Raw genomic sequence first — 136,825 nt, 5'->3', positions numbered from 1 at the left:
TATGTAATATGAGATATAGATGGTTTTACTACGTATATGACACTTTGTGTGCTAAATACTGAGTATTCGACGTTAATTCCAATGGTTCAATGGAATAGATGATGGTACGAGAATAGAAATGATGATATGAGTCAGTACAAGTATACTTGATATGCTTGACAAGTAAGTGATATTTGATAAATTCATATGATACGTAAGTGAAAGTTGATGAATTCATATTTGAAGTACCTAGTTGTTAATGCAATAAGAATTAAATTGGAAGGAGCTGAATTATATGTATTTATGTTGCTTTAAGTTGTCAATAAATTGTTAAATTATTTATAATACTGATAATCATACGGCTTACTAAGCTTATTAGCTTACTCTATTTATTTTTCGTATTTTTTTCAGTGATTTGAAAGCTCGCTCGGGTTGGAAGTCATTGAAGATTTCATCACACTATCCAGGAGTTGATTTGGTATTTTTTATCTCTTTGAAATTGGTAATATGGCATGTATAGGCTAGTTGATTATATGAGATGTAACGACCCAAAATCCGTGGGCACCGGAAAAGTATATTATCGGGCTTCCGTCTTAGTAAACTGAGTCATAAATAATTATTAGAAGTAATTATGAGTTTAGTTGAGTGCTTAATTAGGTGAATTTAGTCTAATTAAGAATAATTAGGAGAAAAGGATCAAATCGAATAAAGAGTGAAAGTCTAATTATAAATTAAAAGAAAGTAAAAAGGGCTAAAGTGGCAATTAAGCCACTTACATGGAAAGAGGCGGCATATATGCGTTAAATTCAAGACTTATTTAAGTTATATATAAATATTATATGTATATAATAATAATAATAATTATTATTATTTATTTAAATTGCAATTTATATTAATTGTATTATTTTATTATGGAATAAATTAAAATTAAGACAAATGTGTGGTGATAAGATGGTACAAGTGTAATAATGTATAAATATACACTTGTATTATAATTATTAATTACTTAAAATTTAAGTAAAAGATATTAATTAATTAATTAATTATATTATGAGATTTTATTTGGTAAACAAATTAAATAGTGACAATTGTATGGTGTTCATGGTGTACAAATGTGAATATATGATTGAATATTTAATAGATATTTAGAATAAATATATTATTATAGTATAAAGTAAATAAAATAAAAGGAAATAAAAACAAAGCAAAAGAAAAGAAACAGAATAGAAAGAATAAAGAAACAGAGAAAGAGATGAAACAGAGGAGAAACAGGGAGAAAGAAGAAAAGAAAGAAAAAGGAAAATAGAGTTTTTAAAGCTTGGAATTTAACTTGGTAAGTCAATCAAGTCCTTTTCTTTTAATTTAGATGTTTTAGAAGTTAGTTTTGTTGAAAATAAGTTGAGGTTTTGGAAGTTAATAGATTATTTTTAGTAGGGTTTATGTTGAATAATGATGGAATTGAGGGTTTATTTGATAAAAATTTTGATTGGAATTGAATAAAGGATTGAATTGTAAACTAAACTATAAGTTTTAATTTTAGGGATTAAATTGAAATAAATTCGAAATTATGAAAATATGATAAAATTAGATAGTTACATATAAGTTTGGCAAGAAATTGAGTAGCAAGAAGGTATGAATTGAGAAAGAAAATATATAGATTTAGTTAGGATTAAATTGAAATTAAAGTAAAAGTTAGATAAAAATTTCAGCAAGTAAATTGTGTTGTGCTAATGATTATGAAAATTATCTTAATTTCTTTTCGTAGCTAATATCGCACCCGAGGCATCCACGAGGAAAGGAAAAGAAAAAGTGGACGAGGAATAGACACGGGAATTACGGTTTGTATCATTATAATTCAAATTTTATTATTATTAAATGTTTAATTTGCTAATTATGTGTGGTAAGTATTTTAAGGTAAGTGTTTAATAAATGATAAATTTACAATGTGATAATGGAATTGAAACCGATATTGAATTAAATTATGGAATACTGGATATTGTTTGAGTACTGCGTGAATTGTGAAAATACTGAAAATTTGTTACGTATAATGTATTGAATTGTGAAATTACTGTAGTAGTGATTACTGCAATACTTTGAAACTGATTGAAATAAGGAATTTATAATTGATACTGAACTAAGATGAAAAATTGTACTAAAAGTGAATTAAATACCCTATTAACTAGTCGGGCTAGTCGGATATAGTTGGCATGCCATCGGATATGGAAGAGTACGGTGTATTTGCGAAACATCGATTAGGCACTTATGTGCCGACATCGTTATCTTGTTACCAATTCGGCACTTTGTGTGTCGAAATCGTTATCATATCATTATGATTCAACACTTTGTGTGTTGAATACGTTGTTACTTTTCACATCTTATTCACATCGATTCACATTTCTTGGTGTGTTTGGTTGGAATCCGTGTATCCATGAGTCCGAGCCAAGTTAATAGGGATAAATGAAATAAATTCTTGATAAAACTAATCTCGAATGATATATTATATGTGAAGAGTGAAATTTGAAATAAAGAAAGAAAAAAAGAATGATATTTATATATAATTAATTGCTAATATTAAAGATTGAATTGTTTATTAGTAGTGATAATTGTGATGAAAAGTATGTGTGTGATTTAATGCATTTAATTATAAATTGAATTATAGTGATACCATTGAGTATATGCGTATTTCAGCAGACGGTTGCTTAGTCTTGCAGTTGTAGAGGTCAATCATCGATCCAAAGATCCAAAACCAGACCCGACTTCAGCATACTTTTGGTGATGTTTATTTTATTTTGGTAATGTGGCATGTACATAGGATGTGTATAAAGGTTATTATGTTTTAGTATGAATGATTAAAAATGTTAGTAGTATAAGTTTATGAATTATAATGAAAGAAGTTTATTGATCTTTATTTAATTTATTACATTGTTAAATTTAAATTGATATTATGTTGATTAAGTTGATTAGAATGTATTTAGAATAGGAATTGAGAATGTGAAATGAATTGGTTGAATTGGTTGAGATTGGAAATACTATGGTTTTAATTGCAGGAGGTATTATGCAAAAATAAGCCGAAATGCTGCAGAAATTTTATAAAAAAAAATCTCGGAGTATTTGAACGAGTTTCATTTCACTTTTTCATTCATGTTTTGAACTTCAAAAGTTTATTATATGGATTTAGTTATACAATTATATTACAATTGTTATTTTATTATGAATTATTCGTAAACTGTTTGATATGTCTGGTAATGCCTCGTAACCCTGTTCCGGCGACGGTTTGGGGTTAGGGGGTGTTACATGAGATGTATAAGTTATTTTAGCTATTGAAGCTTATATGTGTTGATGTGTTTAAGCCATGTGATTTGGCTTAACTTGGGTAAATATTTGGTTATGTATATGTGTGCTAAATATGGTATGCTTGGCATTTTGATTGATGGAATTGATTATGCAAATGGTTTGAATATGTGATGGATATGTGAATCGAAATTGATTAAATGATAATTGGTATGTGGATGTTTATGAGGTTGAATTATTGAATAGATTATATGCATATTTTGGCTTATAAGTCTTGTTGGTTTGGTATGCATTTGATGACACAAATGGTATTGATTTGAGATGAGTTTTAATGTAAGAATGGCATGGATTTGAGAGGTGAAATGGATGTATATGAAATGGTGTAATATGTGTATTGAAAAATGATTAATTGGTTGCTTATTTGAATGTGGTTTTGGTACCATTGGTTGATTATATATGCATGTGTTTTGGGTAGAGGTGATCATGGGACGGGCCGGGTCTGGTTCAGGCCGGGCCTAGACAAAATTTTAGGCCCATTTTCTAAACCCGGGCCCGGCTCAGCCCAAAATATAGGCCTAAAAATTTGTCCAATCCCAGCTCGAAAGAAAATTACTAAGCCCGAGCTTGGCCCGGCCCGACCCATATTAAATATATAAAATATATACTTGATTAAAAATAAAAAATATATATTTAATATATAATTCAGGCTGGATTCGGGTTAAAAAAGTTTTACCCGAGGCCTGACCCGTTTTCTAAACGGGCCTAATTTTTTTGCCCAAACCCATATTTCGGGCCTATATTTTTACCTGAACCCTCTCATTTTTTGGGCAGGCTGTCGAGCCGGGCCGGGCAGCCCAACCCATGATCACCTATAGTTTTGGGTGAGGAAAATGGCTTAAAACAAGCCTAAATTTCGCCCCGCACGGTCGAGCACACGGGCGTGTGACTCGACCGTGTGTCCGTTGTAACTTAACTAATTATGTCAGTGGCATACGAGCTGGCACATGAGCATGTGGTCGGCCGTGTGACCTAAGTTAGTATGTATGCCCTATTTCCACATGACCTGTGACACGGGCGTGTCTGGTGGCCGTCTGAGGCACACGGGCGTGTGACCCTAGTACGAAAATTTTCTTAAGTTTTCCTAAAACTTTTATATGTTACTGATTTAGTCCTGAATGTATGTTCTAAGCTTTATATGTTCAATTTAAGCATGTTATGATATTAAATGAATGACAAATACTGAATTGAGTTGTTAATTGATAAATGTTTGTTCTGATTTGAGTTACGGGTCCGGTAATGCCTCTTAACCTATTCCGGTGACGGTTACGAGTTAGGAGTGTTATATTACCAAAAAAGAGGTGAAACATAAGCGACGTTGTGACGTGAAGACAAGAGACGTCATGACGAAAATCCAAACGAACGTGGCGACGACATCGTGACAAGCATGCACGGGACGCTACAACGATTTCACCAAGTTTCACAGTCGTGTTTTAGACTTCAAGCAGGACTTATTCTCCCAATTAGACTCTAATTAATCCAAGGATATTTTAGTATGATTAGAACTCTAATCTTACCTATTTAAAGGATCCACTGTATCATTGTTTTGTGATGCCAATCAACAATGGCTTTTCTTAAGGGCGACAAGATGTAGTCACATATGAGTTTCGATGAGAGTTTCATGGTAACTATGGAGAGAATTTTGTTCCCGAGTTAGGATTTTATTTTTGGGGTTTGAGATTGTATGTTTAGTAGTTTTATGTTTGTTTTCTCCATATTGTATTCTCATTTGTTTACTCATTTAGTGAAAAGTCAAAACCTCATTTGCTCGTGGTTTTTCCCTCTTTGAAGGTTTTCTACGTAAAATATTTTTATTCGTTCTTCTCCACTTTTACTATCTCGTTGTTTATACGGGTCGATCCCCAACAAAATGTGTTATTAGTTGTTTGAAAGATGTATGGCATATGGAAGTGATTTTAGGTGTTAGGGAGCAAAATGTACAGGTTTTAAGGCTGTAGGGTTAAGGTCGGAATGCTAGGTTGTTGAAGTCACGATATGAGTTATGTTATGTCGTGATGTGGGAGATCATGAAGTCTCGATGAGCTCCTGATGGTTTGGAACTTCACCCTTTGGTCCCGAATCGACCTTTGGCCACTTAGAAAGCTTTCGTAAGCTTGTGTGGCTCGGAGTAGTGCGTAAATATTATTTTAAATGTGTTATGAGTTTGATAACTTGAATAAAATGTTCAATTGATTTGTGTGAGATCATAGTTGCCTTGGCAACGAATGTAACATTCCAGTATCTTGACCCGGCAATCGAGTTAAGTAAGGGGTGTTATAATTTGAAATTAATATATAATTTTTTATGCCTTTTATTTGATGTATTTTTTTTATTTCCCAAGATATCCATTGGAACAAGCCTAGTGATTAGGCCATCGTGTTCTGTAAGCCCATTAAGGAGATAGACGCTAACCTCGAATTTTAAAGTTGCTCTATATCTAATGTGAGGATTGAACGCTCAACGACTTGTTAAGATAAGAAAGATTTTTAATATCTCAATTCTCACCTAAAACGTTTTCAAATCTAAAACTTTATGTTTATTTTAAGGCTGAAAACTTTATGTTAAAATAAACATTTTAATTACATTATGCTTGCTTTTGTTTATATTGAATTATTTTTATTATATTTTCAAGTATGAAATGTTTAATTTTTTGTAGAGATTTTATATAAAATTTATTCACATTTGAGATTTTTTATATACTTGAGTTAAAATAAAAATATATATATTGAAAATAATTATGTTAGTTATTTGTAATTTAAGATATTGGAATGGTATAATTATTCACTATATGTATGATTAGTTTTTGTTAAGCTTTTATTTTCATCTAAATACAATATTTTAATTTATATTGAAGGTTAATTATTTTGTAAATTTTATCGTATTTTATGTATTAAATATAAAAATAATAAAACTAGGTAAAGATAGAAAGGGCAGTTCTTAGCTCTATGTTCTCAATAATGACAACCTTTGGAAATCGTCATGTCTAGGAATTTTATAAACTTAATTAATAAATAATTATATGAGTACCGGTATGGTGTTTGTCTATAGTTTATTCAAATGGGTAAGCGTAGTATTTGATATGCAAGCTACTCTAAACAACCGCTGCTATTTTTTAATTCAACAATTTGAAATCCATCATTCATCTTTATTTTATAACATAAGTCGTCATTTATGATCAGTGTTAGAAAAAGACTAATAAATATATCTGTAAATGAGAATCTATCTTTTAAAATAAATGTGTGAGTAAATCGATTCAAGCTAAACTCCCACAATATCAATCGGATGATGAATATAAAATTATCAAATTCATATGGGATATCACTAAAACTAGTTGTCAGAGTTACGTTGCGGACGAGAACTTGACACTGCCCAAAACTTCCTCCTAGACTTAGGTTAAAAGCAGTGATGACGGTAAGATTGGATATTGTAACAGTAAGATTAATAACAACGGCGGGATGTACGGTGAGATAAAAATAAAATATTATATAATAAAAAAATTTAAATTGTTTTTATTTTATAAAATATTAATTTAAAAAATTAAAATCATCCTGTAAAATAAATATTAATTTATTAAAATATAGTAAAAGGCGAAAACAAAACAGGTTAAAATGGTAGAAGTCCAATGCACCACATCTTCTTTTCGTTTACTTAGTTTTGTCAGTGTTAGGCGGCGGCAAGTTTGGAACTGACCCAGTATTCTTTTGATCCACATAAGGAGTGCCGTTGAGGGCCGGGTGCTCAGAAATGCATAATTCTGGAAATTTTAAAATTTGGAGCATTAAGTTGAATATTATGGGTTTGAAATTTGACAAATTTGTGCTCTTCTTTTGTCGTCTTTCACATCACGAGTCTTGGTTCGAAAAATGCTTGCAAGTTTAGTCATGGAACGTGCAAAATATTGATAGGTAATATCATCCGGTTGATGCAAGTGCGTCCACAGAAGCTAACAAAAATGTACATAATTTAACTTTTTACTTTTCTGATTAAAGTTGTGAATTTTTAATTTTATTTTTCTGCATGTCCTGTCTAAAATGTTGCCATCACCATGGGACTACTGAAAAGATGATAATTACATGACTTTTCATATCTCTACTCCATCAATTGACGTAAACCATGAACTTCATTGCCATTGTGGCAAAACGGGAAATTCCAGGGAGCACTCCTAAGGTCAGCTTCAACTTCTGTTTAAGGCTAATGGAAAAAGAAAAAATAAAGGAAAATTATATCTTTTAAGTGTTTGAATTTTGTTCCATTTTTAAAATTGGTATTTAAGCTTTCTTTCTTTCTTTCTTTTTATAATAGAATTTGGTTTAGATTCATTTTCTTGATACCATAACAATAAGATGACAAGGAAATTAATATATAATAAACAAATTATAATTTATTTAATTTATAATTAAATATTATTTTAAGATTGGAACTTTATTTTGGTATATATTCAAATTTTGGTACATACAAAAATTTTAAGAATTTACAATAGTTATAAAAATTTCAAAGGGCTTTACTACAATTTCTAAAGCTTTAACAATATTTTTAAAATCCATACTTGATAAAACTGATCATTTTGTTGATGTACCAATATTTCCAAGGTATACAAATACTTCTAATGATTTACAATATATATATATATATATATATCAATATTTCTTTAGTGTCTCGTATTTGATATTTTGGTAATACTAAAATTTTAAGGATTCACCAAAATTCTAAGGAGTTACTAAAATTTCTAAAGATTTATCATAATATTTAAGGTTTTACCAAAATTTCTAAGAGCATGTTTGGGTGAGGGATTTGTAGAGGGATATCATAGTTTTCAAAATTCTAAAAATAAATTTACTTGCTTGGGTATACTAGAGGATTTCAATTTCGTGAGTAATTTTTGTTTAAACCATTTTTAATATTTAAAAAAACGGGGATCGACTTTGAAAATAAAATGGGAGTCGCCACCGATCTTTTAAAGAAGTGTGATCGGATCACCTTGAAAACAATTTTAGGTCTGCGAATTTTGAGAAAACAGGTTCGGGAGTCGGTTACGCACGATGAAGGATTAGCACCCCCGTGACGCCCAAAATTGGTACCGAATTGATTGTTTAATGTCGAAATTTTGAAAAGAATTTAAAATACGATCCTTTTATTTTGAATAAATGAATTGGATGATAAGGCTTGTCGAAACCATTTTTTTGAAAACAAAAATTTAGTTGCCGACTTTTAAAAAAATAAAACTGGAGTCGCCACCGATCCGTGATTTAGGTGTGATCGGCCCACCTTAAAAACAAATTTGGTCTACGAAATTTGAGAAAACGGGTTCGGGAGTCAGTTACGCACGAGGAAGGGTTAGCACCCTCGTAACGCCCAAAATCGGTACCGAATTTTATTATTTAATGTCTTGGTGTTGAAAATTAAAAAGATTTTGTTAAACTCAAATGTTGAAATCTGAAATGGATAATCAATTATTCAAGTCAGACGAAGAAATTGAGACCCAATACGTTAGGGTACAATTTCTCAAAATCCCCGAACTTTGAATATCACTTTTGCTTTATAAGTAAATCTTCATTTCGAGGAAGCAATTATATCATGACCAATACGTTAGGACATAACAAATTAAACTCCCCAAAAATGATTTTTACTTATACATTTTGAACAACGAATATTCTCGGTTATTTGGGAGTTAACAAAGAAAATCGAAACCCAATACGTTAGGACTCAATTTCCTCGAAAATCCCTAACTTTGAATATCGTTTTTATTTTAAAAGCCTTTGGATCATAAAAATGATTTTAATGTTTTGACAAAATCAAAATATATTTTCTTTAAAAAGTATAGTAAAATGCTAATGTATACATAAAACCAATACTTTAATTTTAAATTATATGTATATATGTATTTTCAAAATATAAGTATGATACATAAATAAATTTTGGAAACATGTATATGCATATATTAAAACAAGTACATATAAGTATACAAAAATAAAAAAATGAATGAAATATATAAAACAAAACAAAACTTATTATAATTTCTAAGAAAATATGTATGTATATATATGAAAATAAGATAAAATATAAAAGTATATATATGTGTATATATTTACAAAGAAAAACAAAATATATATAATATATAAATAAACTACAAAATATATATATGTATGTGAAAATATGTATGAATTTTAAAATGGAAAAATGTATATGTATTATAAAATGTAAATGTATATATATATATATATATATATATATATATATAAACTATATATAAAAACTAAGAAGATAATATAATAATAAAATATATAAAATATGTACATGTATTTTAAAAACATTTAAAATATATATATTTATTATAAAATACAAACATATGCGTGTATATATAATAATAATAATAATAATAATAATAATAATAATAATAACAATAACACCCCTTACCCGTATCCAACACCGGAATAGGGTACGAGACATTACCAAAACACATACACTTGTAGACGTATTTAACCGAGTTACAAAATTTCATCTAAATTAAAACTTTCAAAATTATTAACATGCTTTTATAATTCTTCATAATATATATAATGTAACATTTCCTGCCAACCACAATCTCAAATAATGAATTTATCCAATCTAGCTCAATATCAGATGTCAACTTATATTCTAACATTTAGCTTCAATTGTACTACAAATACTTGTCAAATTAAGGACCATCTTAAGGATTTGAGTACATCGTTTGCTTGGTGCCACGATTTGCTTGAATATTTCACATTGCTATAACTCAGTATGGTTTTCTTCACGGAATACCATGCCTACTTTTCACAACTCAGTATGGTTTTCTTTACCGAAATACCATACCTACTTTTCACAACTCAGTATGGTTTTCTTTACTGAAACATCATACCTACTTTTCACAACTCAGTATGGTTTTCTTTACCGAAACACCATACCTACTTTTAACAACTCAGTGTGGTTTTCTTTACCGAAACATCATACCTACTTTTCACAACTCAGTATGTTTTCTTCACTGAAATACCATACCTACGTTTCACACTTTGCCATGGATCCACCATGGACTTATTCGTCAATTCATCATCACTGGTTACTGAACGTATGTACTCAATCCTGCGTATCCCTTAATTTGAACTAACAATCTCATTTTATTCTTATTTTTACCATAATCATAATTCAACAACAATATACGAATTGATACATTATATCATTCCCACATTAACCATTAATCATAAAATTTCAGTCATATGAACTTACTTTTCATTATCTTTCCACACTCGTTTTCTATGCACATCACTCAAGATATAAACACATCATTCAACCATAGTCGCAAGCTAGTGTATTTAAACATAACTCTTTTTAGGGCTAACCACATAATAAACCATATCAATGCATAACTTATAAATTTAACGTGGCACAGTCTAGCCACTACTTGGCCAAAGCCTAAGCATGCATACCAAATATATTAGCCAAATACACATATAGCATAAGCATTATAAGCATGGATGAGCAAAACATTTATTCATGTATCAGGCTTACCAACATGTGTTAATTCATAAACCATTCATGACATTGTTTCATGCCAAATCATATATCGAATATACCATACACACATACTATGAAACTTTATTTTCACACATGGGCTTAAACCATATCCAATAATGCACAAATATAAGCATCATTTCTATTTCATCATCTATCAATTATAATCAAACATATGACCAATTATACACAAATCATTCATATATTTCCCAATTTTCCTCCTCCTCCTCTCCATTCCACATCCTTAATCTGTATACACACTTAAACAACATTAACTATAATTTCACTATTCACTCACATGTATATTCAAAGCTGTTTATCCGAGTCAGAGTCACTAAATTATTTTTCCCCGGAGCTACAGAACTCCAAATTAAGATCCGTAAATTTTTCCCGAAACTAGATTCATATATCTTCTTACCATAAAAATTTCAGAATTTTTGGTTTAGCCAACTAGTACAGTTTATTCTTTAAAATTTCCCCTGTTTCATTGCTCGACAGTTCTGACCTCTCTTCACTAAAAATTAATTATCTCATTGTACAAAATTCGGATGATGTTTCCGTTTGTTTCCTTTGAAAATAGACTCATTAAGGATTCTAAGAATATAAATTATAACTTATAATTATTATTGTACAATTTTTAACAATTTTCCAAATTCAAAACAGAGGAACTCGAAATCATTCTAACCTTGTCTCACAAAATTAATTATATCTCATGACAACTGTTTTAGTGTAAAATATTTATTACCAATTTGACCCTAAACTTTTAATACATGACAACTTCGTCCCTAGGCTCGAAAAATGAAATTCTTACAATATAATCCTTGATTCAAGACTAATAATTCTCATACATATCAATAACATCCCATGGATTCCATGAAATTTTAGAAGTTATCCACAATTTCAATACTTTTCAATTTAATCCTAAAACATGTTTTCATCCAAAATTCTTTAATAAAACACCTTTAAACATCCATTAACATCTCAATTTCATCATAAAATAACAAAAATCATATGAACTTATCATTGGTATCTTCCAAAACTTTCAAAAAAAATGAGAAACTAGTAGAATACCAAGTTGGACCTAATTGTAAAAGTCTAAAAATATAAAAATTTCAAGGAAAAAGTAAGAATTAAACTTACTTGAAGCCAAAATATGGAATACCAGCTCCAAACACTCTTCCATGGCTGTTTCCCACCGAAATTTCAAGATGAAATGGTCTTGAAATCCTTAAAATAAAATTTGGCCACATAAACTTTTTGTAATTCCAATTTTGTCCTTAAATACATAAAAATCCTAGATTTTTTTAACGGTATACCATCTCAGCCACTTAAATTGGTCCATTTTCTCTTTTAGCCCTTCCTTATTTAATTTTTATACTATTTACTCACTTTAGCAAGTTTTGCATCTTTTCAATTTAGTCCTTTTTAATTAATTAATCATTAAACATTAAAATTTTTCGATTGAAACTTTAACACTACCATATTGAAACTTTGTAAATATTTATAAAAATATTTACGGCTCGGTTTATAACATCGAGGTCTCGATACCTCTTTTCCTTAATTTCTTGACTTAATAAATTTTTATAAAACACAATTTACTAATTCAAAAATCTCTTAAAAATCATATTTGGCTCGTAATTATTAATAATGAAATTTACGAGCTTATTTTTTGAATTTGATGATCTCGTACCACTGTTTTTGACATTTTTGAAAATCGGGCTATTACAATAACAAAGACTTAATAACAATAACAATATTAACAAACTAATATATAATCTAATTTGTAAAAGCAAATACAATGGACTAAATTTGAATCAAAAGCAATTAAAAACACAAAATCAAATTAAAGCAGAGGATGAATTTGCAAAATGCGTGCAACATGGAGGCCAAAAGGAAATGAATCCCACCTTCCAAAACGTTATGCAAGATGGGATTAAAATAGAACCGATTTAATATGTCATGGAAAAATTTGAAAACGATAAAACAATGGTTTTGAAATGATGAAAAACATGAAAGGATTAAAAACGTAAATAACCCATCAATGCTTAAAACCTATTTCAAATCCTAATTAAAATCCCTATTCCATCTGCAACTTCAACAGCCATTTTCATCTTCTCCTCTGCTTTTCACGCCTAAATCCCTCCTTCAACTTTGATTCCGACAAAGCATAGCAAGGGCATCGACGGCGCGCCAACACTGGTAAGAACCTCTTCTCTTCCCTTCTTTATTTGCTTTTAGAAACAAGGAAAAATAAAAAGAAAAACAAATAAAGAAGCTGGGAAAAAGAAGAACCAAAATCGTCACCTTCAAAACTGTTTTTTTAATCCTGTTGTGTTTCTTCAATCTGTTAATACAATATTGTTTTTTTTCCAATCGATTTTACAATCAACTCTTTATATCCCAAAACAATAATAAAATAAATAATAAAAATCCAAAAAATTCCCCCTTCACCAAAAACAATCGGCCCTCTTTATAGCCAAATTTTTACAAGTCAAAAAAATAATCTTTTACAAGTTGTTGCTGTATATTCGGTCATTGCCTGTTCTTAGTTCATTTGTAGGACGAACGTGCATGGTGGACGCGAGGGATCGCTGAACGTGGGTGATTGCGACGTGGGGCGATAGGGTCGTTGCTGCAAATGGAGAACGTGCGACGCACCCTAGGGTTTCTGCTTCCATTGTTGCTGAAAACATGTTGTGGGCTAGGGTTAATTTAGGCCAATTGGGCCAAATGTATTGGGTTATTGTTTTATTTTTAGTATTTGATTTGGGTTGTGTAAATGGTTTTGGGCTTTAGGCTTAGTTGGGCCCAGGTAAAAATTTGGGTATTACAAGGCTCGCTGATTTCAAAGAAATAAATTGTCACACTCAGTAAGTTAGAGTGCAACATTTCAAATCCTCAGAATTAAGTTTATCTTTTGACTTTTAAAACCTAGGGTTAATTAAGTTAGAGTGCACCCTAGGGTTTCTGCTTCCATTGCTGCTGAAAACATGTTGTGGGCTAGGGTTAATTTTAGGCCAATTGGGCCAAATGTATTGGGTTATTGTTTTATTTTTAGTATTTGATTTGGGCTGTGTAAATGGTTTTGGGCTTTAGGCTTAGTTGGGCCCAGGTCAAAAATTGGGTATTACAAGGCTCGCTGATTTCAAAGAAATAAATTGTCACACTCAGTAAGTTAGAGTGCAACATTTCAAATCTTCAGAATTAAGTTTATCTTTTGACTTTTAAAACCTATGCATTTTGAGAAGGATATCTGATTATTTGGGTCAAATGAGAAAATCAAATCCCAGTAAGTTAGGGTTCGATTTCACAAAATTCCTAAATATCGAATATTGTCTTTATTTTTATTTTTTAGAAAAAATCCTCATCTCGAGAAAACAACATGTCATACCCAATGCGTTAGGACACAACGTATTTTATTCCCGAGAATGAGTTTTTTATTCGTATGCTTTGATTAAAGAATAATCTCGGTTATTTAGAATCGACGAGAAAAATTGGAACCCAATACGTTAGGGATCGATTCTTTCAAGGATCCCAAATACCGAACTTTGTGTTATCTTTGAAAAACTTTTTGAATAAAAATGCTCTTGATACTTGAGTGATATTAAACGTAATTTTTTAAACAAATAAAAACAATGGAATAATAACGTACAACGCGAGGCGATAATTCGTAAACCTATATGTTAATGAACACAAATAATCCATAAATACCAATAAACAAATACCATACACATAAATATCAACATTAGTATTTAAAACCTAATAATAATAATAATAAACTAAGAAACAAGCAAATTAACACAAACACCAACCCAATGTACAAGTTTTGAAATAACCAAAACATGAAAGAAAGGAAATTGTAAACCAATAAAGTGTAGGTATAAAATTTTAAAATAAATAATATGCAAGAAAATTTAAAATAGATAAAATGGAGTTGAAAATATATATATATATATATATATATATATATTATGTGAAACAGAAATATCTAAATGAATATTAAAGTAAATATTACAAATGAGGAAAATCCAAATAAGTAATATATAAAATAATAATATCCATATATATGTTAATCTAAATAAATAATGCATATATGATAATACATGTAAAAAGTTGAAATGGGTGAAATATAATAAAGTAGGTTTTTAAAAGAAATAAATTATATATATGAGAAGAAGTAAAAATAGAATAATTTGGGATAAATAATATATCATAAATGGTATATAAATAATATTAAATTTACATAAAAATATATAGAATAACATATAATAAAATTGAAGAATGATACATGAAAACTTAAAATAATTATATGATAAATTTAAAATAATAATATGTGATAAATTTAAACAACATTCATAAAGGATTTAAAATAATATTAAGCACAAATATAAAAATAAGGTTAGATTTAAAAATTAAATATATCAAAAAATAATGAAATATAAATACTTAAATAAATTAAAAAAGAGCAAATTAAAAAATAAAAACTATCCAACTATATTAAAGAGGGAAATCGTACTGCGGCCAACACAGACCCACCCACAATGAAAAGGTTCTGAAAACTTCTTACAATTAATTGAGGGAGTGACTTTTTTTTCTTATCCTTACGGGATTTTTATCAAAATATTATAAAAAAATACCAAAATATTATAAAATTTTTTTATTTACCAAAATAATACAAAAAAAGCTACGACAACGTGACAGCACATTGGTGGAGGGGCTGCCATAGGCGGCACTAGTTGTGCCAGTGGCAGAGGCGGCACCGATGGTCCCCCTGCCACAGGCGGCACTGCCCCTATAATGGGGACCATTCGGTTGGTGGGTGGGGGGAAGAGAATGAGAGGGAAAGGAGAAGAAAGAAAGAAAGAAAAAGAAAGAAAAGGAAAGGAGAGGAAAGAAAGAAAGAAAAAGAAGGAAAGAAAACGAAAGGAGAAGAAAAAAAACAAAAGAAGAAGAAGAGGGAAGAAAGGAAAAATAAAGAAAAAAATGTGATTTTTTTTTGTATTAATTTAATTTTTTATAATATTTGTGTAAAAATTATGTTATGTACATTGTATGTGTCTTGTAATTAGTTTTTTAGGAAAATAGCATTAAAAATAAAATGATAAAAAATAAGTTTAAGAAAACATAAAATACGAAAAGAAAAAAACGGAAATTTTATATTCACCGAAAGTAATAAAATCTGAAAAAATGGTATATTTAAAAACACACTAAATTAATAAATTTCAAACATAATGCACTAAAATAATGTAAAATAATAAAATTAGAAAATATAATATTTTTAAAGTAATAAAATGTGGAGAAAAAATACGAACAAAGGGTCAAGTAAGAGTTTTTACTAATTTTTTAAAAATTAAAAATAATTAATACAAATATTTCAAACAAAATGTACTGAAATAATATAAAATAATAAAATACGAAAATAATATATTTTATTGAAAGTAATAAAATTCGGAAAAATAATACGAGCAAAAAGGTGAATAAGATTTTTTAAAATTTATTTAAAACACACTAAATTAATAAAGTTCAAACATAATATACTGAAATAATGTAAAATAATAAAATTAGAAAATATAATATTTTTAAAGTAATAAAATGTGGAGAAAAAATACGAACAAAGGGTCAAGTAAGAGTTTTTACTAAATTTTTAAAAATTCAGAAATAATTAATACAAATATTTCAAACAAAATTTACTGAAATAATATAAAATAATAAAATACAAAATAATATATTTTTATTGAAAGTAATAAAATTCGGAAAATAATACGAGCAAAGGGCGTGAATAAGGGTTTTTTTTCAAATTTATTTAAAACACACTAAATTAATAAATTTCAAGCATAATGTACTGAAATAATGTAAAATAATAAAATTAGAAAATATGATATTTTTATTGAAAGTAATAAAATTCGGGAAAATAGTACGAATAAATGGCCGAAATAAGGGTTTTTTACTAATTTTTTTTTGAAATTGCAGGCATCGAAATGGCTTCATTGATTAATCCCGATACACACATATCTGATGCGGCTAATAATGCGGTATGATTTATTATTTGTTAATCATGAGTTCTATTTAAAAAGGATATACGTAATATATAGAAATAAATCATGTTATCCTAATACTTTTTTTTTCAGTAATTTAACACTATCAGGACTCGTACCGAGTAATAAGTGGCCAAGTGAATGGTTTAAAGAAAGCTCCGGATTCATGATTGAAAATATAAGGTTATCATTTACCCATTGCCACGACTTGTCTCTTCCAGTCTGCATTCTTATAATCTTTATGGAAGTTAGCCGCAATGTGACGGATGCAGTAAACGGATCTCCATGGCACACCGGAACGCCTAATTGCTACAATTAAACCTTTCCCTCTATCGGAGATGATGCAAATGTTATCGTTGCTAATAACATACCTCCGCAGGTTAGTGAGGAAGAATTCCCAAGACTCTAAGTTCTTTTTATCTACGATGACAAATGCTATCGGGAGCACGTTTCTATTGCCGTCTTGAGCAACCGCAAGAAGTAGGATATGTGTATATTTTTCATATAGCCAGGTCCCGTCCACCTGCACAAATGGCTTGCAATAGGGAAATGCCCGCACACAATGGATCAAACGTCCAGAACATCCGATGGAAAATCCTTTTTGCAGGCTGTAACTGGTCGTCCAGGCCGTAATAAGGCCTTGTCTGTAACTCAATCACAGTCCCTGGTATGTACTCCCGCATAGCAGCTATCCATCCTTGTAGCTCGTTATACGATGAATCGTAATCCCCATACAATTGCTCCACTGCCATCTGTTTAGCTATCCATGCCTTTCGATATGATACTCGATACTGGAATCGTTCTTGCATTTCGGAAATCAGTACCGAAACTTTAATGGTCGGCATGTCCTTCACCATTGACATGATACGCGTACAGATAGTTTTCGAATCAAGTTTTCCATGATCTTTTGTCTTACATGTTGATGTGCATGTATGAGGACCAACAAATTTTCGTATCTCCCACATTTGCGAACTTTTAATGAATGTAGCTCGTACCCGCCAATTGCAGCCTTCCGCTGCCTCCCAACACTCCCCAATATATATTGTTTGAGTAGACACTGCGACTTTATAATCCACTGATATGTTCATGTTATATCATTTAATAGCAAATACGCACTCTTCTTTACTTTCGAATCTCTGGCCTATGAATAACTCCTCATGATCAGAATTTACGGCCAGTCGGTGAGGATGAACTATTTCAGGGTGCTCCGGGAACTCAGCTACATACGCTGCGACGGGGTCTATGAGCGACATGTGTGGCCCAGGATTATTGTGCATCAAAATACATCGCATCTGGTCCTCAACCGAAGAAGCGTTAATGTTTCCATCGTTGTTGACATCTTCATCGTCAATATCATCAGGTACGTCATCCACATCGGGATCACCGTCACTATCGACCTCTTCATCCCAATTATCGCTACCACCTTCTTCTTCACCACCAACCACATCAATATCGGGTGTAATATTCAGATCGATACCGATCCTACCCATAGTCGATTCACTATCAACGTATGATATTGGAGCCACCATCCACGGTTCTTGAGCTCCGTGTTCTTCACCAGATGCATTGACATCTTCATTTTGCTCTATACCGACTAATTCAGCAAATAAGTGAATTGGTGATTCTTGTCACTCCCATTCCTACAGTAAAGAGCGGTCATTGTCTTCACGTCTTCGTCTTCTACAAGTTCCATTTCACTGAATTTGACCGGATTTATCGAAACTGGAAACTTGTAGAAAATTTTTGATATCCTTCTACCACAACGTCTAAGAATTTTTGCATTAATCATTGCCTTCATTTCATCCAACGAGATATTTCTATTAAATCTCATTGCTATTTATTGCCGACATTCAAATATACATCCAACACTTGTTGTCAAGATGACTCCATCGAAATAAACGCATACAAAAAACTTATCATCCATCTTCAATATTCAATTTGTCAAAAAATAAACAAAATCTCAAAAAAATTTAAGTAACATCTAAACCCTAAAAACATAATAATACTAACTAAAACTATCAATTTGAGTTTTTATTAATCTTAATAACTAACAATAATAACTAAAGTAACAACAAAAAATAATAAAAATTATACAAAAAAACATAACAACAAGATAATCAATTATTTTTAAAAAAATACTTTTTTTTCTCTTCTCTTTCTCTCTTTTTCTCTCTTTTTCTGGCAGCACCTCCTCTTTCTCTTCTTCTTCTTCTTATTTTTCTCCTTCAGCTGGACGGATCTTGGGTTTATAACACGAGTGGTGCCGCCTCTGGGAAAGGCACATTTGGTGCCGCCTCTGCCACAGGCACCTTTGGTGCAGCCTGTGGCATCTGATTTTCTACTGTTCTGTTTTTTTTTTGTATTATTTTGGTAAATAAAAAAAGTTTATAATATTTAGGTATTTTTTTATTTTTTTATAAAATTTTAGTAAAAATCCCTATCCTTACAGTTTCCACAAATAAATTTGTTGTATTTTTTTATTACAGTGGAAGACGGAAGCATTATTTAATTAATAAAATATAATAACAGAATCTTCAATTTCCCCCCGACTACACACCTCCCAGCTATATTTATATGTGTGAAAAGCAATTCATTCCCATCAACAACTTCTTCAGAAGATCTCTGCACTTTCCCATCAAAATAAGCAGAGATGGATCCTCTTTATCTCTCCACTTTTGGTTATGCAGTAGTCTTATGCATCACGCTACTCTTTCTGTACACCAAGCTCAAAAAGCCTAGCTCAGGAAGTGGCGGCAAAGCTCCACCTGTAGCTGCCGGTGCATGGCCAATAATCGGTCACCTTCCGCTGTTAGGCGGACCCAAGGCCCCTCATGAAGCGTTGGGAGACTTGGAAGAGAAATATGGACCTGCCTACATGATCCGGATCGGTGTTCATCCAGCCTTGGTGGTGAATTCGAGTGAGGTAGCCAAGGAAATCTTCACCGTCAATGATATGCATGTTTCCTCCCGTTCCGAATTTGCGGCCGCTGAACACTTGGGTTACAACTATGCCATGTTTGGGTTCTCTCCTTACGGACAATACTGGCGTGAAATGCGCAAAATAACAATGTTGGAGGTGCTATCTAATCACAGGATCGATCAGCTCAAGAAGGTTTTTGTCTCGGAAATAGAAGGCTCAATGAAACTATTATATAAAACTTGGGCCCAGAAAAAGGATGGCTCGGGTAAGGTGTTGGTTGAGATGAAAAAACACTTTTCGGACTTGACTTTGAACGTTATTATGAGGACGGTGGCTGGTAAGAGGTACAGTGTTGTTGCAGAGGAAGACCAGAAAGAGGTGTTGAGGTATCGAAAGGCTTTACGGGATTTCTTTCACTTGACAGGGATGTTTGTGTTGGGAGATGCAGTCCCTTTCCTTCGATGGTTGGATATTGGTGGTTATGAGAAGCGGATGAAGATAACTGCTAAAGAGTTGGATGAAATTTCCGGGGGATGGCTAGATGACCATAGGAAGGGTGGACGCTGGGATGAAAATAAAAAGGAGAAGGATTTCATGGATGTGATGAACTCCGTTCTTAAAGGTGCAAGTCTTGCCGGATATGATGCTGACACCATCAACAAAGCCACTTCCTTGGTATAACCTTTCACTTTTTCTTTTTTCAAATCTAATCTCTCCACTATTCAATTCTTAAGTTCTAAAATTATCAAAATTACGTATTGCAGAATATGATTTTAGCAGGCAGTGACACCACAACGGTTACCTTAATATGGGGTCTTTCCCTAATGTTGAACAAACCTCATATACTCAAAAAGGCTCAAGAAGAACTAGACACCCATATAGGCAAGGATAGGTTTGTGAATGAAACAGACATCGGCAAATTGGTGTACATTCAAGCCATAGTTAAAGAGACATTAAGATTGTATCCACCTGCACCTCTGTCAGCACCTCGTGAGCTCAGTGAAACTTGCTCCATTGGAGGCTACGACATCCCCAAAGGCACTCGGTTGATCATAAACCTTCACAAGATTCAAAGGGATCCTAAAAAATGGCCAGAACCATCGGAGTTTAAGCCCGAGAGGTTTCTCACTACCCACAAAGATGTGGATGTTAGGGGTCAACATTTTGAACTAATGCCCTTTGGCAGCGGTAGGAGGAGTTGTCCTGGAACCTCGTTTGCACTCCATATGTTGTTCTTGACCATGTCTAATTTTTTGCACGCCTTCGATTTCTCAACACCATCCAATGGTTTGATTGACTTGACCGGCACTGCTGGATTGACTAACATTAAATCTACACCGCTTGAAGCCTTGGTCTCACCTCGCCTTGCTCCTGAGCTTTATAATTAAAATTTAGATGAAGATAGCAATAATCAGGTGTGAAGAACAATAATGCTTAAGCATTTTGATTTTATTGTTGTATTATTATTTAATTTGAGTATGTCTGTATCTATTACACTCCTCACTCCTCACTCCTCCCTCTTCTTTTTTCTCTTTTTGGAATCAATAATGGTAAAATTAATAAATAAACAAATATTTGTTAGATAAAACATCTAGATTTAATATTGTTTATATGGTAAACATGAAAATTCTTTGCTCTCAAATTTAAGTTCAATATTTTTTTTTTCTGCTATGCGTTTCTACTGGTCGTGTCTAATATGCTAGCATCACCCTGCACGACTATGTTAAAGAGTTGGGAGTCAGCATTTTGAGATATGTGAATTTATGAAATTTTGGTTCAAGGTTTCAATATTACAAAAAATTTATCAAGGAAAAGTAAATAAGTTCAAAGGCATAGCATAAATATTCGCTATTCAAATAATGCTATTTTACATAACACAAATTTTATCATGCTTTTAATTAAACACATAAATATTAATTAATTCAACCATCATATATCTATAATAATTATTTATCTTTGTTAGATCTGATATTTTAAGTGTAGTATATTGGTTTGTAAATTTGTATTTTTTCAAATAGATTGGTTAATAAAATAATTTATGGATTACATTAATATACTTTGTACAATGTTCTAATTATGTGGTTTTTGCATGCAAAGCAAAATAGAAACAATTATTGGTTTCTTGGTTATCTAATGTTTAAACTAATACTAAGTGGTATTATGTGGTGGGATCATAATACGAAAGACAATTTATATTAGTAGGCTAATCTAACATTGTCTTTAGTCTAATCGAAAATAACTCGTTATTTTATAAGTTGTCTACTAATATTAGTTGTCTATCGTATTACCGTTTAGTATTATTTAAACATTAGATAACCATTGAGCTAATATTTGTTTAATGTGCAAAATCACGTGAGGACAATATACAAATGGTATTATTGTAATTCACGAATAATTTATTAACCAATTTATTTGAAAAATTACAATTGTATAAACGAATATACTACACTTAAGTCACCGAATCCAATATATACATGATAACATATTTCATTTATGAGTCCTGTAATAAATCAACATTCATATTTGCACCTGTACTATTTCATAATAATTAATATTCACATGACTTTTCAATTTAGTCCATTTTAAGTCATATGTGCCAAATTAACTAAATTCTAGCATATGGATAAATTCAAACATAATTAATATATACATAAAATAAAATACAGTGATAAGTTTCGTTTGAACTTATTTGTTCAAAATATGCAAAGTGGATACTTTAGGGGCTAATTCGCAATTTTAGTTTTTCCCTGATCAACTTCTCTTCAATCCGATTCTTGATTTAAACAATCATTTATATCATTAATCAATACCAAGTATCTCCATACTATTCTATGATATGCATGAACCTATACTCGGGATAGCCATAACTTCCAATTCTTAGCTTCGAATTAAAATCCAATTTCATATATTTTTATTTTGAACCTTTTACTTTCTATTTCTAACATAATTTCATGATAAATTTTATATCTATTTAATTTGGTTCCTAATATAACAAAATTAACAAATAAGCTAAATTAACTTTACAATCTAGTTCTTTTTATTTTTAAGCTTAAAATCTATCAATTTCAAGCCTAATTCGTCAAGAAATCAACAAATGCAACTTTCTAAAACTTTAACAGCTTTTATAAATTGGTACATAGACTAGCCAAATCAAGCTCCTATAACTCTAAATTCATAAAAATTTTAATAAAATGACTGGAATTTACCTTAAAATCAATGGCAGAATGTCTTTAGTATTTTTCATTAGGTTTTTCTTCCATGGACGACAAGAAGAGCAAATGAGGAAGATGACAAATTCTCCTCCACTAAATTTAACTTTTATACCTTAATTAAACATTAGTTAACCTAATCCTTAATTGGTTTACTTTAATTACAGTTGGAAAACAACATCATCATCTACTATCTTATATTACAAAATGATTTATTTATCAATTTGGTCATTGATTAATTGTCATTTAAATCTTCAATCAATTAAAATTTATAACGATTGAAATTTTACAATTTAGTCTCTAAACCTTAATTAACTATATAATTAACAAAATTGTTAGGCTAATCTTAAATATATTTTATATATTCTCTTAAATTTTAATATTTATTATTTATTAATCTGATTTATAGAAATACAATTCTAAAATCATATTTTTTATACCACTAAAAATTCAACTATTATAAACCGTTGGAAAAAATATATATTTTAGGGTATTGGCGAAGGCTGCATTATTATCATCATCCAACAGCTCAAACTCATCGTGATCAAGTAAAACAGTCTCCTCCAACCATGAGAGTCCTCCATCACCTGATCCCTAGGATCCAGCTCATTATTGTCTTTGTCATTCACCCTCTTGGTGGCTCTTTCAATATTTTCAGACGGCAGTGGTGAAGCAGGCCTTTCCAAGCTTTATATATATACTAAACAATCATCCCTCTCCAAATAACTTCATTTAATCAGAATCATTTGATAAAATAATTTATCGGTTAAAAAAATTTCCAAGATGAATTTTAATAAACTTGAAGTGGATCTTACAAAATTATACTTTCTTCAATTTTGGTGGATCATGTATTTTTTATTTTATAAAAACATTTTATTATATTTTTATAAAATACTGACCCTACTTACTTACCGTATCTAAAACCTCTATTGAAAATGTAACAAATATTATTTATATTAACATAACATTGATGGGTTAAAGAAAATGGTAAGATACATTTTAATAAACTTGAAGTTGGATTAAATTAAACTTTCTTCAATTTTGGTGTTCTGTATTATATTAAACATGTCAATGAAGAATATGAGTAATTTGATGGGTTAAAATATTTCCCAGGATACATTTTATTAACTTGAAGTAAACTTTCTTCAAATTTGGTGTCCTTATATATTAATATCATATTATATACTTCAAAAAAAGAAGAAGAAAAAACAAAGTCTACGTTACTTGAGAACAGTGGACGCTGAATCTTCAATGGCGACAAAATGATATTCAAGCCACCCTGGGCGACGAGTGACGACAAGCAGCCAACAAGTCTACCTACTTTCGACGAAATTAAACCCAATTAATAAAAAATTTTAATCAAGTACTTCTCTTAATATTTTTTGAACAATACCTGACAGTTTTTTATTTAATCTTAAAAAATTTATAAAAATAATAAACTTATAAAAATTTCTATTAAATTTTATAAAACTTATAAAATTATTAAAATTAGAAAACATTAGAAATTATAAAGAGGTAGTTAAACCCTAAAATCATAACAAACACATCGTATCGATCAACTATCGAATAATAAGAATAATAGTCGATCGTTAAAATCATTTTCGTGTTGAATGAAATATTATCGATCTTCCACAAATAAAATAATGATAATTATGAGGCTCTTTCCTTTTATTGATAACTTATTGTTTTTAATTTTAATTTTTATCTTTAGTTTTTAAAGTACAATACAATAGTTTGGAACTCCAAAAGTTTGAAAAATGTTTATCGATGATATAAAGTTTTTTGGTATAGTTAGATATTATAAAACCAAAATTATTATCCAACGGTTGTAAATATTAATATATGTCAACATAAAATATTCTAATGACTATTCTCATTATCCAAAAGTTGATTTAATGTCGCGTGTTGATTTTAATTTCAGGGTTTAATTTATAAAACGAGGAACAAATAAATAAACTTTTATATATTTGTAACATATAATTTTTTAAAATTACAATTTTCATGATTTCTTAGAACTTGTTTCGAATTTTAATAAGTTTTATAATTATTGATAATTATTAGATTTTTAGATTTTTATAATATTTATAATTGATAAATATTTATAATATGTTTTATTTTTACTATTTGTATAATTTATTATAAGTTTTTATAATTTTATAGGTTTTATAGGTTTATATAAATTTTTATGATTTTTAATGAGAAAATTATATGATTAAATCGAAGCTTTCACGTCTCGCCATTTGATTGATTTATCAATTGATTTTAATAGTAACACGATTAAAGATGGAAATTATTAACGGAAGGGTTTAATTAAATTTTTTTTATTAACTGCAGAAGTTGAATTGAATGCGAATTTAGTATAAGAGTTCAATTAAAATTTTTAAGGGTCCTTTGTACCCAGTGGTGCCCTCGACCCTCCTAAAATGAAAAATCTTTCTTTTAACCTTTTAATAATTTATAAAATTTTAAATTAGTTATGATAAAATTGCACTTGACCCCTAAAATGATAAAAAAATAATTAAATCTTTTAAAATTACAAAAGATATAAATTATCAAAATAATAAAATTACATTAAATATAAAACTTAATTTTAGCCTCCCAAATTTTTTTTATTACATCCCCTATATATATTATTTTAGAAAGGAGGGGACAGCCAAAAAAGAACAGAAAAAACCTCAAAATATTATTAAAGGCCGCCAAACAAGAACCCTCTCACCTCCGTCAGTGACAAATGTATTAAAAAATACAATGTGTTGAAAACGGAGGACCTTACTATCTTAATCTAGTTGTCATTATTGAAGAGCCCTCTCGCATCACATGATTAACTTAACTATCAAGCTAAATGTGTTGATACCGATTTACCTTTTAGTTCAAATGGTCATAAAAGATGGAACAATAACATCCATATAGACTCACTTTATGGTTGGGGTGGAATCGGCTTTAGTCTTAATTGCTTGCATGGTTCCGTTAGCTTATTATGGCACCAGAATATCATTCAAACATTGATGACATAATAAAATAGAATTAAAAAAAATCAATTTCCACAAGGACAAGCTTGACCGTTGGCGTCTTGGCACCCCAGCTATATTTATAAGTGCAAAAGGCAAGACATTCCCATCATCAATTACTTCAGAAGATCTCTACACTTTCTTATCACAGCAGTGATGGATCTTCTTGATTTCTCCACTTTTGGTTATGCAGTAGTGTTAGGCATCACGCTACTATTTTTGTACACCAAACTCAAGAAGTCTAGCTCAGGAAGTGGCGGCAAAGCTGCACCCGTAGCAGCCGGTGCATGGCCAATAATCGGTCACCTCCCGCTGTTAGGCGGACCCAAGACCCCTCATGAAACGTTGGGAGACTTGGGTGAGAAATATGGACCTGCCTACATGATCCGGATTGGTGTTCACCCAGCCCTGGTGGTGAATTCGAGTGAGGTAGCCAAGGAAATCTTCACCGTCAATGATATGTATGTTTCTTCCCGATCCGAATTTGCTGCCGCTGAACACTTGGGTTACAACTATGCCATGTTTGGGTTTTCTCCTTACGGACAATACTGGCGTGAAATGCGCAAAATAACAATGTTGGAGGTGCTATCCAATCACAGGATCGATCAGCTCAAGAAAGTGTTTGTCTCAGAAATAGAAGGCTCAATGAAACTATTATATAAAACTTGGGCCAAGAAAAAGGATGGCTCGGGTAAGGTGTTGGTTGAGATGAAGAAACACTTTTCGGACTTGACTTTGAACGTTATTATGAGGACGGTTGCTGGGAAGAGGTACAGTGTTGTTGCAGAGGAAGACCAGAAAGAGGTGTTGAGATATCGTAAGGCTTTACGAGATTTCTTTCACTTGACAGGGATGTTTGTGTTGGGCGATGCAGTCCCTTTCCTCCGATGGTTGGATATTGGTGGTTATGAGAAGTGGATGAAGAAAACTGCTAAAGAGTTGGATGAAATTTCCGGAGGATGGCTAGATGACCATAGGAAGGGTGGACGTTGGGATGAAAATAAAAAGGAGAAGGATTTCATGGACGTGATGAACTCTGTTCTTAAAGGTGCAAGTCTTGCCGGATATGATGCTGACACCATCAACAAAGCCACTTCCTTGGTATAACCTTTCACTTTTTCTTTATTCAAATCTAATCTCTCCACTATTCAATTCTTAAGTTCTAAAATTATCAAAATTACGTATTGCAGAATATGATTTTAGCAGGCAGTGACACCACAACGGTTACCTTAATATGGGGTCTTTCCCTAATGTTGAACAAACCTCATATACTCAAAAAGGCTCAAGAAGAATTAGACACCTATATAGGCAGGGACAGGTTTGTGAATGAGACAGACATCGGCAAATTAGTGTACATCCAAGCCATAGTTAAAGAGACATTAAGAATGTATCCACCTGCACCTTTGTCAGCACCTCGTGAGCTCAGTGAAAGTTGTTCTATTGGAGGCTATGACATCCCCAAAGGCACCCGACTGATCATAAACCTTCATAAGATCCAAAGGGATCCTAAAAAATGGCCAGAACCATCAGAGTTTAATCCCGAGAGGTTTCTCACAACCCACAAAGATGTGGATGTTAGGGGCCAGCATTTTGAACTGATGCCTTTTGGCAGTGGTAGGAGGAGTTGTCCTGGAACATCGTTTGCACTCCATATGCTATACTTGACCATGTCTAATTTCTTGCACGCCTTCGATTTCTCAACGCCATCCAATGGTTTGATTGACTTGACTGGCACAGTTGGCTTGACCAACATTAAATCTACCCCGCTTGAAGCATTAGTCTCACCTCGCCTTGCTCCTGAGCTCTATAACTAAGATTGCAAAAATAGAGTGTGAAGAACAGAAAAGGTTAAGCATTTTGGTTCTTACGGTGTTGTGTTATTTATTGGGGCAATCTCGCCTCTGTTACATCCCCTTCTTTTCAAAACTAATAATGATAAAATTACTCATACGTGAATAGAATAAAGGATTTTTGTAATGTCAAGTTAATTTCCTAGCGGTTTTATGGGTTACCTATATCGTCCTGTAAAAATGATATTTGCTGGGCAAAATATATTCCATTTCTTTTTATTTGAAGCTTCTTTTATTTCTTTAAGCACCTGTGCTTGCTTCTCCATTTCAAAACTGTTAATTTTGTGAAGTCACATGGTAGAGACAAACGTATCATTGGGGAAACAACAAGAACCTCTACCGTTGAAGTATGTTCATCATCGTCAACACTTAGAGCTCAATTAAAAATAATTTCAGTATTTTAAATGACTTGTAACTATTTATAAACCATATGAATATTTGATTGATACTTTTGTTGATTATTTAAGAGAAACTAGTTCAAGTTGTTTCGGTAACGAATGTGGTGTCTCATATTCTAATCCGACGATCTGGTGAGGTGTGAGATGCGACATCAACTTCGATGGATTCAAAGTAACAAAATTAAGTTCGATCAATTATATTTCAATCATATTTGCATCGATTAGACTCCATTATATGGGCATTTATCTCCCATCAGCTCGTTGATCGACAAAAGGAAAAAAAAAAACATCTTTTATCACCCGTTCCTCGAATTTGGATCATGAACATCTCTTATCCCACTAGTTAAGCACCATTAATATTTAATTGACAGAATGATTTTTTTGGCCCTCTATCTTTACAAAAAAAGTCATTTTAACCCTCCATTCAATTTTTCACTTTTTTTAGTTTTGTCAAATTATCCCACAATTAATGAAAAAGTTAATATTTGTCAACTTTGCTAACGTAACATATATGTGGACTGCCGTATAGATGACACATCAACATTTAACTAACTTTTAAATTTTAATTTTTTAAATTTTGTAATTTTGTAATTTTAAATATTTTTAATTTTATAAATATTTTATATTTATTTTTATTTTCAAATTTTAAAAAGTAATAAAATGTTAACATGTCATTTACGTACATAACGTCAACAAAGTTAAAAATATTAATTTTTTAATTCATTTTGGGATGATTTGACAAAACACCCAAATTTAAAAACTAAAAAGATGAAAAATTAAATGAATAGCTAAAATAATTTTTATATAAAATTAAAGAGCCAAATAAATCAAAATTTGAAAATTTTGGTAATTTCTCTTTGGGCCATGCTTTAACGTTATTCTTTTAACAATTTCAAGTTTTTGCTTAAGTTCATTTTGATCCAATGGAAAATTACAACTTTTATTATTTAGATAAGAGATAATATATAATTACGATCTTGAATTTGTTTATTCGTATTTAGTTAGTCAATAAACTTGTATTTTATCAATTATGTTGGTACCTTCACATTAACATAATTTTTTGTGCTAACGTGACATTTTTACTCAATTTAGTGGTATCACATGGCAACCTCTCGAGATATCACGTGGCAAACAGAATTTATATATTTATATACTTTGTTTTTTAATTTATGTTTGCCACATGGCACACTAAGAGATTGCCACGTGGTATTATCAGATTGACTAGTAGTGCCACGACAATACAATTAATGATGTTAGTGCGGAGGTATCAATTTGATTGATGAAATACAAGTCTAAGGACCAACCAGATCCAAAAAAGAAATTAAGGAGCAATTAAATACAAATTGAATAAGTTCAAGGTCAAATTATATATATATATTAATAATTTAGATAAGTAAATTTTTTATTTATCCAAAAAAACACCTATGAAATCATAAGCGAAAAGAAAAAATTCTGTAACAAAAGATAATATCTGTGAGCAATTATAAAGTAAATGGTAAGTTATAAATATAGTCATGTAACTATGTTTTAAGTTTTATTTTAGTCAATTAACTATTAATTTTATGATTTAATCACTAAATTTTTAAAATTAAATATTTTTCATTCTCCGGTAGTTGTTGTTAGATGAGTCACTTGAAGTTGACTTGAGTTTTTTTTGGTCTAATATTTACATATTCTATTAATTTGATCATAAATATAAATTTTAAACAACTTTAGCTCTTAATATTTACAAAATTTATCATTTTAGTTCAAATTTTTTAAAAAAATTGATAAATTTAATTGAATTTTAGAATTCAAACAAAATGACACTTAAAAAGGCTAAATTTAGTATTTCTTTTAGAATATGAAAAAAAATATATTTTTTTAAATACTTTTTTTTGGCAATAATGAGACAGATTACAACTTTACTTAAAGAGTTGAAAAATCAAAGTTTGAAGACTACAACACCATTATCAAGTTGGATGTTCCAAATGATGCTGCCAGTGAATCTGAGGCTTATGAAAGGAGGACAAATGTGTAAATATGAACATTTAAGACAAATAAAAATTATGACTAAGACATATAGTTGTCTTCTTAAAAAGTATGTCCAAAATAATTACGATATTGTACTATTAACAATAATTATAACTTTCTCCCACTTAAATTAACCAGTAAATCACTAATTAACTAATATATATTTTTAATAAGATTTCCCACCATTTTTCTACATTTATATTTCTTCTTAAACCAACAAAAAATCAGCCACGGAGCAATAATTGAACAATTGAAGCAACCATAGCAAAAAGATCATAATTGAGACTTGGGTTAAAACCTCCTTTCACATACCTCAGCTTCATTGGTTGCAAAATAATCTTTTAGAATTCTTTATTTTTAGGAGGTAATAAAAAAATAGGTAAATTAGTCTTTGTACGTTAAATCAAAGAACAAATTGATCAATTTGTATTGTTAAAAATTATCGTGGTTGATGGAATAATCAAACAGGTACATATGACACATGTACCTCATGCTGATGTATATGGAACACTTTTCAACATTAGAAACGGATAAAATATTGAACAAAAGGACCAATTCACAATTTGATTAAGCGCACAAGGACTACTTTGCCTATTTTTTGTGTAGAGGGGGAAAAAATATAATCTGGATCCTAGTACAAAGGCCTCCATGGTATTTTTACCTTTTTTAGGGTCATTTGTATTTAATTTTTAAAAAAAATTAATGTTGAAGGCTAAATTTATTTGATTTTTTTTAGAATTTGAACTAAAATGATAAATTTTGTAAACATTGAGGGCTAAATTTGTTGAATTTTTTATATTTTGGACCAAATCGATAGAATGCCTAAATATTAGATGGCTAAATTGGTTATTAGACCAATGAAGAAGTCCACAATAGCTTTTTGTCACTCATCTAACCACAACTAATGGGTGAGTGACTTAAATATCTAATTTTGAAAATTGATGACTAAATTGAAATAATTAATAGTTGGTGGCCAAAAGAGAACCAAAGACATAGTTGGGTGACTATTTTTATAGTTTACCCTAAAGTAAAATGAAAGGCATAATAATAAATTTAGTTCTAGTGCTTACCTTTTTTTTTTATCAATTTGGTCCTCAAGTTTTTTTTATTTTTACAATGACTACAACTATTTATAATCCCTTCCCACCTTTAATTAAGAGGATAAACGCGTTTTGGCACACTCAAACCCACAGTTCTCCTGCATTGGCAACAATACCAATGTCAATCGAGTTAAGACACTAACATGACAATTCACGTACAATCCACTCATGCTTCATGAAAAGAATATAAAAAATAAAAAAAAAACATATTTAAAAAATTCTAACAGATCTCAAAATATTTATAGAATTTTAACCAGTTACATTAATGTGTTATAATATTTTAGTCATTGAGTCGTTAATTATCGTTAACGGTGTAACGGTAAGTTGACGTGGCACGATAAATCATCATTTCAAACAAAAATTTTTGGTTAAATTATACAATTGGGCACTATATTTTTACGTTTTGAACAATTTATTTTTTTCTTTTATGTTCTTTTAACTTTTTTTTCTTTATTTTCCATTCTCCTATGCTTTTCACTTTGTTTTCCTCCTCCTCCATCTCTTTTAACATAGTTTTTTTTTTTTATGTTTTTCATTTTTAAAACTTTATTATGTTTATGAAAAAAGAAAATGTGAGAGTTGAAACCAAAATAAAACTTGCTTCGCATATTCTCACCCACAATTACAAAACATCACCATCCATCATCGCTTTAACGAACCAATTTGGATCTCCTCAATGACCTAGTCTACAAGCTTACCTCAATCAAAGACCTCGCTAGTTGTGACTTAATTATGGTAGTCCACTTTCAACAAAGGTTCTTGAACTCGTTCCCTTAACCTCCTAACCAATCCCCACGACCACCTTATCTATCTTACCTACAATATTTTCACCCTCTCAAAATTATGTTGTTTTACAGATTCTTCAAACGAGCTCTACAGTCTTAATGACTAAGACAACCACCATACGAAACTTACCCTCAACTTTACCCAAACCAGTTTGGTTCCATACTCCCTTTCTCTCTTCGATTCGTCCATGCTCGACTTCCAATCAAGCTTGCTTGGGAATATCAAAGAAAGTTTAGATCAATTTTATCATTCGCTTAATTTTATTCGTCAAAAAAAGAAAAGAAAATGAATAATCTACACGATTTTGTTACACGATTTTGTAGAAGTTTGAAAACGAAAAAAATTGTTTTGAATATAAAGAACTTAATTTATGTTTAGATTTGATTAAAAATATGGTTTTTATATTACTTAGATCCAATTTTAGTTTTAAAATTAGGTTATATTCAATTTTCAAAAACAGTTTTTAAAATTTCAAAAACAATGGTAAACTAGCCACAGCACACTTTTCTGATTCGCACAATTGTTCGTTCTCCTTTCATTTTCAGAAAGGCATGTAAGTTTTCTTTGTTTGACTCTTTCCTCCATCTTCTTAAGATGGAGTTCAATATATCATGGGCAAAATCCAATTGTATATCTTAGTGTTTATAGCTTAACAATGGATATTTTTCATTTATTATCAGCAACTTCAACTGTTATAGCATTTAGCTTTCCACTCTTTCTTCTCTCTCTTGTATGTATTTCCAAAGTCGTCTCCAGAAACACAAATCGAAAGCCTAAACCACCGTAAGCTAGCGGCGCATGGCCGGTTATCGGTCATCTCCACCTTCTAGGAGGTTCCCAACCAATCCACATTACCCTGGCCAACATGGCGGACAAAAATGGACCAATCTTCACTATTAAGCTCGGTGTGCGGAGAGTTTTGGTGGTGAGCAATACTGGAACAATTAAAGAGTGTCTTACCACCAACGATAAAGCCTTTGCCACTCGTCAGTCGTCCGAATCTTACTTCCTCGGTTCTAATGTGCTACAACAACACGCAAGTTCGTTAGTCTCGAGCTCCTCTCCAACAGCCGCCTTGATAAGCTCAAGCACGTTCGAGAATCCGAGATAAAGTTGTCCGTGCAAGAGTTGTATCAGCATCGGAACAAAAGCAAAACTATTGGCTCTGATAAGGTGTTGGTAGAAATGAAGAGATGGTTTTGGGATTTAACTCTTAACGTGATTCTAAGGATGACTATAGGGAAGCGAATTCCGAGTTTCGGCAACGATGAAGAGAGTCGGGTGCTGAAGACGGCCTTGAAGAACTTTACTGTGTTGGGTGTGGGAAGTTTGTGGTGTCTGATGCTTTGCCGTTTCTGAGATGGGTAGACATAGGAGGCGATAAGAGGGCCATGAAGAAGGTAGGCGAAGACCTAGACCGATTCGCCGAGGGATGGCTAGAAGAGCACAAGCGAAGGAAATCGTCAGGTCAGTTCAAGGGCGGGGAAGATTTCATGGATGTGATGCTTTCTAACCTCAAAGATGAAGGGGATCACCATGCAGATACCATCAACAAAGCCACCTGTCTGGTAGATTTTACATCATTTATAGTATAACTGATGTTAGATTTTGATTGTTTATGGCAAACGTTAAAGAGCCTTGCCTGATTTTTCAGGCTCTGGTTTTGGCGGCTGTGGATACCACAGCGGTTACATTGACATGGGTCTTATCTTTGTTGCTCAACAACCGTGATGCATTAAACTAGGTAGTAAATGAACTCGACATCCATGTCGGCAACAATAGGCCAGTGGAGGAATCCGACATGAAAAATTTAGTATACCTTCAAGCAGTCATCAAGGAAACAATGCGTTTGTACCCTGCTGCACCACTCTCGTTGATTCATGCAGCCACTGAGGATTGTAGGGTTAGTGGTTACCAAGTGGCGGCAGGCACATGGCTGATTACCAATCTTTATAAGCTTCATGGAGACCCAGGAATATGGTCAGACCCAGAGGAGTTTAGGCCCGAAAGGTTCATGACAACCCACAAACATGTTGATGTGAAAGGGCAAAATTTCGAGTTGATACCGTTTAGCAGTGGAAGAAGAATGTGTCCCGGGGTTTCATTTGCACTCCAAGTGCTGCACCTTACGGTTGCTAATTTGCTGCACCAGTTCGACTTTGCAACCCCGTTAGATGAAGCGGTTGATATGCGCCAAGGACCAGCTTTGACAATTTTCAAAGCTACTCCACTTGAAGTCCTCAACACTCCACGCCTTCCTGCTTCTGTTTACGACACTAGCAGCTAATCATGTTGGATTATTAATATTTAAAAAGAAACGAGCTTTGATTATTAATAGGAAGAGTCTTATAATAATATTTCCATGTTAGAGCCATGTATGTGGCTTTGGTGGTGGTTCCACCTGCTTGAAAATAATTTTTGTGATATTTTTAGTGTATGGATTTTTGTGGAATAAAAATCTTGACTCCCCCCACTTATAATATCTTAACACGCTTTACTGCAGAAAATTTAAAGTAAAAAACAAAAATGGAAGTTAGAGTAGAAGATTCATTAATTTCTTTGATATGAATCAAAAGATTCAGGTGCATTAAATGAGTGAATCAAGAAATTAAATTTTTTACTTCAATTCCATAATTTTTTTCTGGGGATAAAATTGCTACCCAATATTAATGAGAATACCCAAATAACCAAAACATTGGAAAAGGTGCAAAAAGCAAGGTAGGCAAGCCTTTGAAGGTGAAGAAATACAGAACTTTCAACCAAAATAACAAACCCATCTTTCATCACATTACAGTCAGCAACTTCCTCTGCAAATTTTAGTACAAGTGTAAAAGGAAATATTATCGCAAAACCTTCTAGATTATAACTTACTGAAAACATAGGCATTTTTAAATGTTTATTTTAGTGTTTTATATATAAAGTGTAATAATAAATTTAGTCCTCAATTTTTATACATTTATTCAATTCAGCTCATTTTTTTTAAAGTAAAATAGAAAACTAACAAGATTAAAGGGTAAAAGAAACTTTAATAACAAAGTAAAAATGATCAATTAAGTCTTTTTAAAATTTTAAAAATTATCATAAAAATTATAAACAAAATTTCTAAAAAGATTATAAACAAATCTTCTTCCCAACTTTTTCTTCTCTTTTGCAGTTAAATAAAAATCCCATTCAAAAATGCAGGAGGGTTTCACTTTTACGTTGGGTATCCTGAATTGACAGGATTAAAATTGAAATGAAGACCACGTTGGTTTTCAAGAAAGTCAAATGTCGGGACGTGGACCTCGAATTATGATTTTATTTTATAAAAAATAAAAATAAATATTTTTGTAAATATATAAAGAAGGAAAAATTTTGTTGGTTTCAAAGAAAATTACAATTAATAATTATAAGTAAGAAACTGAAAAAAAAAACCCTAAACTCTCTCTTCTCCCAAGAGTGCTTGGCTTAGAAGTCCTAGAGATAGCAGTAACTGCTGCGGCTTGGGATGGAAGCAAGTGGTGGCGATGACCGAGAGAGGAGGGATGAGATCTCTCTTCTTGCTGAAGAACTAGTTTAGTTATCAGTCAAAGGCTCGATGGTGGTACCAAATTCCAAACCTACACTGATATGTACGGTTTGGACAGAAAAAATTTATAACCCAGATGGCTTTAGGGCTCAGATGAAGAGTATATGGAAGACTAGGAAGAAGTTTGAGATTCAGGTGGCGGGACAAAATTTATTTCTAATAATTTTTGAGTTGGAAGAAGATCTGGAATCGATTTTAGAGGGAAGGCCTTGGCTTTTTGGAAAAATCTAATTGCATTTGATAGACTAAGCCAAGCGATGGAGAGGATCGATCCACTTACTTCATCCCTTTTGGTTAAAAATTGAATCATGTTCCCCAGAATTTGATAAGAAAGATTTACTGCATGCTATTGGTGGAACGTTTGGTGGGGTCCTCAGATCTGAAGTTGGTGAAGACGTTTGTCGACTCAGAATTAGTTTAGACGCTCAGAAACCACTTAGAAGAGGTATTTTTGTCTCTTCTGATTATGTTAGTAAAGTTTGGATCCCTTTCAAGTATGAAAATCTGCCATTGTTCTGCTTTGGTTGTGGAAGAATGGGCCATGGGCTGAGCAGCTGCATTCAGATATCACCTGAAGAGAAAAGTAAAGTTAGTGGAAATCCTCCCTACTCGGTAGCATTAAAAGCAGAAACAAGATTACTAGGAAAAGAAAGTCTGAAATTCAATAGCTTGTTGAAACAAACGGGGGTGAAAAGCTCTTACATTGGAGGAGAAAAGAAGCTGGCCATTAGTACAAAACATACTGATGATGGATATATGCAGCTGTGGGGTTCAAAGGATAGATTAAGTCTAAAGGAAAGGGGGGAGACGATGAGAAGAGTACAAACTGGTGAATTAACAACAAAAGCTGAAAGTAATATGAGGAAGAGGAAGTCCTTAGATGCAGATTTGACAAACTATCTTAAAGAAAATGCGATCAGAGACGGAGTGAAGAGATTGAAGCGAAATACTCAAGGGGATAATGAAACTGGTCCTTCAGTGATGATGACAAATAATGGGGAGCAAAGCGAAGTACAAGATTTAATGAGATCGGCGGCTGCCATGAGGCAAGCCGACCGGACGCAATGAAAATTGTAAGTTGGAATGTTCGTGGATTGGGGAGTCCACGAGCCGGTAGAAGGCTGCGATTTTTCATAAAGCAGCATAATCCCCAATTGGTCTTCTTGATGGAGACTAAAGTTGATAAACAGAAGATGGAGAAGGTTAGACGGAGTTGTGGGTTTATGCATGGAATAGATGTCGAGGCTGAAGGCTCAAAAGGAGGTTTATGCTTAGCATGGAAAGGAGATTTGATAATTAGTTTACGGAGTTTTTCTAAAAACCACATTGACGTTGCAGGAAAAAGAAGAGTGGAGGTTTACAGGGTTTTATGGTTCTCCATATGTTCAGAATAAGAATGCTTCATGGGATCTATTGAAGATTTTGGGGCTTGCTAAGAATTATCCATGGCTGGTTAGTGGTGATTTTAATGAGATCTTGTACTCTTATGAGAAATGTGGAGGTATCCCAAGAGATGATAGCAGAATGCATGCATTCCGAGAAGCCCTCGAACATTGTCAATTAGAAGATCTGGGGTATTCAGGAGTATGGTATATATGGGAAATGGGAAATTTACCTGAGACAAATATTAGAGAAAGACTTGATAGAGGAGTGATAAACGATAAGTGGAGACTCCTTTTTCCGGCAGGTAGGGTTAATCATCTCTCTTACACAATGTCTGATCATTGTCCACTCCTAATTAGCACGGATGGTGATAGAAATCATAAGGGTAATTCACAGTTTAAGTTTGAGGCGTGGTGGCTGATGGAAGAAACATGCGAAAAAGCTATCAAAGATTCTTGGGATTCAGGTATAGGTACTTTTGCCCAGAAAATTGAAAAATTGCAGGCTGATTTATTAATTTGGGCAAAGGTAATCAAGAAAGGAAGAGAAGGACTAAAGAAGAAATTACTAGAGCAGCTTGATCGGTTACTGGGGGAGGAAATGAATGATAATACGTTGGCAGAAATCATTGACACCAAGATTCATCTGAATCTGGAAATTGATAAAGATGAAATTTATTGGGAACAAAGGGCAAGGGCGAACTGGCTTCAAGCAGGGGATAAGAACTCAGCCTTTTTTCATAGATTTGCTACATACCGTAGACGTATAAATACAATTTCCAGGTTGGAGAAAGCTGAAGGAGGAGAAGCTCTTGAGGAGAGTGAGATTAATGAAGAAGCGTCCTCATTTTTTCAAGAGCTTTTTACGACAAAAGGAGTGGGGGATTGCTCACATCTGTTATCAGGTATAACGGAAAGTATTTCCATTGAAAATAATAGAGAGCTTTCGGCAGTGTTTACAGCAGACGAATTATATGCGGCATTAAATGGAATGGGACCTACAAAAGCTCCAGGACATGATGGTTTTCCAGCTATCTTCTTTCAAAAATTTTGGCATATTGTGGGTAAGGAAACAACAAATTTCTGTTTGGATATCTTAAATAATGGTGCCAGCTTTGGTTCTTTTAATCATACAGATATTGTGCTGATCCCAAAAACCTTAAATCCCACTAGCATTGTTAATTTCAGACCCATTAGTTTATGTTCGGTAATCTATAAAATGGTTGCAAAAACAATTGCTAATCGACTTCAAGGAGTCATTGGAAGATGTATTGATGAAGCCCAAAGTGCATTTGTTCCGGGGAGGCTAATAACCGACAATGTGCTTCTAGCTTATGAAATCTTGCACACCTTTCGGAAAAAACGTTCAGGAAGAAAAGGATATATGGCAGTAAAGATCGATATGAGCAAAGCTTATGATAGGGTTGAGTGGGGATTTTTTAAGGATGTTATGTTACGAATGGGTTTCGCAACACAGTGGGTTGGGCTGATTATGAAGTGTGTTTCCACGACAACTTATACAGTTAACATCAATGGCAGCAATAGCAGAATCTTTTCACCAACCAGAGGATTACGCCAAGGGGATCCTTTGAGCCCCTTTCTATTTTTGATATGTAGTGAAGGATTATCATCCTTGATGGGATTGGCTTCAAAGGCGGGAATGCTAAAAGGTGCAAAAGCGAGCAGAAGTGGACCAGAAATTACACATTTGCTTTTTGCAGATGATTGTATTTTGTTTGGGGAAGCTTCAGATAAGGGTGCTAGTATTTTAAAGGATATTTTGAAGGAATACGGTGAGTGCTCTGGACAATGTGTTAATTTTAATAAGTCTTCCATTTTCTTTAGTATGAATACATCCGAGGAGAAGAAGGAAGAAGCATCGACAAAGCTGGGGGTGCGGATTTCAACAAATTTAGAACGTTACTTGGGGCTTCTGAATATGGTTGGTCGAAGGAAGAAGGAATCATTTCAAGAGTTAAAAGAGAAGATTTTGTCTAGGATTGAGGGGTGGAGCACTAGATGGTTATCCCAAGGTGGTAAAGAAATCTTTATTAAGTCTGTTTTACAGGCCATCCCTACCTATGCTATGCAGTGTTTCTTATTACCTAAGACTCTTTGTGGTGATTTTGAAAACATTTTTGCTAAGTTCTGGTGGCAAAAAGCGCATAAAAGAAGAGGTATTCATTGGTGTCAATGGAAGTATTTATGTCGTCCTAAAGATGAGGGTGGATTGGGTTTCAGAAATATGGCTCAGTTTAACATTTCCCTTCTAGCTAAACAGGGGTGGCGTATCTTGAACAATCCTAATTCTTTAGTAGCAAAAGTATTAAAAGCGAAGTATTTTCCAAAAGTTGATTTTTTAAATTCCAGTTTGGGAAATAACGTTTCATATACATGGAAAAGTATTTGGGCTACTAAGGGCGTCTTAGCTGAGGGTTTATGCTGGCGGATGGGTACAGGCACAAATATTTCGATTGGTCGTGATAATTGGATTCCAGTTTTACCGCATGTTAGATTATCAGTTTTGAATTCGAGTTTGAATGATAGTAAGGTTGCAGAATTAATTGATTCAAGCAGTAGAACATGGAAAAAGGAGATGATAGAGAATACCTTCCCAATGGATGTAGAGATGATTCTTAGCATCCCGCTGGTGAAAGACACACGAAGACTTCCAAGTTTGGAGTGCTGAAGCGTCGGGGGAGTTCACAGTACTTAGTTCCTATAAACTATTACAAAATATTGCATATGATCCTAGAGATTACGCTTTACATGTTGACTATAAGGATTTCTACAGAAAACTATGGCTTCTCGATTTACCATCAAAAATCAAAATTACAGTTTGGAAGATCTCGTGGAATTTCCTTGCTACTCGCGCTAATCTACTAGTAAGAAGGCTAACGAGTACTACAATGTGTCCTCGGTGTGGGTATGGATCGGAATCCATGGAACACCTTTTTTGAGATTGCCCTGTTACAATATCAGTGTGGAGAGAGTTATCCTTTCTTAGCTATGTACAGGATAACCAGATGGGGTTTAAACAGTGGCTAACCTGGGTCTTTTCACAGTGTTCAACATCCCACCGTCGGATTTTCTGTGTTGCTGTATGGGCCATTTGGGGTGATAGGAACAACAGGTTACATAACAAATGAAGTAAATCTACAAAAGAAATAGGGAGATTTGTTAGCAGCTACATTGTAGAGTTAGATTCAGTTGCTAAAACTTGCCGACAATCTTCCAAAGCTGTAAAAAAATGGGTAAAACCAACGGACAGTTTTATCAAAATCAATTTTGAAGCAGCTTTTGTCAGAGGACAAAATAAAGCGGCTATCGGAGTTGTGGCCAGAAATGAAGAGGGTTTAGTTCTCTTATCTTGTTCAGAGGTTTATCAATGGGTTCCATCAGCTTTTGGAGCGGAAGCAATCGCATGTAGGAAAGCCCTCCAAATCGGTGTACACATGCAATGGAACAGAGTTATTATTGAAGGAGATTCGTTATCAATAATAAAGAAGTGTAAAACAAAAAACCCAGATAAATCACTGGTCAGTGCGTTTATTCATGATATCCATCAGCTTTCGGTATACTTTAAGGAATGTAAGTTTGAGCATACCCCAAGATCTACAAATGGCCTTGCGCATAATCTAGCATCTGAAGCGATGGAGAGTAGTAGAGGAGTTTACCTGGTCGGAAGAGCCCCTGGAGTTGCAGAAATTCAAACAGACACCGACAGGGTGAGAGAACCAGATTGAAGCCGGGTAAGGAAGAAATGAAGAGATGGTTCCGGAAGAAAGCAGTTTTCAAAGTAACTATGCTAAGCTTTTGGTTTTCAAACGTCTTGAAGGTGATTTGAGATTGAAGGGACAAGACGAGCTATGATTATTAAGTCTGATTGGGCAGAGGAAACGGCAAAATTAATGAGTTGCAGAGTGGTTTCCTTTATTTTCATTTCCTAGGTGATTAGGTTTCCTTTTTCATTTAATATTTTTGTTTTTTCTTCCCGATGGGCCTAGGCTGAGCAACGGGTTGATTTTTCATTCTTTTTGAGTTCTTATGTAAACTTTTAAGTTTTATTTTAGCTCAATCTGAGATTATTTCAAAAAAAAAAATTGTTGGTTTTTATCTGATGCATTGTAAATATATAAGTTGATTAATGAGTTAAATTTTGTGTTTGCATTAAAAATGTTTGAAAATACTTAATAATAAAAAATGATTTTTTATTGAAAACCCAAAACAAAAATTTCAATTTCAATTTTTTATGTTAACGATCCATGATCATAGACTATTACCCATACAAAAAACACAAAATGAACGATCTCTCCCATCTCTCTTCTACACGTGGCATCATACAGAGAATCCTGTATCTCCTTAATGTTCCACGTGGTGAATCTTAATAAGTTTTTTTGCTGAGAATTACACGTGGCATCAAAACATTGTGGGTCAGTGCCACCTACTCTGGCTGCTTGAGCTGGTGGAAGAGGCGGTCTCATCAGATGCGAATGGGGCAGACTCAGAATCGAATTCGAAACAGGCATGTTGCTGGTTCTTGTTGGTCGCTCCTATCTGGGCAAACTCCTCAACGCTCCATACCTTGACCGAATTATCAAGGCTTCCACTGTACACGATCCACCGCTGCTCGCTCCTGGATTCTTGGTTCTTTTCCACAGCCAAGCACTTGACAGGCCCCATGTGCCCCGTCAGCACCGAGAGGCATGTGTGGATGTTGCCGTCCTTCCTCCAAACGCATATATTCTTATCAGCCGATCCGCTAAACATCAAATTCTCAGTAGCCTCAAGGCAAAGAACCGCCTGCTTGTGCCCTTTTAGGACCCCGCCGTGGGATAATTGCTTTTCAACTTCCCAGAAATTGACCAAACCGTCACTGGAGCCACAGTACAGAACTGAACCCTGGGTGTTGATTGCTAATGCCGTAACTGCAGAATCTTGTTGTAAAAGAGTTTGGGACAACACATGCTTCGCTCCTTTCCGCTGTTGTTCCCTTTTCCACACTTTAACGGTACCATCAGCGGAGCCAGTGAAAACCATTCCACTCATGGTCGAAACCACAGAGTTAACAGCGTCATCGTGTGCACGAATCGATTCAAGGCATTTGGAATCTGAAATTCTCCAGACTTTGAATGTCCTATCCCATGAAGCAGAGTAAAGAAGACCTTGTTCCACGTTCAGGCTCAAACACGACACCGCATCTGCGTGTTTGATCCATAGAGCCCGCTTATGCTTCACTTCCACATAATTGCTGGGTTTAATGGAGCTTTTAAGGACGTCTTTGAGAGTGGGCAAAGTTCCAGCTCGTTTATAAATGCTAGGGTCCTTAGGAGAGATTTTCCAAACGCGAATCTTCCCATCTTGATGGCCGGTAAAAATCTTTTCGCCAGATATCACAATGGCCTTAACCAATCCACTGTTAGATTTGAATCCCGTAAATTCTTTTAGATTCTTCCACACGCGAATGTTCTTACTATCGGAGCCGGTGTAAAGGAGATCCTTTGTGGCTGCCAAGGAATAAATATGACCCTCTTCACGTGTAAGCGAGCCGATGAGGCTGTTAGCTGGAACATCATTATCGGAAATGGCAGTTGAAGGTTTCATGAAAGAAGTGGTTTGGTTCCACGGTGACATGGTTATGGGCGAGCCTTCTAGACTCGTCCTATGGGCTTCGTAGGCAGGACCGGAAGTGGATGCGCTGCTATACCGCACGTACAAATCATCTTCACTCCCAGAACCAGGTATGGACATGTTAGGATCGGAATGCATAATGTTTCCAAACTTGGATCTCGGAAAGCTATCAGCCTCTGCGAACATTGTGCCCAAATTCTAGAAATACAAAAAAAAAAAAAAAGACTAAAGAAAATAAAGAAAAATGCGTAGAAGAGATTGAGAGGATTATTAATTAATTAATTCAAATACGAAGAGAGGAAATGGAAATGGTTGCATTTGCATTGTGGGCATACATATATTGCACTTACAAATGTGGGAGAGGAACGGTAGAGCGGATTTGGAGCTGTCAGATTTTTGACAAGTGTTGGACCGAGTATATAGAAACAGGAACCATGCTCCAAGGAATCCGGCCTGGGTTTCCTAATAGCCTCCTGCTTCGTTGTTTTAGGATTTAACTTGCTATTTATTGCTGTTTTGGATAATTCTTTTTTTAATTTTAAAAGAATTTGTTTATAAAATTAGGATTTAACTTGTTGGCTATGAAACAGCTTTTGCCTGAAATGACATACAAAAGCTAAAAGGAGAAACTATGAAGGATAATTATTGAAGTTTTTAATTTTATAAGTGTGACTAAGAATCATTATTTAGTTTTTAATTAATATTTAAAATAATAATTTATAAAATTCAAATAATAATCCTTAAAAATCTTATATTGTCATTATTGTCTCACCAGACCAGTTACCAAACAAGAAAACGAGTAAGACCTATTTTGTTGCAAACTACAATTCTTTTAGACATCTTCTTCATTTTATTATTCTTTTGGTAAAGTCTTTTTCAAAATTTTGCATGTTATTTAATGAAAGTATATGATAAATTTTTGTTTGAAAGTTTTACTAATAAAATACAATTAGAAGTATAAGTATAAATATATGTCTGATCAACTATAATAGTATGTAGAATCAATCAATATAATGCACAATAAACGAAGAATCGAAAAATATCTATGCAAGATATATGCACATGATGGGAAAAATATCCAAACATTGCAAATGATGGGACTCGCGCCCAAGTCTTCAAGATCCGAAACCTTAGCCTAATCTAAAGTGATTGGTTAAGTATTTTAGATAGGGGAAAATTGAAATTTAATTACTGAAACTAACATGTCTTCCTTGTATTGAGTTAGTCATTGTATTGTATCTAAATCTATTTAGATTATTCATCCAAACTTAAAATTATTGATCTGAAATTTAAAAGAAACTTGATAAAAGTATTAGACTCGATAAATGTATTTGAACAATATAATGAAGCTTACTTTCCTACTTTAGTATATATCAATTTATTTTATTTATTTATATTTTTATAATAAATGTAGTCATATGTGACACAATTGTATGAATTTTTCATTAAATATTGACCATTTCCATAATGATTTGCCTATAATTAATAAAATAGTTTTGACAATTCAAATGCCACAAATAAATTTACCATTTTCCTTAATTTAAATATTAGCCTTTTATTTAGTTAAAGAAATTTAATTACACTTGCCTTATATTTGACAATAATCTAAATTAATTCTTAAAATGCTTCTTTAAATTACATATATAATCTCATTCATTATGACAACTTGGGGAGGAGAGATGGCAAAAAGGAAACAACGTTTTTCTTCAACATTATTTGCTTTGAAAGATCCAAGGCAAAAAGGGCAGGGCAGAGCAGAGCGGAAGTGGGCTTAAAATGCAGCCTGAAATTGTCCCTATCTCATTTCCGATACCAGATAAAGAAAGTAATGCAAATAATATTCAATTATTACCTGCCTAACATACCCAATATTCTGACTCTACATTCTACATTTGTTAGTTTTTAGTTTCTTAAAACTCCATCTTCATTATTTTTCATTATTTTGTAACAAAATGGCAATTTTTGCTTTTAACTACTACTTTATTAAACCCTTAAACTCATTCCCTTTTTTCATTTTGCTATAAATAATCAAATTCTAAAGTTTAACGGTATCAATTAAACTGCTTTTGAATAAATATTAATTAATTTATTTTTAAGTGAGAAGGCTTTCTTATCAGTAATTTTAAATTTTTTTATCAATTCTCAATTAAATTGATATCATTGAGTCAAAAATACACTAAACTCGATAAAGATTTTTATAATATTATATATTATTATTTATTTATATGTAAAGTGTGCTTGGATAAGGGATTTAAACAGAATATTCCATTTAATCAAAATTTGTTAAATTCTAAAAGCTAATTTATATTTTTTGGTTAAAGTCTTGAAGAATTTTAAAACTTGTAAGAAAGTCAAATTATTTGTTTTTAAATTTTCTCATAATTTTATTTCATTTGCTACACATGGTTACAATATAAAACTAAAAAAAACCTTAAATCTGAAAATATCATTTTATTTAATTATAATATATATTACAAACTTTATATTATTAAAATATTTATAATTTTTGCAAATGTAATCATATTATAATAATAAAAAACTTTATATCACAAGTTTATGCTAGATTTCAATATGAGATATTGTCTTATTCTGTTTTGCTTGTGATCGACTTGGACATGGAGATAGTTTTTGTCCATCGAGGAAGATACTGAAAATAATTTGTAACAACTCGTTTTTCTGTGGTTTGAAGGCCACCAAATCCAACGAGTCAAATGTGATTTTTAAAAATATTTTTAATTTGATAATTTATGTTATATAAGTGATTTATTAAGTTCAAGTGGTTTTAGAAAATGAGGTATCGAGACCTTGTTTTTATAAACTAAGCGTAAATATTTTATAAATATTTACTGAGTGTCATTAAGGTGGTATTAAAGTTTCGTTAAGAAATTTTAACGTTTCAGTAGTTAATTAAGAGAAAAGGACCAAATTAAAAACATGCATTCCTGGGACTCCTTTCCCGTAAATCGGACTCATAAATATTTATTAAAAATATTTACAAAGCTATTTGTGTAGTTAATTAGGTTTTGGTTAGGTGAATTTGCATAAATTAAGAGTAATTAAGTATAAAGACTAAATTGCATATAGGGTAAAAATTAAATTATAGATTAAAGAAAAATTAAAAGGGACTAAATAAGCAGTTCTGTCATTGTTCTTTAGGCGGCATAAGTTAAATATATGTGAATTCAATATATATATTATATTAAAATAAGTTTACTTAACATATAAGTATATATATATATATATATATATATATATATTATAATAATAAAACAAACAAAATAAATAAAGAAATAAAAGGAAATAGAAAGGTAGAAACGAAAGAGAAGCAAAACGAAAAAAGAAAAGGAGAAAGAAACAGACGAAGGGTCTTGGGCTTTCAAAAGTTCTAAATTCAATTGGTTAGTCAATTTAATCCCTTTTTTATAATTTTATATTTTTGGAATTTCGATATTAAATACTACTCAACCCTTGTCAAAATTTTAGAAATTATTGAGTTTTTAAATATTGTTAATGTTGAATAATTTTAGTATTATGGATCAAATTGATAGATTTTAAGTTAGAAGTGAAAGAGGATTGAATTATAGAATAAATTGTAAATTTTAAGTAATAGGGACTAAATTGTGAAAATTTTGAAATTTAGAGATTTAAGTAAAATTAGAGAGTTAAATCTAGTTTAAAGTGAAAATTGAATGAAAATATAGGATTAAATGTAAAGGAATCAAGTTAGTCTCGGTTTAGGGACTAAATTGAAAATTAGGTAAATATTGAGAAAAATTTAAAATATGCAATATGAAATTGAATTGTGTTGTATTGATGAATTTTAATTGTTTTAATTCTGTAGCTAATGTCGTACTAGAATCCTCGATTAAAAAGGGGAAAAATAAAGTCGACGTGGAATAGCTCGGAATTCCTGGTTTGTATTTCTATAATCTAAATCTAGTTATTAATTATTGTATTTTGATTTAATGCTTATGGTAAGTGGTTGAGGTGAGTATTTGGTATTTTGATATTGAATTGAATTAAAGTTGATGGAAATTGATTGAATTTGTATATATATATATATATTATGATTGTATTGATTATTTGATTTGAATTGAATTTATGTGATTATATGAAAAATTGATATTGGTTATTGGTTGTTTTTGATATGTGAAATTTAAACCCTATTAATTGTATCGGGCTGAGTCAGATATAGATGGCATGCCATAAGATTAGAAGAGTTCAGGGATTTCTTCGACTTCGAGTTGATGAGACACTATGTGTCAATTTACTACTTCGGATTAATTCGATGAGGCACTAGGTGCCAATTTACTTCGGTTTAACCGATGAGATACTGGGTGTCAATTTATTACTTCGAATTATCTGATGAGGCACTAGGTGCCAAACTGGTGTATTTTGGTTGGATCCGTGTATCCGTTCGAGTCCGAGTCGTGTTAATAGGGGTAAATGAATAATAAAGTTTTATAATTTATATTGAAATGATATGGTATGAGAAATGGAAGTGAAATAGTGAATTGAAAATAGAATGTGAAATATGTTGTAAATATATGGAATATATGAGTTATATACTCATGAAATGAGTATGGAATAGATATTGCAATTGTATAATGAAATGTGAAATAAATTGTGAAAAGCTATTTATATAGCAAGTATGAGAATTGAGATATTTGTGAAACAAATGAAATATGATATGGTTGTTGTAATAATTAAATATTATTATGTGTTTATATTTCAATAGCATATTTGAAATTTTTGTCTGTTTGATTTGTAAACTTCGGTAATGCTCCATAATCCGATTCCGGCGAGGGATACGGGTTGGGAGTGTTACAATTACCATTAAGATTTGGAGGGAAAAAAAACCCCAGAGTTTCCAAATTTGGTCCAATTGTTTCTGTGGAACCAGATTCTTCCAAGTATAATGACGAACGACATTATATGAATCAACCAATTATATCAGTAGTCGCCAATGGACAGGCCAACTGGGAGCAATGAAGATTTTATGTTGAAATGTTTGTGGCTTGGGGAGTCCACTAGCAATCGAAAGACTTCAGCACATGTTGAAGAACTATAATCTCCATGTTATCTTTTTTATGGAAACAAAATTAGATTCTATTAGAACAGAGGAAACCAAGAAAAAAGGTGGGTTTTATTATGGGATAGATTTGAAGAAGGTTATTATTTATTTTATAATTATGTTCTAAATTCATAAAATTTGATTAACCTAAATTTTTCATAAATAATTATTTATCCAAACAATACAATTATAATAACTAGCACTTTGAATTAATAAATAAAAGAAATCTAAAATTTTAAAAATTTTCATTGAAACATACCTTGAAAAAAACAAACTGATTCTTCTGCACATTTAAACTTTAGAAGATTGAAGTAATTATGAAGCAGCAAACAGTCGAAATAGGGATTATGCATCATCCAGAGTTGGCCTCAACATAATAATAAAACCAAGAAGCAGCCGTGGACCCAAATTGGATTGGATAATTGGTTATGTCGTTCAAAGGGAATGGTCCCACAAAAAAGCCAATCCAACCTGATGACTATAGCTAGTTGACAATGGGGAACCAACATAATTCTGTATTTTGACTTTTCTGTACCCTTTACGCTTTATAAATTTGCAAGATAACCCAATTCTTTTCATTTGCGTGTATTTGAAAATTAAAGAAAAAAATCAAACAAAACTAAAATTATAGTACCCCAATTTGACTTTACATCATAATTAATCGCAGTGTCAAAAAGTTTTGGTAATAGTTTCACCGTCTCTTCTAATTTCGAGGTTTATACGACCAAATACATTTTATATGCAAGGGGAAAGAGAGAAAAACACCTTTTTACTTGATGATTTTAGAACATGATTTGCATGCCGGTAACAAGCCGTAATACAACGCTAATATTGCACTTCCCAGTTCCCACCCCTCTCACTACGTATATTTAATAATTTTTCACAATTTCAAAAATTATGTTCGGATATTTGTAATAAATATTTTAGTTCTAATAAATGATCATAAAATAGAAGCCAAATTGGTAAATAAACCCTAACAAGACATTTTTTTTAACAAATCACACACAATTAGTATAAATAAATTACAGTAAGTACAACTCCATTTCATACCTAAAATAACTTTTGAAAAAGGTGAACAGTACCGAACTTGATGTTCAACGAGGCAAAATTTCTAACCAAGCATCTCTGGGTCTCATTCCCCAGCTTCCTAGCCAAGTTAACTTTCAATGGATTCTGGTCAATCAAATAAATATATATATTTAAAGTTGGGTTTATCTATAGAACTAGGATAATAAGACAGGATTAGTTGATCACTGTTCCATGTGTTCCTTTTGCAGTCAAACTGTTGATCATTGATGAAAAAAAAAGATCACACCAAAGTTTCAGTCTCACAAGCAACTGCATTAAATTCCTTGTATTATTCAACCAAAGTCTTTCTTTCTAGGGTAAGTGCATGACCTCTGAGAAAAGAAAACAGAATTTCCTTTTGTTTTTCAATAAAACTCTGTTTGATCAATACGCTCTTTCTTTTGGTTTACAAGTTTCTTATCTGCAAAAAAACATGATTCTCAAAGATCCCGTCTTTTTCTTCATAGCAATCTTTCTACTTTCATCAATCACAGCTCAATCATCCAAGTGTAATCGATCATGCGGTGACAAGTTTGTTCCTTTCCCATTTGGATTCTCTGCCGGCTGCCAAATCCCTCTAAACTGCAGCTCCAATAACCAACAGCTTATTGCTGATTTTCGGGTCCTAACGATAAACGCTGATCGTATAAAGATCAGTATTGAAGCCACTTGCAACCGTCCACTCCAAGTCTTTCACCGTCTATACGGCCCCAACTACGCCCCAACATCCCAGAACGCAATTCTATTGCAAAACTGCAGCTTGCCGAAGCCATGCATGATTCCAACGACCATGGTTTACACTCATTTTGAGGAGATTGCTTGTCCTCCTAATACCAACAATATAAGTTGTTATTCGGAGAACATAATTAATGGCTTCGTTGATTACGGCAACGTAACTCGCACCAATTGCAAGTCCTTTTTATCGTCCATATCGGCTGAATCTTTCAATGAATCAGGCGTACTGGAGGTCCAGGTGGTTGAGCTAGGGTGGTGGCTCCAAGGACGGTGCTCAGATATTTGTTCTGAAAATGCTACTTGTGATGAAATCGTTCCGCCGTTCAACGGACAGCCAGGAGTCCGTTGCAGCTGCAAACATGGGTTCATTGGTGATGGATATCGTGCTGCCGCTGGTTGCCGGAAAGGTCAGTTCTTTTATGCCGAATTTCTTTGGAAGTTCTACTTTTAAATTATTATTCACCTTGATTTTATTTATTTATTTTTCTTTGTTTTGATGCTGCATTCAAACATTGCAGTAAAAACCCACACCTTTGCCAATGCCAAAATAGAAGTCTTCGGAGAATAGGAATAATCAAATGATATCTTTCAGCAGTGTTTTTTTCAACTCTTTTAGAAATACTTTAAAATGGTCTGACATTGTTGCAAAACGAAGCTCTAATTAAACACGAAGAGTTGGCTAAAAGAACAAGATATTAGGAACAATGGCCGTTTTGCTCGGTATATAGTTATGTTGCCAGTCGTCATTTTGTTGGAGGAAAGGCTAGTCCAAAACCTTACTGTTTGGCTCAAAAGGAACCAAGTTTTCTATCATCATATATCACGCTGATAACATAGAGAGATATAGACTCTTTTTTTTTTATACGATGAAAAACCGCAAGATGCGGTAGTAAGAGAGTAACCTGAAATTGGTGGTTACACCTAACGCCGTTGAGGGACCCAGTGGTAAACTTTTTAGTAATTTGACATATGGGCAGTTTATCACCGAAGCTAGAAACAAGATTACAATGAAAATTATATTAGTAAAAAGCTAATTTTCCTATATATAATTCATTTACAAGCAAGGAAAAAACGATAGAGAAAGCAACGGCATTAGAATCCAATGGTATTAGGTAGCTCTTGGCTTCTGATGGTGCAAAGACGAGAGCTTATCTCTTTATGGTGAAAAAGGAAGTGATCAAGTATAACGGTCCATTTCATGCATTGACTGACTGGGCGAAATTTGTAAATTTATAGCAGAAAATGATCATTTAAAATTTATGGATAGCAAACAACGTAAATTCTTAGTATAATTGCGCATGATTTTGTTAATTAGAATGTCGCTATCTGTTTAAATTGTGTATTTTATGTAGAAACTGCAAACCTTTTTTTGTCTTATTGTAGTTCTTATGTGTTTGTTGACATGTGAAACTAAACAGCATCTCCAAAGTGTAACCTTCCAAGATTCATTTCTGGAAAATGTAGAGGAACGACTAGAGTCGCTCTTATGGTTGGAGGTAATCATAATTTAACATCAAACATTCATATTTTATTGCCATATGGTTGGGGTATCCTATGCAGCACTCATATTGGTATTCATATCTCTCAGGCATTGCAACAGGAGCTCTTTTGATGATCTGTGCAGTTCTGATATGCTGTTGTATGAAGAGGCAATCCAATTCAAAAGACAGACACAGCACGAAACGCCTCTTATCAGAAGCTTCACATATCAGCATCCCAATTTATACATACAAAGAAATAGAGAAAGCTACAAATGGTTTCTCAGAGAAACAACGGCTTGGAACTGGGGCCTTTGGAACAGTCTATGCAGGGAAACTCCACAACAATTCATGGGTTGCTATTAAGAGGATCAAGCATGGAGACACTGATTGCATTGAACAAGTCGTGAATGAGATCAAGCTAATTTCATCTGTCAGCCACCAAAACTTAGTTCGCCTCTTGGGTTGCTCCATAGAAAATGGTGAACAAATACTTGTGTATGAGTTTATGCCCAATGGTACGTTATGCCAGCATTTACAAAGAGAGAGGGGTGATGGACTTGCCTGGCCAGTTCGCCTTACCATTGCTGCTGAAACTTCACAAGCCATTGCTCATCTGCATTCTGCTATAGACCCCCCAATATACCACAGGGACGTCAAGTCAAGCAACATTCTTCTAGATTACAATTTCAGGTCCAAAGTAGCAGATTTTGGTCTTTCTAGACTTGGAATTACTGAAATATCACACATCTCAACAGCTCCTCAAGGAACTCCGGGATACCTTGATCCTCAGTACCATCAAAATTTCCATCTTTCGGACAAAAGCGATGTTTATAGTTTTGGGGTCGTTCTCATTGAGATCATAACAGCACAAAAGGTAGTGGACTTTTCTAGGCCTCATAATGAAGTTAATTTGGTTTCTGTTGCTACTGACAGAATCAGCAAAGGGCGTTTAGATGAGATCATAGACCCATTCCTAGAGCCATACAGTGATTCTTGGACGTTATCTACAATCCACAAGGTGGCAGAGCTGGCTTTTAGATGCTTATCATTTCAGAGGGAGATGAGACCCACAATGATGGAAGTAGCAGTGGAATTGGAACAAATCAGGCTAAGTAGATGGGTTCCTGCAGAAGAAATCACTTGTGCAGCTTCATCAGAAGTATCACCTTGCTCCTCCTCATCCAATATAAGCGAGCAACCGCTGAGCATGTCAGTCAATAATAAAAATGGACTGGAAAATAAAGGCCTATTCATGTTTCAGATGACTAACGTTGGTTGCGTGAACTTGACCGGAAAATCGGAGGATAATTCTCCAGTGTTAACCGGAAAAACTGGAAAATAAAGCTCACCTTCATCGAGCAGTTTGCTGAATAATGCAACCCATTAACCATAAGTCGGTCTTTCTTTGGATTTCAACTTCATCTCAGCCTGTTAATACTTAGTTCTATCAATTCGGTCAAAGTTTTGTCCCTATGCGTATAATTTCTAAGATTTCCTACTCATTGTATATATGTCTGTAGACACAGCCAAAAATGCTTCCATCATTGTCTTTTTCTCACTTTAATGTATCATAAAAATGTTGTTTGGGGGTGTGGATATAAGACCTGAGTGACAGATGAAAAGAATATAGCTAAAAGAAACAGGCAGATGCTATACACTAATTATCATCAATGACTTTATCATCCAATAGTAATAGCGTCATTTGTGCACCTCTTAGTGGAAACAATTTTGAATTATATACCACGACAGGGTACAAGGTCGAATCGGATTGTCATATGTAAGATAAACAACACCTTATTTTCTCGTCAAAAATAAGTTTATTTCTTCTATAATTAGCTTGACATGTATCCATGATTCCATTCCTCAAAGCCTTTACCTTGTTTAAGTTAATATTGGAGGAAGGCCTGATAATTTGTTAGGCCTATATTGTTAAAATTAAATCCATAGAAAGCTAATAAACTAATTGATGGGGCTTTTTGCCAATGGAAAGGGTCCAACAGCTGACCAACTTTGCATCGGGTTGCTTTCTAATTGCCTAATAACTGAAAACCACCTCGTAGTTGTACCTACGGAGAACTTGGGGTTCAAGCGGTGACGGACGACCAGCAACTTCAATCATCTTGCTATAACCATTAAAAAAAAATGGAACTTCAACCCGAGTGCCTTGGATTTCCTGTCCCAAAGTTCAAATTTTCAACTGTCATAGACTCTTTATTCATTCCGTAAGTATATTTCTCCTAAATTTCGCTCAAATTTGTTACTTTCTTGATGCTAAAATGTTTTTTCATTGAAGTCGGAATCTCACTCTCATCTCCATTTCTCAAACTCTAAAAGCTCCTGCAAGCGATATCGTTCTAAGAAATGGAAGTGTTGGGCTTGGAGATGCAACTCATGGTCCAGACTCAATATAATTTTAGGTTCTTCTTTTGCATCCGGATTCGGTCTAAAAAATAAGACTAAAATTTTATCTAAATCTGACTTGAATAAAAATACTAAAACTTAAGGCCAATTTGGTTCGTCCGTATTAATTTTTTATATAAAAATAAATTTTAAAAAATATAATATATCAAATACACTAATAAATAAATAACACTAAGATATGTGCAACTTAACAAACAAATATCTTTAAAGTAGTAGCAAAATTAATAAATAAACAAAAGTTATACAATATTCAAATAATATCAATTAAATCTAATAGTGAAATTGCAATAAAACAGTAGAAACAATAATAATTTTTTTTACAAATTTGGGCTAAGCTTGAGCAAAAAATTTTACTTAGACTAGTCCCGTTTAGAAAATGAACCAATTTTTTTTGTTTAAATTTATTTTTCGAGTCTATATTTTTATTTAAATTCTTCCACTTTTCAAATAGTACTTCCGATCAAGTAAAATTACCCAACCAATGATTAGGTATAGATTTATCAAAGAGTACACCTTTCAGCTCTTTCTTGGACTTTTGCATGTATTAACATTTATTCTTCCTGCTTTATTTCAACAAATAGAACGTTTTCCTTTCTTTTTTTTTTTTAAATAATGCAGGGTATTTTATGTCTGAAGTAGAAGGGTTAAATGAGGAGTATAGATTGTGGAGATTGAGCACTTGGGGAATAGTGTATGCTTTTGGGTCTGATCAAAACTCTCAAGTTTGAACCATACTGGGACTTTGAGGGAGAACTCTGGTCTGGCTTTTAATACATTTGGTGGGGTGGAATCGTGTCATGGTAAATCGGGTTCAATTTCCTTTCACGGGCTAACTCACCAGCTAGTGGAAGAGAGCAAATTGATGTCAGCTGCTTTCCAAGAAGACAAAGGATCATTCCTCTGGGTTTTGGCACCTATTGCATTGATTTCTTCATTGATCCTTCCACAGTTTTTCTTTAGCTCTGCAATTGAGGCTTTCTTCAAGGACGACACACTCGTTGGTATTCTATTTCAACTTTATCTTTTCCTTTTATACATTCTTTTCACAACTATTGAGTCAAAATTCTATTAGTGGTACTGCGGTGTGTGTGGAAACATAAACATGTAATTGTTTTGCATGGTTATAATATGCAGAAATTGTGTCCTCTTTTTCCTTGGTCTTGGGGTGTTCCTTCTTGTGACTGATCATGTTCAAAGGCCTTATTTGCAATTCAGTGCCAAGAGGTGGGGTCTCATTACAGGACTCAGGTTTACCTATCATCATCTTTCTTCACAATGGGTTTCAAAGTTGTTGCTCCTTTACTTGCCGTCTTTTTAACTTGGCCTGCGCTTGGCTTCCAAGCCTTGGTTGCAGTGGCTCCTTTCCTGATAGGCTCTGCTGCTCAACATGCATTCAAGACGATTCTTGATAAGCATCAATCATCTTGTTGGCCCCTGATTCCTATCATTTTTTAGGTATTTGGTCTTTTTACAGGATTCATATTCATCCTAAAGACCAAATAAGATTATTGACAACTTTGCAGTTGATTTTACAGGTGTATAGATTGTATCAGTTGACCAGAGCTATTCAATTCATTCAGAACTTCACAGTTCTCGATGAAAGACTCTCAGAGAACCCCGGAAATGTTCAAGCGAGGCGGTGCAACTGCCGGGATGGTAATCACTTTCCAGGTCCTAGCTGTGGTTTGCCTTTGGTCGTTGATGGCATTTCTCCAACGGCTTTTTCCTTCTAGACCGGTTGCAGAGAAATATTGATGATTGCAAGGGTGGTATATTATTGCTATCTATGGTTTTTGTGGATTTTGACATTTGAATCTTCCAAGTGTACTCCTTGGATATCCATGAAATTTCAGGGCCCAAGGCATGTTCGTCTGAAGTACATAAAAGGGGAAATTGAGGGTAGCATTTATTTTTGTTTATTTATTTTATCCTTTGTCATAGTTCAATAAAGAAGCAATCATTATTTATGACTGAAAAAGGCAAAAAGCTATTGAATCCTCGTCACAAACAATTCATTCTTTTCTTTTTCTTTATGGAATTTCAATCATATAAAACAAAAATAGAAATTTCTAGAATTATTCAATTCTATAATCTGCAAATTTGGACATATAATGTTATAGGATAAGCAAATCTTACACGTTTCTGCTCTAAGAACTGAGAAGAGGAAACTTGTTCATGACTTGCAGGGTAAAGAAGCATTAATAAATATCTTGTTGTCATAAGGCAATTTACTCTTCTTTCAGGCTCTCCAATCTGGTTAATGGTCCTCTCTCCAAAATTCAGGCACAGTGATGGCCTTTTGATGGATTTCAAGATTGAAAACTTCAGAAAACTCCTTAATCAAGGACTTGTAGGAGATATCAATCAACTGGTAATCATCAGGAAACGGTTTAACTGCCTCAGCATATTGTGTAGATGACTGAAATTCTTGAAGCAACCCCTTTATGCTTCCGACTTGACGATGACGTAACCCACAGGGAACTATCCAGCTGAAGGGAGTTAGGTCTGTGGTGACATTAAGTGCCAACCCATGGTAGGTTATCCACTTGGATACCCTTACACCAATTGCAGCCAATTTCTGATTTCCTGTAGCAAAATTTTGAAAAGATCAAAGTCAATCAAAGAGGCCAACCTTATTTTCTTCTAATGTAATTAGATTAGAAAAAGATATTGTACTATCGATATAAGTGCTATTGCCGTAGACAATAGCGAAATCATCACCGTGTGCAGGTCCAAGCTGCTAGACAACACAAAAACTGCACTGTCCGAGACTTGGTCCCCATGATGCCATGACCCTCCTCAATCGGTTATGAAAATAATCAAACCACAACGATTGCTCTATCTTTATTTGAAGGCCTAATATGAATGGGGTGAATCTATAAAACCTCTTTGTCCCCTTCAGTTATAGTTACCAGCAAAAGATATCTAATTCAATATAACAAAATAACCAAAAAGAGAGAGAGAGAGAGAGAGAGAGAGAGTTAAGGAGCCATGTAGACTAGCAGGGGATGCCTATTTCCTCTGCCTGCAATCCCCTACTGTAAATATTCAATTTCAAAGGGAACAAATTGTTAAAACATTGCTGACAAACTTAGAAAAACAGGTTTGCTTAGCCATTCAATAATTGGAAACAGATCAAGCATCAAAAGAAACAAGATAAGAAATCTTACCAATCCAAACACCCGTTAACCCTTCAATCCTAGAAGCTTTGATAGAAAATGTCGATGAAAGAACACGAATCACCACCTCCTCAAGTGTCCTAAGATACCAATGAAGATCCATCTTGTGATTCCGGAGATTAATAATAGGATACATAACCAGCTACATTTAAATACAGGTAGTATATAAAAAAAGAAGAAGAAGAAGAAGATAAGTTAGTCCAAAGAGAAAATCACCACTGAAATCAAATTAATTTCACATTCTATTTCTTATCCATCTAGGTTTTGGAACTATACCTGTCCAGGCCCATGGTATGTAACTTCCCCGCCGCGTTCAGTTCGATAAACATCAAAAGGAGCTTCCTTTACGTCAAAATTCAAATAGTTTTCCGAGCTGCCAGTGCCCATTGTATAAACAGGGTTATGCTGAAGAACAATTAATGTATCTGGGCAATCCTCATGTTCTTGTAGCAATGATTTCTTCTGTTTAACAATCTGTTTCTGCCAAGACCATGCCTTTTCATATGGAATAAGCTCCTTGTGCAAATCAAAACACTCGCACCTATGGAATTTAAGTTAAAAAGCTTTGAGTTTTGGGGAAAGGGAATGAATGGAGTTTGTTTGTGAAAATGCTTGAGAAAGGCGGAGGGACTTACGACTTTGTTTTTGTTGGAATTACTGGGTTGAGTTGGTGAGGAGGATCCTTTTGTTGCTTTACGGTTGTGCATGTTGTTGGGATAGTTCTGAAACACAGATTCGTTGCGAGAATCATATCTTACAAATCTCTGTAATCAAGCATGATCGTAAAACATTGGAATTTTACTGAATTTACTAATCCCTCACTGCGGGCGAAGAAACCGAAGTTCCAAAATTGATGCGCGAATGCAACTCAGCAATTTAGTTGGAGGATGTTAAGGTCAAGTCAGACATTTCATCTGCTAATTTCTGGGCTATTTTGTCTTTTCAGGTGATACCATGTAAGCCCTACCTCCAAATCCTCACCGACTATATATATAAAGCTACCTGATGAGGATCACTGAAATTTTTTTTTAAAAAATGCAACCTTGAAGTTCTTCAATTAGCTGTTTGCTTCGGCTGCGTCTTATTTGCAGCGTTGTGATTAACTAGAGAAATCAATGCCTTCTTCTTCTTTTTTTATCATTTTATTGTTACTTGTGATGATGAGAAACCAGCTACTTCCTTTTGCCACTTATTTTCTATAACTTCTGTTTCTAATTGCATATTTTGATTGATTTCCAAGGAAATTTTTGTGAAATGAAATGAAAGATGAAGGTTGCGAAAGGAACCTTTTTTATTTAGAGTGGATGGAATTGCAGTGAAATAGCGGCGATGATGATCTCAAAACGACCTTTTATTTTCTGAGGCATGTCCTTATGATAGAGTCTCAAGCACTTTTGAGCCGCATCTTTCATTGCAAGAAAAGGCTGTTTATCTAAAAAAAATTTTCCATACCCTGATTTTGCATGAAATGGCAATTTCGCTTCACCACGCATTCTGGGCACATGAACTGTTTTGCAATTACAATTCCATCTTCTAAGCAGCTTTTTTTTTTTTTTGAGTTTTGGGCTAATTATCAACATTATATTCATTTTGACAGTTGTGAAGGATAGATATTCTGCATACATTTAATAGTTGTAATTCCCCTTTTCGAGTGTTGAGAGGATATATGTCTACTTCAAAATAATGTCTTGTTTAAGCACTAAACACCCAGAAAAGTCAAGCAGCCCCATTGCAATCGAGTAACGAATTCGTGTGTTTGTGTTAAATTAGATGAACTTATTTGTAAATATTATAACATGTTCTAGTTAGGAACATATAATAGTTAAATATGTGCATTAGTAATAATAAACATAATTAATTGCATCATACATCTCCAGTTTTATTTTTTATTTTTTTTATAATTGTAATTTTATTGCCCAAGAAGCAGCAAAACTCGTACATCAGAACAAATAAACAGAGCAGTGGTATGAGCCTTCCCAAAAACCCTTCCATTCCTTTCACACCAAATAGCACGGATATCAGCATTCCATGTCAGCTTCTAAATGCAAACAATAGGGACTTGCCTTTGAGAAAAGTAACAACCCAATTCAACTCTTGCTGCCACGTACCAATCGCTCGACTGATATTATTACATAATTGCAAGACCAATGATTGATTTTGGCAACAATCTTCTCAATCAAAGCCTTGCAATCAGGAATAGAAAGCGTCCTAGAAACAGGAGGAAGTCCAAGATATCGAACCAGTAACCTGCTACCTTGAACCCAGTGATCTGAAATCACAGAATCCAACTCATCTTCTAAGACTCCAGCAGCAAATAATTCACTCTTTGAAGTATTTAGTAGCAAGCCTGAAAACAAGTAGAACTCCTACAATAAACACCATATACCAACCACAAATGATAAGGAGGTCATCCGCAAATGATAAATGAGTGAGCTGGATTTTGTGGTATTTAAGGTGAAAATTGAAGACATCATGATTTGCTGCAATCTCTAGCAACCGAGAGAGAACATTCATTACAATGACAAACAAATAGGGGGAGAGAGGATCCCCTTGTCTCAGTCCCTTTGCACCTTTGAACAATCAAACCAGACCACCATTTATAGAAATTGAGTAATTAGGAAAAGTAACACAAGCTGCAATCCATCCAATCAAAGCATCAAGAAAATTTAAAGCCCTAAGCACAGAGGAAGAGATTCCCAGTTAACTGAGTCAAAGGCCTTCTGCAAATCAACCTTAAGGGCACATCTAAGGAGAGATTTGCTTCCTATTGTAGCCTCTCATCAGTTCATAGGCCAGCAGGATATTATCATTAATGTTTCCTCCCCTTGATGAAAGCACTCTGGCTTTTTAAAATAAGACCAAGCAAATAAAGTGTAATCCTGTTCACCAAAACTTTACAAAGACATTTATAAACAGTAGTATAGCAAGCAATAGGCCTGAACTCTTTAACATGCTTAGGATGTTCGCATATAGGGACAAAAGTGATTGTAGTAGCATTAAAGGCAGGCAATAACTGATAGATGGAACTGAGCTGCTGCAAGGAAATCAACACCAACAATGCTCCAAGCAGCTTTAAAAAAATAGGCAGTGTACCCATCAGGGCCAGGAGATTTATCATTTCATTGCTCAAAAAGGGCAGTCTTAATTTCAGCATTAGAGATAGGACGGGCCAAGTCAACTTGAGCAGCAGTTGACAGAGAACAAGGAAGCAGTTCTCTAAGAACCTGATAAGACCAACCGACAACCTTGCTATCAGCAACCCCAAGAAGTCCCTGATAGAACTTAGAAATCTTATTGACAATATGATAATGACTTTATAATCGATTCCCATCATCTTCAACAAGAGCACGGATGGTAAACTTGCTCCTTTTAACAGCCACAGTCTTATGAAAAAATTTAGTATATTGATAACCCTCTCGAATCCAATGAACCCGTGCCTTTTGTCTGTAAAACTGCTCCTCAGCATTCTGCAAAGCTTTAAACTCACCATGAAGCAGCTAAAGTTGTTGAAAAGAACGCGAAGAAGAACCATCAGCAAGTTCAATCAATTGTAACTCCTCTAACTTAGCTCTCTTCTTCTTTACCCTCTCAGGAATCTGACCAAAAGCAGCAACATTCAAGGCTCTCAAATGAGCTTTAAGTCTTTTTAGCTTAATGAAGAGCCTAAGCATAGGGTTAGGATCACCGTGAACTTTCTTACCCCAAGACTCAGCAACAATATTCATGAAGTCCTTATGTTTAACCCAAAAGTTGAAAGAGGAGAGTAGACAGGCTGATCAAGCTAAACAATAGAAGGACAATAAGCAGATGAACCAGGCGCGAGGAATTCAACCTTAGAGCCATGAAAATATTGCAACCAATTGGTATTGACCATGAAAGTATGACTCTGATGATTAGACCAGGTATATCTGGGACCTACAAAAGCATGGTCAACAATACCTATAGTCCGGACAAATTCCTGGAAATCTGTCATGTCAGAAGTACTACCTTGAGAACCATCAAAGCAAGAACTCTCCTCAAGAGAAAGAGAAACATTAAAATCTCCCCCGAGAATCCAAGGAAAAGAGCCAGCCTGTCTATCCTTAGCTTCAAGATGAGACCAAAGTTAAAATTTGAAGATAGACTTGTACAACATTATTTGCTCAAAATTGGTCCCTCTAGTAACTTTTCTTTTTGTTTAAGTTTTCTAAAAATAGTAAATTTAACCCTCTCAATCTTTAAAAATATAGAAAAATTAAAAAATATATAAATTTCTTCCATATGCCAACAAATTAAAGATAAGGAAAGAAATTATTATTAACCACTACTACTATAAACTTTGAACTTTTAATACATTATAAATCATTAAATTTAACCATAACATTGTTAGTTTTTTAACCAAATATTTGAATAGAATGAAATAATATCTAATTGGAATTTTAAATAATTTTTAGGTTTATTTTTAAAGTTGAATTAAGTGACATGAGAGAATTCCAGTTTGTTTTAGTGCCAACGATAAATAGTAGAGATTGACATTGGAAATAATATGATATCATTTAGGTGATTATTAACAAATAAAATTGTAACATAAATTGTAAAAAGAAGAAATTAAAATAAATATTAAAATTGAAGTACAGTGTTAGGTTTGAATTTGAATGAGCTTAGAAATAAATTTAAAAATTTGATTTTAAAAGAGAGGAGAAGACGAATAGTTAAAAGACATTAGAAATAGAGCAAGTCTCTTCACTTTTTTTTTCCTTTTTGAGTTTGCATGCTCACACACACACAAAAATTAGAGAACCTTCAATAAGAAGGGTGCTTCAAGACCCTAACACTAAGGAAGAGTGTGGTTATGTAGAAAATAGGAGGAAAGCATGCAGAAAAAGGATATGAAGAGTTCTTCTAGTTTAGGGGTTTCAATTTTTTTAGAAAAATTTTAGAATTTTTAACAAGAAAAAAAGTACACAATCAATACATCATAAGGAAAAAAGAGATAAATAATACTAAGAGAAAAAAGAAGACAATACATCATAAGGATAAAAGAGATGAATTAATTATAAATTGTAAAAATATAATAAAAAGTATATTTAGAATTTAAAAACAATGAGTTTTGTTTTAAGTTTTAAATGGATTTATGAATTTAATTTCGGTTTTTTTTTATAAAAAATTGAATATTTTAGTGTCCAATAAAATAAACCAAAATTCAACCGGTTTAATAACATGTAAACTAAATTATAAAAGAACCCAAACCGAATTATGGGTTGGATTTGAACGGTTTTTCTGGGCCCTGAAAAGCACCACGTGAATTTAATAAACCAAGAAAGGGGTAGCTCAATCAATACCAAATCTTCCAATTCATTGTATTTGGAAGTGAGCTACAAGTGAACCAGTTTAATTAAGGTAATCCTCCAGTACATGCAATCTATTCTAAACAAAGATTAAACTTTAGTGCTGAGTTATTAATCCATTAGCTTCCCCTGTAAAAGAAGAAAAATCTTTGGTGAATCTTACCCAACTTGATTAAACTCAAAGTATTAATTTATATAAGCATCCCACTATGCAAATAAAAAGTGGGGGTACTGGTACGCATATCTGCAACATAAAATGCTATTGCGTTATGTATGAAATCATCTCTATGGATGAAATCTGGAAAATAAAATAGAAGAAAGAGATATTCTTTATTTAAATACGATTCCTTGTTAACCTGGAACATGAAATACTATTCCTCATCATCTCCATGGATGAAATCCTAAAATGTTTGAAACTAGCAAAATGGTGAAAAGATAAATTAAACTCACCCTGTTTGGAGTCATCTAAGGTTCCGGTGCTTCAGTACACATTGCGCATGTAGCCGAGGTCCTGGAATTGGCATAAGTGCAGACATCACAAGTCCAAGACCCTCGCCCACACATTGCACAATTAGTGGCAGAACTCTGATTTTCGTAGGAACAATATGCACAAGCCCATGGTTCCATAGCACTGGCAGCGGCGGCAGGGGCAGTGGCAGAGTTATCGTTTATATTTGTATCCAAGACTGGAGCTGCATTAACAGCAGCAGCAGCCCAATTCGACTTTCGTTTCTTTGAAACACTTGACGAACCTGAGTTTACATCAGATAGTCCATTCTGCAAGGCGGCAACCAAGTTGTCAAAGTAATTTCTAGTCACCCTGGTAAGCAATGTAAGCTTTTTGCGGAACTCTATGAATCCCTCCACCGAGATCTTGTCTTTCAGGTATGATTGCAGCTCCTTTTCTGCACAATCGTGAAGCCTCTCCAAGCCAGACTCAGCCTGACCTTGCAAGTACTCGAACAAGTTCCTTTTAGCCTCGCATTCCTCAGGCAAATAAAAACCATATGCATAGGTCCATGCAAGTACCCTCCTACATTCGATTATCTGTTTCCAGGCCTCTGTTACGAAACTGATTTGAGCCAAAGGTTGTGCTTGAATACGACTAAGAACCTCAATCTGTTCGGTTTGCACTTTTTGCAAGTCGGCAGCACCCTTTTTCATTGAGTTCTGATTGGTGGCCCAACGTTCGAAGTAATGGGTGTATTTCATCACATATTGCTTCGCCTTTTCTCTTTTTTCCTCCTCGGGGTTCCCCTTGAAACGATTGCAAGTGCCATGGTTATTCCAATCTCCAAGGCAGAGCCAGCAGAACTCGTAAAGGCAAGGCGCCCTACATGTCATATGCGAACATCCCATGTTTTTCTCAATTGGCCTTTTGCATTTGGGACAAGGCTTGGTAAAAGCTAGTATGTAATTCACATTTCCAGACTCCGAGCTGTTCTTCGACATCCATTTCGTCACGGTTTCACAGTCCACGGGACGATGAGCATCTTGAGTACAATTCCAGCAAAAGGAATGGGAGCAAAGACAAGAAACATCAAGATTTTCACTCCCGGCGACAAAGTCAATAGCGTTTTCACAGCCTGGGCCTGGACACCACTTGATCATCTTTTTTGATTCAATATATGACATAACAATGTAGCTAGAATACTTGTTTTTCTCTTTCTCCGACGCAAACAAACCCACCATGTCTTCACCCACAGCAGCACGGCAAGATGGATGGGGACACGTTAGCAATAAACTTTGAGGGCCATCAGAAATGGCTGTTTTAATGTAGGAACTCCAGCAATCATTGCAATAACGATGTCCACAAGATGTGGACTTGGTCTCATCACAAGGGTAATCTTCAAAGCAGATTACACAAATACTGCTGCCATGATCAGGTGACTCGATCAAGGGTTCGAGAAACAAGCCTGCCTTTTCACGGGCCGCTTTTTCATCGGCAAACCATGAATCAAAAATATTATTAACACTCCAATTATAGTGAAGGAGTAAGCTACTTGCCTCGTTTTTCGATATAGACAGGACAGAAGAGACTTCAGCGATGTTATCTTTTATACGATGGCGTATATCTGCTTCAGTTAAAACACTAAAGTTTTGGCCAGATATTGGGGAATCATGATCATCTTCTTCAAGTGCATTCTCATCACCATCATCGTTGTCGTCACAATCATGATCACCGTCATCATGCCTGTCGCTGCTTTGGAGTAGATCGTCATCATCGTCATTACGGCTGTCGCTGCCTTGGAGTTGATCGTCATCAAGGCTGTCGCTGGCTTGGGGTGGATGTAAGTCCTCATCCGTATCGTCGAGACAGAAGTAATCGTCGTCAGCAGTATCGTCATAGGCAAGGTTCACATCGTCAGAATCAGAAGCAGCCATAGACAAAAGAAAACTGAAAAACCTAGGAGAAAGATATTACAAGTGGGAGGCAGCTTGAAAATTGAAAACCCTTCTTTGGTTTTGCAAACTCCAAAGCCAAAGCCAATGATATGATGAAAAGACTCAGAATGAATGAGACTTATTTATTGATTGCTTTGTATAATAAAATCCCAAGGGGAAGGGATTCTGTATATATACACTATAAGGCGATAAACCCTAGTATAACTGCTCCTGGTTAAGTAATTCACGCAATCGCTAGTAAAAAAAATATAAAAAAGAAGGAAAAAGAAACGGAATCCTGTGAGTCATCTACTTATATATATATATATATATATATATGCTCACAGCACCCACAAATAATAATAAAATGATAATCCGAATAATAAAATAATAAACGACGGTTTAGCGATACAGATTGGATGTGATTTGGTTAATTAGACATAGTGTACATAAAACCTTTACCCAAGATTTTTACTTTTTTTTTGCTATGAATTCTGAATAGAGCTATAAAAGTTTTTTTATTAGTTTTGGCGAAATTATTAAAATATGAAATTTATCCAACTATTATCATGAAGCACAGAGAGAGAGTGAGAGAGAGAAGAAGGTTCTTAAGAAAAAATAAGCTGCAGAGAGATTCAAATTCAATGGTCTCAATTCAAACAATGAAAGCAACTTGCCACATCACGACGTCGACTCCTAAGTTCATTAGGGTAGGCGTGCGTTTGATAAATAGAATGCATGGACGATGATGAGAGTTTATTTATGGATCCAGTACTTTATAGCTAACATGGAAGTTGCATCCACCAATGTGCTTGACCCTAATGAATATCTTCGTTGCCATTTCCTTGATAAGCAAGCGTACTTCTAAGAGAAAAGAAACCAGCTAGGAAAGAAAATTCAACGTCCATCAAGAGTGCAATCCATGATGTCATAAACCAATCATGTTAATACGTTGGCTGGCATATGAGGAATGGAATAGAACAAACATCGACCCTTCGCACCAACTATGGGGAGATTTGAGAGAATTAAAGAGCGGAAAACCAAAAACTCTTTTAAACCTTACGAAATGTAGAACAGACAAATAAAACAATTTTACATTGAACATGATACAACAGCAACTTCTATCCGATAATGAATGAATATAATGGGTAAGTTTCAAATAAATTGAAATATGGGTTTTGGAGGGCGATTGTCTATTATATTACAATTTTAATAATTAGAGCAAGCTAATAAGGCGCTCCACTCCAAATGGAAAATACAGAAAGATTATACAGAGGGCAAAATCTGTCCCTTTTACATGGAAGCAAGCAGGTCTCTCATTTCACTAACCGATGGAATGGTTTCCGTGGGGTAAATTTTGGCAACAAGTTGGGCAAAGCTATCATACTTGTCCAGAAACTCTTTCTGTCAAATTTACAAGAAATAAAACTAGTCAGAAACCAGCAATATATCACCAAACCAACCAACTCAAATTCCCTCCCTTCTTCCTTCAACCTCAGAATCCACATGGGTTGTTCTAATGCTCTTTCCCATAGCATTGATTAACGATTCACAATGCATAATACTTTGGCAAAAACACTAAAGCCTTGATCGGTTTTAGAAATAGAAGTAGTTAGCTTACCTTGCACTTGTCCCACAAAGAGGGTAACAGCTCCTCAGATGTCAAGTTCTTCTGCAACTTCTTATACATTGCAGTAATTGATTTGTCAACCTGTAAGAGACAGATCTAGATTTAAATTCCATCATTTGAAACAAAGGACAATGTGTTCCAAAAGTTGATCATCAACTCACCCCAGACAAACTGGATTTTAACATCTTCCGGAGATCCATTTTAGACAATCCAAGCTGAAAAGGTATCTGAAATTTGTGAAGGACAAAGTCAGCCAAATCATTCATTTCATAACAATCTGCAAAAGTCTGGAGATGACCACTGGCAGTAATTCATTATTTAAAAAAAAGGCTTTGTTTTTCCAATTTATCATGGGATTCAGACTTTGCTAAAGATGAGAGGGTAATGCAAAGCATATTATGGCTTGTTATGTAAATTTAGTCAAAAGTGGAACAGACGCTCTTGAGGAGCTATCTAATAAAACCCTGCATAAATTATGAACCTGGAAAAGTACAATCAGTAGCATGCTAACCTCTTCCGCTGAAATTGTAAACATTAAATCCTCAATCTTTCGAGCAAATTGGAACAGTCGTTCAAATTGCTGCAAAGAGAAAACAATTGTAAAGACTGAATCATAACATGGAACACTAATCAGTATCTCCACAACCATTTAACATCACTGCTTAAAAATAATGAGTGAAGCAACTAAAAAGCCACCAAGGTGGATTACTTACATAGTATATTATCATGCTGATATGACGTGTACATGCTTGTTCATATGCTTCACTTGCTTGGTGATAAAATTTGGCTAAGGTGGGCACAACATTGGCCAGATCATATAAGCTGCAAAGTATGCATGGAGAGGGACAAAATTAGCCTCAAGAAACAAAAGAAATATTAATACCCATACCCTTAGCCATAGGAAAAAGATGCAGACCTATTCTGGAATGCTGCATAATTCTCTAAAAGAAATATATCAGCATATTTTGGATCCGTTTGTGCCAGTTTTTCAAGAGTAGCAAACATAACGCTAACCTGCCAAACAATATTTGCAATGACAATATTCTTTCAGGAATGCATATTCAGAAGATAATAACATGAAAAAGAAAAAAAGAGTTGATTTGTTACCACAATATGAATTAAATCTTATCAAGAAAGCAAGAATAAAAGAAGCAGCTAAACAGATCATAAGTAGCTTGAAAGAATGCTTAGTGACTTATCATTCTATTTCATGCAACAATTTGCTAAATAGTAGCAACACTAGAACTCTTTACATGCTTAAGTCTCATCACAATGCTAAGGCTACAATATGATCCATCAAGAGGTCACTTAACCACACTACAACTAATCCAAAATAACAAGGATATCAAGCTGAAGATAGGACTTACAAATTTGGTGTATGCTTGATCAACCAAGTCCCGTGATTGTCCTTGAATGTACTGTTCCATGCGGGTGGCTAGAGTTGCAAAGCTGTGCATAAGTACATATGAACTGTTTAAAACCAACTGAAGTAAAACATGACAAGCAAGCATCACATAATAATGTGGAACCTAGCTATGTTGGAGATAATATTGATAGCATGTTGATAATATATGCCTGAAAAGGCAAAAACATTTTCAAACCATAAAGGGAAACAGCTACTTGTAGCTTTTTTCTCTTAAAATTTTTATCAGCTTTGATCTCAAATGTGCACTCTGAAACCTTATAAAGGCTATGGTTCACTTTACCGAGGGATGTACGACAAGACTCCCATTTGTCGCACGTTGCGTTCATTTCTTTCAATTTGATGACAAGCCTCGTCAACAAACTGCAAATCCAGTTGCAGCTTAAACCAGTTAGATTCATACTAAATGCAAAAGGTCATAAAAATTTCAGTTTCCATACAAACATACCTTGCTGAACTGCATAGAAATTTTTGATTCAAGAGCACCAAGCAGGAGACGCACAAATCCTGCTGCATCAGCTTTCTGGCCAGATAGATAGCGCTCTGTTATACCATGCATGGATATGCAACGCAGAGGGTCAATCTTGTATGCCCAATCAACTACAGCATAAAAGTCTTCCTGTAATCCAGAAAAAAAACAGAAATTGAGATTGCAAGCGAGAGAGTGCCTACCAAGCAACATCATAAAGACATAATGATATAAACAAGGAGAACAAAGTACAATGAACGAAAAGAACATGCAAACAACTCTACAATAACGAGCATGCACAAAAAGCACCAAAATTTGGGAAGACATTCTGGTCCCAGAAACTCAGAAACAATAAGGAATGACAGAAAATCTATCTGCAAAAGACTGCAATAGCTTACATACTTGAATCCCATCAAGCAAATCCTGTAGTGACTCATTTAGTGATTGAAGATCAGCAGAAGTTTTACCTAGTAAAATAAAATAGTTACAACATTCTTCAGTTTGAAATTAAGGGAGATTTATTACCACGAATTATGAAGTCACAAGGGAAATGATTACCAGCTTTACTATCATTGTCATCAATATCCATAATGCCCAGATCATCATCATTGGTATCATCATCATAGGATCCACTTTTACCACCATTAGCAACACCTCCAGGGGGAGCAAGTGCAGGAACTTCAAAGCACATGAAGTGTGCAAAGAAAGAACTCTGCAGTTTGAGCCATGAAGGAATAAATTTTCAATAAATCAAGACTAGGGAATGCATGTAACCTCTTGTACTAATAGTGCAGGGAAGGACTACCTCATCTACAAGTAGGGGAATAAAAATTGTCAGCATTTTGGCATAAGCATCAGAAACCGCTGAAGTGTCTGCACTATTCCCACTTTGACTGCCACCTGTGGAAGCCTCCAGCCATACAGTTGGATTTCTTGATGCTTTTGTACTAGCACGGAGCTCATTGGCAAATTCACGAGCCTAAACAGAATTTAACCATTTATGAAGCGTTGTAACCAACATAAAGCTCAAATGAGAAAGATATTTCTTTTTATTGAATAATTGAAAATCTTATTTTGAATTACCAACCTCACGGCGCAGAAGTAAGTTGAGGGAGCTACAATAAGCTTTCCTTAAAGGACCCAAGCAGCTCTTATCAAGACTCTGAGAATAAGCAGAGACAAAATTATTAGAAATATTGAGACAAAATATTTTACAGATGTTAGACTTGATCTGCAATTTGACCTTTAAATGTTGCAGAAGGCGAGCATACGTCCTGCATTTATACCGCAAGTCAGCATGATCAGGCCTCTTCAACTGTCCCCGCTGTTTAAAGCAAGCAGATAAACAACAGTTAGGAACCCTAGTATCACAGTTTATACTTGTTATCAAAACTGAAAATAAAATGAAGGAAAAACCTGAGAGAAATAGCTTTTGTCACCAATCATAAAATCCACCAAACTGGCAAAGTAGTTTCTCAAAAACTCAGAAGCTCTCCGGACAAATGTAGCTTTTAGTTTTTCGAGTTCTGCCCGCTTATCTTTAACCTAAAATAAAGATAAAAAAAGAAAAGTAGGATCTGAATTAGGTACTTCAGAACTTCAGAAACCTAGCCCAATAACAATACCATGTGCCACATGATCTACTGAATTATTTGCCTAACTACAAACTTTAAAACTGGAGGAATGAGACGAGGGTCCATACAGCTCGCATTTTTGCATAACTGGGATCCAAGTTAGGTACTTGAAGGCCACGCAAAGCACCAGTTAACCACTCACATGCTTCAACATTTTGAAGCATGCGAGCCTCATCAAACGAGCCTCCTGTTAGACATGCTGCATACTACAACCAATAAAAACATTGTTAAGGGAAATACAGGCTACATACATAGGCTGAATCTAAACAAAACATAGTAATGGATAACATACCTCAGAAGGGACACACAGTCGTTCAAGAAGCTTATCAAGTTCTTCAATGAGTGATTTATTATTTACAGATTGCATCTCTAACTTGTTGTTGCGGCTCTCTATCTGGTATGTTGTGAAATAGAGTTCACAACAGCATTCAAGGTCAAATGTTGAAGTCAAGAAAATATACAGTTTAATCTTTATAATTTAGTTTCATGAAAAAACTAGCAGCAAACTAGAAGCATGTGAATGATCGAATAATGACTAGAAAGGATGAAAACAGATCCTACATATTAATAGACCATACAAAAGCTTCCCTACCGATTCAATGTCTTCTCTCATATGTCGTAATTTGACATTGAACATGCCTAACCAGTCATCCATGTCATCAACACAACTTGTTGCTGCCTCCAGCCCTTGCAAGACCTGAAAGTTGACATAATAATTAGTTAGCTTAGTAAGAAGCATATAGTTAATGGAGGTGAATATCAGCATCACCAAGTTTAATCAAGATTTTTCACACGAAAAGTTCAAAGGATGTCCTAAACACCTAAAACAATTAAAAATGTCAAAAGAAAAGAGGAAAGATAACAAAAGTTCTTCAAGCACAGCAACATATTCATAGGAACTACTCAGGAGTAGGCAAACATAATGAGGAGCTCTCGGAGAAGAATGATTAGAAATCAAAGTAGAATTGGTTTACTTGAGTTTATCAGAAATGCGAGTAAACAAGACTGCATAGAATATCTGATAAGCCTGTTTGATGCCTAATGCATAAGGGGGTGGGCCTGGACCAGATGAGCCCTAAAGAAAGGGAACAATGCAGGCTATTGATTCGTAAAAATCCCAGCATGCTGAAAGTGAGATTTGAGAATAAAATTAAGGAGAAGAAAAACACAATAAAAAAGCAAAAATAGAAGGAAATACCTCATCTACTAGAGGTTCACTTTCCAAAATGGCATGCACATTTGCTGCTTCCAGAGCATGAAGCTCTCGCTTCAACCGTTCAGAAAATGCTTCTGCTTCACCAATGCCCATGACATAGCTGTGTACCATGTTATGATAAAAAAACATTACGACAGGATTGAGGGGCTTCAGCAATTACCAAACACAATAAACGGTATATTGCCTTTTCAATTATGCAATGAAACAGATGAAGAAAAAGAAATCAAGAATCATATACTAACTAGGAACTATGACCACTACAAGGACCAACCCATATATTCAAATTTTTTGGCTCCATTACCAAGAAATGGCAGATATTACTGCCAGGATAACCCCCCCCCCCAATTTTTCTTATCTCCAAGAGAAGTAAATAGAACTATAACATTAGCTGTGATCTAACCATCTCAGTAATTTGGCAGGTGGTACAAGAATAATTATTATTATTTTTAAATGCAAATGCAACATATAGGTATGGACATTTGATATTCACTGAAGAACGTTAGAACAGAATAAAAGAACATACGTGCCCAAGAGAGCCTCAATGTCCTCTTCCTCTACTTGAGAGACGAGTTCCTTTTCAACAGTCACTTTCATGCCACTTTCTGGTACTGTAGTTGCAACTGGTCCGTCTTGTAGATTTCTTTGAGTAGTGACTGAGGGTGTATTTTCCTAGATACAATATACAAGTCAAATCAATAAAGAAAAGATAGATTTGATAAAACTATTGACATGGGCATTTTAAATTTTAGGGGAAAACAAATTTGCTAGAAATTCTAAGCAAAATCAGACTTAACAAATGAAATTATACTCCTCAGAATGACCACCAATCCACAAGAGCCAATAAGTTAAAATATCCTTAAGCTTTTATCAGCAACTAAAAGCTTATGTTACACTCAGCATAATTACAGCTTTTCTGAGTTCCATGAAGAACCTCTAATTTGCTTTACAAAAAATATTTAGCATCAATTTAGGAGTCAAGAAATTGGAAAGAATAAAATGATCTAGCTTACCTTAGCCCAAAGAGCCATTTCCACAATATCTACACCTACAACTTTGGGAAGACAACCCAGTACATCTTTGCAGATGTTTAAGATACATAATAAAAGGCGGTTCCTGCAAAAATATTTAAGAATAAATTTAAGGAACAATTAATAAAAGAAGATAAACATTTTTGTTGAAGTACCAAAAGAAAGGATCCAAAGAACGGGCAAAAGAAACGGCCAACAGAAAAAGGGTGATAACTTCAGTCCAGAGATATTTCAATTACCTGTCATCAATGTTGCGCATAGTCCACTGAGGTGGAGCAACACTTTGGCTTCTTAGATTATCAAATCCCTATAAGAAGTGCAGTTAGAAGTTGGAGAAATACCCCGTGCAAGGAGAGCAAATAAAAGAAGTTTAAGATTCAAATATATTCTACTTTTGCTCAGTTGCTTCTCTAAATCACATAGACAAAGATCAAACAACATACAGCTTTCAACACAAAATCTTAATTCAACAACCAATAGAAAAAGAACACAAGAAAGGGGTTACCAAAGTAAAAGTGCATCCACTAGGGTCATTAGTCACAACCTCCACCTTTGAAAGATGCTTCAGCTTGTATAACTTTGCAGGCTGCAAAATTTCAATTAATTCTTATGTCAAAATATAATCTTAAAATCAATAAATCTAGAATACCGACCAGTTAAGACTTAAGAACTTCATCCTTAATCAAATAGTTCCCTGCCCTTTGAACTAAAAATTAACAAATTTTGCTTTAAGCTTATACCAGTAACGTTCTCTTCTCACTGATGCTAAAAGTGATTGTATAAATTTATTCTATGTTTCACTTGAAAAGGTAGATAAATGGCTAGCTTAAATTATGTTTATCTTCATTTTCATCAATAGCAAACTTAAGTAAGAAAAGGAAAGATATGATCCATAAGAACAAAGAAGAACGCTACATCCTACTTTCTTCATCTTATGACTCTTGATTCAACACTAATATCTGCAAAAGCCAAATAATCACACATTGATATCATTCTGGTAACATATAAACCTGATGTATGATGAATAATAATCAACTATATTAGTATAATGAAGCCAGAGGGGCAGGCAACTGTACCACCAAGGCCTAACAAAAAATAAATGGGCCAGCACCAATCATACCAGGAATGTGGATCAGTCTGGTACAAAGAACGGGAACGTAAATCATAACTTATTTGGAACATAATTTGATATGGGTAATCTTCTTTAGTTTGCTTAACAGATACATAGTACAATTAATTGGAACACAACGTTTTCAGAAAATACATACAGTTCACCTTAATTAAAATAATATAAATTACTAATAAATATAATTAGTTTTCATAAATGTAAAAATAAATAAATAACCATGGTTAAAAAACTATAAACTTACGAGATTGGTATAAAAATTTAAAAGGTCAAAAATAAAAATAATATCATTAAACTTCTATAAGAGAACAAAAATTAAAAGCCCCAAAACATATTTAAGTCTGGATTCTAAGATCCATACTTTACAGCTATTTTCTGGTGACTATTTTTCTTCCCAGTTTTTCCTCTCATCAAATGCAATTCATTGTTGACTTTTTCTTTATTCTAGAATGCCATGCTTCTTTTGTGAATAGAAGGATCATCAGAATTAGAGAAATAGATTGCAAAAGATCCAGGATTTGGATCTTACAATTCAATTCTCAATTCATAGGTTAGGTAACAAATTTTGGTAACACAAGCCAGCACAGCCGCCGAGGTAAAGAAACTATTACAGCTAAGCCAAATGCAACCTCATGACGACTGCCCCCATCATTCCAAGTTCAGCTGTAGTAAGCTACCACGTAGTAACACTATTACAAGGCTTACTCAATAAAGAATAACAAACTCATAGGACAACGTTTATGCACTTATTCTTGCCTGTCCTAACACACGTTTTCTGAAATATCATAACAAAAGATAATTACCTCAAGAACTCCTCCTGAAGAATACTTCAAAACTCGCAGAAAAGCTTCAGTTTCCTGACCTTTTGATTTCACTGCACAAATGATAGTTCTTCCTAAGCACACGCAACAAAAAAAGGCTACAAGGATCCAGTATTATTCTAAACAAGAACCCCACAAGACGAATAAGAGAACACATGCCACTTCAAATCCAATCATGTTATTTTAATTCAAAAACCCTTCCAAAGCATAGCTAAATACTCCTAGAACTTGAACCGACCTACAAGTTTTTCACAATTCTACAACCGTAAAGATTAGTTCAGTAGTCCATATTTAACACGATTCTAGCATGATCAACAAGTTTTCAGTCGAAAATAAGTAAAGAGGTTATCAGTTTTTCTAAATTGAGGTAAAGAAAACATTGCCAGTGGAAAAAGACGTACCGGAGAGAGCAAGGACTCTAGGTTTAGCCATGTTGCGACCCAATCTGCCAGATTTACCCCAGATCCCGCGGCTTTTAGCGACGCGAATCGACATCACGATCTTCTGCTTCGTGCCTTCGATTGCGGCCTCGCAAGCTCGCCTTAACTCCTCATCGTCCGCGCTCGACTTTGCCATTTCGTATTCCTTCAACCGACGGGAGCTCCCCAGTTGCCGAATCTCCAAGAGATAGATAGAAATAAAGCAAGAGATAAAATGTGAAAATGGCTTGACTAACTCTTTACCAGACACAGACCAAATAAAAAAATAAATTAGGAAAAGAAAGGAAAGTAATATGAGCCGGCTATTTATGGACGAAAATTATAAACCGAGAGGCTCGGCCCGATTTCTCTGTATAAACCGGGTTGGAAGTAAAGTCTCTTTTAACATTTTTAAAAACACATAATTAGCTTTTGCTTCTTTTATTATTTAAACACTATAATTTCGTATTAATTACACTGCAAACTCTAACCAATCCAATAACTGGAAATATTAATTGTATCAAAACTCAAATTCCATAAAATAAAATTAACTCTAAAGCCTAACTTCCGTTTCCACGGGCTGCAACCATTCCTCAATTATTAAGCATTTTGAATCCTGGTTCATGTCCTTTTTACCAGATCTTGGACTTGGAAATCATCTTCCTTATGCTGGGTTTTGTTTAGTTTAGGCAGTTCCAAATTTATCATTGAAAATTTGGATCTTTTAAAACAAGGATCATCCCCAACAGATGGTTCTACTTTTGCAGCCTCACCCTGGAATGGTCTGAGATCTATTGGGAAATCTAAGCTGAAGCTTTACATGATAAGTGGGATCAGCTTCAGATGATTGGGATTTAGTCTGCATGAACACTGCAAGCCCACGTGCAAATGCAAAATAACCTGTTCCTCCAACCACTGTTAGTTCTTGCCTATCCTCGTGTTCCACATTCTTGGCCTGGATACTCAGGCTCCCATTGAACTTGGGTGTTTCGAAAGTGAGATAAATTATGTTGAATGCGGAATCGGCGAAATGTTCAATCGGAATAATGAAGCCTTGGGCTTTCCCGACTATCCGAGACGTGTTCTTCGGTCCCTCCGTGAGGGCACGGTGAAAGACGAAGGCTCCGGCATCTGACTGGGCAACAGGTTGGACACTAGACCTTGAGATGTGTGGGTGTTGAATGTACATGGAGAGGGCCAGCCAAGGTCTGGAAGGGTTCTTTGATGAACTTTTGTGGCTTACCGGTGAGAGCAAGGCCAATAGGACAACCACCGCAATGGCTATAACAACTGCAAAGCAAAAGATGATTCTGGGTAGCATTTTTGTAGAATTGAATCAGCCTCAAATCTATATTGCTTGCATCGATAGTTGCATATTCTGAGATCACTTTAATACACTAGATGGTGAAACAAACCTGTTCTAGAATGCCAAATGCTTTAGGACACCTAATTCACTTATTCAGCTTTAAAAACCTAAACCAATGGAAGTTCCTGCAATTGAGTTGGTTGGACCTTTAGTAGATAAAATTACAACCTTTTGACTATTTTCATCATTTGAAGGGTTTATGAACAATAAACTACATGTAAAGGGTTTATGAACAATAAACTGCAATACAGTCAACGTCGGAGTACATCAAGGTAAGGTCAAATTACGTCAGGTTCATGCTTTAAACTCTAACCATCACCAAAAAAGCTCATGATCTTTACTAAATTTGTCCCCTAAAATAAAGAATAAACTGAGGTTCACACTTTGAACTGAAGGATTCAATCATAATAATCATAAATTGCAGGAATTCTTCCAGACAAGGTATAATATACACAACAAGACATCAATTCACATTATACTTTACATATTCCGGTATTTCTTTGATACGTTATGGCTCCAAATAAATGACTTCTGTGTACACTGAGGCTTGGCGGAACCTAAGCAGTTCCTTCGTCAACTCCCTTTCGCCTTCCAGGGAAGCAGGTTTAACAGTCAACCGCTTGAGCACAAGAGAACTTGAAAGCGAGAACTTGATGAAATCCAATTTCTGATTTCACACTAGAGATGACTGGTACTGTTGCCAACCTCAGGTGGCCAAACAGCAAGCTCATAGTGATCATCTTCCCAAAAGTTATTGGATCTTTCCACAGATATTTGCTCCTTTGGTTGAGCCTAAATAAAACATGAGATGTTTATTATAGCTAACCGACTTCCAAATCAGGAAGTTTAACATGCATTTAACCTTTTTAGTTTAACAGTTAAGCTAAAATCATTAATGCGATGTAAAAGCTGGTGATATAACTACGTAGATCGTCATAAAAACCTAAGCGAGTAAATAAAGAAAAACTCACCAAAACTTCCAGTTCTTGGAGATTTGAACAAGTTCTTAGGAGGCATAGAGCAGCTGTATTTTCCCTGAAATCATCAAAAACTATGCAAATGGATAGATAAATCAAATCTAAACATGGGTTAGGCAACCTGCTTGGCACATTTCCAGTAGCCAAATACTGGATTGGGAAAAGGAAGAACAGTATAAATTAAAGCCACAAACAGATATATTCAGGTGGCATAAGGACACCCCAGAGGACTTGAATGGAGTTCCTTTAAAATTCCCAGAGATCAGCAAAGAAGCGTCGACATTGGTGTTTGTAGAATCCCATAAAGGCTGTAAAACTGCATATAGATGTCTAAATGATAAAAGTAAACACAATGGTGGCACTCAATTGAAACATCCCAGCACACCAACAAACTTGTTTGATATCAATAAGACACTATTAAGCTAGCACTCAACAGCGATGTTCAATAAGCCATTACCCTTAGGAAGTAACTCAGACTCAGCCTTCTAACATGAGGCAGATTAACAAAGAATTTGAGTCTACTAGAACGCTCTCCTGTGTCATTCTCATCATTGTTGATATTTACATGCAAACCAATAGAGACCAGAGCTAAATGGCTAACATCATTAAAAAATATAACCAACGCCAAAGAATTGCAGATTAGGTGCATCAAGACGTGTGACACCAATGAAGTTCATCAATATTGTGCGATTAAATTACGATAGAGGGATATCCTGACTAGGAAAGACCTGGTACTTAAGTGATCCACGTGATCCACCTCTCTTTCCTGGGTAATCACTACAATCACACTCACAAAATATACAAAATAAACAATAAAGAACAAAAGAATTTTAACGAGGTTCAACAAATTTTGCCTACGTCCTCGAGCGCTAACAAATATATTTCACTCCAAAATACAAGTGAAAAATGCCTTAAGGGGATAATTGCAAATGTGGGGATGATAGAAAATGAGAAATGGTTAGGCCTATTTATAGTTGAGATTCATGGATCAACTTGCAAAGTCACTATACAATTAGGGACCAAAAATTGCAAATATCTCATGCCAAATTTCAATCCCACTTTCAGTGCCTTAAATCTCTTATTTTCAGTGCCAACATTTTGATACACATATCTTTGACTTTTCTGAATATGGATGATTGCCAATAATCTCCACCTTGAACATTTGATTAGGATAATCTTATCTTCACACAATTCTTTCTGCCTTTGACAACACTACTTGATAGTGCCTTCTTCAACTGTTAAACTTGCAGGATATTGACCAAGTTCAAACAATGTTTGAACTTGGTTGTTGTTACCACATTGGTCATCATATCTGCGGGATTATCTACAGTCTTAATCTTCTGAAGATAAATTTTCCCCTTATCAATAATTTCTCGCACAAAATGGAATCGTACGTCGATATGCTTTGTACGTGCATGATAGACTTGATTCTTTGCTAAATGAATAGCACTTTGACTATCACAATACACGTTAATATGCTCTTGAACCAATCCCAAGGTTTTAACCATACCTTGTAACCAAATAGCTTCCTTTACAGCCTTTGTTACATCCATGTATTCGACTTCTGTGGTTGACAATGCAACTATAGACTGCAGTGTAGAATTCCAACTTATTGGTCCTCCAGCAAGTGTAAACATATAACCGGTGGTTGATCTTCATTTGTCTAAATCACCAACATAGTCAGAATCAACGTACCCAATAACACCTTTACCAAGAGTAGTATCCTGCTTGAATAGTAATCCAACATCCATGGTCTTCTGAATATATCGTAGAATCTATTTCACAGCTTGCCAATGTCTTTTTCCAGGATTATGCGTATACTTGCTCACTATACTAACTGCCTGTGAAATGTCAGGTCTTGTACACACCATTTCATACATCAAGCTACCTACTGCATTAGAATACGGAACTTGTAACATGTATTCTTGTTACGTATTCGTCGAACGAGATAGTTGTGCAGAAAACTTGAAATGAGAAGCCAACAGGGTATTTACAGGTTTTGTCTGCTCGTTCATGCCAAACTGTTGTAGTACCTTCTTCAAATATTACTTCTGAGACAAGCTAACTCTGCCATGAGCTCTATCTCTACATATTTCCATGCCAAGAATCTTTTTAGCTTCACCTAGATCTTTCATCTCAAACTCAAGGTTGAGTTGAGTCTTCAATCTCTCAATTTCAACTTTGCTCTTAGATGCTATCAACATATTATCAACATATAAGAGCAAATATATGAAAATTCCTTCTTGTAACTTCTGAAAATACACGCAATGATCAAATTTACTTCTTGTGTACCTTTTCCCTTCATGAACTGATCAAATTGCTTGTACCACTACCTCGGAAATTGTTTCAATCCATAAAGCGACTTTGTCAGTTTGCAAACCCAATTTTCTTTATCAGCAACCTTGAATCCATATGGCCGAGTCATATAGATTTCCTCTTCCAAATCACCATGTAAAAATGCGGTCTTCACATCGAGCTGAACTAATTCAAGATTATATTGCGCAACCAAGGCTAGCAAAATCAGAATAGATGAATGCTTCACAACTAGAGAAAACATTTCATTGTAATTTATTCTTTCTTTCTGAGCGTAACCCTTTGCTACCAATCTAGCCTTGTATCAAATTTTATTTTTACCAGGAAATCCTTCATTCTTTTCATATACCCATTTGCATCCAATTGCCTTCTTTCTTTTGGCCAGTGTCACCAACTCCCAAGTCCTATTTTTATGAGGAGACTGCATTTCTTCATTCATAGTTTGCTTCCACTTTACACCATCAGGGTTACTTCTTGCTTCTGTGTAAGTAGAAGGAACATCATCATCTGCAATTGGAAGTGCATAGGCCACTATATCATCAAATCGAGTAGGCATACAAATCTCTCTTCTTGGCCTCATATATGCAATTGAATCTTGTTGCTGTAGAAGTTCTTGGGTCGAAACTTATTTATCATTTGTTCCTTCAATATTAGTTGGATCATCATTAACCTTTTCAAGCTCCACCTGCTACAATGTACTACTGGTTTTTGTCATCCTTTTGTGAATCTTTGTTCTTCATCATGGTTGATTCATCAAAAGTCACATCTCTACTGAAAACAATCTTTTTTGTATCAGGACACCAGAGACGTATCCTTTTACTCCACTAGTTATACCTATGAATAATGTTTTCTTTGCTCTTGGGTCTAACTTAGATTCTTTTACATGATAATATGCAGTGGAACCAAAAACATGTAAAGAATCATAATTAGTAGCAGGTTTACTAGTCCACATCTCCATAGGAGTTTTTTCATTTATTGCAGCTGATGGCAACTGGTTAATTAGATGGCACGCATATGTAACTACCTCAGCCCAAAATCTCTTGCCCAATCCAGTATTGGACAACATACATCGAACTTTTTCCAGTATAGTCTGATTCATACGTTCTGCCACCCCATTCTGCTGTGGTGTATCCCGAACAGTGAAGTGTTGCACAATGCCCTCATCTTGACATACTTGTAGAAATAGATCATTCTTGTACTCAGTACCGTTGTCTGATCGAAGTCGTTTGACCTTTCGACCGGTCTGAGTCTCCACAATCTTCTTCCATTTCAGAATTGCATCCAAAACTTCACTTTTTCTTTTCATTAGATACACCCATACTTTTCTTGAATAATCATTGACAAAAGTAACAAAATAATGCATACCTCCTAAAGAAGCCACTTTGGTAGGTCCCCACACATCACTGTGAACGTAGTCTAGAATTCCTTTCGTATTGTGAATTACTGAACCAAAATTTACCCTCGTCTGCTTGCCCAGAACACAATCTTTACAGAATTCCAATTTTCAAGAATTTGCACCTTTCAACAAGCCTTACTTCGCCAAATTTTGCAAAGCTTTTTCACCAGCATGTCCCAATCGCATATGCCATAACCTGGTAGCTTCTGAATCTGTATCTTTCACAGAAGCTGTTGATGTTGATCCAATAACTGTACTTCCATTTAAATATTACAGGTTATTTCTTCTTGTGTCTTTCATCACCGTCAATACCCCAACTACTACCTTTAGTAATCCATCTTTCAAAGTGATTGTGAGCCTTTTAGATTTTAGAACCCCTAATGATATGAGATTTTTCTTCAAGCTAGGTACGTAGCAAACATTTGTCAAGACTTGGATTGAATTGTCGTGATTCTTCAATTGGATTATACCTACTCCCATTGTCTTACAAGCATTGTCATTTCCCATAAAAACAACTCCACCTTCTAGTTCTTTAAGACCAGAAAATCAGTCCTTATTAGGACACATATGGTAAGTACATCTCGAATCCAAAATCCACTCATCTGTATGACATGCCATTGCTATGCCAACCAAGCTAAAGTCTGACTCCTCATCATGCTCCGCTACATATGCATCAGAAATAGCCTTGCCCTTTTTTAACTTAGGACAATTCTTTTTCCAATGCCCTTTCTCACGACAAAAAGCACATTCATCTTTGGCAGGTCTCCCTTTGGACTTACTCCTTCTACCAGGTTTGTTGCTGTGCGAACGACTTCTTACTATTAAGACTTCTGTAGTTGTATCTCTGTGATCTCTTTTATCTTTCTTTCGAGTCTCAGATCTATACAATACACTATAGACTGCATCAAATGTGATCATATCCTTCCCATGAAGCAATGTGGTAATAAGATGATCATATTAATCAGGAAGAGAATTCAACAACAATAATGTCTTGCCTTTATCTTCAAATTTCTCATCCAAATTTAGCAAGTCTGCTAAAATTTTATTGAATGAGTTCACATGGTCATTCATCGACATACCAAGTGCATACATGAATCGATAAAGTTTATTTTTCATATAAAGCCTATTTTCAAGACTTTTCGTTATAAACTTTTCTTCCAGTGTATCCCACAACTTTTTCGCTGATGTCTCCCTTATGACAGAGTACTTCCGCTCTTTGGCCAAACATAGGCGGATTGTACCACACGCCTGTCTATTGATCTTGGCCCACTCCTTGTCATCCATCTTATCAGGTTTTTCTTTAAGGGCTATATCCAGCTCTTGCTGACATAAGCCATTCAGGATCTCACATTGCCACATACCAAAATTATTGGTACCATCAAATTTCTCTACTTCAAATTTTGCATTGGTCATAGTAGTCTTTGCTAATGACAATCTGCCATTTTTCTCCTCAATCCCAACTACTGTATATGTGAACAGTACCGTTGACGTGAATAGTGCAGTGGATGAGCAATACCGTATACGTAAAGTATCGTAAACGGTCGTATTCCCCAAGTATACGAACCTGGCTCCGATACTAATTGTTGTGTGGATGCGTGTAAAAGAGTAAAATTATTGTACTGAAAAATCACACTAAGTTCAATTCCCAGGAAAGAGAGGTGGATCACTTAAGTACCAGGTCTTTCCTAGCCAAAATATCCCTCTATCGTAATTTAACCGCACAATAAATCACTACAATCACACTCACAAAATATGCAAAATAAGCAATAAAGAACACAAGAATTTTAACGAGGTTCAGCAAATTTTGCCTACGTCCTCGGGCACTAACAAATATATTTCACTCCAAAATACAAGTGAAAATTTACAACTAAAGAGATGGAACAATGCCTTAATGAGAGAATGGCAAATGTGGGGGATGATAGAAAATGAGAAATGGTTAGGCCTATTTATAGTTGAGATTCAGGGATCAACTTACAAAGTTACTATACAATTAGGGACCAAAAATTGCAAATATCTCATGTCAAATTTCAATCCCACTTTCAGTGCCTTAAATATTTTATTTTCAGTGCCAACATTTTGATACCCATATCTTTGACTTTTCTAAATGTGGATGATTGCCAATAATCGATGCCAATCTCTCAAGCAAGGAACAGTTAGAAACGAGGTTTTCAAACACATCCTAGATGATGGTAACATGTTGAAGACCAAGGCTCCTCAAATTCTTGAAACCTTTGAATGTCAATGGAGGTTTTAGAGAGCAATTAGATAGCTCCAAATGAATTAAATTCTGGCAATTAAATAAACAAGATGGGGACTTGTTGCATTGGCCCTTCCATATTTCCAGTATGAAATCTTTGATACAGCTCCTTGATATACAAAGAATCCATCTATCAGTGTCAGTGGCTCCCAAAAGTCTCGATAAGAAAGTATGAACTTGTGTATTGGACCCTTATGTATTAAGACATTGATCATCAAACACAAGATACGGTATCGTAGCCCATTTGTGTCTCCACTTCTTTGACATAACACTAATCCTTACTGCATCCCTTATTGATAAATTTCGACAAGATTTTATCAATAACATATCCGTGTAAGATGCTGATCTTATCTAGCTGTGCTTCTGTTTTGCTAAGCAATCTTGGTGGCTCTCTCTGTGCAAGTTAGCAAAATAATACTTACAGCTGTTAATAATATTTCTAACATATTGGAGTCTCATGCACAAACATAATTAACAACCGTAAGCAAATATATTCTATGAGAGGCCAAGAAAACAAATTAGCTTCCTCTAAATCTCAGTGATGACAGCAAATTGCAATTTTTCGAGTTATGAATTCAGTCATTTGAAGAGATAGGACCAAAACGCAGTCTCTATATCCTAAAGATAGCAAGAATGAGAAAACATCACTAAACCAACTGATGAACAATTTTGAAGCACATTGTCATGTAGCTGAGGCACATGACGTTATAAAGGGTAGCCATTGCAAATCTTAAGAGGGTAAATCTGGTGCTAATACTCACTTCCCTCAATTGTTAATCTTGGACGCAAATCGAGTGCTCCAAAGTTTCAAGCTAACATAAATAGGCAGCGTCACCATATGTGGATTCTCCAGCACAAATGCACAACACAACCGTGAGTGGTTTTATGTTTTTTTTTTTTTAAATACAGATACTAATTAGGCACCTTAAAGAAATGCAATATCTGTAAAAGAACTTGCACAAAATTTACTTCATTTATTCAAGCGCATCAAATTCTAAGTTCAACACATGGAAACGTAGCAGCAAGAGAAATCTACTTCATTTTTCTGGAAGTTCAACACATTTTATAAGGAAAAAGAGCCGACATATAGACAATAAAAAACACTTACATTTGCAATGCTTATAATGTTTAGTTATTTGGCCAATTTTAAGCTTTACCTTTCAATGCCCCAATAAGCATAGTTAAACCCAGGGGAAGCCAGGAAATTTCTTTTGGCGGGAATAAATTGTATAGTAGTTTTTACTTAAATTTTATATTTTTATAATTTTTAAAAAAATAAATCATCATTTTTAATGATCAAAGAACAATTTTACTATTATTAATTTAAAATTTATAAATTATAAATACATCTTAATAAAAACCTTTCCATGCCGGCCTGAATTCGCCGCTGGTTAAACCGCCATGGCCTTGTTTCAATTGTAAATAATTTACAAGCTGAAATCTGAAAAATATATAAACAAGTACATTTGACTGATATTTGTTCCAATGATTCATGACAGAATAAAGCTTGCAACTTTAAATAGTAACTATAAACCCGTGTTCGCAAATTAAGCAATCCTTTGACTAAAATGTTTAAATGTCAATAAAATCATGAATCATACTTTGCCGTTGAAAAAAAAAGGAAGTCGGAGTATTTGAAGTATTTTTTAAAGTAGAAAAAAAGGGTACTTTTCAAGACAGAACCTAAAAGGGAAAGAAAACATGGAAAAACAGAAAAAGGGGTACTTTATTTCTGGGAACTTAAATTGAAGTAGTTGCTCATACTTTGCTGTTGTAATGCGAAAAGAAGAAATGGGTATGGAACAAAAAAGGTGGAGAAGGAGAGGATGAGAAGAGGGAATGGGATAAATATGGAGGAAAGAACAAGATGAAAAAGGAAGTCGGAGCAGATGCTACTTTGGTTCGGAGCTACAGAAGAGATGGGTTAGAACTTAGAACTTGAGTGGGGAAGTTCGAAGCCGCAGCCTCAAAACCCCAGTGGGTGTAGGTGCGGGCTATGCGACGCGGTGTACACTCGTACATGCAGTATATACGAGACAAAATAACCTTTGACGGGTTTGAATTGAGCCTAGTAAAAGTATTCTCAGGTGGGTTGGGTTAAGCAGTTGAAAATTCAAAGTTTTAATTTAACCTAAAAGGTTTACTTGAATTCCAGTTTTAATCCCATCTCTCAATTGACTTTTCGTTCCTTCCTTTCAACTATCGATTGGCAAGAAAATCATAACTTTGACAACTTCTTTAATTACGGCTCTGCTCTTTTTTGGTATATCTTGGACTCATGCTTAAATACCAAACATGACAACCGATAATTGGTAGGTAGAAGAGAATTCAAGCTATGAGCGTAAAGCAAACCCTTAGTGATATTTTTTATACTGTGTTCTATTATTGTTCAAACAAGAGAAAAAAAATGGTTCATTAGATTGAAAGTTGATAAACCGATTAGAAAATCTGCATTCAGAGAGCCTGCTTTAGGGTGACCAGTTAAAAGTCTAGTTTCAGCTCATTAGGTATAGACGTTTAAGATATGTTTTTTCAACCAATCCATGTCTTTGCGAGGGTTGCTTGTTAGATATGGTATTGTTGTACGGTCGTTGTCAACTCTGATATTGTCAAATACACCCAACCTAACTCGTAGAGAAAAAAGTATTGAGCCTTTCAGATAAGAGATCCATGCATGCATAAGATTTCAGACATTTTGACCTTTTTTTTTTTTTTTGGAAAGGGCGGGGGGTTCCAAATCTTCACGGCCAAAAAGCCAAAAGTTTCTGTCTTTATACATTACATCTCATAAGCAAGATAGCTGTCTCTCTCTTTCTCTCCCTCGCATTTATTTTTAAGTTTTTTTGTCCACACATATCGTCTTCAGTTCTTGCATCTGGTGATGGTAATCTTAACCAACACATGGGAAATCTCAACACAATTCAAGCTGGAAAAGGGTACGTAAAATGGAACTTCTTATTTGTAAACAAAGGAGATTACTGATATATCCTTGCTTTGCAGAAGAAGATCAAAGTACAAGAGAAAACTATCTCTGGGTTCTTTCAACGACCGAGCTCATGAAGGAATAAAGACAGTAGAGGCGGATAATCTTTGCGAATTCTCGAGAAATTCTGACCTTTGCATTTGCATAGTGACTTGGAACATGAATGGACAGGTTGGAAATTGGAATCACATCGTGTATTCTTATTAATTAATGAAAGGGGAAAAAAAGCAATATACGGTGCAAAATCAAATCAATAAGTGCAGATATTTCGATATTAATCACTATTTCATTAGTATATATACTATCCTCGTCTTATAAGGTCTCATATGAAGATCTGGTGGAGCTGGTTGGTAGCAACCGGAGATATGACATACTTGTTGTCGGGTTGCAAGAGGTACCTCGAAACAATATTGCGCGATTGCTGCAGGATGCTCTAGTTGAAACACACGAGTAAGCATATGCAAAATCTTTTGTTGTATTTTCATCGACACATTAATAAATAAACTGACATTTGAAGCTGCTGTATATGTATCAGCTTGTTAGGAAAGGCAATCATGCAGTCTCTGCAACTGTATGTGTTCGGACCGAAGAAATCAGACTTGTTGATCAAAGGTTAGAGACTGTCATTTCCGGTGTTAGGTTCATTCATTTTTATATTGTTATACAAGATTAAGATAGATAAGATGTTAGATGAGGGTAATTGATATTCGTGTTTCTGGAATCGAACATAATTTAGAGCTGAAGGTGGATAAACATTCAGTGGGAGGCTGCGGAGGAATGATGAGGAGAAAGAAAGGGGCCGTGGCAATCCGTATCAACTACAAAGGATTCAGGATGGTGTTTATCACTTGCCATCTCTCCGGTATTATTCCCTCTTTTATTCAATTATGGGCAACATTAGAACATAGAACTCCAGATCTGTTTTACCACTCATGTTGATAGAGGTTGGTGGCTATCCTCCAACAGTATTTTCACGCTTGTTATGCTAGAGATATCATTTATATTACATTTATTGTTAATTGAGTTAGTTTCAATTATTAATTAAGTCTTAATCTAAATATAAATTTATCAAAGTTAATTCTTTTTCAATTATGGAATTATCAAAAAAAATTATTTTTGAATATACATATTATTTAATAGTAATTATTTCTTTTATAATTTTACAATTCTAAAAAATACATATACGTAATAAGCAATATGAAATTTAAACCCAAAACATCAACTTATCTTCTCAACTTGATCAAAAAAAATCTCCATCTTCTCAATCATATCATTCCAATTAAAACCACATTTAATTTTTATATTAATTTTAATAAATTTATTACATGATTTTTTCTATCCACGTCATATATATATATATATATATATATAACATAATCTAGTAAATAATATTATGTATAATTATGATAAATATAGGAAACTAACAAAAATAAAAAGCACAAATAAGAACCATAACAGCACAATTAGAGGTGGTCATGGTTCGGTTCTAGGTATGATATTAACACATTTTATGCTTGTCCAAGCTTAACTAAAAATATGGGCCTAAAATTTTACATAAACTCGTCTATATTTATAAATAGCTAATGCAAACCTAATTTAGGCTCACTTGTATTGTTTAAAAATAAATAAATAATATTTTTATTTAATATTTAATAATTTTATATTATTTTTATTTATTAAAAGTTTATATATAGTCATGCTAACATTTTTTAATGTTTATATTATAGTAGTATTATAGAGTTAATTTTTATGTGTTATAAATCACATAACATATAAAAATAACATAATATAAAAAATTACAAACTAAAAATGGATCGAGCTTCAAATAGGTCTATTTTTTTTTGCCTAGACTTATTTTTCGAGTCTAATATTTTTGTCCGGATCCTCCCAAATTTCGGACAGACATTTGGACTTAAACAAATAACCCGATCTATGAGTAGGTCTAAACACAATTTCCATGAAACAAATGAAATTTGAAAGACATCCAAATCCATTTACTTTGATTTAATGGAGCTTAGCTTCATTCATATAGATGGGCAATAAGATTGTTTCCAATAAAATTAAAAATAATGGAAAAAAGTTAAATTAAATTTTATAATGATGAGATTAAAATTAATTATGTGATATGTGCTTAAATTCAAATGGAATTATGATAGTGAGGTTGGAAAATGATTATTAATAACATCAAATTAAATTATATATTATGTAAAATAAATAATTATATTTGTATTTTTAATTATTAATATATCTATTATTTCATATAATTTTTCTAATAATCAAATTTACATATTTACTAAATTATATAAAGCTCAAAACTATATGTTTTATATAATAAAAGCAACAAATTATTATATAATATTATAAAATGTATTATATTAATTATTGAATATTAAAATTTATTAAAATTAGTTTATGATAATAAGCTTATATGTATCAATGATATCATTTTTAAAAATAAAATTTATGTTTTGTAGTTATTTTATAATACATGTAATTTAATAAAACCGATAGAAGGTTAAAGTGGGAAAGTATTCTCATTAGATTTTTTTTTTTGAAAAAAAACTAGTGCTCCGGTGAAAAATCAAAAGCACCGGTGTGGTGGAAATCTTTCCTCCACTGGATAAATCCAAAATCATTCAAAGATATGATTGCGGTGCTTCAAAGAGAGCGTTAAATTGGCCTCTAGTAGAATAAAGTCACCCCCAGTGAAAGAGTGATAATCTCCATTTTACCCTATTCCACCCTTTTTAGTTATAATTATTATATTATTCTAACATAACTATAATTTTAATTATTATTTAATATAAATCATTTTAATATATTTCATTGATGAATTTGTATATAATATAATTTTAATAAAATTTAACATTAATATATAAATTATAATTAAACTTTTATTAATTAATACAAGAATGATTTTAATACATTTCTTTACATAAACACCCAATTTTATGTTATTAATAATTATTTTATACTTTCATTTCATTATTATCATTGTACTTGAATTCAAATACATATTGCATGATTAATTCTTAAATTATTCTATTTATTACTATAATAATCAAATTAATTACTAAACTCCGTTATTCAAATCGATTTGATAAATTTTGGATTCTCCATACCCGATTTGTGATAGTAATTTAACATAGTAAAAACCCGTTTTATGTCCAGAAAGATATCAAATTTTCATTCCAAGCCCTTAAAATTTGGGCCCGTAGTGATTCGATTCATACTATCCTCTAAGCAGCTCATGCTCGAAATGTAGAAGAAAGGAATTCAGAGTGCAGGCACATATCTCACTCTCTCTTCGCAAAGTATTGGAACCCTTATGCCCGGCCCTCCCAAATCACCATCTGGTTGGGAGATCTCAATTACAGGCTACAAGGCATCGATACACATCCAGCTAGAACCTTAATACAAAGAAACCTCCACAGGGTCTCTGCTCCATCTAGCCATTTTATTCTCAATCTATCTTTTCATCATAGCTCTTGCCTGAACTTCTCTGTTTTATTCCTTGCAGCTGCTTACAAGCAAAGGCCAACTCCTTCAGGAGGCCCAGAGAGGGCAGATTTTCAATGGATATTGTGAAGGAACACTTACATTCAAACCAACATATAAGTACAATATAGGAAATAGCAACTACGATACAAGTTACAAGGTAATATAAAATGAATAATGGTCTCTGTTAGATTCAATCTTTCAAAATGATAGATCATCTGCAATATTAAAAATTTGACAGGTTCGAGTTCCGTCGTGGACCGATCGAATCTTGTTCAAGATAGAAGATCCTGACGAAATCAGTGCAAGCTTGCACTGTTATGAATCAGTTGATGACATCTATAGTTCAGACCATAAGCCCGTGAGAGCCCACATTTGCTTCAAACTTAGCAAATAATAACCCACAACGATTTCCCTAGTGGGGTAAACAAAGGTAACACTGCCATAGCATAATGCAGTGCCAAACTAATAGATATTAGATCCTTCAGAGAAAATGGATGAACCTGTAATTTCCCTGCAGTATCTTTTCATGTCAGCATGCAAGTTCCTGGCAAAACCAAATGATTCACCGCCCATGACTCACAGTCGAAGAACGGTCAATTTAGATGATGAAGACTTGGATATTTTTATGCTACGCGTTCATAAAAGCACACCAGCAATGTATATTGGGAAATTAAAGTTAGAAACCCAACAACATTTAGTCCACATGTGAGAAGTGGTCAGCTACCGTACTAGATATCTAGAAGGCAGCTTAAACTTATTCCATCCTTAGCTTAGATCCTTCCATTTGCCCTTTTTCATGCGGAGCATATGTTTTTTTGGACATTTCACAATTGTCTTACATGTAAACTTTAAACCCAAACCTAAAAAAACATTGTTAATGCTAATGGGAAAGAGAGATTAGCTTATCAATAGTTTCAACCAAGCCATCTTTGTTGACAATGATTTGTTATCAACCACTGCTTGAAACCTCAATCATTTTTTTATGGTGTTTAAATTCACTAGCCTAACTTGATTATCATAATCATTCGTTCTGAATATCATTTCCATTCACTTGTTTTAAAATTTGGTGCAGTCACAAATTTTTGAAGAACAAAGGCATGTGATATCATCAAGTTTATATGATCATTGCCCTTGGCATTACCCTTTTAAGCTGACGTTCTTACAAGCTAATTTTGAAAATTTTTGAAGCTATCATTTCATATTAATCAACAGAAATCACATGCTATTCCATTAATGATGCAACCAAGGGAAATATACTTTTTTTAGTGAGTCATATAAAACTGTTAAGTATTTTCAGGGAAATAACTGTTTCTAAAATTTAACCAAGAAAAAAAGAAGTGAGATAAATGACAGAAAGAGAAACACGATGAACAGAAGTTGTTTTAGTATTGGAATTTCGATCACTTTGGGAGTCTTTAGATATTATTTGAGAGCTAGTGGGATTGGAATCTCTACCAAAGAGTCTAATCCTTTTCGCACTTTTATGTTTTCTTTATTATTATTTATAAATGATCTCTGTCTCATTGAAATCCAAAAACAATGTGCACTCTTCCAAACTTTTTATCTGTTTTTGGTGCATTCACTTTAAACCCATGTTACAAATTCAGCATCATAAGCCACCCAAAGAAAGCTTGCTTCTCTTTTAGGGAGGTTTCTCAAGTGGAAGAATTAGAGGCACCCGCACCTTACATGTAAAAAATAAAGCTTCTAGTCACTAGGATTAAAAAAATTAGGTGAAATACTCTATTGGGTTCAACGAATCTTCGTCAATCCATTGGGGGTTATGACAAAAACTCATCAAATTTGTACGCTTTGTGTGCATGTTTGACTTTGAATTTGCGTACACTTGAAGACACCTCTTTTCTTAAGCTTAGTTTTTTTTTGGTCAATATTTCTTAAGCTTAGTTCTCACCAATCACCGTGTTAAATGATGTATCGAATGACATGTCTTTCTTTTTCATTTGCTTTAGTTTTTCTTTGAGGGACTTGGGTGTAGTAAGATTCTTCTTTTTGGAGCCAAAGAAATAAAAAGGGCGTCACTGTTCTTCCCTGTTCTTTGCGTTTTTATACACAAAAGAGAAAGACCGAAAAAGAAATTTTTTTTTTTAAAAAAAGAAAAGAAAAGAGGAAAAGGGTCAGAGGGGAATAAATAGCTTTATAGGTCTGAAAATTTTGAAACTTTTTTTTGGTTAATCGTGAGATCTTATCTGATATAGGTCTCTTCTGCAGTCTTCATCCACCCTTCGCTGCTGGTCGTTGATTTGTTTGAGGTGAGTCATTTCTCCACTTGTTTTGATTCTTCACTTTTTGTTCTTTAAAAACCTGTAATTCCCTCGTTACATGTCCTGGATTTTGCGGTCATCCTAAGCTGGAAAGAATCTGTTTTTCTTTTTGGGCTCTCTCTCCTTATATTCAATTGGGTCTAGCGAGAAATTTGATGCGTTTTTTCACTCGTTTTTAGATTAAACATTCTGGGGTTGAATAATGCCAGGTGGGTGATTTTGATTGCAATCATTGATCCTGGGTTGACTTGCATTGAAGACAAATGCGGCTGAATTGATGCAACTTTTTGTAGGCAATTGTTCGTTATGCATGAACCCCTGTTGTTTTTGTATTCTTCTGTTCTTGGCTGCTTTTAATCCACTTTGATCGTATTCCTTACTAATTGTTTTGGCTCAATAGTCAACACAATAGCGGTTACTAGCATTTTTTCCAATTATATTTTTTTGCTTCTTTAATAATGTTTGATATTGGAATGCTGAATCTTCTGTCAAGTTTTGTTCATTTCTTCAATTAGAACTTAGAAGTAACCATTTTTTATCTCATCTACCTTAGCATGAATTGTGTAACTTCATTTTGGCTTATATCTTATATTTACTGCATTAAAAAAACTTATGCAGATCTTGCCATATCTGTGTTTGAATGTATGTTCTATTTGCAGGTGGAAATTTTATTGATTATGAGCAGATAACATTCTGCATTATGAATTGGATTAAAAAAGTTTTTAAGGGGTGTGCCCATAAATCTTCAGAGGGACATTATCATGGACATTATGCCGAGGATCGTCAATTTTATGCACCTTCAGGCTCTGGGGTATTTACATCTGTTACTGTTTTCAGTTTCCCTTTCTATGTTCTCTACTATTTTTATGATTTGATCCCGTCCTGTTTCCTGTAATGCCACTGGTGTGAAACGCATAAAATCACTTAGTGGCTCTTGGCAAAGTTGCATAGTAAATATATGGCCAATTAGATTGTAAAACAGTAGTTGCATCAAGGAATTGACCAATTCGATTATTTGAGTTACTTTAGTTATCGCTTCTAATATATTTTCTGTTATAACTTGGTCTCAACCTTGAATGTAGGATGCTTGGAGGGAGCATGAGAATGAAGAGATAGATCGTGCTATTGCCCTATCTCTTCTCGAGGAAAGTCAGAAGGGGAGAAGGGTAAAAGGTGTGTAGCATGTCTTCCTGGTTTTTATGTCAATGTTCTTGTCAGTTGTACCATATGGCATGAGCCACAAGTTCCCAATAAAATGTTTATCTTCTTTCCTACTTATTATCTAACATGTCATAATTCGAATTATTAAGTTTCTTAAATTATTGGATAGATGATAAATCTCAACTAGAGGATGATGAGCAACTTGCAAGAGCTATACAAGAAAGCTTGAACTTTGAACCTCCTCCACAATACGAAAATGTAAATACTTATCAACCTATGCCAGTCCATTTTCCAACGGGATACAGGTACATAATATGCCATTAACTACTATAACTATTTCATACCAGCTCATTTAATAAGGTTTAAATATGAATTATTGCGCCTCTTAAGTTATCTTTCGTCTTTCATTGGCATCAGTTATGCTGCATTTCGTGCAAAGACATTTGCTAGCATAGATTCCATATCATTTTGCTCCCTTGACGAACTTATTTATTTTTAGTAGGATTTGTGCGGGTTGCAATACCGAGATTGGTTGCGGAAGATTTCTAAATTGCCTCAGTGCATTTTGGCATCCAGAATGTTTCCGTTGCCATGCTTGCAATCTCCCAATTTCTGATTATGAGGTACAAATTTTGATGGCTACCAATGTTACCATATGTGGTTCCTACACTAGATGTTTGATTGATGAATAAGCTAATTTAGATTTATGCTTTCTTGTGCAGTTCTCTATGTCTGGTAATTACCGTTTTCATAAATCTTGCTACAAGGAGCAGTACCATCCAAAATGCGATGTCTGCAACCACTTTGTAAGCTTTTTTTCTTGCATTGGTTTGACATTCGCTTTGTTATAAATTTGTATTGCTTTTAATTCATTCGATGCATGAAGTTTTCAAGTCATGTGATTTGCTGCATATTTCAGTTTACTTATTATATATGTCGATAGTAAACTTATGGTAATGCCAAATCACAAGTATGTTTTTTTTAGTTTTTCTTACCTAATAATGAATTTCAAGTGCTAAATAAATCTGGTCATACAAATGCTTATCAATATCATGTAATATAGCCTCACTGAAGTATAGTTTATGGTTGGTATCCTTGGATATAGTTCGAAGTTTTAACAGTTGGACGTAGTAGAATGGGAATTACAAAAACTACAAAATACAGGAAACCTCTGTATGCATAGCATGTCCAAATCTTCTATCCTGTACCGTTTTTAAGCAGTTTTGAAATAGAGAGAGGGGAAAAAAAAGTGACTCTAATGCTCTTATGCGCTCACTCATCTCTTGACAGATTTCAACAAACCCTGCTGGTCTTATTGAATATAGGGCACATCCTTTTTGGATGCAAAAGTACTGCCCTTCTCATGAGCATGACGGTACTCCACGATGCTGCAGCTGTGAACGAATGGAGGTGAGTATGATGAAAACATGCACATCTTTCTAAGTGTATTTAAGTTTCCAAACCCTTCTACTATTTCTGAGAAGAAGAGAAAAAGCTTGACGCATTTGCTCATCATATGCAGCCACACGACACGGGATATGTTGCCCTTAATGATGGGCGGAAGCTCTGCCTAGAGTGTCTGGACTCTGCAGTTATGGATACTAAGCAATGCCAACCCCTTTATCTGGATATACAAGAATTTTATGAAAGCTTAGATATGAAAGTGGAGCAGCAAGTTCCCTTACTCCTGGTTGAAAGGCAAGCTTTGAATGATGCCAGAGAGGGAGAAAAGAACGTAAGGACAAAAATGCTGAAATAATGACATCAAAAGTATTTTCTAGGACTGTTCTTCTTAGCTATATAAGATGTTACTGCAGAATATCTGTTTTCAGTCGTCATGTCTGACTGCTATGGAAGCACTGTGAGCATGCTTCTAGAGATGTCATGGAAATTTCATGTTGAATGCTTGATGGGAATGCTCACAAGCAGTTATTTGACTCTTCTTAATATGATTGCATTCTAAAAGCTTCATCTTGGGCAGGGCCATTATCATATGCCAGAGACTAGAGGACTCTGCCTTTCCGAGGAACAAACTGTCAGCACTGTAAGAATATATGGAATTCTATTTTGCTAATGTTTGATAACTTCAAAATGTTCATTGTTCGTTTTTCTATTTCTCAAAGTTTCTTACTATCTTCGACCTGAAATCATCAGATCCGAAGGCGACCAAGATTGGGGACAGGAAATCGTTCTATGGACATGATAACAGAGCCGTACAAATTAACTCGTCGATGTGATGTGACTGCAATTCTCATTCTTTATGGCCTGCCAAGGTATTGTTTTATTTGCCTTAATTGCTTTTGCATTTGAGTTTATTCTCATTCAGTCAATGGCGACTGAATTAAAGAATTATAGTCCTATAGCCTCTCCTTTGTCTTTCTAATTTATCAAATCCTTCTTGCGCTTATACAAAGCATGCATATCAGTAGGAGTTGATGCAAATTTTGATTGCTCTTAGTACTGCAACTTTAAGTAAGGTTGATGTATTTGATGCAAACATGAAAATCTTGAATATGCAGGTTATTGACTGGGTCAATCTTAGCCCATGAGATGATGCATGCATGGATGCGACTTCAAGGTGCATTCCATTTCCCGTCTTAATAAGTAGTAAAATGACATGTTATCTTTCTCCATTTGGAGACACTAACGGTGAGACATGCTGTTTGTCTGTTAGGTTTCCGGACTCTTAGTCAGGATGTTGAGGAGGGTATTTGTCAGGTATTGGCACACATGTGGTTACTTACCCAGTTCGACTCTGCTTCAGACAGCAACGGTGCATGGACTTCGTCATCGTCTTCAAGCAGTAGATTAAAAAAGGGCAAAAGATCTCAACTCGAGAGGAAGCTTGGGGAGTTCTTTAAGCACCAAATCGAATCAGATGCTTCCCCTGTATATGGAGATGGTTTCAGAGCAGGCCATCAGGCAGTTTATAAATATGGTCTTAGAAATACCCTTGAACATATTCGGATGACAGGGAGGTTCCCTCATTGAAATCCCAAGCCCCAAATTCTCAAACACGTTTCCATTTTTTTGAAGAGATAAAGCTCGGCCTTTTCCTTTTAGAACCAAAGGCCCGAGCACATACGATCATTTTCATATCTCTGAAGTGTAGTTTTAGAAGCATTACCAATTTTCATTCCTTGTGGCTTTCAATGCCATTCTTCATTTTTTTTATAATTAGTTATTTTTGTCTTTAGACCCACCTTGAGAACAAATTTATTTAATCATTTCATTATAAAGAAATTTCATTTCATGTAAATTGACAATGGCTCCTATTTACATATATCTGCTCGCATTTTGGACAGAACTGACACTACTTCCTCCATGCATGGTGTCTTTGTTGGTTCTTCTGTCAAGCAGGCTACGCTTAATTGAGCCATCCGCAGGGCCAACTCTGTCCGGCTCTCACATTTTAGCCTAGGATCAATGAAGGAATGGATCTCAGCTTCTGCGTTATCTTTTTCCATGATGGAAACAACGGTTTTGAATAGCAGTATTTCTCTTCTATCTTGCGTAATGGTGGCATATTTTCCGGTGATCAGTTCCAATAGCACAAGCCCAAAAGCAAAGACATCAATCTTGGAAGTAACCTGACCTGTCTGTGCAAACTCTGGTGCCAGATAACCTCTAGTCCCTGTAACCCGAGTTCTAAAAGTGACACTGCTCGTTTCACTCGCCACTTCTCTTGCAAGGCTGAAGTTTGCAATTTTGGCCCTTAAACCACCGTTTAGCAGAATATTGCTGCTGTTGATGTCCCCATGTACATAGGCAGGTTTGGTGAAACTGTGAAGATAGTGAAGCCCATTAGCAACATCCAAAGCAATCTGAATCCTCCTCGTCCAGCATCCAACCTCGTCAGCGCTTTGATTGCAAAGCCAATCCCTTAGAGACCCTTTTTCCATATACTCAAAAAGAAGATAGAAAACTACATGGTTTTCACATACACCTTGAAGCTTGATCAGATTGAAATGATTGATGTTCTTCAGCAATTGTACCACCTTGGATGCATTTCGTCTCATTATTTTAACAGCCAGGATCTTCCCACCGAAACTGCCTGAATAGACAGAACCATTGATTCTATACTTAGAACTGAAATTCCATGTAGCCTTCTTGATCTCCTTAAATGTAAACACTCTTAAACCTCGGTCGAATCTTGCAATTTCAATACGGAGGTCAGCTGGTAATACATAATTTGTACTTCTTTCATTGCCAATTTGAAGAACTCCGTCCTTTTTCTTATTGAACTTAACAGCAGTGAACAAGATGATGATAAGAAGAAGCAAAAAGCAACCTGCTGCAACTCCAACTCCATACAATTTCTGCTTCAATCCATTGCTGCTTTTCGAGTATTCTTCAAATGGAAGAGGTGGATCAAGTGGCTGATCCTTGTGAATTATGGTTTGGGAGCTTGAAGGTGCTGTTGGCAGAGGAATTAGGATTGTTGTGAAAGGGTTAGGAAGTTGCAACTCTTCCAAACCATTTGCATCATCAATTCTCTTTTTGCTCACATTGAATCTATCACCTATATCTGCAATAGCATCCCCGAAGCTGAAAGAATAAGTCACTAGATACTTTGTTCCACTCTCGGTTTGATTACTCGTTGGACATGCACATCGAAGTGGAACTTTCAATTCAATTCCAGGAACCAATTTGTATTTGCTTTGTGGATTAGCTCGTATAAGGGAACTGCATGTGGTTAATCCCTGGTATGCCTCAGTTCCTACAGTATAATACGTGCCATGGATGCTTGAGATGTTAAACGTGGTGTTTGCCTGATAATACCGGCCTAAACAAAAACAGCTTACAGGGATGATCACCTCTTTCCCGGTTGGGAACTTTGCATCCTCAGTTACATTATTGATGCTAGCAATCTCAGCCGGGTCCGAAGACATGAGAACCGAAATGCTGGGAACTGAGTTAAAAGGAGGTTGAGCCTTATAGATAAGAAAGGCTTGGCAATTTCGATCTTGGCCATTGCAAGTGTAAAGAAATGCTGAAGAAGTGCCTGATTCATCGATGTTATCGCACTCCAAAGCTGAGTTCCCTGAGTAGTTTTGTTGAGCATTTATGTATAGAATGAAAACATCAAGTATGAGGAAGCATAAAAGGAACAGATTCATGGTGAAGTTGCACATGGTTTGTTGGTTAGAGACGGAACTTGAAGAATGCTTGCTAGTTGCTGCCTGCAGGGATTAATGCTGGAATAAAACGCGTTTTAAGGATCATAAAAAAATACAGATAAATTAGAGTTTGGTTGACTCAAATGGCAACGCCCTAAGAAAGCTACAAAGTTGTTTTTGTCCACTCTTTGAGGCTGCTTCATTAGTTTAATAATCAAACTAGCAAAAGTGCAAGAACTAGTCCTCATATTATGTTAAAAAGAAACAAAACAAATTTCACATTTTTAAAGGATCCACTTAGATTAGTTTAGTGTCCCAGGTTGTAACTTAAAATATGCTGCTCCTGGACACACTCTTGTTAGCAGTATTCATACAATGTCAAAATATGATTGGATCCACAGTCCAGAACAAACCCGTGATTCCAGATAGCGTGTGGACTGGGACATGGGATTTGGATATCAAATCCTATTCATGTTTCAGTATCATTGAAGCTTACAAGGACCATTACTTTTGCCTAGTTTATGGGGCGTGTGGGCGGTGTTTACTTCTCGAGCCTAGTAGGAATTAGTCAAAATCTCTACCCCAATCAAACAACAAATATGCAAAACACAAATTTTGTTTGCAAGTTTAAGAACAGTTTCTGTACAATGTTTCTCAATATTAGCACTAACTGGTAGGCTAGGGAAGTGTAAATCGCGAGACACATAGCTAAAGCTTATCAACCAAAGGAATTTATGTATGTATCTCTGCAGGGGCCACCGTTGTTACAAAATTTTGGAAATTTTTCATCTTTTAAAATTTTTAGAAAATTTTGATCAATTTTTTAAAACTCTCATTATATCTTTTATTTTTAAAAATAAATTAATTAAGCTCTTAAAACTTCTGAAAATTTTTATTAATCTCGTAAAAATTTTAATTAGATTTCTAACTCTTTTTTTTTAAATCATTAAACTCTTAAAATGAATCTATTGTACTTGCTCAAACCATGCCAGAAAAAAATGAATGTGTGAATATTCAGTCACTAGTCTTTGGTAAAATCCTTGTACAGGATTGAAACCTGTTAGAGCAAGCCGTGGCAAACCATGCAAAATTCATCCGAGTTTCCCGCTAGACAGAAACAATACAAAAGATAACAACAAGGGTAAATTACTAAAATAGTCACTTTTATTTGTCTCAGGTTATATTTTAGTCATTTATGTTTGAAATGTTACGTTTTAGTCACTTACGTTATTATTTTGTTACAAAATGGTCACTTTTGTTAAGTTATTTTTGCACTCAATTTTGACTGTAATCCATGCTTAGACTCCCCATTGAATCGATCATTTGTTTTTCCATTTTGAATAAATAAATCCAAACGATTGATGGAGTACTCAATTGGATTGCTACTATTTCAATTCAACAAAGATGAATATGAAAATGGATGGTTTTTTCAATCAAAATGGAAACGAAAATTAAAAGAAAAAGGAGACCAAGGGCTTTTTGAATTTAGGGCTTAGACTAGTTTTGATTTTTTTCGGGAAACCAAATTAACATTTTCCTTTAATTAATTTATAAAATTAAATTTATTTAATTTATTTAATTAAAAAATCAATTAATTTAGTTGGTTGGACATTCACGTTGGCATTTAAAACTCATTTTAACTGTCACGTTAGACTATTGTTTGTGAGGTAACTGATTTTAAGGTAGAGTGACCATTTCGTAACAAAATAATAACGTAAGTGATTAAAACATAACATTTTAAATATAAATAACTAAAATATAACTTGAGACAAACAAAACTGACCCTTTTGATAATTTATCCTAACAACAAAGTACAAACAAACTTACTTTTACTTCGGCCCATATGTTTGTCGGAAAATTCTTAAGTTTTCAGTTTAACAAACGTATATCCGAACCCAAAAGCCCATTGCATTTCCTGCCAAACGGCCCAACCGAACCTAATCGACTTCCAAGTCTTCAACTACCGTGTCCAACTCGAATGCCTAATATCTTCTCTATTCCAGTCATGAAAACTGAAGCAGAATTTGCTGGCTACAAAAATTGTTCATATTCCCGGTCATCGCTCATCACCCATGACCTCGGAATGCTATATCTGTTTCATCGCCGGCGGCCGGAAATGCTGATATTAGTCCGTAACTGAGAAACTTTAAACCAATGTTCAGGCACTCTCGTCTCCACCGTCCTCCTCTACTTTCTCATCTCCACCACCCACTCAAATCCTTCCACGCGTCCTCTCCTCTTTACTGGAAACTCCGGGACGAATACAAACTTGCCCGACCCGAAATCCTCTCCAGGATCACCCGACTCCTCATCCTAGGCCGTTACAACGCCCTCAACGACCTCTCTTTCGACTTCTCCGATGACCTCCTCGATTCCGTCCTCCAAAACCTCAAATTAAACCCAAAATCCTCCCTGTATTTCTTCAAATTAGCTTCTAGGCAACAAAAGTTCCGGCCCAACCTCACTTCGTATTGCAAAATCGTCCACATCTTGTCCCGAGCTCGCATGTACGATGAAACCAGAGCGTATTTATCCGAACTGGTCGCTTCATGTAAGAACAATAGCTCTTCTTATTTAATTTGGAATGAAATCGTCAGGGTTTATAATGAATTTAGATTTTCACCCTTGGTTTTCGATATGTTACTGAAAATTTTTGCTGAAAACGGATTGATCAAGGATGCTCTGAATGTGTTCGATAATATGGGGAAGTACGGTCGTGTCCCTAGTTTAAAGTCGTGTAATTCTTTGCTGAGTAATTTGGTTAAGAATAGAGAAAGTTACACGGCTTTACTCGTTTATGAGCAGATGATTAGGATTGGGATCATGCCAGATGTTTTTACGTGTTCCATTATTGCTAATGCGTATTGTAAGGAAGGGAGAGTAAATAGAGCGGTAGAGTTTGTGAAAGAAATGGAGAATTCAGGTTTCGACTTGAATGTGGTTAGTTATAATAGTTTGATTGATGGGTTTGTTAGCTTGGGAGATATGGAGGGAGCGAAAAAGGTGATGAAGTTGATGATTGAAAAAGGGATTTCAAGGAATGTCGTAACGTATACAATGTTGGTCAAAGGTTACTGTAAAAATTGTGAGATGGAAGAAGCAGAGAAGGTGATTAAAGAGATGGAAGAGGAGTTGATGGTGGTAGATGCTTATGCTTATGGTGTGCTGTTAGATGGTTACTGTAAAGTTGGTAAAATTGATGATGCTTTAAGGATTCAAGAAGAGATGTTAAAAATGGGACTGAAGACGAATTTGTTTGTTTGCAATTCATTGATCAACGGGTATTGTAAGGTCGGTAAAACTCATGAAGCAGAGAGGATTTTCATGTGTATGGATGATTGGAAAATAAAGCCAGATTCATTTAGTTATAACACTCTTGTTGACGGGTATTGTAGGGTGGGGCATATGAGCAAGGCTTTCAAGCTTTGTGATGAAATGCTTCAAGAAGGAATTGAACCAAGTGTTCTAACTTACAATACCCTTCTCAAGGGTTTATGCTGTGCAGGTGCCTTTAATGATGCTTTGTGCCTTTGGCGTATGATGCTGAAAAAAGGGTTGACCCCTGATGAGGTTGGTTGTTGTACACTGCTTGGGGTGTTTTTCAAGATGGGAGATGTTGAAAGTGCTTTAGGATTTTGGAAAAGTATTTTAGCAAGGGGCTTTTCCAAAAATAGGGTTGTTTGTAATACAATGATTAATGGACTGTGTAAATTTGGGAAAATGGATGATGCAAAAGAGATATTTGGAAAAACGATGGAACTAGGGTGCTTACCAGATGGAATAACATATAGAATCCTGAGTGATGGGTATTGTAGAATTGGAGAAATTGATGAAGCTTTTAAGTTTAAAGATAAGATGGAAAGGGAAGCAATTCTTCCTACAGTTGGAATGTATAATTCTCTTATTAGTGGAATTTTCAAGTCTAGAAAACTGAGTAAATTAGGGGATCTTCTTACTGAAATGCATACCCGGGGAATAGCCCCTAATCTTGTTACGTATGGGGCTCTGATTTCCGGTTGGTGTGATGTAGGAAACTTGAATAAAGCTTTTGGCATATTCTTTGAGATGACTGAGAGAGGGTTTGCACCCAACATAAAGATTTGCAGCAAAGTAGTCAGTTGCCTATACAGGCTTGGCAGGATAGATGATGCAAATATACTCCTGCAGAAGATGGTGGGTACTGATCCTCTTTTAGCTCACACTGGTTTGGATAGCCTGAGGGCCAATGTTAGTTGCCTAAACATTCAGAACATTGCTAATACTATTGACGAAAATGCCAAATGTTTTGCTCTGCCCAACAATGTGGTGTATAATATAGCTATTACAGGATTGTGCAAGTCTGGGAAAGTTGATGATGCTAGAAGGTTTTTTTTAGCTTTGCTGCAACAAGGATTCAATCCGGACAATTTCACGTATACCACTTTGATTCATGGGTATTCAGCCTCAGGTGATGTTAATGAAGCATTCAGGTTACGGGATGAGATGCTGAAAGTGGATCTTAAACCAAACATTGTTACTTACAATGCTCTAATTAATGGACTGTGTAAATCAGGAAATCTAGATCGAGCAAGGAGACTTTTCGATAAGCTCCCATTGAAGGGGCTAGCTCCTAATGCTGTTACCTATTATACATTGATTGATGGATATCTTAAAGTAGGTAAAACTTTTGAAGCCTCTAGTTTGACAGAAAAAATGATAGAAGAAGGGATTTCCCCATCTTTAGCCACCAATTCTGCATTGGTGAGTGGCCTACGTGAGCAAGAAGAGAAAGAGAAGGCTATGAAACTTTTGGCTGCTTAGGATGATGTGAAATGTGGAGATACATATATGGAGATAACCAAGCTTCATGCAATGATGCATATCGTGTGTCCGTTCCTTGATTTTAAGCCGTCATTAAACAGAATGCTCTTGATAGAGTCCTCAGATCCTAAAGCATCAGAGAATTCATGTTTCGCATTTGAAACTATGTTGATGGAAGCTCGCAAGTCATAACTAAGGCACTAACTGGGATGGCTTTCATCATGGGAATGATTTTAAAGATTGGCCATCCTTGTTTTCTTCTTTATCATGGAAACTCAAGCTTTGGTTGCATATCATGCATTCCCTGATGATGATACGTGCATGAAATGCTTTAGAGCTTCCACTATATCTTACTCGTGATGGCAATCAGACACACGGGAGGTCCATTTCCAACATGCTCAATGGCAATCAGACGTAAGGGAGGTTCATTTCAAGCTTTGAAAATGAAGTCATAGAGAATTTTTTGTATCAGAACCGAAGTCAGCTTATATATACATTGGAATTTGGTAACACATCTTTTTTTTTTATTTCATTCAAATACAGAACTTGAAATTGAATTGCTGAAATGTAACGCTTCATCTAACAAAAGGTGAAGACGATTAGATACCGAGTTTAGACTGTTCTTTCAATGTGGTCCGTATCGAACAGTGTAGCAGTTTACAATTTGTGGATCCAAGTTTCTCTCTCTCTCTTTTTTAAGTAATTAATGTTGAAGTCTTTTAGAATGACATTGCTATAAAATCAAAGTTGAGCAGCACCACTGCTTTATGGAAAGGGCATCCATGGTTACATCACCAGAATTGATATTTAGCAATAAAGCTCATTTATTCTTGTACGACAGACCAACTTGTCCTTGATTTTACCTTGACAAAGATTGGTCATGTGTGTAATTTTCATATTAAAAAAAAAAACTTTCATGCAATTATTATTGTGTTAAAACATCCCAATTTTGGTTTAGAAGATAAAACAAAAAGAAATCAAAACCCAAAATATATAATAGAAAACTAGAAATAAAAATCTTATCTGATGTGTAGGTGTAAAAATCACAAATTTAACATATAATAAACAATGAAACGTATAATTTAAAATTAATTAATCATAACAACACATAAAATATGTAACGATATTAAATTAAAATAGACTAAAATTATTAGTAAAATATTATATAAAATATATTAAAATAAAATTTTGGTTAAGTGGTAAATTTAATATTTTATTAATTCATTTAGTACGGGTTCAAATCTAACCATTTTCATATTTTTATTGGCTTTTATTAAAATTAAAATATTAAAATACTCTTGAATAATATACTTATTTTAATTATAAAATGATAGTTCCATAATTTTTCTAACTTGGTTGATGCTTGGCTAACTTGTGACACCAACTCAATAAAAACTTAAATAATAGTATAAATTATATGTATTTGGCAAAACGTTTACTAATCTCATTTAAGAATATGAACATATTTTGGCAAGTAGGATATATCTAAATCATAATAATGGTTAACATATTATTTGTTCATTTATATATATATATATATATATATATAAATTTTGATATTTGAGAGAAGTTAGTAAAATTAAAAATCTTATCACACGTATATGTACATGGAAACTATAAATATAGAACATAAATGTGAAATGTGTGTTTAAAAATAATATATAATAAATAATGAAACATATAGTTTAAAAGTAATTAATAATAACACATGAAATATGTACAACTCAACCGAGTTGGTGACTCGGTTGAGGGTGACACCGACTTAGTCAAGAGCTTAAATAGTAGTATAAATATACATTTGATAGAAGTAATAAAGTATGCATAATTAAATTAAGGGGAGTATTTGATAAATTGACAAGGTACTTTTTTTATTCCACAAAACAACTTTAAAACTAACATGTGTCTCTTATTTTTTAAAATTTTATTATACCCTTATAAGACACTTGTGAAATCTAAAAACTCGACTAGCAGTGTACTAAATATTTCCTTATAGCAAAATAAAGCTTTAACTAAGTGATAAATTAAAGATCTTACTAATGTAATTGATTCGGGATTAAATCTCATCATATATATATTTTATTTTTATTTTAATAAAATTAAAATATTCTCAAGAATATAAATTATTTTAATTAAAAACAGTATAATTTTCCATGACCCCATTGAAATAACATCAACTTAGTCAAAAATTTAAATAATAATATAAAAAACTTTTGAACTTTGCCGCCTTATTTAGATAATCTCTTGTATTTTTATCACACTTAGTAACTTAATTGATACTCAAATAAAGCATTAAAATGAATTGACACCTAAATAACTCCCTAATAGCATTAACCTTTAATTTATATTTCTTTATATAATATATTCTTATTACACTTAAATAAGTCTTTAAACTTTAATATGTGTTCATATAGATCAATTTTAAATTTTTATACAATATCTAGAATTATTCATAACCCTAAATAGGAAAATAATACGCTTCAACGCATTTGAATCTATGACTTCCTGACCGATAATAATATTAATATCAATTTAACATATTCATACATTTATTTATGTTACTTTTTGTAGGTATTGTATATTAGGTTTCTTTTTTAGTTTTGATTTCAATAATGCTGCTTATTAATTAAAGTAAAAAAGTATTAATTAAAAAACTGAAAGCCCGTAACACATTCCATACTAATAATTAAAAAAATGATTTGAATGTCACATGGCATCATATGGAGAACTGCCATGGCATCAAAAACCTAATTTTCTTTTTTTTGTAATTTATGTGTAAGAATCAATTTCAAAAGAAAAATATTTTATTATAAAATTATATTATTTTTAAAAAATATTTAATTAATAAAACACAAAAACGCGTTAAAATCAAGGAATTAAAAAAAGAAGCGAATTCAGAAAAAGGAAACAAAAATTGAGTCGACAGGCAACAGTTTCCAAAATCATTTTAAAGAGCTACTCGCTTTCACCGTACAAGGCCGGCTTCAGAAAAGCTGGACCTACACGCTTTGAAAATTTCCTCATCCCAGCCGTACGATCTTCACAACTTTGCAAGTTTTACCACGTGGTAACCAAGGAAGGTCCAATGACCTTCATGTACTCCCAGAATGCTTAATCTACCGACACCCATTTTACTTGTCTTCCATGTCACAAAATTAATGTAACAAAGAATCCTGGCATTAACGCCTATTTCACATAATCAAGTAATTAACTGAACCGCAGACCAATACTGATTTTTGTTTCTTCTTTTTAAAAAAATAATCATTCCAAATCCCATTTCTTTGAATATAACTATGAAAACTTAATCATAAAAGAATCTCATCAGCTGGCACATGTCTTTCCAGCCATTTCCACGTAAAAGACAAACTCCACCCATTTAAATACGAATTTCAATTTTAGATTTGAAAGATTTTGGTCTTCTTATGTCATATCGCATTTTAATTATAAATTTCTATTTATACGTCGAAACCAATTTCTTATCGTTGCCCAACTAAAGCTTAATGTTCCAGGATTTAGGTCGAAGAAAGACGGAGCCTTTTTTCAGAACTTGGCAATCATAATTTATTACTACATGTACTATAAACAAGATTAGATATGAATAAAAACTTATGTATTATGCTTTGTACTAAAGGAAAATTGAAAATCATGGAGTATTAAAAGGAAAGCAAGAAACTGATTATGTACAAATTAAGCCAATATTTATATTTATTAAACAAATAATAATAATCATGAAAATTCACTATACAGATTTTGATTGCAGTAATCACCATACATCCGAAATGAAGATCTCAGGAACTCATTATCTGGATTTTCTTCTCCTTATTCTTCTTACAAAAAATTTCATCATGTTCAAGGTGTAAAAGATTATATGCAGTATAATATAATACCTGTTATAATCTACAACAAACAACTTTATCATCTCCCCCATTCTTCTCCTCCATCATAACGCTTCCACCCTTTCTTGATGATTCCGTCACTTTCTCAGCAAACTAACACTTGCCCAGAAAAGTTGGCAGCTAACCAATTGTAGTCCAGCTGCAAATTAACAAGCATTTCCCGTTTCTTTCAATTCAATCAAGCATCTAAAGCGAATGGAGTTTCCAGGAGATCATATGGTGCCCACAAAGCGTCCAAAGGGCAGGGTCTGTTAGCATCAAGCCTCGCCCAAGGTTTCCCTTTTCCACTCCAATGCAAAAGACTAACCGGACCAGGATGCAAATCTCTGCACAAACCTCTAAAATTATCTCCCCCGAGCCCATGCTGGTTCCATCTATGATCAACCGGCACTATATTTCCGGCGAAAACTAACAAAAATGGTGGCAAAGAACCCAATTCGTAAATCCTTATTCTTTTCTGAAGCTCCATCCATTCTTCAATCTTTGTGGTGTAGTCTCCCTCTCTCCATCGATCAAGGTCGATTACCATAACTCCGGTGTTGAAGTAACAGGGTTTGCGGTTCGCGAAAGTTAAGGATAAAGAAGGGTTAGACCAAAACGTCGGGGTAAAATAGGTGGTGAAGTTTGCATTGCAATGCTCTGGTGCGGCCAAGACTGAGTCGTCTCCAAGTGGGGTTGCGGCGAGTTTAGCTATGTCATCGACGAGAACGAGGTCCGAGTCAAGGTACACGACACGGCGGACGCATGGAGGAAGGAGATTGGCTAAGTAGCTTCGAGCGTAGTTCAAAGGGCAATCCAGAGCTGAGCGGATGGAGGTCGAAATGAGGCGCGAGACAGAGGAGTCATCAAAAGGGTAGACCCGGAAGTTGAGGTATGGGAAGGAGGAAGAGATGGTGGCGCGTAAAAACGTCGCGTTGGCCGTGGCAGAGGCTACGAAATGGAAGGCGATGTTCTGAGGGCAAGAGGAGTGTTGAAGTACCGAAAGAATAGCCGCCATGGATCCCCGGATGTAAGCCGTGTCAAGAGTCATTGCCACATGAACCGCTTGATCCGAGCACAAGATGGAGGCTTCACCGTCTGATTCATCTTCATCAACCAGCACAGCACAATCTGGAGAGTTGTAGAATTGTGGGGCTTCTTTGAATAGTTGGGTTATTGGTGTAGCGGTGACACTATCAGAGGCCAAGGCAATGACAGTGAAGAGTAACACAAGGAGCAAATCAAAGCGTGGTGGTTTACTCATTAGTGAAAAAGGGAGGGTACGGTAAAGGACTTCAGGAGAGGATTTGAAAACAGGGAAGGGTGAGCTGCAAATTGGTGGCTAAGGCTGAAGGATGAGGTTACGGAAGGGGACTTTTTAAGGTGGCTGGTTAGTCTTAGAATTTTCTTTGAGGGGAAGTTGTTGTGTTCACATTGATTCTAGATTGTTTTGCTTTGCTTTGCATAATGTGTTGAATTTTGTTCTCTCTATATATATGTATTCAAAGGGGTCCACGCTATGGTCCTACATCCTTTTCCATCAACTCTCAAATGCTATTTCCTCATTTCACTCAATAAAGAAAGCTTTGCATTTTGGTAAAGAATTAGAGTTTCTCTCCGATGGTAACAAATTAATTGAGGTTTTGGTCATAGTTTATATATTTGTATGTTTTTAGTAATAAGCAAAGGTTTGTATAACTATGGTTGATTACGTTGAATAACATGAAATCTCAATTTCCTAATGAATATTCGGTATAGTGCTAATAAAATATATTGTATTTGTTAACTAAACATAAACTATAAAATTGATATGAAAAGCATTTTCTTTCTTTTTACCCGTATTTTATGAATAAATCCTCATTATTGTCTAAATAAATGAAATTGCTTTTGCTTTCATTGTATTTACTAAAGAAAGCATGGACATGGACATATATTTTGATTGAAGTTTAAGAAAATGAAATAAATAAAAATCTATTAAAGCAATATGGTAGGGTTGTTGATGCTTCTTCATTGTAAGAACATTTTAAGTATTTAGATATGGTAAAGAATCGCAGTCCCAGAAAACAATGGTTCATCAACCAGCAAAACAATTATGCTTTGTAACCAAGTATGCTCTCTTCTATATGTATTTGCTACCTTCCATCCCCACAAAAAGAAACATTGAATCCTTAATTGAAAATCACCTATCTTCATAACTTTTTTGGTACATTGCAATTTTTTTTTAAGAGAACAGATTTGAACCTTGGCATATGAGATGCCATCATAGAGTGAAATCGTTTTAATGAAAATCTTGCTTGAAGAATGTGTATATATATATTCAAAACAAGTAGCTAAAATAGATATACTATTTGATTTAAAAAGCTATATATATATATATATATATATTATCAGCTATCACGCACAACTGGGGGAAAAAAAGAAGAAGAAAGGTTAAGATTTTATTACTTGATTATATACTTTTTTGTTTTAAGGTGGTGTCTCAAATTTTTGGTGATTTTGAACTTTATTGATGGATGAGTAATTGCCTGTCATCACCAACTTTTGGCATAAATGTATACACGATTTAACATAGTAATTGGAAGGGGTTGAGTTGAGTTAGGGAAATAATGGGGGTAGTCATTCTCCCATATCATAGCCATCATCATTCATCACACTATCGACCCATCCCTGTAACATGCCGCTGTAATACGGATATGCATGTAACATGCAGCGCAAGGCAGTGATATATGATATTGCTGGGATAAAACATAGAATAAAGGATTCGAATTTCCATTTTTATCAAATAATTATGCAAATGTTAATATAAATTTAAATCAAACGCTTAAACCTAAGCTTTGGTAAACACTTAAAAGCAGATTCTAAGGTCACCGACAAACTCCCAGACCAGAGTGGTCATAAAAGTCGGCTCAAATGAGCTGCCCAGCACATGCTTCAATCATATCTGTCTCTTTTTTGGATCCAAAGTCATCCCAAAAGTATTATAAAAGGTATATATTCTACCGTGTTTCAGTTCAGTACAATTATGGAACAGGACGAACAATGGGTCCAAACTCGTTAACCCTTTTGAATAAATGAAAATCTTATTGGTGTTGAAATTTTGCGTGTTCCTCTTTTTGATTTAATCCATTAAAAGAAATAAATGTTTCTTTTTATCTGCAAGATCAAACAATTTGACATAAAATATGTGTATTTTCATCTACTTACAGAGAAGCTTCTTCAACCATGCGACTGAAGTTTCCAGCACACCAAAGTTTACATAAGCGTGGACCATGGTTCATGTCAAATGGTTCTTAGTATTATACGAATCAGTGAAAGAAATAGCCTATTTTATTTTTGAATAATTTAATAGTATTAAGCATTCGTTAATCCTAGGCCAAGATTATCCATTTCAGCCGCAACAACTTGCACAAAAACTGCTTCATGTTATGTCACTCAACCGTACATTGATGGTCACTTAATGCTTGGAAGATGGAAACACACCCAGGCAAGCCTGACCCTATTATGAGGAGCTTAGAGCTTTTGATTCAGTTCAAGCACACGTCCCCATTTTGTTTAGATGTGGAATCAATGACATTCACTTTTTTTTCATGCATTTTTTCACTCATAAAATTAAAAGAAGTCAAAATTTATGGAAAAAATAATTAATTAATAATAAGGTTTCATATTGGTAATGCTTGACCTACCTTTTGTCATATATGAAGACGCCATCAAGAGCTTCTGAGTAATTTCACAAATGTAGACGTTCAAATTCAGGAAATGTAGTCTATGAATCTGTATGTTCACTAGGCCCCAAACTCGTCTTCTCCATTTTATTGTCTCTTTATATCTAATTTGAAAGATTTAATGCTTATGAAGATGATCAGTAGGTTTTTTGGGAAGAATAATATTATCGGTGTCGGATTTAATGCGTCACTTTAAAAAATTTGTTCTAGTAAGTGACGTTAATTATCTATTGTAAAAACGTTAGTAAAATTACAGTAATGTAAAATATTTATTTATTTAAATCATAACATCGAACCAGAACAATATATATATATATATATATATAAATTGAAAAATAGAAAATAAAATTAGATTGAAATATTATACTGATAGTTGAGGCATGTTTTGACAGTTTTCTTAAGATAGATTAAGCCGTTCTTTTAGTGCTGGAGAAACGTTGGTCGACTGTCAAGGTGCAACAACAAGATGAGCATGGCTGCGGTGATCAACGAACAGTAGCATTGCCTTCATCTATCACCAGAGAACAGTTTGAAAAATACATATTTCACACTTGATAACTAACCGATGTAAAACTAAACTTTCTATTTTCCTCAATATAATTCACAAGTAGCTTACTTTGAGCATCAATTTCTCATTCATCACTCAACCATTTTGAGCATATGATATACCATTATAAAGATCTCATGGAGTAGAATATAAAACAATAATTTTATTATTCAAATATTCACCTTTACTAATTGAGAATATACCTCAAAGCTTTCAAGAAATCTAATTTTTTTCCAACATTATCATGGCTTGTATGTCTTAAAGATCAAGCATTTTTCTCTATGGCTTAATTTTTAATTAATTTTTTATACAATTTTCTTTAATATGTATGTTTTGGATTTTATTTTAATGTATTTGAAACTTGGGACTCTTTTCCTTGATTGCAATGTTTTATACAGAATTATCTATTCGAACAAAAAAAAAAAAAAAAAACAGGCGCTAAATTCTAAGCCGAGAAACCTAATGGCTTACAGCTTTAGTCCTACAAACAAAATGGGGCCGCAATAAAAAATTAAAAATCTTGAAACTGGTGGATCAGATGAGTGCAGGATTCTTCGATCAAATGGGGCCTCATCTCAAACATGACTGATAAGTGATAGCAACAATTGAAGCCCACTTGAACAAGAAAAAAACAATTGAAGCCCATACGTACTTTGGACAAAATTAGTACTTGAAGCAGACTGCAGAACTCTATGATCAACAGCCAAATCATGCGATGGCCGTCTCAAAGTAGTTTGTGAAAGAAAGACTCCACCTTCATTTTGATCGTATAGGTCCTTTACAGCGCCAATAAAACCACTTATATGGGAGGCTCACGGGCCAGATTCATTGTTAAAATTTTTAGGTCCAACCCCAATGCATCCACTTCATCCTTTTACATAACTAAGGTTAACTTTGTAAAATATTTTTTAATTACGTTTAATTGAATTGTAAAAGTTTCAAAATTATATCAATCTCGTCTTTTTATTAGCTAAATTATCAATTTAGGTTTTAAATATCGGTTTAATTTGTAAATCCGTTTATACATATCACATAGATGATTTAGATTTGACAATTAAAATATATATATATATGAGGTAAATACAAGTATTTACAATTTAATCCACACACGTATTTTAAACAAGCCTAACATGACATTGGAGTTGCTGAAGGTAATGACAAAACTAATAAAAAATCATTATCGCTACAATATTGATACTAAATGATTAGATTAGAATGTGTACAGTCTAATAAAAAATAGCTCAAGAATGTCTAAAATTGGTAAGACTTGAAGAATGCAAATGAATTGAATTCGGAACATAGAAAGCAAAGTTAGGCTCCTAAAAGGAATGGCAGTAATCTGTCATCAACCTTATATTGCTTAAACATGCAGCAGGGGAAGTATCAAATGAACGATTGGATTTTAGAAAGAGACTGAAAATTGATTACGTTCATTATTTCTACCTACCTGTGCTTCAAGGATGTTTGCCAGAATCGCTATTTTCATCCAACAATCCAATTCATTCACGAGTTTACTGTATAAAACTGATGCCTTGATTGCTTCCTAATTAATTTGAAGGTTAAGGGTTGGTTTGGTTTAGCGGGATTTTCTTCTTAGGGAAATGAATGAATCCTCATGATACGATCCGTAGCTACCAAATATGAAATCGTTTCTCACACATTTCATATCCTTGGAAAAGGGTTTTTATTGTTTTTTAAGTAATAGTTGATTGTCAAATTTTTTAATCAAAGTGGATTGAAAGGTAATTAAAAGTTGGTTATTGAGTTCTCATCATCAGGGTGTGGCCAAATGAGACACTTTTACCGGCTATTGTCAACTTTATTTTGCATGTGTTAGGTTTTCCTCTGTTCCCATCCAACTCCATTATTGCATCACTTGTTTGTTCCGTGTTATGTGTTTTTAATCTCAGCCCTTGGGGTTAGGGTTAGGGTTAGGATTATGATTATGGTGCTAAAAGAGGTTATGGTTAAGGGAGGTATCTTCTGCTGTCTCCTTGTCAAAAACAAACATGGCAATGTCTGCAAAAGATTTAGATTCGATGTTGTTTGCCATTCACCGCATTATCAGACAAGCTTCGATCAGCTGTATCAATATGCCAAAAAAGGAAACAAACCTGCAGAGAAGTGTTTCATGTTTGGATTGAAGGAAAATGAGAACAAAGTCGAAACCCAAGAAATATATTACCGGAAATGCAATGATTAAGTCCCATAATAATGATTAAAAGAAGGGATTTTGGGTGGAGTTAAAATGAGATTAAAGAGGGGGTGATTATGGATTAATTAAGAAAGCTAATGGGGAATGGTGGTGGAAAATATAGAAAAGGCAGCTCGTGGGGGTTGTGGGGGGTGTTGGGAATGGGAGGTTGTGCTGATGTTGGCCACGTTTGTGAGATCAAATCTCTTATGTTATGTTGCTTCACGACACACCATGATCACCAATCAACCTAGTCGTCTCACTCTTTAATCCCTTTCTTCTCTCTGCATCCTATGTATGTTTAAAACTGTCTCTTAATCATGCCCAATAATAATAACATTGGATATTTCTTTTTCTAAAATCTAAATCATTTGTCTATGAAGATCCACTTTTATGCTTAAATCAGTGAATGAAAAAAGTAAAAAGATGAAGTAAAGAGTGTATTTTGGAAAAATTTACTAATAATTCAGGCAATTTTATTGATTGATTTCCAAGATAATGAAAGAACATATATATGTTGTATGACTCTTTCAAGATTTGGACCTCGATTCTTGGTTAAGGTCCCAACCTGTTACGCCTATGGCCAGGCCTGTAGGAAATTCAAATTGGAACTATCCCAACCCACCATGAAAAGATAGGGTTAAAACTTTTAATGTGTAAAAGAAAATGTAAAGTTTTTGATAGTTCTTTCAAAACTGAAAAATCAAATCTTGTTAATTTGTTCTTTTTTTTTTTTTTCAAAAAAACAATCTAATCTTGTTCACGAAAAGATAGGGCGACCTTTATATATTTGCAACCAAAATTTATGGGGAACTGGCCTATTATAAATACGATAACATTCTATGTAGTTCCCCACATCATCCCAATTCTCCTTGCATCAAATCACTTTAAATCCTTCCCATTTTCTTCTCAAATCTCTGCTTCTTCACAAAGCAGTAATGGCGATTTCCTCTGGGATTTATCTTCTTTTTCTACTGAATTTCTTCTCATTTGGTAAATGCATTCCCTTTATTTGCATTAGAACATTATTCTTTTCTGTTTCTTTTCCATTGTTTATTTTATGGTTTATGTAATAAAAGCTTTTATCTTTTCCACTTGAAGATGAGTATTTAGAATCAATGCTCAGTCGACGGTTCAAGTTTTTTATTCAAATATATAACATTGACTGAACTTTGCTTATAACAACGATTTCAGGGGCGATATTTTCTTCAGCAACAAGCTTTACACTCGAAAATCGTTGTAGTTTCACAGTATGGCCTGGTTCCCTGACCGCAAATGGCCCTCCCCTTGGTGATGGTGGTTTTGTATTGGCTCCTGGTTCATCATCCCGACTCCAGCCTCCACCTGGTTGGTCTGGTCGCTTTTGGGGTCGAACTGGCTGCAATTTCGATAACTCTGGCTCAGGCAAATGTGTAACCGGTGACTGTGGTGGCGCGTTAAAATGCAGCGGCGGTGGCATCCCACCCGTTTCCCTGATCGAGTTCACCCTTAATGGACATGACAATAAGGACTTTTATGACATTAGTCTCGTAGATGGTTACAACATGGCCGTAGCAGTCAAGGCAGTTGGTGGTACAGGGACTTGCCAATATGCAGGTTGCGTCAATGACCTCAACACAAATTGCCCCGCCGAGTTACAGATGATGGACTCAGGTTCTGTCGTCGCTTGTAAAAGCGCCTGTGCCGCCTTCAACTTGCCGGAATATTGCTGCACTGGCGCACATGGTACGCCTCAGACTTGCTCACCTACGAAGTACTCACAATTGTTCAAAAATGCATGCCCTACGGCTTACAGTTATGCTTACGATGACGCCACTAGTACCATGACTTGCACCGGGGCGGATTATCTGATCACATTTTGTCCAACCAGCTGATGAACATGATCTTGATTTGATTGATAACCCATGTTTTATTTGGTACTACTTATCACTCTATCGTTTAACCCTGATTGGATTGCAAGGTTTTAAAGTTAAAAACACTCCAGCCGATAGTTTGCTTCATCTGTCTAGAATAGATGCAAAGTTAGGTTTTAATTAAGGATTTATGTTTAGATATAAAGATTGTGGTTTGGTTTGGTTTGTTTGGTGAGAAAATAATTAGTGTACGAATATGAAAAGCATTATTCACCAATCTAATGAGAATATTCAAGAACCGAGAAATAAGAAGACAAGTCATAAGCTTTGCGTGAGCCACAGCTTCTATGGAGGATGCATGGTTTTTGAAAATATGACAAATACAAGTGTTGTTGTTCTTATGTTTTTAACGAGAATCCAAGTAAACCTCGACTTACTTTTTTACTTCAAACGGATAAAAAACTCTCTTATGGATGAAACCAATTTTAAAGGTGTTTAAAACCTTAATTTAAGGTTATTACGTCACTCCTTTTTGCACTTCATAATGAAGAACCATAAATTTGCTTTAGAAACAAATAAAAGAGTACTTGTTTTTCCTTTTTCTGAATAAATTACGAAACAATTACCGCCTGTATTACTAAAATGAACTAGTTTTGCGCATCGTAAGAGAAAGGACATACTAAGATAAGTACAAAATTAATGAGAATTTCGCTTTCCTTTCAAGGCCTTCGGCCAACAGTAAATGAGGTTTTTTTTTTTTTTTGGGGGGGGGGGGGGTTTGTTTTCTCTACAAGTGGCTTTCATCTTTCAAAGCCCAATGATGTCCAAATTTCCTAATTGATTTTGGGGCCAAGCACAAACAAACTCTACAGCTGGGACACAGTATTATGTGCCACCTTTACTATGCTAGAATCCTAGAAAATTACAAGTCAAAAATTAGAAGAACAATTAAGAGCCTATGACTGACTACATTCTATAGATGTTCTTTTCAAAGATGTATTGCTTGAAAATAAGCTAGTTCGCAACCGGTTAAACCACGAAAGCTTCAACTCACCAGTGCCGGTGCATTGGCCATCACCTTCCTCCTCACTACTAAAAAGTGTTTGGTCTGAGCAGTCTAGTGAAGCTCCACATGCTAAATTATATGACTGACATGCTGAATGGCATACTCGTAATCTGTTGTCCCCATCATTATCACATTTTTGGATAGAAATCTAGTGTCATATAGATTAAGCATTTTTTAGGGTCGAGCTCCTGAGATTGGTTATAAATGGAGAAAATAGGCACTACGAAAGAAAAATGCTTGGAAATAGAAGAGCAGGGATGAGTAACTTTACCCAGCAGGCTAGTTGCTTCGCAGCTGCATCACAGTAGCTGCTCCCGAAGAGATTATTAAATAATTTTTTAGCACCGCCAGGGAACAGACGGTAGTAATTCGGCATGACAACAACTTCTTCTAGCTGCTGCAATATACTTCCCTCACTGGGTGCACAGTGTTGCCCAGACAACTCCCTCTCCAACACATTTTTGCATACTGAAAGACTGGAGAGGAGTGTGGAGCTGTTCTGGCATGTGTAGCCTGCATAGTCAGAGCAGCGGAACTCACAAACTCCATTGTCACAGACCCCACCATGTAGGCTGCATTGTTCATCGCAGACAGCTGCATAAAATTCCAAGTAAAACAGTATGAGTGAAAATTAAAGGGAACTAATTGACTGACTGTATTTATCCCCTCATGCAGGCATGAAAAGGTATCTATGAATGCATTAGTATGTTGAAGCAGCAGTCAACGATGTCACAAGCTAGAACCCTCAAAGTTTACTCCACAAACACAGAAACTTACAGAAAACCATTAATAGGATAGAATAAAACATGTATACTCCAAAAGTTACATAAATAAATAACTATTCAGTAACTATAAGAATATTTTCCAACATAAATATTTATAACACTATACCTGTAGAGCAATCAACTCCGGTACGGCCATTTTCACATTCACAAACCCCATTTGACAGACACTTTCCACGCCCATTGCAATCGTTAGGGCAAGATCCTGGAATTTATAAGACAAGAGGACAAAGGAAAATAAGACCAATTTATTGAAAAGGATTAGTTAGGAAGAGAGTTCATATACGAGGTTTTGTCTAACACGATGTCTAAATAATGGAATACAGATGGATCCTTGAGAGCTCACTTTTACTACAATCATGACCATGGAATCCAAGAAAGCAATGACATTTTCCATTGACACAGTCACCATTCAAATTACAAGAATTGGCACATTGCTCTGACACAGAAACAGGGCGATTGCTACAGAGTTCGTTGTAAGCAGGACAAATCAATTCTCCTACAGATAAAACATCAAAAGATATTATTAATGCATATAGATAGGATCTTATTGATTAAAAAGTTAGCAGATCAAAATTACCATTAAATCCAGGGAACTGAACTGGTCCACCAGCTTCAGGACATGCCTTCCAAATACCATCCACAGCAACCTAGAAAGAACAATTATTTAAATGAGCCAGTGCTTCTTTGCCAAATTTAACTCTTTTTTTAAGCTCGAAATTTAACATTTAATGTTATAAATAAAAAGGGTATTTTCATTCAGCCATGGCATGACTGAAAGAAGATTTGTTTTAATTTGGACATTGCAGTAAATCAACATTTGCCAAAGAACTATATTTTGAAAAAAATACAATGACAGCCCACAAAGGTCATAACTCTCAAGCTATAAGGCTGCCTTTACACAAACACCAATCCATACCTCTAAAGAGTTATTTACACATCTGTGCTGATAACAACCATTTCCTTGGGTGATAGAACCCCGTACAAAACCAGTACGTACTAAGGACGAAGCCATGCACCTATTCATCACAAAAGAAAATTCATCAGCCATTGCCTTACAAGGTCAAACTGTGTCCCATGTAAGAAAAAAGTTTATGTCCCGCAGAAGTTTATAAGGTCAAAACACACCTAGAGTTGCTCCCTCTTACTTCACCTAACATTCTGTCTGGGGCCCTTGCACTGTTAGTATCTGTACAAGATCCATCGGAGTAAGCCACAAAGTACGCGCAATAATCAGCCAGAGAAGACTGGCCACCTGCAAAGGTCAAAAATAGAAGTTCATATACCTTACAAGGACCAAACTAAAAATCCAACTATGTTGATAACCATTAAAGGTATTCCACTAAATGCCCATATCTGAAACCATTTCATTGACTAGCATACTTGAGTTGCATGACGAACATCAGCATCAGTTTAGGAAGTACATTTTGATGTAAACCAACATTAAAAATAACTTTCTTTATGTGTGAGCTAATCGAAATTTCATGTCAATACAGTGATTCTTCAATCTTCACAAATAATTCTAGGGCTCAGACAGTCTCAAAACATAAATGAGACAGATAAAAAGAACCAAATGAGAAAAATACCCTTGTTAGCCTGAGGAAAATACCGAGCCCATTTAGGTAGGTCTCCACTATAAGTTACAATCGGGCAGTAACCCTCTGCTTCCCTGTTATACGTACAACCAGAAAAATTGGTTGTGTTGCAATGATAAGCCCCCTTCCAGAGATTGCAAGGAGAAGTAATAAAATCAGTTCCTTGGTTGCGACCCCAATCAAGATGATCTGCCATGCTATAGTTAGCTTGATACCATCCACTATCCTCCAACAAAGCCAAAGTCATTTTTGAAACCACTGATCTTGTATCCACAGATCCTGTCATTATTTCATTCATCAAAAGCCTCTTTTCCCAATGAGATCCTGCAGCCAAGTCATCACTCAAGCATTTAGGACCAAAGTGCTGCATCTTCAATTAAGAACCTTATTATGTATTGTACACTAGTTTCTAGATGGTTTCCAAGAGTTAAAAATCCCAAACCAGCACCTCAATAAAGTGGAAAGAGACAAAAATAACAGGGACAGAAGTCAATACCTGATGTGCCACGTCCTCCCCCATCTTCTAGCTCTAAGCCCGTAAAATTTCCTGAGAATGCCTGTCAATTAAACTATCAACTATTTGTTTGATTTTCTTATTTTGTTTTTCAGTAATCTAAAGCCACAAAACTCAGCACAACTGAGAAGTTAACAATACCCCATAATGATGTCGTGAGTGCATGACAACACGTGGAAGCACTACACGAGTTACCATCCTTCCAAGCTTTTCATCCATGCTCTGTTCAGTAACCTGCAAATTGCACAGAAATGACCGTGTGATAGTGAGGTTCTAAATTACATCCATGAAATACTCACACAATAAGAAACATAGGCTTTTCTTATTGGTAGTGACAAGACATAAGCGACAGAGTCTCAAAAGCATTCATACAACTATGAAGTCAAACACCATTTCCAAAGGCAAAGAACAAGTCCTGAGGATTTGCGCTTTGACTTCAGAAAGATTATCACACAAATAGTTTATCAAGGGCATATTAATTCTAGATGTCAAGCAATTACCTTACTACGCCTCCTTTTTCTCTCGTCTCTAAAGTGGGCAAAAGCATGCGGATCAAAGCCAAGAACGTGCATAACCTGGAACAAGATTAGAAGGGTGTTTAGGACATGAAATTTCCTTCTATCCTTCTATGCTAATGAAAATAAAATCGTCAAACCTCGTGGATAAGAGTAGCTGAAAGTAAAGTCTCTGCTTCAGCTGTTAAATGTCGAGGAGCAACATTCACGTGGCCTACAAAACAGAAGTTGGCCATTGCTTCTGATTCTAGATTTCTACTGCACATGACAGCAACATATTCCACGATTAGAGATGGAGAAACAAGAAATTACCAGCAATTGCACGGCCCCATTGGTCACGCTCACATGCTACCGCCCATGCCAAAGTGTTGCCAGTGGTAGGTCTCGTAGTCACAAGCAGGACCAAGTCCGCATCAACAACACCCTCTGCAAGAAAATTTAAAGATTTAACATATACAAAAGAACAAACCTAACAGGAAAATACTCTTACAGGCCACATTCAAGATGAAAGTAGAATCTGAACAAAGAAATGGAACTGCAATGAGATACCTTCAATATATTCACGTGGAAGTTGCACACCTCCATCTTGTCCACATGCAGAATATCCACTCAATCTCAAATTCCCTTTCACAGGCTCTACAGCCAAGGCTCTCTTAAACCAGTCAGCTGTCTGTCCTAGAGCCTTCACAAAATTTCTTTTGAAAGTCAGCATTTGATTAATCATAACTCAAAGAAAAGAAAACATATTTGCAAATACAAAGTAAAACCTCGCGAAGGCGATGACGTTTATCCTCCCTGGATATATCATCCAAAGTGCAATTATACCAACAGTCACCATAAATTGGAGGACCACCATGGGGATTGCAGGAGGGTAATCCAGGAGAACTAACAGGAGGCTCCCCAAGCTGGAAACGAACAAACAAACATCAAATATCCAACATTAGATTCACAACCATGACCAGACCAGCAATATGGAGTTTATAGGAAACATATAGGACCCACCTTCACAATGTCACCAACTTTTCGACAATCTCTATCCTGTGAGTGACCAACAGCATCATAATTTAAATAAATTCTTATAGGTTGCTTAGCATCCTTTGTATGCCCAAGCAATTCAGGAACCCCAAGCAACGACCTTCCTTTGTGGTGGACATGATCTGGGATATCGGAATGTTCATAAACCTGAGGGGTAACCGAGTAAATATTACGACCTGGTCGTGTCCTCTGCTCAATTATCTGGTCATGAATACATGAATGTGAGACAATGTTTTCACTACTTCCTCTTTCTGGGACTTCCCACTGCAGATGATTCTCCCTAAATTTTGCAGTAGAAGCTTCAAACCATAAGAATATCAATAAAATCTGCAGAAGAAACCAGAAAAGCTTGAGTTTAAAGGGAAATGCACAAACAAGAAACCCCAAAATAAAAAACGAAGAACTCTATGCAACAACGGATCTAATAAAACAGAGCGACGAGTGGCTAATACCGGCACAAAGATTAATTTTTTGCAAATCATGGGCTCCGATTTAGCTTACTTGATGTGACGTTGACCCCAAAAATTTCAACTTCAAGTAACTCAAAAGTAATAAATTGGGGATATAGCAAAAAGCAGTAAATGTATGAGTTCCAGCTACTTTTCAGATTTCATTAAACTGAGAGCTCACATTTTTACCAACAACTAATCCTTAGTAAACACCTTCCAGAAAAGGAAAGCGCAGCCAAAAAGGAAACTAATTACGACGAATTAACTAAATATAAATAAAACTATGAAGTACCAAAAAGAAACATCTTTATACGAAGAAACAAACAAACAATTTTTCTTGATATACATATAAACAGTAATGTTCGAAATATCTCTTCCTTGTCGAACTAATTTGTCCTTGACACCAAAAGCTCTGCAACATTTTTTACTTATTTCCACAATCAAAAGTATACACCTTCCAACCCTTTTACTATTCAAACAGTTTTTTTTTTTTCAAAAAAGAAATTAAAGTGAAATGGGAACTTTACCTTGAATATAATGGCGGCAAATCGAAGCTTAAAACCAAATCTGACTACGGTTGTTGAACCAAAGCGGATTAGGAGCTCCATTAAATATCTAAAAAGTAGACACTAACTCATCTAATCTCTATCGATTCTTCAATCGAGTTTACCACCAATAAAACCAACCCTTCCATCCACATTTCGACACCAAAATCCAATCCGAAAACCTTCCCAACAAAAAACAATTTTACGAAGCTCTTTCGATTTGTAGAAGCCCAAACAAACAAAAGAAGGAAAGGAATATAATGGTGAATAACTTACAATTTTAAAAAACAAAAAATGCATTATTCTCGTGCAGTGAATCAACACTGCTAGAAAGACAAGATTTGTAAAGTTTCTTTATCTGGCTTTCCCATGTGTCTGGGTTATTCTCTATTCTATTATGAGAGATGAGAAACAGTGACAGTGAAGAAAAAAAGAGGAAAATGAAGAGAGAGGAGAGGAAATGATATATATTATTATATATAAAATATCAGCAGATGTTGTTGGGGGTGGGTGGAGACCATCATTTTTTATTCTATTATCATTGGCAAATTTGTTTGGTTTACATATGCTCTCACTCCTTCTACACTTTGGGCTTTTAAGATTTAGAGCACGTTTGGTTTACTGTATTGGATTAGAGTTGTATTAGATTAGAGGTGTAATAGCAAATCAACTGTTTGGTTGAGTGTAATGGAATAGACGCGTAATAGTAATCTTGTGTTTGGTTGAATGGAATAGAGTTGTAATAGCATAATGGAAAAAACTAAAATGACTAGAATACCCTTAGCATAAATTTGTTTGGGTAAATAATTATTCATATTGTTATTTAAATTTTAATAAGATTATTAATATCAATAATAGAACATTTAATTATATTTAAACATAATAATTATTAAATATATTATAATTAAAATATATAATTTAATAAAATTCTTAATAATCAATATCTTATATGAATTTACTCAAATCATAATATATGATACTATAAAATATAATTTAACATAATTATTATTAAATATATTTTAATTAAAATATATAATTTAATAAAATTCTTAATAATCAAAATTCTTATATGAATTTACTAAAATCATAATATATGATACTATAAAATATAATTTGAAGTAATTAATATTAAAAATATTTTAATTAAAATATATGTAATAAAATTCTTAATAATCAACATTCTTATATGAATTTGCTAAAATCATAATATATGATACTATAAAATATAATTTGAAGTAATTAATATTAAAAATATTTTAATTAAAATATATGATTTAATAAAATTTAAAATAATTATAACTAATAAATTTTCTTATATGAATTTGTATAATTTAAAATAATTATTATTAAATATAATTTAATAATAATATATAATTTCATAAAATTCGTGATAATAAATTTTCTTATATGAATTTATACAATTTAAAATAATTAATATTAAATATAATTTAATAATAAAATGTTCTTATATGAATTTACTAAAATCAAAAATAACTTGAGAATTATATTCGCATAAACATAATTAACTTATATTAAGAAAAGGTTAGATGAAAATGAAATTCTACATCATAATCCATATGTTATATAGTTTTACAACATCATAATAAATTTTCTTATATGAATTTATACAATTTAAAAAGTTTGAAGTACATAATTCCAAGGAAAAGTGGAGGATGATATCACTTTCCTCTCTTTTGGATTGCTATTTGTTAATGACAAATGCAACATCGATTTCAACTACTCCAACATAAATAGAACAGGTAACAATTTTATAAGAAACCAAATCAAACAAATTTCCACAATTAACTCCAGAGTTGATCTATAAGCGGATCTCCTTCCGGGCATAAGAGTAAATTTCTAACGCCAATAACTAATTTAACTTTACAAATCCATTGGCATGAACTAATCAAATTTGTGTTAATAATAGATCTGATTCGTTTTCTACAAAGATACGAAGCAATGCATCAAAGCAAGCCACCATTCTTGAATACAAGCGCCTCCAAGACTCAACAACCAAAAATACTAAGAAGGGGAGAGCAAAGAACCACCACAGAGGAAATGAGGCGTTATCATGCATCTAGCGACAACCACGAACAAGATTTTGTCTAAAACTTCGCATGATGGGTAAAAGATTCCTAAAACCTTATTGTCAAGAAGGTGACATAGACCTCTGGAAGTTGTAATCAAAAGATTCTTATCATTTTATGAAAATAAGTGGTACAAAAGGTGTTTGAGGAAGAAGTGAGGTGTAAGTCAATTCATTCCATGTTTTCCCTCAATGAAGGAACAGATAAATCAATTGTGTGAAAAATACTTGAAAATATAAACTCCATATACTACCTTCTCTCCATATTTGATTCAGGAAGCATATAAGACACAACAAACATTACTTCAAGATGCACCAAATACAGTTAACACAATCTCCAAACTATTTAAATATATAATATGGTTTTATTAACAAGATACTAAACCACTAGACCCTTTGCAAAAGAGCATGTATAATATGATCTTATTAAAAAAGTACAAAAGAGCTACCTCTCATTGTGAAGAGCAAAGAGAACGAATCAAATAAATTGACTTCGGAAAGCAGCCAACCAAGATGGCTACATTGTCAATTTATAAATACAGAGAACAAGGTTCACAATGTTTTGCACAGACAAATAGAACAATATATAATATGAACTCCCACAGAGCTTTATTCCACAAATAAAACTCGCATGCCAACCACTAATTGAATGCAGTGGAATCTATCTATTAAAGAACATGGAGAAAAAATCCAAAAATAATCTAAAAGGCTATTTTTTAGCATGACGCCTGGAAGGGAGACATTTATTTTCCGATCGAATAGTCACTGGTTGTGCTATGCTGCAGAAACTTGCAAGAACAATCGAAATATGAAAAATAAAACTGAAAGAAACAAGAATATTAACCTCCTCTTGATCAAACAAAAACTTCTCTTCATCAAGTCCAGTTGCAGGTAAATCCTCATCCTCATCATCTAGCCCCCCCAATTCAACTTCCTCGAGGACATCGTTTCCAAAAAATGTCTATTGTGATGCATCAAATACTGCACCTCCTGCATAATAGAAAGGTTAACTTTACTGAAATGAGCTCTTCATAAAGAAGAAAACACATCATAAGAAAAATATCATTTCACTAAAAATCAGTAGCAACACAGAATCATTAAAAAAAAGAACTTTCTCCAATTCAATGGGCAGGAATGGGGTAATTGAGATGGGCGCAAGTTAACACCCTTTGTGTATCCAAGGGCCTGATATTTCTCAAAATGTACAAAAAGCAGCTTCTCCAATTCAATCATAATTCAAATAAATCGTGCTTATTTCCATCACTAAAATATTCAAACCAAAGTCAATTCAATGAAAGTCAAACACCAAGACTGCTGAAATCATTAATGGCGTGATTTAGTAGCCAAATTCAAACTTATAATTACTAATCTGGAAAATGTCCGAGCCAACATGAAACAAAGTCGCTACTTAAAACCAGAAATTGTTCACATATGGAAACGACATTTGACTTCTAACTGAATCAAACAGTGTTACCACAATTGTTTTAGCAACAAAAGCACGCCTTAGCATTGAAAACACAATATTTAAGGATCTAATTTCATTTCCTTCTAACTTGAAAAAGAGTGTTATATTGAGTTTACGGTGGTTTGAACTCTAATATTAACTCGAGCCTCGAAGGATGAGGAATCTGTAGCCAGAATGTAACCCTTGGGTGCACAACATAAAAGGATAGCTTCCACTTTCAATACAATCACTTAAAACAAAGAAAACCCAGCATGAATCAAAGCCAAAAGCAGAGGTGAGTGAACTGACTCTTGATTCAAAGTGAATCTAAAAACGTTAGCTATGGTATGATCCTCATCGTTAAAGAAAAGTGGCGACACTATTATCGGTGAAAGACTCGTGTTCCATTGTTTCCTTTAATCCAATTTCTAAATCTCCAAGCCAAGAAACAAAACTATTAAAAGGATGAAATTTAATCCAATAATCATTGGGAAAACATATTTTAAATAAAAATAAGGTTGTATCTTCCTTACGGTTCAATGGATGAACACAGTTCACCGATGGAGAGGAACGGAAAACGTGAGAAGGAGGCTGCTTTCTGATCGGTGTTCGAACTCCAGTTGTGACACCAAAGAGAGGTAAGATAGAAAGGTAGAAGCGTGAATCGGTGGAGATAGAAAGGTAAGACAAAAAGGTGAGGAGAGTGGAGAAGAAAGGTAGAAGGAAGAAACAGGAGGGTAAAACAGGGACCAAAACTCAATCCGGACCTAAACTGAGCACAACGAAGGGATTGGAAATCAGTGGAATTTGGGGATTAGATCAGTAATGTAATAGACCCGTATTAGACTAATACACCCAACCAAACAATGTATTGAGTGGGGCCCACGATTAGCCAATACACCCAACCAAACAAGCTCTTAGTCTTTTTCCAAGAATTTAGGTTTAGTTTGATTTTGAAAAATATTCTTTTCCATTTCTAAAGAATTTTATTTTTATTATTTGGAAATTGAAAATACAGCCGGCAAATAAAATGAAACATAGAAATAAGAAAAACATGTTTATTACCTATTTTTATACTATAGAAATATAAGAAATAAAATAAAATAATTCCTACATTTGTATAGATTCGATCTAGTGTAAGAGATTTGATATATAAAACTAAATTTTATTATTTTCTATTTCTTGCATATTTTAATTTACTTAAAACTATTTCTATAAATTTTCAACCAGTGTTTCTAGAAGCTAAAGGAAGTCTTAGGCTATCTTTATAATTTGTTATTAAATTTGAGTAAATAGTATAGGGACTGGCAGAATTATATTCCACAATTTTTCTAAATAAAATAAGTGGAAATGGTAATTTTAGGTAGACGTCTGGTAGCCCTCCATGTTTGCTTATTATAAAATACTAATTTTCCTTGTATTATAAAATGATTAGTCAATAGCTTAATCTTTTCCTACATTAGTTAGTAAAGAAAATAGGTATATCTGATGATAAATTATCAAATTAAATACCCTCACATATATTAATTAATATTAAAGCCAGCGTGTCCTACATCTACTTGCCAATCTATCAGAAGATATTTGGTCCTACAGTTTGGATAAGATGTGGCAAATGTATCCTTATTTTTATTTTAGGTAGATCCATTTAGTTAAAAGAAAATGGAAGTGGTGAATGAGTTTACAACTATAATCATAAATATAAATATAATCTATGTTCAATTAAAATGGGAACAATTTAGGGGTTTTCTCCATATAATATCTATTTCTTAAATTACTCGCCAAATATGCAAAGAGATGCGAAAACGTTTACGGGGTCAATGGGAGAGTTTGATTCGCAATTCAAGCAAAGCATTGAAAATGGCACTTCTTATCGACATCCATGATTCTATCAAGGCACGGCTGCATAAATTCATAAAAATAACAACGTTTTTCTCATGCAAGTGGGTATATTTGTACAACTTGGTAACTCCTCACGTTATGTAAACAAGTAAGAGATTATTTATTAAAGGCAAAACAAAACAATACCATCATTTAAGAAAGGTCTGGAAGAATGCTTTCAGTTCACTCCATGGAGTGGGGTCCTTATTCTTAGAAAACAACGGAACTGCATTAAATTTCAGTTTTCCTCTTTGCCGACATTAATTACGGCAACTTGATGTTTATTTTATGTCGCTTCGGTTATTTAAGACATATAGAGGTCCTTCACTCAATGAGTTTATAGGATGGATGGAAGGCTGTCAGTCACATGACAAGAGATCGTGGAAGCCGTTGGATTCCAACGGTTGAGATGTGGATGATTTATTTGCGCTGGGAAAAGCTGAGCAGAGCAGGCTCTTTTGTGTTTTTTCTTTTCTGGATTGGAGTATATATGTTTGTTAAGATTTGAATGCTTATAAAAGGAGATTATTCCCCAATGGCCAGCATGCTTATAAATTAATGAGCACAACTCTAATTTAAAAAAGATTCTGGATTAAGACCTCTTATCGGTTTCATTATAATTGAGTGTGATTCCAAAATTTCATCTGTTTTTTTAAAGGTGTGAATGGTTAAAATAATTTAACATATTACCATTTCCATTTATTTTAAAAATCCAATGGTTAAATGTGAATATCTGAATTATAAAAGAAAAAATAAATAATTTAACACATATTAGTATTTCCATTTATTTTGGAGTCATTTGATAAACAATATATAAATTTAATGGCTAAAAGAGATGAAATTTTAAATAAAGAGCTAAAATGACTTTTCTTTATGCCTTTTTAATAAATGTTTAAAATTTACACTTATTTGAATTGAATTTTGTTTTATTTAATTTTTTATGTAACAAATATTTAAAATAATAAAAATAGCTTAAATTTGCATGTAAAGAATGCTTTTTCAAAAATATATAGGTATGAAAAGAATTTCAAACTTCATCTAATAAATGCTATAAAACAAGAATTGTCTTATTAAAATAAGTCCAAAATAATCCAGAACTCATATGAAAAATAAGAATCAAATCAATTTGAATTATCATTTAGTACGAGTAATCTTACACTCTTGGAGATAATATAAGATTCGGAATAATATTTTCTTGCTTGGGTTTCAAAGATTACATGAAACGGTAATCTTATGCTCCCAATAGTGCTAAGACGTTGAGATATATGGAGTAATAATATCAAAACCACGTATTCTCTATGTAATCTTATGTAAATCGAGATTTTAGACAATTCTACTCTTATTTTTAATGATTTCAATTCATTTTACTTAATTTGAAATGAAATAATAATAAAATCTAATGATTTTTAAAAGGAATAAAGTCTAATGATTTAAATTATCCCATTCTTTGATATATCTTCAAGTACTATTTCAATTATATTTTTTACTATAAGTTAAAAAATTAATATTTCGTTATACTTATTATATTTTGGTCAAATTTACATTTAAATGATAACAAATAATATTGTTTAATACAAAATGTTTTTATTAAAAGAAGTCCTAACTCCTAACTATTTATTATTATTTTTCAATTACATTTTATTTAAACTATTTTACTAAAATATATATTAAATTATGAGTAAAATAAAATATCATAAAACTTAAATTGTTGTGTTGTAAAGAATAAAAATATAATAGATTTTTATAAGAATAATAAATTTTGATATTTCGACTAAATACATCAAAGAAAGTAATATAAAACACCAAATATTGTGATAAATAATATTATATATTGATAATTTTATTACCAAAATAATTTTACATTTAATTAATCGAACATGAACACAACAATGATCTAATAATACCTACTCAAGAGTAAGAACTGAAAATGAATGAAAATGGACAAATGAGGTTGTTACTTGGTCTAATACCCACTAGAAATTAATACTAGGATTTTTAGGTTGAGAAAGAGTTATAGGAAAATATTATAAATATTGTATTTTAGAAAATAATTGTACAAAATAATTAAGTGAAGTTAGGATTCAATTTAGCTAGTAGAGTTGGTGGGATTAGTTGGACACAATACAAGTGGTTAGATTTGCTCCCAAAGAGAAAAAGTTGTTTGTTTTTTCTTGATAACAAAAAGTGTTAGCTGGGTCTCGAGTCTAGAGCCGAATGCTGCTTCAGGCGGTATAGTGGTAGTGGTAGACAAGCAGGTCTAATTTATCTGAATAGCCCAATTGCAAAAGAAAGCAAATATCTTATATTTACAATCATTAATCGAATTACGTTGGGTACTTTGTTAGGGTGGGTGAGTGGCGAGTGCTGAGGTCCAGAGTTGGGAAAACAAAATGAGCTGAGCAAAGCAGAGCAGGATTTGGATTTGGGTCGGGTTAGTGGATAATGATGAATAAATATCATAATATGCATGGGACATGGCTACATAGCTTCCTAAAACGATGTGGAGTGGGCACCAAACTCTAATAATTTTGTACTCCATGCCCCAGTAGAAAGGGTTCAAACATCCTTTTCTCTGGATAATGATATGCAAGTGAGCTGTTAGACTGTGAGGGTGTAATATATATATATATATATATATATATATATATATTGCTTTAAAAATAAGAAGTGGATGAGGTTTAGAAAATATGTTAATGTTGCTTGGTCCAAATGCTAAGAAAGAACCCACACTGGTTATCCAATGTGAATGTATAAATTGAAAACTTCAATGCAAAAAGCTGCTTAGATTTGTTGACTTTGTGGAATTGTATGCACCCGCCCACCATCCCCTTGGACCTCGATTTCCTCTTTAGTCTGCTCCAAAGCCCATTTCTCTTTAAGCTCCCTTTTCCTTTTTTCTTTTTCATAAAAAAACTTTAATCCGGTCCGAATACCCATTCGAAAAATTAGAGAGTTTGGATAAAAATATAAGCTCAAAAAATAGGTTTTGGCAAAAAATGAGGCTCGTTTTCTAAATAAACCGAGTCTCAGGTAAGCTTTTTTGGTCCGGACTTGTCTCGACTTGAATTTGCAAACTATATAAATAATTGTTGATACGTTTTGCTACTGTGTTGTCATTTAGCTATTATATTATTATTATTTTATTGTTATTGTTTGGATATTGTATAATTATTTTTTATTATTAATTTTATTATTATTTTAGAGGTATTTGCTTGTTAAGTTACACCTATTTTAGTGTTTTTTAAGTACAAATATTTTTTTAATTTAATTTCTATTTGTTGGAAAATATTTATTTTAATATTTTTAGCGTATTTGATGTATTATATTTTTAAATTTATTTTTATATAAAAATAATATTATAAACAAAATTAATATAGGCGAGCCAGGTTTGGGTTTTGGTATTTTTTATTCGGGTTGGGCTTTGACAAAATTTCAGGTCTATTTTTTCAGGTCGGGCCTAGCCTAAGCCTAGAAAACGGGCCTAAAATTATGTTGAAGCCCGAGCCCGCCCATGATCACCTCTAGTCACAAATATTTGGACTCAAAATTAATATAATTCTATCGTCTCGAGGATAGTATGTGCTTCGCACTGATTCAACTCAGTAAGTTCCACAAGGTGATGATCTACAAATAGGTAAAACAATTAGAGTAAACATGTAAATGCTTAGTAAGTTCAAATGGAAAATAATATATAACACCCCTAACCCTTATCTGTTACCGAAATAGGGCTACAGAGCATTACCGAACTTTATGAATTAAATACAAACATTTCCCAACTTTTGTTACACATATTAAGAATCAATTATATAACACTTATATAATCCCTTAGAAGGACTTTCGAGGCCCAATATTCACCTTAGAAGTGATCTGGGACTAAACCGGTTACTTAGTAAATTTTCCCAAAATTTCAAAAATTTTCTTAAAAGCAGGGGACACATGCTTGTGTCTCTGCCCGTGTGGACTAAAATAGGTCATTTTAAAGCCACTTCTCTCACCCATTTTGACATTAACTTGTACTCAACATTTACATACACCAATATATCCCAACCACAATTCAAACTATTTCATTTCCAAACCAACCCTATACATGCCATATAAACCAAAATTTAAATTTCAAAAACTACCGGAATAAACTGGATAGTGTAGCTTGATGTGTTGATCCGATCTTCTGACTACACGTTAATCTACAAGAATATTAAACAACAAAATTAAGCTTAATGAAGCTTAGTAAGTTCAATAGGTTAAACTTTGATCTTACAGAACTTAATATAATATAATAAATTAAATTGTAAATAAATTATACATTTTTCCTTGTCAATTACAATATAATCAATAAACACACTTCCTTCAGATCAATATCAATAATAATCTATAAATCTTTCAATTCAATCACATAAGTCTTTTACCATTTCTTACTGAATCGAAGAACGACTTACGGATATGAGTACATCGTTCTTTTTGTGCCATAGTCCAACTATGGTCTTACACATGTATTGCCATGGCCCTGCCATGGTCTTACATTTGTAGTGTTATAACCCAGTTATAGTCTTATCATCAGAATGCCATAGCTCAGCTATGGTCTTACACATGTATCTATACTGCCATGGTCCAACCATGGTCTTACGTTCAAGGTACCATAACCCAGTTATGGTTTTTTCATTAAAATGCCATAGCCCAGCTATGGTCTTACATTTAAACATTGCCATGGTCCAACCTTGGTCTTATCCGTCAATTCATTATTTGCCACAGAACGATCGTACTTAATCCTACGTTCTACTCGTTTTAAACATTCAATTCAATTTTTATACTTTTACAATAATCTTAATTTCAACAAAAAAATATGAATAAATATATTATATCATTCATAAATTGACAAATAATCATGAAAGTTTAACCATATGAACTTACCTGGGCTAGATTGTAAATTTTTTAATAGTTTAGAGACTCTTCGGCTAATTTCCCTTCTTCTCGTTAATCTACAAGCTCTTGATTTAGAATATAAAATTTTTCATTCATTAGCATATATTTCAATTTTAGTCCACTTCACAATTTTTACCCTTCAAATTTCAAAATTACACAATTACCTCAACTTTTATAATTTTTTCGATTTAGTCCTCACTAATTAACTCATCAAATGAGCTAATTTTTCTAAATTAACACTTTATCTAAATATTATAAGCTACTACACAGCCTTTAATAAACAAAATTTAATACCAAACCCTAAGATTTAATCTTTTCACAATTTGATCCTAAAATCAATTTCTATTGAAATTACTTGATAAAATCATCATATAACAAAATTAAAACTTCAAATCCATGTTAATTCGTCATAAAATCCAACTCTCATCAATGGTAACTTTCAAAATTACCCATAGAATAAAAAACTAATGAATTAGATAGTTGGACCTAATTGTAAAAGTCTTAAAAACACAAAAATTAAAAGAAAAGAGCAAGAATTGAACTCACATGATGCAAAAATATGAAAAAACAGCTTAGAGGACCTTCAATGGCGTTTTTGGACTGAAAAGTAGTAGAAGAATAGCCTAGAAATGTTTAGAATTAAATTTATTTAAGTTAATTTCATAAAATTTACAATTTTACCCTTTTATCACATGTTTTTTTTTTCTACTTATGTCGCATCATGCCTTTATTTTAGGCAAAATTTCTCCTTAAGTCCTCCTTTGTTCAATAATTAAGCCATTTAATCACTACTTCTTTAATTAGCAAGTTTTGCACCTTTTTCAATTTAGTCTTTTTTAGTTAATTAACTATCGAACCGATAAAATTTTCTAACGAAACTTTAATACTACCTTAATGAAACTTTTTAAATATTTATAAAAATATTTATGGCTCAGTTTATAAAATCAAGGTCTCGATGCCTCGTTTTTAAAACCAATTAATCTAACAAATATTTCTAAAGCATAATTCACTAATTCACAAGCCTTCCTAAATTCACAATCGACTCATAAACATTATAAAATAAAATTTACGAGCTCACTTGTCAGATTTAGTGGTCTCAAACCACTATTTCTGACACCACTGAAAATTGGGCTGTTACATAATATGTTTACCATATTTATATACAAGCATGTCAGCTACCTTAGTTTGGCTAGGACATGACACATTAAAATTTCAATAAGGTGAGCAAAAAGCATTCATGCACCTTAAACATCATAAACAAAATTCAAAACATAACCAATTTAAATCACCTTCGTATAATTTATCTCAATGTCATATTCTAACATCAATCTATAATATTTCACCCGATGGAATCCTAATAAAACAGAGTCGGATACATGAGTGAAGTACACCACACCAGGGTCTTTGTAGAGACATATAATGCTCGATGATCCACAACAGATGTTGGATCTCGATATAACTTGTAATAATCTCCGAACAATCACATATCCCGTACAAGTACGCATATGACCCTATTGGCATGCCGATTGTATCCTAACCTTTTACCAAGTTCCCATGGGCATTAATTGCACACATTTCATTATCATCCCTGTAATCAATCATTTTCACACGTTTATACCCTGTAATTATCCATATTTACTTATCACACCCTGTAAATGATCACATGTTTCATTTCTATACCTTGTAGTCATTCAGATTTTCACATTTATGCCTTATATTATTACGTAATAGTCAATCATCACATAACATTTCAATTTAATTTATTAATAGCCATACATGCCAAATTCACTAGTACTTCAAAGCATACTCAAGCATACATATATAAAATTAAATACAAGCACACATATCATACAAAATGAGATGTAAGTTCCATATGAACTTACTTATTCAAAACACAACAGTGGATTCTTGAGGGACTAATATGCGATTTAGCTTTTCCTTATTAACTCCAATTTGATCTAAATATTGATCTAGATAAATATTTTGTTTATCAAATTATTATCAAATAGTATTATACAATACTATAAGATGCATGATTCTAGTAAATCCAATTTTCAATTTTCTCACATATTTTACATTTTATTCAATTTAGTCTCTAAACTTGGTATAGACATAACTTTCAATTCCTAGCTTGGATTAAAATCGATTTCATTTATTCTCATTTGGGACCTTATATTTTATATTCCTAACATAATTTCATGATAGGTTTTACATTTATTCAATTTAGTCTCCAATGTAACAAAGTTAACAAACAAGCTAAATTAACTTTACAATCTAAGCTTGAAATATATCAATTTCAAACATAATTCATCAAGTAATAAACCATGCAACATTCTAAAACTTTAACAATTTATCAAATTGATACATAGGCTAGCTAAATAAAGTTCTCATGACCCAAAATCTTTAAAAATTACATGAAAAATGACTTATTTACCTTCAATTTATTTATTGGCAGAAAGCTTCAAAAGCTTGAAGAGTTTTATTTGGTTTCTACAATGGTGGACGGTGAAGGAGAGAAAGATGATCCATTTTTTTGCATTAACTTATGCTTGTATACCATGATTAATCACTAATTAACATAGTTTAATTAAGTTAATCATGCCTTAGTTACTTTAATTATCTCTTAATCATTTGTATAGTGGAAAATGGTTTGTTCACCATTTTGAACATTAGGTTAATTGCTAGATAGGTCTTCAAACCTTTTGCCAACTAAAAATTTATAGCTATTAGATTTTATAATTTAGTCTCTGAGCCTTAATCAACTACTAATTTGACGAAATTATTCGACCAATCTTTAATATATTTTTATATTAATTCTGTAATTATTATTATTTTATATTTACAGACTCGATTTATAAAAATAGGGTTTCAAAACCGCATTTTTCAATACCACTGAAAGTTGAGCCGTTACACATGGTTGGATTGTTTGCATAATACTTTAAATATTCATAATAATAAAGATATTGATGATGGTTCATAAAATTATTAATAAAATAAAATAATTAAAATTCTTTTATATTTTATATAATAAAAGCACTATTAATAAACAATTATAATTATTTTTTATGCCAATAATATTTTATTACTTTAACATATGCTAAACAATAATATATGTATCATTTATTTAAGGGTTTTATTATTCTTAATTTATTCAAATACATTCAATGATCTAATAGTTAATTAATATTATTTTTATTATCACATAATAATTAGTAATACATTAATAAATATTATTCTAATATATAATATAATCAACAATAAAATGTATTATTGTCCATTTAAAATTTCTCTCAATTCATTTTTATATATTATAAATAATTTATAGATGATAAATGATGTATAGATATTGCATGTATTAGTAATTATTATACAATGATAAACACAGATAATCTAATTGTACATTCAATTTTTACAACTATTATCACTAGGTGCATATTTGTTATTTTAAACTAAGTATCAATTAATTAGTGTTATAATCATATATAAATTAAACTACGATTTAGCATTATAAATAGATATATTAGTAATGCATTTTCATTCAAGTAGTATTTAGAGAATCATCGAAAAGTTACTTTTTAATGCGATAGGTGTAATACCCAATTTTAGCCCGGGCTCACATATGGAAACATAATTTTTGAGGATATGCAATCTTAGATATGATATGCAATCTTAGATATGATATATGCAATCTTAGATATGATATGCAATCTTAGATATGATATATAATCTTAGATATGATATGCAATCTTAGAATATATGATTTTGTAATCTTAGAGATTTAATTTGTAGGTACCCTTTAATCTCAGCCGTTGATGTAATTGATCTGTACCGTTGGATTTGGGGAGGCTCAACTATAAATAGAAGCCTCTCCCTTCATTGTAAAGAAAAAGAAAAGAGAAAAGAGGAGGACTAAAAAAAGAACGATTGGCAGTTTTTTAAAGGTGGTTTACTATTTTTTTCTTTCGATTATTTTTTTACTTATTTACAATTTTAAAAAAGGGAGAAGGTGATACCACTGCGAATTTTATTTATTTATTTTATTTAGCCTCTCTGCCTTTTAACGTTTTTGTAATTAAGTTTTCTTTATTTTTTTAATTTACCATTTTATTTATTTTAATTTCCAATTTAATCCTTTTGAACGACACCGTTTTAAAGGAGAAGGGAAAATTTCCCTTCCAGCCCCTCTATGTAACTCGCGCGTTCAAATTAGTCCTTTTACTTTTATTTATTTTGGATTTACCCGGATATTTTAATTGCAATTCAATTTAGTTTTTTATGTTCTTTTATTTATTTTATTAATTAATAGTGTAATTATTATTTTTATTCTAATTTTTTATCTATGTATATTCCTTTTATATGTACACATATATATTTTAAAAAATGAATATTTTCCTATTTTTTAATGAATATTTTCATATATATATGTATATATTTACGTTTTAAGTGATTAAATACTCACATTTTTCCTTTTTAAAATATACTTATTTTTATTATTTTATATATGTATGTATAATTATTTTTTCTTTATTTTCATAAGTATATTATGTGTTGTATTTATATATAAATTTCATAACCTAAAATTTTATTTGTAAATTATATGTATATTTTAATCTTCATAATTTCCATGTGTACATCTTTTGATCCTTATTTATTTGTTTGCTATCCCATCCATTGTATAATTTTGTTTACACTTAATATTTTGCATGTCATGGATTACCTTTTTTTTATTTCGTTTATTCATTTGCTTATATTATTTTCATGTCGATGATGTATTTATTATTGTTATTATTGTTATTATAGCATTTGCATGTATAAAACCACATTACATCATTTTTTTACTCAAATTTAAAGATAGAATTTTTTTAAAAAATTGAGATAATGTTCGTATTTAAGATTTTCAAGGGAATTGAGCCCTAACGTATTGGGTTCCGATTTTCTTCGTTAAATCCGATAATCAAGCATTTCTCTTCAATCAAAAATAATAATAATAAAAACTCATTATTGGGAATTCAACACGTTGTGTCCTAACGTATTGGATGTGACGCATTGATTTCTCGAAATGAAGATTTTTTTAAAATAATAAAGGAAATATTCCGAGTTTGGGATTTTAAAGGAATTGTGCCCTAATGTATTGGGTGTGATTTCTTAAATCTTGGATAAGTGGATGTTCTTTTAAAGAAAAAGGAAATATTCCGAGTTTGGGATTCTAGAGGAATCGTGCCCTAACGTATTGGGTGTGATTTCTTAAATCTTGGATAAGTGGATGTTCTTTTAAAGTTTTATTGTACAAGTATTTTGGCCCGATTCATTTTGGGGAAAATTAGAATGCTGTGCCCTAACGCATTGGGTGTGGTATCTTCTTTTTCTGAAATAATAATGGTCTTAATACGTAGCCTTTTAAGTTTTGCTAAGGATTACGTTTTTTTCCAAATTCTCGACCTTAAGACACTAATTAATTAACT

The 136,825-nt window shown here is 33.6% G+C and overlaps 15 protein-coding genes and 3 pseudogenes across 24 annotated transcripts; 9 read left to right on the top strand and 9 right to left on the bottom strand.

Annotated features, from left to right (window-relative positions):
• Positions 1-19,483: 19,483 nt before the first annotated feature.
• LOC105769148 (cytochrome P450 CYP82D47) lies at positions 19,484-21,397 on the top strand. Its single transcript, XM_012589602.2, has 2 exons — positions 19,484-20,484; positions 20,574-21,397. The coding sequence occupies exons 1-2, from the start codon at positions 19,540-19,542 to the stop codon at positions 21,195-21,197; spliced, it is 1,569 nt and encodes a 522-aa protein (XP_012445056.1). The 5' UTR covers positions 19,484-19,539; the 3' UTR covers positions 21,198-21,397.
• Positions 21,398-26,135: 4,738 nt separating this feature from the next.
• Positions 26,136-28,095, top strand: LOC105769150 (cytochrome P450 CYP82D47). The gene is made up of 2 exons (XM_012589603.2): positions 26,136-27,127; positions 27,217-28,095. The coding sequence occupies exons 1-2, from the start codon at positions 26,183-26,185 to the stop codon at positions 27,838-27,840; spliced, it is 1,569 nt and encodes a 522-aa protein (XP_012445057.1). The 5' UTR covers positions 26,136-26,182; the 3' UTR covers positions 27,841-28,095.
• A 4,733-nt stretch (positions 28,096-32,828) lies between these two features.
• On the top strand, positions 32,829-34,635 carry LOC105769151 (cytochrome P450 CYP82D47-like; annotated as a pseudogene).
• A 6,761-nt stretch (positions 34,636-41,396) lies between these two features.
• On the bottom strand, positions 41,397-42,940 carry LOC105765825 (protein JINGUBANG). The gene has a single exon (XM_012585082.2). It carries the CDS (start codon positions 42,938-42,940, stop codon positions 41,558-41,560), a length of 1,383 nt encoding a protein of 460 aa, XP_012440536.1. The 3' UTR covers positions 41,397-41,557.
• Positions 42,941-49,224: 6,284 nt separating this feature from the next.
• Positions 49,225-52,779, top strand: LOC105771417 (wall-associated receptor kinase-like 14). The gene is made up of 3 exons (XM_012592881.2): positions 49,225-50,038; positions 51,050-51,127; positions 51,220-52,779. Exons 1-3 carry the CDS (start codon positions 49,330-49,332, stop codon positions 52,452-52,454), a joined length of 2,022 nt encoding a protein of 673 aa, XP_012448335.2. The 5' UTR covers positions 49,225-49,329; the 3' UTR covers positions 52,455-52,779.
• Positions 52,780-54,544: 1,765 nt separating this feature from the next.
• LOC105769143 (uncharacterized) lies at positions 54,545-55,390 on the top strand (annotated as a pseudogene).
• Positions 55,391-55,523: 133 nt separating this feature from the next.
• On the bottom strand, positions 55,524-58,175 carry LOC105769142 (octanoyltransferase LIP2p, chloroplastic). Its single transcript, XM_012589595.2, has 4 exons — positions 57,348-58,175; positions 56,989-57,253; positions 56,704-56,854; positions 55,524-56,119 (listed from the first exon to the last, which is right to left on the bottom strand). Exons 1-4 carry the CDS (start codon positions 57,461-57,463, stop codon positions 55,791-55,793), a joined length of 861 nt encoding a protein of 286 aa, XP_012445049.1. The 5' UTR covers positions 57,464-58,175; the 3' UTR covers positions 55,524-55,790.
• A 3,734-nt stretch (positions 58,176-61,909) lies between these two features.
• LOC105769141 (probable E3 ubiquitin-protein ligase ARI8) lies at positions 61,910-64,666 on the bottom strand. Its single transcript, XM_012589593.2, has 2 exons — positions 62,490-64,666; positions 61,910-62,168 (listed from the first exon to the last, which is right to left on the bottom strand). Exon 1 carries the CDS (start codon positions 64,422-64,424, stop codon positions 62,505-62,507), a length of 1,920 nt encoding a protein of 639 aa, XP_012445047.1. The 5' UTR covers positions 64,425-64,666; the 3' UTR covers positions 61,910-62,168; positions 62,490-62,504.
• Positions 64,667-65,493: 827 nt separating this feature from the next.
• Positions 65,494-74,485, bottom strand: LOC105769140 (exocyst complex component SEC3A). The gene is made up of 25 exons (XM_012589592.2): positions 74,173-74,485; positions 73,754-73,824; positions 72,330-72,410; positions 72,064-72,131; positions 71,807-71,909; positions 71,320-71,465; positions 70,779-70,896; positions 70,173-70,277; positions 69,873-69,974; positions 69,649-69,786; positions 69,363-69,491; positions 69,190-69,270; positions 69,034-69,108; positions 68,752-68,925; positions 68,505-68,658; positions 68,349-68,413; positions 67,926-68,096; positions 67,761-67,840; positions 67,422-67,503; positions 66,971-67,068; positions 66,768-66,876; positions 66,566-66,634; positions 66,216-66,281; positions 66,046-66,135; positions 65,494-65,828 (listed from the first exon to the last, which is right to left on the bottom strand). Exons 1-25 carry the CDS (start codon positions 74,345-74,347, stop codon positions 65,718-65,720), a joined length of 2,661 nt encoding a protein of 886 aa, XP_012445046.1. The 5' UTR covers positions 74,348-74,485; the 3' UTR covers positions 65,494-65,717.
• Positions 74,486-74,615: 130 nt separating this feature from the next.
• LOC105769144 (dirigent protein 1) lies at positions 74,616-75,534 on the bottom strand. Its single transcript, XM_012589597.2, has one exon. It carries the CDS (start codon positions 75,509-75,511, stop codon positions 74,960-74,962), a length of 552 nt encoding a protein of 183 aa, XP_012445051.1. The 5' UTR covers positions 75,512-75,534; the 3' UTR covers positions 74,616-74,959.
• A 530-nt stretch (positions 75,535-76,064) lies between these two features.
• LOC105766832 (F-box/FBD/LRR-repeat protein At1g13570-like) lies at positions 76,065-83,902 on the bottom strand (annotated as a pseudogene).
• Positions 83,903-85,237: 1,335 nt separating this feature from the next.
• LOC105767543 (type IV inositol polyphosphate 5-phosphatase 11) lies at positions 85,238-89,947 on the top strand. Its single transcript, XM_012587108.2, has 8 exons — positions 85,238-85,435; positions 85,500-85,653; positions 85,802-85,932; positions 86,018-86,094; positions 86,219-86,344; positions 88,730-88,917; positions 89,003-89,140; positions 89,222-89,947. The coding sequence occupies exons 1-8, from the start codon at positions 85,401-85,403 to the stop codon at positions 89,375-89,377; spliced, it is 1,005 nt and encodes a 334-aa protein (XP_012442562.1). The 5' UTR covers positions 85,238-85,400; the 3' UTR covers positions 89,378-89,947.
• Positions 89,948-90,540: 593 nt separating this feature from the next.
• Positions 90,541-95,685, top strand: LOC105769293 (protein DA1). 9 transcript variants are annotated; one of them, XM_052631128.1, is made up of 13 exons: positions 90,541-91,253; positions 91,475-91,594; positions 91,925-92,076; positions 92,348-92,438; positions 92,596-92,731; positions 92,926-93,049; positions 93,149-93,232; positions 93,717-93,836; positions 93,949-94,161; positions 94,408-94,470; positions 94,581-94,699; positions 94,946-95,004; positions 95,101-95,685. In XM_052631128.1, exons 2-13 carry the CDS (start codon positions 91,543-91,545, stop codon positions 95,415-95,417), a joined length of 1,530 nt encoding a protein of 509 aa, XP_052487088.1. In that variant the 5' UTR covers positions 90,541-91,253; positions 91,475-91,542; the 3' UTR covers positions 95,418-95,685. The 9 variants fall into 9 exon arrangements, with proteins under 9 accessions (XP_052487088.1, XP_052487091.1, XP_052487087.1 ...); XM_052631131.1 differs by having other exon boundaries at positions 91,445-91,564; XM_052631127.1 differs by having other exon boundaries at positions 91,445-91,594.
• A 13-nt stretch (positions 95,686-95,698) lies between these two features.
• LOC105769292 (protein LYK5) lies at positions 95,699-97,576 on the bottom strand. Its single transcript, XM_012589821.2, has one exon. It carries the CDS (start codon positions 97,559-97,561, stop codon positions 95,699-95,701), a length of 1,863 nt encoding a protein of 620 aa, XP_012445275.1. The 5' UTR covers positions 97,562-97,576.
• Positions 97,577-99,544: 1,968 nt separating this feature from the next.
• Positions 99,545-103,033, top strand: LOC105769291 (putative pentatricopeptide repeat-containing protein At1g19290). The gene has a single exon (XM_012589819.2). The coding sequence runs from the start codon at positions 99,701-99,703 to the stop codon at positions 102,344-102,346; it is 2,646 nt and encodes an 881-aa protein (XP_012445273.2). The 5' UTR covers positions 99,545-99,700; the 3' UTR covers positions 102,347-103,033.
• Positions 103,034-106,019: 2,986 nt separating this feature from the next.
• On the bottom strand, positions 106,020-107,673 carry LOC105769137 (probable galacturonosyltransferase-like 1). The gene has a single exon (XM_012589590.2). It carries the CDS (start codon positions 107,480-107,482, stop codon positions 106,418-106,420), a length of 1,065 nt encoding a protein of 354 aa, XP_012445044.1. The 5' UTR covers positions 107,483-107,673; the 3' UTR covers positions 106,020-106,417.
• A 5,832-nt stretch (positions 107,674-113,505) lies between these two features.
• LOC105769138 (pathogenesis-related thaumatin-like protein 3.5) lies at positions 113,506-114,869 on the top strand. The gene is made up of 2 exons (XM_012589591.2): positions 113,506-113,674; positions 113,876-114,869. Exons 1-2 carry the CDS (start codon positions 113,620-113,622, stop codon positions 114,553-114,555), a joined length of 735 nt encoding a protein of 244 aa, XP_012445045.1. The 5' UTR covers positions 113,506-113,619; the 3' UTR covers positions 114,556-114,869.
• A 361-nt stretch (positions 114,870-115,230) lies between these two features.
• Positions 115,231-121,476, bottom strand: LOC105769136 (uncharacterized). 2 transcript variants are annotated; one of them, XM_012589588.2, is made up of 17 exons: positions 121,018-121,476; positions 120,009-120,368; positions 119,774-119,911; positions 119,556-119,688; positions 119,319-119,432; positions 119,147-119,220; positions 118,992-119,066; positions 118,633-118,725; positions 118,474-118,534; positions 117,969-118,301; positions 117,511-117,637; positions 117,302-117,401; positions 116,963-117,032; positions 116,729-116,881; positions 116,492-116,587; positions 115,872-116,194; positions 115,231-115,748 (listed from the first exon to the last, which is right to left on the bottom strand). In XM_012589588.2, exons 1-17 carry the CDS (start codon positions 121,096-121,098, stop codon positions 115,491-115,493), a joined length of 2,589 nt encoding a protein of 862 aa, XP_012445042.1. In that variant the 5' UTR covers positions 121,099-121,476; the 3' UTR covers positions 115,231-115,490. The 2 variants fall into 2 exon arrangements, with proteins under 2 accessions (XP_012445042.1, XP_012445043.1); XM_012589589.2 differs by lacking the exon at positions 121,018-121,476 and adding an exon at positions 120,494-120,695.
• Positions 121,477-136,825: the final 15,349 nt, after the last annotated feature.

Source organism: Gossypium raimondii, chromosome 5 (assembly GCF_025698545.1).
Source record: "Gossypium raimondii isolate GPD5lz chromosome 5, ASM2569854v1, whole genome shotgun sequence".
In the NCBI taxonomy this organism is placed as follows: Eukaryota; Viridiplantae; Streptophyta; class Magnoliopsida; order Malvales; family Malvaceae; genus Gossypium; species Gossypium raimondii.
Note: the sequence above shows the minus strand (reverse complement) of the source record. Positions and strands in the feature narration are given on the sequence as shown.

Bases quoted from the DNA above. Each gene is read 5' to 3' on its own strand.
- LOC105769148 (XM_012589602.2), top strand. From the start codon at position 19,540: ATGGATCCTCTTTATCTCTCCACTTTTGGTTATGCAGTAGTCTTATGC. The intron at 20,485-20,573 runs GTATAACCTTTC...TACGTATTGCAG, and splicing joins TCAACAAAGCCACTTCCTTG to AATATGATTTTAGCAGGCAG.
- LOC105769150 (XM_012589603.2), top strand. From the start codon at position 26,183: ATGGATCTTCTTGATTTCTCCACTTTTGGTTATGCAGTAGTGTTAGGC. The intron at 27,128-27,216 runs GTATAACCTTTC...TACGTATTGCAG, and splicing joins TCAACAAAGCCACTTCCTTG to AATATGATTTTAGCAGGCAG.
- LOC105765825 (XM_012585082.2), bottom strand. From the start codon at position 42,940: ATGTTCGCAGAGGCTGATAGCTTTCCGAGATCCAAGTTTGGAAACATT.
- LOC105771417 (XM_012592881.2), top strand. From the start codon at position 49,330: ATGATTCTCAAAGATCCCGTCTTTTTCTTCATAGCAATCTTTCTACTT. The intron at 50,039-51,049 runs GTCAGTTCTTTT...GAAACTAAACAG, and splicing joins TGCCGCTGGTTGCCGGAAAG to CATCTCCAAAGTGTAACCTT. The intron at 51,128-51,219 runs GTAATCATAATT...CATATCTCTCAG, and splicing joins AGTCGCTCTTATGGTTGGAG to GCATTGCAACAGGAGCTCTT.
- LOC105769142 (XM_012589595.2), bottom strand. From the start codon at position 57,463: ATGATTCTCGCAACGAATCTGTGTTTCAGAACTATCCCAACAACATGC. The intron at 57,254-57,347 runs GTAAGTCCCTCC...TAAATTCCATAG, and splicing joins ATTCCAACAAAAACAAAGTC to GTGCGAGTGTTTTGATTTGC. The intron at 56,120-56,703 runs GTAAGATTTCTT...ATTTTGCTACAG, and splicing joins GTTAACGGGTGTTTGGATTG to GAAATCAGAAATTGGCTGCA.
- LOC105769141 (XM_012589593.2), bottom strand. From the start codon at position 64,424: ATGGCTGCTTCTGATTCTGACGATGTGAACCTTGCCTATGACGATACT.
- LOC105769140 (XM_012589592.2), bottom strand. From the start codon at position 74,347: ATGGCAAAGTCGAGCGCGGACGATGAGGAGTTAAGGCGAGCTTGCGAG. The intron at 69,109-69,189 runs GTCAAATTGCAG...GCTTATTCTCAG, and splicing joins GCCTTCTGCAACATTTAAAG to AGTCTTGATAAGAGCTGCTT. The intron at 67,841-67,925 runs GTATGTTTGTAT...CTGGATTTGCAG, and splicing joins TTTCTATGCAGTTCAGCAAG to TTTGTTGACGAGGCTTGTCA.
- LOC105769144 (XM_012589597.2), bottom strand. From the start codon at position 75,511: ATGCTACCCAGAATCATCTTTTGCTTTGCAGTTGTTATAGCCATTGCG.
- LOC105767543 (XM_012587108.2), top strand. From the start codon at position 85,401: ATGGGAAATCTCAACACAATTCAAGCTGGAAAAGG. The intron at 85,654-85,801 runs GTTGGAAATTGG...TCGTCTTATAAG, and splicing joins CTTGGAACATGAATGGACAG to GTCTCATATGAAGATCTGGT. The intron at 89,141-89,221 runs GTAATATAAAAT...AAAATTTGACAG, and splicing joins ACTACGATACAAGTTACAAG to GTTCGAGTTCCGTCGTGGAC.
- LOC105769293 (XM_052631128.1), top strand. From the start codon at position 91,543: ATGCAACTTTTTGTAGGCAATTGTTCGTTATGCATGAACCCCTGTTGT. The intron at 92,439-92,595 runs GTGTGTAGCATG...ATTATTGGATAG, and splicing joins GAAGGGGAGAAGGGTAAAAG to ATGATAAATCTCAACTAGAG. The intron at 95,005-95,100 runs GTGCATTCCATT...TTTGTCTGTTAG, and splicing joins TGCATGGATGCGACTTCAAG to GTTTCCGGACTCTTAGTCAG.
- LOC105769292 (XM_012589821.2), bottom strand. From the start codon at position 97,561: ATGTGCAACTTCACCATGAATCTGTTCCTTTTATGCTTCCTCATACTT.
- LOC105769291 (XM_012589819.2), top strand. From the start codon at position 99,701: ATGTTCAGGCACTCTCGTCTCCACCGTCCTCCTCTACTTTCTCATCTC.
- LOC105769137 (XM_012589590.2), bottom strand. From the start codon at position 107,482: ATGAGTAAACCACCACGCTTTGATTTGCTCCTTGTGTTACTCTTCACT.
- LOC105769138 (XM_012589591.2), top strand. From the start codon at position 113,620: ATGGCGATTTCCTCTGGGATTTATCTTCTTTTTCTACTGAATTTCTTC. The intron at 113,675-113,875 runs GTAAATGCATTC...CAACGATTTCAG, and splicing joins ACTGAATTTCTTCTCATTTG to GGGCGATATTTTCTTCAGCA.
- LOC105769136 (XM_012589588.2), bottom strand. From the start codon at position 121,098: ATGGAGCTCCTAATCCGCTTTGGTTCAACAACCGTAGTCAGATTTGGT. The intron at 117,638-117,968 runs GTATTTTTCTCA...TGACCTTTGCAG, and splicing joins TTTTCCTCAGGCTAACAAGG to GTGGCCAGTCTTCTCTGGCT. The intron at 116,588-116,728 runs GTGAGCTCTCAA...TATAAATTCCAG, and splicing joins TGGTCATGATTGTAGTAAAA to GATCTTGCCCTAACGATTGC.